General features: G+C 43.9%; 3 protein-coding genes across 4 annotated transcripts in view; all 3 read left to right on the top strand.

Moving 5' to 3' along the window:
• The first annotated feature begins 41,024 nt into the window (after positions 1 to 41,024).
• On the top strand, positions 41,025 to 42,014 carry LOC138833508 (mas-related G-protein coupled receptor member A-like). Its single transcript, XM_070031774.1, has one exon. It carries the CDS (start codon positions 41,025 to 41,027, stop codon positions 42,012 to 42,014), a length of 990 nt encoding a protein of 329 aa, XP_069887875.1.
• A 15,475-nt stretch (positions 42,015 to 57,489) lies between these two features.
• On the top strand, positions 57,490 to 120,788 carry Ptpn5 (protein tyrosine phosphatase non-receptor type 5). 2 transcript variants are annotated; one of them, XM_070032740.1, is made up of 15 exons: positions 57,490 to 57,804; positions 76,175 to 76,266; positions 82,478 to 82,554; positions 105,467 to 105,660; positions 106,204 to 106,311; positions 106,532 to 106,615; positions 107,088 to 107,329; positions 108,420 to 108,609; positions 110,681 to 110,765; positions 115,198 to 115,277; positions 115,451 to 115,588; positions 116,077 to 116,187; positions 118,834 to 118,994; positions 119,088 to 119,201; positions 119,606 to 120,788. In XM_070032740.1, the coding sequence occupies exons 2-15, from the start codon at positions 76,247 to 76,249 to the stop codon at positions 119,697 to 119,699; spliced, it is 1,698 nt and encodes a 565-aa protein (XP_069888841.1). In that variant the 5' UTR covers positions 57,490 to 57,804; positions 76,175 to 76,246; the 3' UTR covers positions 119,700 to 120,788. The 2 variants fall into 2 exon arrangements, with proteins under 2 accessions (XP_069888841.1, XP_069888843.1); XM_070032742.1 differs by lacking the exon at positions 76,175 to 76,266 and having other exon boundaries at positions 57,789 to 57,804.
• A 3,001-nt stretch (positions 120,789 to 123,789) lies between these two features.
• The window catches only part of Igsf22 (immunoglobulin superfamily member 22), a 19,440-nt gene continuing 16,444 nt past the window's right edge, over positions 123,790 to 126,785 (top strand). Inside the window, 3 exon segments of the mRNA XM_070031775.1 lie at positions 123,790 to 123,895; positions 126,116 to 126,250; positions 126,443 to 126,579. Of these exon segments, the coding sequence (XP_069887876.1) occupies positions 123,790 to 123,895; positions 126,116 to 126,250; positions 126,443 to 126,579 (378 nt within the window).

Consider the following 126,785-nt stretch of genomic DNA (forward strand, 5'->3'; position numbering starts at 1 on the left):
GGCTTTGTTAGTCATCATTTGGGTAAATGCCCAGGAGTGGGATTGTTCAGTCAAAGGGGAGCACTATGTTTTAAGCTCTTTTAAATCTACTTAATAATAACAATAAAAATTTAACTCTAAGATGGGCATCAGTGCCACACACCTGTAATCCTATTTATTCAGGAGGCTAAGATCTAATATCACAGTTCAACATCAACCTACACAGGAAAGGCCATGAAATTCTTATCTCTATGTACAAATCATTATGTTGAAAAACAAACTTTACAACTTTGGCGGGGGGGGGGGGGGAGTGGGGTTAGGAGGATGGAGATGGGAAGGGATGGGAAGGGGAAACAAAGGAGGAGGCAACAATGCTTGATAAGAAATGTACTCATTATCTTGCCTATGTAATTGTAACCCCTCTGATTGGTATTTTCACAATTAAAAAGAAAAAGAAAGAAATTCTTATCTGCAATTAACCACCAAAAAATCTGGAAATGGAGTTCTAGATAGTGGTAGAACACTATCCTTGTCATTCAAAGCTCAGGAACAGTGTTCAGTGTTCAAGTCCCAGAACCTGGACAAAAGAAAATTTCAACTCTTAAAACTTATCTATAGGGGCTGGGAAGGTGGTTCAGTGGTAGAGCGCTTGCCTTGCATGCATGAGGCCCTTGGTTCAATTCCTCAGCACCACATAAGCAAAAAGAAAAAAGCCGGAAGTGGCGTTGTGGCTCAAGTGGTAGAGGGCTAGCCTTGAGCTGAAGAGCTGAGGGACAGTGCCCAGGCGAGTTCAGGCCCCACGACCGGATCAAAAAAAAAACTTATCTATAGGCTTGATATTTGTACTATGCATATAACTTTCATGTCTAGTATTAATAATCCACAGATATACAAAAGCCAGTCTAGTGCTGTATCCTTGATCTACATTCCAACCTATACTGTCATGAAATACAGGTTGAATTCTTTAATAGTTTAGTGCATATGGACAGAAACATAAGATGTTCTGAAATATAGAATGGGAGATGAAATGTAGGCTTCTAGGCAGTTGTATATAAATGGAAGGAAATGGGAAGCAAGGGAGGAAGGAAGGAAAATAATCAAAGTTAAATGAAAATAAGTACAAATAGAAAGTAGCAACACGTGGGATTATGGGATTCATAGAACCTATCAACTTGTAAACATGTCTCTGTAATTTGGAATAAAACTATGCTAATGAATGTCTCTCTGCTATGATGAACACTGAAACAGCAAGTGCATCAGGCCAGGGTGCACTTTGGATGGCAAAAGGCCCAATGATGCATTTTAATATTGAGTTCTAAGAACCAGAACTGCAAGCTAAAATCACTTGATATTTCTACCTAATGATTAAGTAGGCAATTCAAAGACAGAAGTGCAGTTATTCAAAGGAAGGTGGACTGAATGAGATAGGATGAGTGAGGCAGATATGGGTGTGAGAATTGGACAGGTGCCAAGAAGCATCTCAGTGAAGAACCTGACTCAGATGGCTCTGGTCTCTGATTTGCTTCCAGTACATGTACCAAAAAAATCACACAGATTGTCTGCAGTCTTCAACAGCCTCACTTAATCACAAGCTTTCCACAAGCTCTTGTCATCTCTTGAATTTCAGAAGAAAGGAGTGGACTCTATTATTTCTCAGCCAGAGAAAGACTCTTCCTCTGCATGACAGGTCACATCTGCAATTCTGAACAGGAAAATGGAAGAAAGGTAAGGATTTATTCCAGGAATATCCAGCTATCCAGTTATGGTATTTGCTCTGAGTTTATGTCCCTGTGTATCCAGAATGAGGTGCTTTATTCAGGGGGTTATGGGAAAAGCCAGAAAGAAAAGGTTCCTTCTGAAAACTGAATGCTGGCAGCTCCTACTCTGGCAATTTAAAATGATGTTGACCAAATTTTCCTGCTTTCCAAATCAAATGTCCTTATTTTCCCTGTCGTTTCTGTTTAAATCTGTTGTGCTGAAGAGAATGCTGATTCCTAATGTTCATTTAAAAGGAAATATGCATGTTTATATTCTCTGCCAGATCTGACATCATGAAACACATTTCATTGTTCTCAAAACATACTGCATTATATATCTCATGGATCCTGAGGTAAAAGAGACAGATGGTTCAACCTGCATTGGTTGAGGAGTCCATCAGAAGGACATTCTCTGTCGTGAAGGGTAGGATTCAGGGGGAAAATGGCAATGGCATGGTGAATCTACTGAGGGAAGAAAGGATAAAACAGAATTTCTACACTTGTCATTTTGGTGTGAGGGAAGGACCTGCTGCCAGAGAGAAAGTGTAGCAATAGATTTATCTGTCATAGGAGAACTTGATGACCAAGCAGGTTTAGAAACACAGCCGCTGGGCTGGGAAAGTGGCTCAGTGGTAGAGTGCTTGCTTTGCATGCATGAAGCCCTGGGTTTGATTTCTCAGCACCACATAAACGTAAAAAGCCAGAAGTGGCACTGTGGCTCAAGTCCTAGCCTTGAGCTGAAGAGCTGAGGGACAACGGCCAGGCCCAGAGTTTGGGCCCCACCACCAAGAAAGAAGGAAGGGAAGGGAAGGGAATGGAAAGGAAGGCAAGGGAAGGCAAGGGAAGGCAAGGGAAGGCAAGGGAAGGAAGGAAGGAAGGAAGGAAGGAAGGAAGGAAGGAAGGAAGGAAGGAAGGAAGGAAGGAAGGAAGGAAGGAAGGAAGGAAGGAAGGAAGGAAGGAAGGAAGGAAGGAAGGAAGGAAGGAAGGAAGGGAAAGAAAAGAAGATGGCTGTCACCAAATCACCAAATAGTTAGTAAAAGGGAGGTAGAAGATGAAAAGAAAAAATTGCTCTCCCTCTGTCCTTCAGTGTACCAATGGTGCTGTCCAGTGGCTCCATTGAAACCAACACAGAAGGCAAAGGATTCTATAAAAACCACACTCTTGGGAAGGCAAAGACATCAGGAAGGTTTCAAAGCAATTTTCATGGAACATGGGAATAGTCTTTATATCTTTTGTGTCTTCCTACTACATGAGCACTAAACATCATTGAAATGTTTCTCTTCTCATCTCTATCACACCTATTATTTCTGGTTTGCGTCTGGTTTTTCTTTTGTCACTTCTATGGAGCTTTCTCCATCTTTACAAAAAGTACTCCAAAACTGGAATGTATTTGACAAATGCAAAATGTACTTCTTATTGAAGAAAAAGCATGCCTACTTACATAATGGACAATTACTAAGAACCTTAACAACAGGTTTGTAAAGTATAATCTGGAAGTTTTGCAGCATATGAAACAAGGACCTTGCTGTTCCCATTCCCCAATCACAAAGGATGTTGATCAACATGGTGAACATGACTTTGGCCATGTCAACACACCAGCCTAGGGAAGAAAAAGATGTGAATAAAGGGCATATTCCCATTTATCACATGACCCAGAAGATACTGTATCACTCTACTCACCTGTCATTAAAATGAAGATACAGTGGAAAATAAGATCAATTATTTAATTTAAATCTTTTTTTTTTTAAATCCCAAGGTGCACAAGAAAAGACTAGCTACTGGGGCATTCCAGCACATTTGTGACCCCTGATATTCTGCAGTTCTTTATTCATATAAAAAAATTAGAAATGCCTGATAAATTAAATGGTGCAGAGAACAGAAAGAAAGCTTCACATACAAGACTCTTGTATGCTTTAAATCTGAGTTTCTCCCAAGGTGGGTTAAAATATGAAAATGCCCAGTTTATAGAAAGAAATGCTCTATGTGGAGGATTGGCAGTCAATGAAATATATGATTTCTTCCGTATAGATTTCTTCCTTGATCAGGAAGATAAATTCATTAAATATTAAATAGAAAAAATAAATATTAAATAGAGATTCCAGTGGTGTTTTGCCTTGTGTATCATCAGTAAAACTTCTCTTTTTCCAGTTGAAGACACTAAAACCCATAAAAGCTCATCTCTCTAAGAGAGCTAGTGGTGGATTCATTCCACACATGTCTCTCATTCCACTTGAAGGCCTCTGGCTTTGGACATTTTCAGGACAGGAAAGGACCCATGGATTCAGCTAACTACCCCTAATTTTATTTCATTCAAAATTTTGACTATAATATTGGTTACAGCTTGGGAAATTCTGTGTTTTTTCATCTACCTGCAATCTACTTGGAATCATTGGTAGTTATGTACAAAGATCTGGTAAAAGGGCAGACCAGGTGGTTTCATAGCCATGCTTTGATATAAACAATATTCATTACTCATACTCTTTCTATTCCAGTTCAACCTAGGGCAATTGAAGAAAACAATCTTTAACCAATAAAATCTTGAAGAGAATGAAATAGTATATGCCTGCTGAGATATTAATCTACTGGAATTTCTACCCCTGTCAACTGATCCTTTTACCAAATTTGAAATCTGTATAAGCATTCATCTTGACATTTCATAACCTGCAACCTTTCCCAGTTCCTGCAAATTCATCCATTGACTCAGATAAAAGGGCAAAGAGTCTTTATTAACTGTGTGATGACTACATCCCACTCATCTGATAATGGACTGTAGCAGCCAAGCTCTCTTAAGGCATGGCTTATAAATGAAAAAGCCATATGCAGGTGGAGGTGTATGTGACAAAAGCAGAATCAGTAGTCAATGATCACAAATAGCATTTCCAATAAACAAAGCAATAACTCTTAAGCAAAGACCACATTATGGATTTTCCCTTTGTTAGGGGTTTAACTGATGTTTAGAAAACATGTTCCAAGCTTCCTATTTACAAAAACACATTCCAAGCTTTGTACTTACCAAGTCTAAAACCAGACCACCCTCTGGGTTTCCAGGCTTTTCCTGAATTCTACTGTTATTTACCACATTCCAGTAGCCTCCTATTTAACTTGTTTATTATTTCAGTCCTTTTCTACCTCTGGAATTTTCCTTTAATAATTAGCCTGGAGTTTCTCTCACAGAAGCACTCTGCCTCTAATGTTTTGCTCTATTTTTAATAATCAATAATTTTGTTCTGTTTCTGATTTTGAAGGGTTAAAGTACTCAAGGCAGTGACCATTTGTTGCTTGTTTCAGAACAGAGCAACACGTGGTGCTAAAACACCTGGTTGTGTGCCTTTATAAGCCCTGCAAATCCTTAGCTCGGGGTTCTCCTCCTAGGCTCCACTGTGTCTGAGTGTAGGACGAGGCCCGAGCTGCAGCCCATCTAAATAAAACCTTAAAACAGCTGTAAAGTTTGACTCTTGGTGGTCTTCTTGGTGGGGGTCCTGCGACCTGGGCACAACAATTTTACATATGGAAGCCTTAGATGCTTGGGGAGGGGGGAGGCTGGGTGTGAGAGGAATGTAAAGAATTTAATGAAGATAAAAATGTAGAAAAAATCAAATTGAAATTCTGCAGGTGATTGTTGGTGGAAGTGTAAACTTGTTCAACCATTTTGGAAGGGAGTAGGGAGGTTCCTCAAAAGCCTGCACATAGAGCTCCTTTATGACCCAGAAATCCCACTTTTGGGCATTTACCCAAATGATCACAAACAAGGCCATACTAAAGCTAACAGCACAACTATGTTTATCTCATTATTTACCATAGCTAAGATATGGAACAAACCTAGATGCCCCTCAGCAGATGAATGGATCAAGAAAATGTGATATATATATATATATATATATATGTGATATATATATGTGAGATATATATACATAATGGAATTCTATGCTTCCATCAGAAAAAAATGACATCACCCCATTTGTTAGGAAATGGAAAGACTTGGAAAAAATTATATTCAGTGAAGTAAGCCAGGCCCAAAGAAACATAGGTCCCATGGTTTCCCTTATCTGCAATAACTAGTATAAGTCTAGGACAAGTGAAAAAGATCAAAAGCTACGTACATATGACCATAAAAGATGATGCTAAGAGAAATGAGCCCCAAGATAGGGACACAAGTGGTTTTATCTTTGGTGCTGTTGTTTTGGGTGTGTATAAATGTACTACGTGATTTTTTTTGTTTCTTTTGTATGTTCTTCTTCCATGGTATAACCCCTGTTTTCTCTATATTTGATTATGGTGCCTTGCATCTTGTATATACATTTTTTTTATTTGGGGAGGGGAAGGGAAATAACAAAATGCTGAAATAAGGATAGAGGTTGACCCATTGTAACAATGAGATGTACAAAACACTATGTTGAAAACTGAATTTATAACTTCAGGGGGTGGGAGGTAAGACTTGGGGAAGTCGGGAGGGAAGGGATGGTGGGGGATAAACAAAAGAGGAGGTAATAATGCTAGATAGGAAATGTACTCATTACCTATAACAGTATCTTTACAATACTGTACATTACCTGTATAGTACCTTTACAATAAAAAATGCAAAAAAAGGAATTCTGCAGGTGGAAAGCTCAATAACAAAAATAAAAACCCACTTGAAGGCTTAGGCAACAGACTGGACAAAATTGAAAAAAAGAGAATCTTGACAAAAAACCAAGATAGGTGTATTAGAATATTCAGTTATACAGAGACAAAAAAAGCAAATACAAAGGAATTATGCAGGATCTCTAGCATATCATTATTAGGTTAAGTCTATGAACCATGGACTCAGATGGAGGAGAAAGGCTGGAAGTAAAAGATATTTTTGAATATATTTTTTATTGTAAAGATACAGAGGGGTTACACTTACATGAGTAAGGTAATGAGTTCATTTCCTATTGAGCATTGTTACTTCCTCCTTTGTTTATCCCCTACCATCTCTTCCCTCCCTACCCCCCAACTCCTCCCCACCCCAAAGTTGTAAAGTTAGTTTTCAACATAGTGTCTTGTACATCTCATTGTTATAATGGGTCAACCTCTATCCTTATTTCAACATTTTGTCATTTCCCTTCCCCTCCCCAAATTAGAAAAATGTATATACAACATGCAGGGCACCAGAATCAAATACAGTGAAAACAGGGGTTATACCTTGGAGGAAGAACATAACAAGAAACAAAAAGAGCACATAGCATATTATAAATACATTAAAAACAACAGCAAGAAAGATAAAAGCACTTGTGTCCCTATATTGAGGATCATTTCCCTTAGCATCATCTTATATGGTCATATGTACATAGCCTTTGACTTTTTCTACTTGTCCTAGACATATACTAGTTATTGCAGATAAGGGAAACCATGGGACTTACGTTTCTTTGGGCCGGGCTTACTTCACTGAATATATTTTTTTCCAAGTCTTTCCATTTCCTAACAAATGGGACAATGCCATTCTTTCTGATGGAGGCATAGAATTCAATTGTGTGTGTGTGTGTGTGTGTGTGTGTGTGTGTGTGTGTGTGTATCACATTTTCTTGATCCATTCATCTACTGAGGGGCACCTGGGTTTGTTCCATATCTTAGCTATGGTAAATAATGCTGCGATCAACTATGTTTATTGCAGCATTATTTACCATAGCTAAGATATGGAACCAACCCAGATGCCCCTCAGTAAATGAATGGATCAAGAAAATGTGGTATATATACACAATGGAATTCTATGCCTCCATCAGAAAGAATGACATTTCCCCATTTGTTAGGAAATGGAAAGGTTTGGAAAAAATTATATTAAGTGAAGTGAGCCAGGCCCAAAGAAGCATAGGTCCCATGGTTTCCCTTATATGCAATATCTAGTATAGGTATGAGTCAAGCGGAAAAGGCCAGATAATGTGATGTTAGGAAAATGAACCCTTAAATATGTATTTTAATGTTTTCGTTTCTTTCATGCATGTATTTCTAATGCATTTATAAGATTATTCCTTTATTGCTTTGTATGTCCCTCCCCCACAGTGTAACCCCCGCTTTCACTATATTTGATATCAGTATATCATGTGGAGGAGATGGGGACAAACAAATCGTTTAAGGATTCAGGTGGACCTGTAGCAACAATGAGAAGTACAAAATGTCATGTCAAAACCAGCTTTACAATTTCGGTGTGGGGGGGGGGGAGGGGGGTATAATTGGGTGGGGGGAGGGGGGTAAAATTGGGTGGGGGGAGGGGGGAGGCAGGGAAGGGAAGTGAAGGGTAAACAAAGGAGGAGGCTGCAATGCTTGGTAAGAAATGTATGCATTATTCTGCCCATGTAATTGTAGCCCCTCTGTACAGTATGTTCTCAAATAAAATAAAATACAATTTAAAAAAAAAAAAAAAGTTATTTCTGATGAAAGATTAAAAAAAAAAAAAAAAAAAATAATGCTGCGATAAACATAGTTGTGCTGGTATCTTTAGTATGGCCTTTTTTGTAATGGATAAAGCCCAAAAATGGGATTGCTGGGTCATAGGGGAGCTCTATGTGTAGTCTGCAAAAAGTATTTTTTTATTTAATAAAATAAAAAAATATTCTCCAGATCTTCGCAAAGAGATGATTATCTACATATAGCCTGATGATAGGAAAACGAGGAAACAAGTGTAGTAAAGAAATATTGAGATAATCATCAGGGAGGGATGTTCCACTCCATGCTGACATCACCGCCACACACCCCCTGCAGGGGCAGGGCGTCAAAGGGGGTTGGGCAGTTGGTGTCTGGGGGGGGGGCGCAGCCTAGTGGATACAGAGAGGCAGGGGAAATGGAGAGAGAGAGAGAGCAAGAAACGTGCCTCCCTGAGCAGAGCAATGCCCAGCTCTCCTAAGGAGAACCCAGGCCAATGGAGAGGTCCACAGAAAAGCTTATGCAGCACCAAAAGGTCTGCGCAGAGCTGAGAGGCCCGTGGAAAGTCATGCATAAGGCAAGAGGTTTGCAAAGAGGCCTCAGAGAAGCCTGTGGAGAGGCCTGTGAAGAGCGGAGAGGTTTGCCGAGGGCCAAGAGGCCTGCAGAAAGGCCTGAGGAGAGTGGAGAAGCCTGCAGAGAGGTCTGTAGAGAGCGGAAAGTCCTGCAGAGAGCCAAAAGGCCTGTGAAGAGTGGAGAGCAGAGAGGCCTGCAGAGATTGGAGAGGTCTATGGAGAGCAGAGAGGCCTGTAGAAACAAGGAAAAAGGAAAAAACTTGACCCCTTGGAGGTCACAGCTGCTCCTAGTTCTGAGGTAACCCAGGACAGCACAGTTGCAGACCAACTATTAAAAGTCCTTTGTCACCTTTAACAGTGCCTCAGTGGATTTTCTCACTTCTAAGTCATTACAGTATCATAGTGAAAACACTAAGATGCAACAGCTTATTTTGAACTATGAGACAAGGCTGGGCACCGGTGGTTCATGCCTGTAATCCTAGCTACTCAGGAGGCTGAGATCTGAGGATCATGGTTCAAAGCCAGCCCAGGCAGGAAAGTCCATAAGACTCTTATCTCCAATAAACCACCAGAATAGACAACCAGAAGTGGCACTGTGGCTCAAGTGCTAGAGTGCTAGCCTTGAGCAAAAGAAGCTCAGAGGCAGTGTCTAGGCCCTGAGTTCAATCCCCAGGACTGGTAAAAAAAAAAAAAATTGAATAATTTCATGTTTCTACAGGAACACTAAAACTGAAAAGGGAATGGGATAATAAATTACAAGACAGGAAAGAAAGTAAGTGATGGACTAAAGAGAGAACAATGCATATCATAAACAAACACCACATTTCGTGTTCTCAGGAAATAAGATTAAAAATCAAATGAGTGCCTTGAAAGAAGTGTGGGTAAGTTGGTAAATGAAAAGAGCATACCAGTAAAATATAGGACAGATAGTGACCAGGGAATATAAAAAAAAATATTGAACCTAAGATCTATACAGAAAATGAAGAAATAACAAAGCTATACTGTAACTGTGCCAGGTATGGAAGCAGAAAATATCTGCCTTTCCCTGTGTCTGCTGGATAAAAAGACCACCAAACATCCAAGTGGGTACAAGTACACACCATAGCTGCCCATGAGGGACTGCTGGAAGAGAAAGCTGATTAAAGGCCAGGCAAGCATACCTAGAACTGTCCCACAGCTGATAAAACCCACTCATTGCTGCCACTCTGGTGAAGTGGGAAAAAGGGAGTTGAGCACAGATTCCTGTGCTCTGCCCAACACAATTGACCTCCACCCAGTCCACCCAACCCAGTTGGTACAGGTAAACAGTATCACTGCCCATGAGGGATTCTAGCAGAGGAAGCTAACCAAAATACCACATGCTTATAAAATATTTAAATTACATTTACACACACACACACACACACACACACACACACTCCTTCACCCTCTCCTTTGCCTTTTCCCAAACGATCATTTATTTTTTGGGAGGGTCTATATTCCTCATAGGGTACAGAACATGTGATATTTGTTTATTTTTTCAAGCTGGTATATTTCACTTAATATGAGGAGCTCCAGCTCTATCCACTTTCCTGAACACAAAATAATTTTATTCTTTTTTATGACTGTATGATTGTGTGTATGTCACAATTTATCTACTTCTTGGTTGATGGGTATGTAAGCTGATTCCATAGTTTGCTATTATAAATAGTGTTATGATAAACATGGATGTGGACATGTTTTGATTGTATATTGACATATTCCCTCAGATAAATGCCCAGGTAGATCAGATACATATACCAGGATCATATGATATTGTATTTTTAGGGTTTGTTTAGTAACATCCATACTGGCTTTCATAGTGGCTACCCTAATTTATATTCCTACCAACAATGTGTAGGAGTTCTTCTTTCCCCATTTCCTCCCCAAAATTTTAACTGGGTTGAGATGAAATCTCAATTCCATTTTGATCTTCATTTTCCAATTCTTAGCCAGATCAGTAAGGCAACAGAAAACAAAATGAAAGGGGCATAAACAGGAAAAGAAGAGATCAAATTCTCTTTATTTGTAGATGATGTGTGATCATACAATTAAAAAAAAACCTGGTCTCCACGCCAAAAAGATCTTAGATCTAATAAGCAATCTCACTTAAATAGCAGGATACAAGACCAACATACAAAAGTTAGTCATTCTTCTGCATACCAATAATGAGCAGTACAAGAAAGACATCAAGGAAAGGTTTCTATCATTGAATTTGTGAAGCAGCATTGAGTCATGTCTCAAGCCCTGTTGGGTTTTTTTTTCAGGTTACTTTTTGAGATAGAGCCTTACTTCCTGCTCAGGTAAGCATCTGGAAAAGATTCCCCTATGACAAACAGACTTACATCATAGCCAGGATAGCAAGTACCATCAGCTTTTTCGCATATTTTCCCTTTCTTTTTTTTATCTTACACACACACACACACACACACACACACACACACACACACACACACACACACACACACACACACACCACTTTTTCTCACCTCTTTGCCTCCTTTTCAATTGTCTTAATATATACCAGAAAAAAAACTATTCTGCTTTGCTTTCTGAGCTACCCCACTTACTTGCACATCAGCCCTGTGCAACAAGTAATGCCATAGTAAGGACTTCACATTTAGATCAGATCTTACCTCATAAATACCCACCTCATCTGCTCCAGATGTTTGGCTACAGTCTGTGGTAGTGAGGGAATTTTGAAGTCCTTGTTCCCTGCCTTTAAGAGGAATGGAACCATCTCTCTAACAATATGCTCTCATGAGCATGTATCACCATAAAAATCATATTTTGAGTGAGCATGTGTTTACCTTTTACCATTTGAGAGGTATAGGACTCTAGCCTTCTGGGTTGCAGTTCCTGAGGGCAAGACTTTTGTCTCTATTAATCAGCTGTTCAGCTATCTACTTATCTAATACACTGTTGGCCATTGTCTATAAAGTTGCTGCCATCGATGAATAAATTCCAGTCTTGTTTTGAAGTAGAATGGTCAGGTAAGTCCAACTGTTTCATAGACTTCAATTGGTATCAAACCCATCTCAGTCCCTTGGCTTCCAAGTAGTGATTGGAGACGGAGTATTCTTAGTATATACCTGTAGATGGAGCCGTTGCTTTCCAAATGAAATGGTTATCTGTGCATTCAATTTATATAGCAAAGCTCATGGAAGAGCACAATAGGGTAGTCAAACATACATAAAAGGCTGTGTTAGTTTCTGCTCTCTTGGTTTGCATTCTAGAAGCTGGAACATGAGCTGTCATTAGACCTGTCCCATTATCCCCCCTGTGGCAATGATGTAGCTGTTCAGTTATATTAATTTCTAAATGTATAATTGAATAGCTGGCTCTAGTATCCAACAAGAAAACTGATAGTTGTGTCCCCACTGTCATTATTTTACTGGACCTTCTCTAGTGCTAATTTGATGGGAATTCCCAGAGTGGTTCTTTTCTATATGTAGATAAACACTTTTTCCCAGACCATTTTTTTCTGTTTTCTATCTTTTCTTTCTTGTCTTAAAATATTTGTGTATTAGCTTTAAGTCAGTCAGGACCATTTATTGACAGGCTGTCTTTTCTCCAGTGTATAGTCTCTCTCTCTCTCTCTCTCTCTCTCTCTCTCTCTCTCTCTCTCTCTCTCTCTCTCTCTCTCTCTCTCTCTCTCTCTCTCTCTGTCTGTCTCTCTGTCTCTCTGTCTCTCTGTCTCTCTGTCTCTCTGTCTCTGTCTCTCTGTCTCTGTCTCTGTCTCTGTCTCTCTGTCTCTGTCTCTGTCTCTGTCTCTGTCTCTGTCTGTCTCTCTCTCTCTCTGTCTCTCTCTCTCTCTCTCTCTCTCTCTCTCTCTCTCTCTCTCTCTCTCTCTCTCTCTCTCTCTCTCTCTCTCTCTCTCTCTCTCTCTCTCTCTCTCTCTCTGTCATGGGACCTGAACTCTGGGCCTGGGTGCTGTCTCTCAGCTCTTCAGCTTAAGGCCAGTGCTCTACCACTTGATCACAGCACCACTTCCAGCCTTTTCTGCTTATGTGGTGCTGAGGAATTGAACCCAGGGCTTCATGCACGCAAGGCAAGCACTCTACCACTGAGCCACCTTCCCAGCCCTAGTATATATTTTTCATGCCTTGATCATCATGTGTGAGATAAGCCAAACCCAAAAGATAAGTAGCAAGCCAGGCTTATTTGTGTAATCTAGAACTAAAATGATAATACTTCGTTGCTAATAATAGAAAATGAATAAAGAATGTAAAAGGGGGTCTGTCTGAGGACATCACTGTGAAGAAGGGATAAAAGGAATGGATAATGAGGTATAAAAAAGATTGAAGAATGGTATATGTATCTGAATACAGAACAATGAAGCCACCACACACTGTTTGAAAAGGTGGGAAGAAGAGAACATGGGAATGTAGTAGAGGGGGAAATTTGTTCAAAATACACTATAACATCTGTGGAATTATCACAATGCAGTCCTTCATCTGGTATTTCAAAAGTAACATCATAAAGAGGAAAAAAGACACTTAAAGACCTCACCTACACAAAACTGTATTGCACACAAAAGAATAACAGACCCAAAAATAACCAATAAATCCTGAGCAACAAGCACAATGCTTGTTGGTATTGGACATCCACATGTAGAAGATTTAAGCTAGACACCCCCCCCCCCAGCTCTCACCTTGACTTAATTCAAATTGATAAAAGATAAAAATGTAAAGCATGATGGGGCTGGGAAGGTGGCTCAGTGGTATAGTGCTTGCCTTGCATGCATGAGGCCCTGGGTTCGATTCCTCAGTACCACATAAGCAAAAAGAAAAAATCCGGAAGTGGTGCTGTGGCTCAAGTGGTAGAGCGCTAGCCTTGAGCTGAAGAGCTGAGGGACAGCGCCCAGGCCCAGAGTTCAGGCCTCACAACCGGACCAAAAAAAAAAATGTAAAGCATGAAACTTTGAAACTACTAGTGTAAAACATAGCAAAGACACTGAGGATACAAGAAAAGGCAATACCTTTCTGAGCACGAGTCCAATTACTCAACAAATATGAACAAGAACTGATAAACAGGACTGTATAATATCAAAAAGTTTCTCAAAATTACAGAAAACAACTATCAAAATCAAGACAGCCTACAGAATGGGAGATCACTGCCAGCTATTCATTAGATTCGGGATTAATACCCAAAATATATAAAGAATTCCCAGTGCTAAACAAGAAAATAAACAATGAAATTAATCAATAATTAAAATAAATAGACAGTTCTCAAAAGAAATACAAATGTCAAAAAATATGAAGAAATGTTCAAAATTCTTATTCATAAGTGAAACCCAAACTAAAGTTACATTTAACTTTTATCTCACCTCAGTCTTCAAGATAGCAATGTTGTGGGGAAAATAATATTTATACACTGTTGGTAGGAATATAAGTCAATGCAGCCATTTTGGGCATCAATATGGAGGACCATCAAAAATAAAATATAACTACCAAATTTGCTTCCTGTACTACTCCTGACCATTTATTCTGAATAATGGAAGTCTTCATACAATAAAGACACCAGGAGAATTGCATAGAAGTATCTGTTGAGGTATTCAAGAGAGAGAGAGAGGCTTACAGCTAAGAAATTGCCATGTTTCTCCAAAAAGTCTCTAAGCTTTTGAACAATTCTAAAACTATTTAGACTTAAGGGAAGGAATTAGCACATTTTCAGCAGCACACAAGATAGTTAGACCTTTCTAGATAGAATTATGACCTTGTTGTATTTTGTTTGTAGACTAATTCTGATTTAATAAGATACGTTCAGGTGTGAAGTTGACAAGGTTTGAGCTTTCGTTGGGTAAGCTTGATTGTTGACTGAATTAAGAGAAACCTAGGTGATTAGTAAAACACACTTCCAAGTGTCATCTGTGATTAACAGATGACTAACTGAAGAAGTAAGACCCACACTGAGTAAAGACAGCTGCATCTAGTAGACAGGGAATTTGAAAGAGGAAGAAAAGAGCATGGCCACTCCCCCTCTACTTCTTGCTCAGCACTGATTACATCACATCACCACATGTTCTCCGTGATGATGTTCAGCCTCACTGTGGGCACAGAAGCCACAGAACCAAGTGTCCATGAAGTAAAACCTCTAGTATAATAAGCCCAAATAGCTCTTTCCTCCTCCTGTTTTCCTGACACATTTGTCAAAACAATGAAAGACTGGGAAAGAGAATGGAGTAGGATTGTATTTGTATACGTCATAGTCCACTCTATAATGTGCTAGGTTTTGTCCATTAGCTTTTCTTGCTTCTGGATTGGGCACAATCCCCCAAGAGTAGAGATAAAATTTTCTCCAATTAATATGTTTGTAATCATCTCTCTTTGCCTTAAAATTTATATACCTTTCTATTTCTCTTTCTAGACTTTTCTAACACAAAAGCTTCAGCAAAGGAACTTTAGCGACACTCGGATCTCACTCCACTTCTTAAGGCTGAACAATTCAACTCCAACAAAACCCTAACCTCACACTAGGCACTAAAATATTCAGTGCTGAGCAAATGATATTCTGAATCCCAACCAGAAATGGACTTCTGTGGTCAATTTCAGTTGTTTGAGTACAAATAAGTTATTCTAAAAGCAAACAGTGCTTTTCAAAATAATAATTATGATGAATGAGGTTTTCTTCCTAATATTATGTATATGTCTTGAAATTACTTTCATTCCTTTCAATTTTTATTTTACATTTAACCAAAATCATCTGCTCCTATAAGGAGCTACATTCATTCCTTCACTGATTGAGGAAACATTAACAACATAATGTGCCACACACTGCTAAGCTCTATCAGTTTAAAGCATGCCAGGCTTCAAAGACCCGCATGTGAATCATTTCTAGATTACCAGGGGAAATCCTCCCTATGATGATTCTGGACAGAGCTCACATTCCCTTCAGTTCCCTGAACCAAGATCTAGCTTCTTCATGAAGAGAACTTCTGTCCTGACCGTGATATCATAATCACCTCTCTATCCTTCTCAACTTGGGCACTGGAGAGAAAAAATCCAGCCCAAATACTTATAGGTTCATATAGCTCACCATGAGTGGAGCAGTTTTGATCACAAAAATACTTCCATTTCATTTACAGGATTTTAATGAACAGCAAGCTTAGACTATAAATTCAACAAAAATTGAGTTTGAATTCCTATTGCAGTGCTGTCTAGATCTTGGTAAGTGACTTAGTCTCTATTAATCTTCGGTTCTTCTTTTTTTATAAGACATTCCACATAGTAGAATGTTCTTGCTAGTAAGTGAATGGATGGTAGATGGTTAAATCTTGTATATGTTTTCAGGGGCACAACTGGAGGATTTGTGAGCGTGAACCCAGCCAGCTCATCCCTGAAGACAGAATCTACACTGGTTAATTCATTTGATGGGTCCACTAATCAAAACTGTGACCTGATTCTGAACTTTCTGATCTCCATCATTGCCCTCATTGGGATCACAGGAAACATGATTGTGCTTCGGCTCCTGGGCTTCCAAATGCTCAGGGTGCCATGTCAGTCTATGTCCTAAATCTGGCTCTACCAGGTGTTCTCTTCCTCTACTTTCACACTATTGACTCCCTGCTGGAGATTCTCAACATCCTTGACATCCATATCTCTCCTAATAACATGTCTTACATTGTAAATACCATTCCCTATATTACAGGTTTGAGTATACTCAATGCCATTAACACAGAACACTGCCTGTCATTCCTGTGGCCCATCTGTTAACATCGCAGCCGAAGAAACATGTCATCTGTCTTATGTGCTCTCATCTGGGCCCAGTCCCTGCTGATGAATATCCTTGATTGGCACCATTTGGGTTACCTGAGCACACACTTAATGCTTATACTTGTTCAGAAAAAGTCAGGTTTGCTATTGATACATGCCTGGTTGTTTTATTTTTCATCTTAAATATGCTTATGCACATGTGACAGAATAATGCATACCCACTACAGAAGTTCTGAAGAGTAGAGAGCAGAAGACATTCAGGTTTTAGTCTTCAGATGTTTTTATAAAATTCTACTTATTAATTTTGGGGGGCTGGGAAGGTGGCTCAGTGGTAGAGTGCTTGCCTTGCATGCATGAGGCCCTGGGTTTTATTCCTCAATACCACATAAGCAGAAAAAGCCAGAAGTGGCGCTGTGGCTCAAGTGGTAGAGTGCTAGCTTTTTGCTGAGAGCTGAGGGGGCAGCACCCAAGCCCAGAATTCAGGCCCCATGACTGGCAAAAAAATAAAAATAAAAAATTCTGCTTATTAATTTTAAAGAGTGTTTGGAAAAAAGTATGAGAAGATGACAGCTCAATGATTGTTGTGCCCAAGTCACAGGACCCCACCAAGAAGACCACCAAGAGTCAGACTTTACAGTTAAGATTTTATTTAAATGGGCTGCAGCTCGGGCCTCGTCCTACACTCCGACACAGCGGAGCCTAGGAACAGAGCCCCGAGCTAAGGATTTGCAGGGCTTATAAAGGCACACAACCAGGTGTTTGGATTACCACCCGTGTTGCTCTGCTAGTTGAAATAAACAAGCAACAAATGGTCACTGCCTCAAAAATGGAATTAACCCTTCATGATAGGAATACTTTCTGAGAAATGTGTCTGTCATTGGGTGATTCCATCATTATACAAGCATCACTGAATATACTTACACAAACCTAGATAGGATAATATACTACACACACAGGGTATATGGTATATATTCGGTACATCACATATAATGAACAAAATAACACAAGATTACATCAAGCACAAGACAAAATTATGTGATCAAAAGACTACACATAAGATCTATGTGGTTATTCCCAGCATAACATGAATACAGTTTTATAGTTAACTTTTTTATTATTATTATTATTCTAAAGAGCAATACATTCTAAAGAGCAATAAAAATTCAGACAAGTAACAGCCATTTGTTATCATTATCACTTATATACTATGTGTTTTCACAGTACTAACAGTGAAATAGGTTTGTTTAATACCACCATCACCACCTGTAAGTGATGTGTTGTGCTACAAGGTGAAAACATTAGTAGATGCTAGAAGCATTTCAGCTCCATTATAATCTTTTTTTTAAAGAAAAAATAGTGTTTTATTAACTACCACACTGTTACAAAACACTTTAGGCGTACAATAAGGTAGCCTTTACATTTGAGGTGGTCTTAAAGTTAACAAATGAACAGAATTCCAAATTTCTGAAATAGGTGAACTGCTGCAGTTATAGGTATACATTTAGGAAAATTGTATGGCTCTTACAAGACCAGCAATGTAACTTTATTGTGTACACTTTTAATTGAAAATATAAACAATAATTAAAAAGAAAAAGAAAATATATCATAATAAAAAACATACCTTTCTCAATGTAAAATTTTAAAGGAACAAGCAAAAAAAAGGAAAATGGTTGATATTTTAATGCAGACTGACTACCTAAACAAAAAAAGGCTTAAAAATATAATAAAACCTTTAGTTTTCTATGACTAATATCCATTATAATCTTAAGATAACACTATCACATATATGGCTCCTTAATGGTGGACATATCCCTTTGCGGGCATAACAATATTACCTTCTTGTCTGTGTGCCTGGTTCATGAACTTCTCTTCAGAATACCACTTGTCCATATTCTTATTGACTTCAATGTCCATGCAGAGAGTTTATATAGCAAGCTAACATTCCAAGATTTCTAACTTCGGGCTGGGGAGGTGGCTCAGTGGTAGAGCACTTGCCTTGCATGCCTAAGGCCCTGGGTTCGATTCCTCAGCACCACATAAGCAAAAAGAAAAAAGCCGGACGTGGCGCTGTGGCTCAAGTGGTACAGCGCTAGCCTTGAGCTGAAGAGCTGAGGGACAGCGCCCAGGCCCAGAGTTCAGGCCCCACGACCGGACCCAAAAAAAAAAAAAAAAGATTTCTAACTTCTCATTCTGAATTAATTACTAATTAGCCAAGATTGACACACTAGTACAGACATTTCCTATATACTTATCACCCAGGCAGACCAAAAGAGAAATATTGTATAAACATAATGTTTTATCAAAACCAAGAAATTTGACACTATTACCAATATCTATGCTACTACTATGCATGATATTCTGACTTCACCCATTTTTAAATGCAGTTATTTGAGGGGGAGGGAATAATTCTGTGAATAATTCTGCTCTATTTTGTCACATGTATAAATACACATAACAACTACAATATGTAAGATAAAGCTATCTTTTTATCATACAAAATCTTTTTGCCTCCCCTCATAGCCACACCTGCTCACATCCCACTTCCTAAACTACGACTTACCACTGACCTGTTCTTTTATTTCATTAATTTTTGTCACTTCGAAAATATGTAAGTAGTATCTTTAATTGTCTAACCTTTTATGTTTGGATTCTGTTAAAAAAAATTTGGGGGGGGGGTCCACTCGTGGGCCTGAACTCTGGGCCTGGGTGCTGTCCCTCAGCTCTTCAGCTCAAGGCTAGTGCTCTACCACTTGAGCCACAGCGCCACTTCTGGCTTTTTTTCTTTTTGCTTATATGGTGCTGAGGAATCGAACCCAGGGCCTCATGCATGCAAGGCAAGCTCTCTACCACTGAGCCACCTTCACAGCCCCTCTTTTTAAAAATTTTTTATTGTGAAAATACCATACAGAGGGGTTACAATTACATGGGCAAGGTAATGAGTTCATTTCTTATCAAGCATTGTTGCCTCCTCCTTTGTTTCCCCTTCCCATCCCTTCCCATCCCACCCCCTCCCCCAGCCCCCGCCTGGCCAAAGTTGTAAAGTTCGTTTTTCAACATAACAACCTGTACATCTCATTGTTGCAATGGGTCCGCCTGTATCCCTATTTAAATAGTTTGTTTTTGCCCTTCCCCTCCACAAATTATACTAACATCAAATACAATGAAAGCAGGTGTTATCAATGGAATTCTATGCCTCCATCAGAAAGAATGACATTGCCCCATTTGTTAGGAAATGGAAAGACTTGGAAAAAATTATATTAAGTGAAGTAAGCCAGGCCCAAAGAAACATAGGTCCCATGGTTTCCCTTATTTGCAATATCTAGTATATGTCTGAGTCAAGCAGAAAAGGTCAGATAAGGTGATGTTAGGGCAATGAACCCTAAGGTATGTATTCAAATTTTTTTTCTTTCATGCGGTTGCTTCTAACACATTTATAAGATTATTTCTTTGTTGCATTGTATGTCCCTCCCCCATAGTATAACCCCTGCTTTCACTGTATTTGATGTCGGTATAATTTGTGGAGGGGAAGGGGAAAAACAAATCGTTTAAATAGGGATACAGGTGGACCCATTGCAACAATGAGATGTACAAGTCCTTATGTCGAAAACAAACTTTACAACTTTGGTGCTGAGGGGTTGGGGGGGAGGGAGGGGGAGCAGGGAGGATTGGGTGGGGGGGCAGGGGGAGGATGGGAAGGGATGGGAAGGGGAAACAAAGGAGGAGGCTACAATGCTTGATAAGAAATGTACTCATTATCTTGCCCGTGTAATTGTAACCCCTCTGTACAGTATTTTCACAATAAAAAAATAAATAAATAAAAGAAAGCAGGTGTTATACCATGGGGAAGGGACATACAAAGCAACAAAGAAATCATTTTATAAATATGTTAGAAACAATCGTAAGAAAGAAAAAAACATTTGAATATTTATCTTGGGGGTCATTTCACCTAACATCAACTTATCTGACCTTTTCTGCTTGTCTCAGACATATACTAGTTATTGCAAATAAGGGAAACCATGGGACCTATGTTTCTTTGGGCCTGCCTTACTTCACTTAATAGAATTTTTCCAAGTCTTTCCATTTCCTAACAAATGGAGCAATGTCATTCTTTCTGATGGAGGCATAGAATTCCATTGTGTATATACACAGCATTTTCTTGATCCATTCATCTACTGACAGGATTCATTTCAGGGATGCAAAGCTGGTTCAATTTACACAAATCAATTAATATAATTCATCACATCAACAAGAGCAAGGATAAGAACCACATGGTTATCTCAATAGATGCAGAAAAGGCATTTAATAATATCCAACACCCCTTTATGATGAAAGTTCTGGAAAAATTAGGAATCCAGGGAACATTCCTCAATACAATAAAGGCTGTATATGACAAACCTACAGCCAGCATTATACTCAATGGTGATAAACTAAAGCCATTTCCCCTTAAATCAGGAATCAGACAAGGATGTTCACTCTCTCCACTTCTCTTCAATCTAGTATTAGAATGCCTATCAACAGCAATAAGACAAGATGCAAACATAAAGGGGATCCAAATAGGGAAAGAAGAAATAAAACTCTCCCTCTTTGCAGATGACATGATCTTGTATTTAAAGAATCCCATAGACTCCACTCCCAAATTATTCAAGCTGATTCAAACTTTGGCAAAGTAGCAAGGCATAAAATTAACCCTCAAAAATCAATGGCTTGGGGCTGGGAAGGTGGCTCAGTGGTAGAGCACTTGCCTTGCAAGCCTGAGGCCCTGGGTTCGATTCCTCAGCACCACATAAGCAAAAAGAAAAAAGCCGGAAGCGGTGCTGTGGCTCAAGTTGTAGAGCGCTAGCCTTGAGCTGAAGAGCTGAGGGACAGCGCCCAGGCCCAGAGTTCAAGCCCCATGACCGGACCTCCAAAAAAAAAAAAAAAAATCAATGGCTTTTCTGTATGTCTACAATGAGAAAAGCGTGGCTGAAATCAGGAAAACAACTCCATTCGTAATAGCCCCACAAAAAATAAAATACCTAGGAATTAACTTAACCAAAGAAGTAAAGGACCTCTATGATGAAAACTTTTAAAAACCTGAAAAAGGATATCAAAACAGAACTTAGAAAGTGGCAAAAACTCCCATGCTCCTGGATTGGAAGGATCAACATCGTGAAAATGGCAATACTTCTCAAGGCTATCTACAAATCAATGCAATACCTATCCATATTCCAACCTCATTCTTCAAGGAAATAGAAGAGGCAATCCAAAAATTCATATGGAACAATAAAAGACCCCGAATAGCAAAAACGATCCTTAACAGAAAGAACAGTGCTGGAGGAATACCAATACCAAATTTCAAACTCTACTACAAAGCCATAGTAATCAAAACAGCTTAGTACTGGCACAAGAACAGACCTCAGGATCAATGGAATAGAATTGAAAACCCAGAAATGAACCTACAGACTTATAGCCATCTATGTTTGGACTCTTTACATGTAGTATATTGTCCCTCAAGACTCATCCCAAGCTTTTGGATATGCTTACAGTTCATTAATATTGTTATTTAATTACTGTATAGTATTATGGGCGTATGATAGTTTGTTTCAGTCCACACAAGGGGTAGAGCATTAGGTTTGCTTCCAGACCACCTGTTACATACAAAGCTTTCAACATTTTTTGGGGGACTCCAACTTGGTACCTTTCACTTTCGCTCATTGACTAGTACTCTACTGACTGAGCCACTCCTCAAAACCCATTTATAGACATTGTATATATGATCATCTTTTTCTATTCTCTAGGATGGCTGCCTAGGGTAAATTTCTGGTAGCTTGGGGAGGTGCATATTTAAGTTTTTCCAAAAATTCAAAAGCGATTTCCAGAGTACATGTGTCATTTTTCTCACTAGAGATGGATGCAAAATCTTTGTCCAACTTCTTCCCAATAATTGAGGGTATGAGTGTTTTGTTAACCATTTAAAGAGTCATATCATGGCATCTTATTTTGACTTTGTCTGAGGCATCTCTCTGTTGGTTGTAGATGTGTCTTTTCCCTTGTGTCTTCACAATGTCATCCATGTGTCTGTAGCCTACTCTCTTTTTATAAGAATGTCAGATGAATTTTATTTGGGCCCAACTAATGACCTCATTTTAACTGGATTAGCTCTATAAACATGCTATATTTTAAATACAGTCATATTTTGAGGTAATGGGTGGTTAAGACACCAACACATAAATACCGTATTAATACAATTTCGTCTATAAATAAGTTTTTATTATTTATGAAATGAAACATGATTTTTCTAAAAGATTTAAATAAATTTTCACTCAAGTAACATTGCTAAGGGAAAAGCAATTTAATTTTCCTTCAGGTACAAAAAAGGAAGTCATAGCACATATGATTTAATATTTTAATGTCTACATAAAATAAAAATAACACATTTCTTGAAGTGAAGGGGAAAAAATGAAGGATATACATGCTGAACTTTGGCATAGTAAAAGGGAAGTCCATTGATCCACTCATTCATATTGATGAATTAAAAACAGGGATAAAACAGATGATAGGAACCTACTTCCCCTAGAACTAAGACAGGGGTTAAGTATTTAGTGCACTGTTAAATATCATTAAAATACACTAATGATAAGCCTTTGTTGTAAACATCCTTTTGAAAGCTTTTTGTTAAATGTTGTTAAAGTAAAAATTAACATAGATATTTAGGGCATGAAGGAACTCCTAACAAATACAATAAAATTAAAATACAGCCTTATATTTTACCAGGTCATAATGGAATAAAACTAGAAAGCAATGGCAAGAGAAAACACTGAAAATAAGCATAAACATGGGATTAAACAAAGAACATTTGAATTATGAGTGGGTACTTGAAAAAAATCATGGGTAAAAAATGAGAAAAAAATCTCTAGAATCAAAACTGAAAACAAATAGAGGCAGTGAGATACAACTTTTAAAAAAATGGTTCTAAGTCAGCCACTGGTAGCTCATACCTATAATCCTAGCTTCTCTGGAGGCTGAGATCTGAGAATCATGGCTCGAAGCTGGTCTGGGCAGAAAAGTCCCTGTGAGACTCTTATCTCCACCTAACCACTCAAAATTCGGAAGTGGTGCTGTGGCTCAAGTGGTAGAGCTCTAGCCTTGAGCACAAAGAGGCTCAGGGATAGTGTCTAGACCCTGAATTCAACCCAACAGGGGAAAAAATGGTTCTAAGAGGGAAATTGATAGCTATGGTGCCACTATAAAAAAGAAAGAAAGAAAAAGAGAAAAAGAAAACCAGAGTCAGATACCAGTGGTTCATGCCTATAGACCTAGCTACTTGGGAAAGGATATCAGTTCCAGGTCACCAGACTCCTCATCAGAAGTTGGGCTCAGTGGTGTGGGCCTATTATCTTACCTACAACAGAAAGTATAAAATAGGTAAATTATGATACAGGTGATGGCCTAAGGAGAAAGCAAGACCCTATCACAAAATAACCAGTGTATAAAATGTTCAGAGACATAGTTCAGAGGTTAAGCACCTCCCTAGCCAGTGTGAGACCTCCAGTTCAAATCCCAGTGCCACCAAAAAAAGTCCAAGATCTCTAACAATAAACTAATAATGCACCTTAAGCTCTAACAAAACCGAGACGCCAATCCCATAATTAATAAAAGAAAAGAAATTCTAAAAATCATGGCCAAAATTTATGAAAATGAAACAAAAAGAACGCTACAAAGGATCAATGAAACAGTTCTTGGAAAGAATGAGTAACATTGACAACCCTTTCCTAAACAATAGAAATAGAGAGAATGCCCTAGTTTGTAAAACTAGAAAAAGGGACATTACAATAAACACCAATGAAATTCAGAGAATCATTAGAGAATATTATGAATTGAACTAGAAGACACAAACAACCTAAACAGATCAATACTAAGCAATGATAAAAAAAAAAAATCAGTCAAGAGATAGGAATAGGAATTTTTTAAATCTTCAAAAAGAAGTCCAGAATGATGTGGATTTATTACTGAATTCCATCTGATCTTTAACAAAGAACTAACATCAGCCAGGCATGGGTGGCTCACACCTGTAATCCTAGCTACTCAGGAGGCTGAGATCTGAGGATCACGGTTCAAAGCCAGCCCAGGCAGGAAAGTCACTGAGACCCATCTCCAATTAACCACCAGAAAACTGGAAGTGGTGCAGTGGCTTAAGTGGTAGATTGCTCGCCTAGAGCTAAAGAGCTGAGGGACAGTACCCAGGCCCAGAGTTCAAGCCCCACAAGAAGGAAAGAAAGAAAGAAAGAAGGAAGGAAGGAAGGAAGGAAGGAAGGAAGGAAGGAAGGAAGGAAGGAAGGAAGGAAAGAAGGAAGGAAAAGGAAGAAACTAGCATCAATGCTCTTCGAACTAAAAATAACAGAAGAAAGAAACACTTCCCAATGAGTTCTATGGACCCATTATTGTCCTGACACAAAAACCCAGTAAAGACACTGAAAAAGGAGAAAACAAGATAATTTTCTTCCTGAACACAAATGCAACATTCTCAATAAAATACTTGCAAATCAAAATCAACAATGTAGTAAGAAATAAAATAAAATTATAGGATGCAATTAAGTCATTTCATTCCATAAATTCAAGGACAGTTTGACAATGCAACTGGAAAAAACATAAAATATCAACAAAATCAAAAGCAATAATCACATATCATCTTGATCAATGAATGAAGGACTTGGACAAAATTTAACATCTCTTCATAATAAAAGCACTAAAGAACTTAAGAATGGAACAGACATACCTAAACATAAAAAAGCTATATAAGATAAAATGTATATCCAGCATTACACTAAGTGGGAAAAGATTTTCTCATTAATATGAAAGGAATGAAACAAAGGTCTCTACTCTTATTCATTATAGTGCCTGAATTTTTAGCTCAAGTAATAAAGCAAAAGAAATAAAGAGGATAGAAAGAGAAAACAAATTCCTCTGAGAATGTTTATGTAAATCATATGTTCTATAATGTCTTATATATAAAAAATATTTTATATCTTTATATATTATCTAAGTGAACCTATCATCACTTTTTTTTTGCCAGTCATGGGGCCTGAACTCTGGGCCTGGGCGCTGTCCCTCAGCTCTTCAGCTCAGGGCTCTTCAGCTCTACCACTTGAGCCACAGTGCCACTTCCAGCTTTTTCTGCTTCTGTGGTGCTGAGGAATTGAACCCAGAGCCTCATGCATGTAGGCCACCTTCCCAGCCTTTATCATTTACTTTTAAATCTCATGAACATTCAAATACTAAATTGAAAAGCAACAAAGTCAAATTCTAAAGTCAAAAACAAACTGGAAGGAGCAGACCCTTTCACTCTTGGACTCCATAAAACACAAGTCTGACAAGGAAGGAAAAACTGTATTTGGAAGAGGCAAAGTGAGGAAGAAGACTGAGAGACACAAAAGAGGAATAGGAAGGTGAAAAGTATGTTGAAACAAAAAGACAACAGGAAAAAAAATTAAGAAATAGTTAGCAGCTCCAGCCACATCTTCCCTGGAGGGGAGGTGGGGGAAAGCTGAATCCTCTCCCACAAGATCAGAACAGAAGACCTAGTTGTGGGACAAATCCATACCTCCTGAAAGCCTCATACCCATGTGTAGGAATTTGTTGAGTCAGTGACTCTGCCATCATGAAAGGCCAGCATCAGACAAGACACAAAATGGGACAGATTTTGCCTTTGGGACAAATTGAGACCGCACAGTGGGAGGTCAGGAAGATACCACCTAGCTTCCCCTGGTAGAGAATGCAAACTACAGTAGCTGCCAAGATTGCTAGGTATATTTATATGTCTGCAAATAACTTGTAGCCAGGCAGACTCTAGACTGAATTGTACCTGGGGACTTTAAAGACATAATCCAGGGAATTCTGAATCACTACCCACAACATTCAGGTGAGGGACTCACCAGATGTGTATGTAAAGTGACAGAAGTTAAGAGTTGGACAAACAGAGAACATAGGAGGGGAGCTTTGGAGGCAGTGAAGGGCTCAGTGGCTGGTGTTCCTACTTTGCTCAGCACAGACAGAGATTAAAGCAGCCCCAGGAGCTCAGGCCATGAAGGTCCTGAAGGACAGTGGCTTACCCTCCCTGACTTGAGCAAGTTCTAGGACTAGTTCTAGGAGCTATCTGGTGTCACTAAGGACTTGCTGCCTGTAGTAAAGATCTCCAACAAGACTGGGTGTATGTACAATATCCCCCAGTCCCATCATTTCCACACAGTGACAAATATTTCTATGTGGACTATGGAAGAATTGAGTCCCTCAGTTCTCTGCCAGCAGTTCAAAACTCAGTGCACTTTTAGGTCAATTCTGAGGTGTCCTTCCACAATCAGGAACATATTATTAAAGGGAACCCTCCATTAAGAGAAACTAACCCTTATGTGCCAAATATTGGAGTAGCAAATTTCATTGAGTAAACCTACTGGACATAAAAATCACAGATAAACCCCTCAACACAAATTGAGTGGGAGATGTTAATATCCTACCAGCAAACACATCATTTTTTTCAGTTTTCTTGGAATCCGTAAGGTTTTTTGTTGTTTTCTTAAAGAGGGTTTATGAAAGGTGAAGAAAAATCTTTATCAGAAGCATACTTAATAATAACAAAGAGAAGCCAGGAAGCTGCTGGCTCCCATTATTACTTTTAATTTAGATCTGGGGCTTTTCTGGGTTTTCCTCAAGTGAAAAAAGTTCCTCTTTAGTTTTTTAACACTAAGCAGAATACTTGTAAAACAAAGGGTAATTTTTTTAAAGAGGGAATTTAGGCTTCAGTTGTAGAAATCATGAATGATCTCTGAAATATTTAATTCTAGGACGTTTTTCTTTGTATCAGATCGTGTTTGCCTTGCCTTATTCATTGATGAATGTTATATTTGCATAGTACAAATGAACTTCTAATTGTCCTAATAAGGCCAGGGAGAAGTTCCTCATTTTCCAGGACATATAGATAGTTAGCTGTTTGGGATGGAATTGTCTATTATTAGTAGTGAGCACTGTACAGAGCTTACATAATTCCAGTACTGCTGTAACCAACAGGGTCACTCCCCTAGCCCAATCTTAATATACGATTGTTAACTGTAAGAAATCCCAGGGCCACTGGACTTGTTCCAGTGACATAACATATTGATGTACTGACTCTGTTTGGGGGGCTTCTCTGATACTGAGAGCCTTGCCCTCTTCTGAATCTTTCTTGTCTCTCTGTCTCTGTCTCTCTATCTCTCTCAGTCTTCATAAGATTTCTCTAGGTAACCCAGGCTGATCTTGACTTTGCTATATTGCACTGTATAGTGTCTAGCTATACACTATAGGCTGTCTTAATCTGCTAGAACTAGGAGAATTTTTACCAGTAGTTCATATCAGAGGGATTTTTGAAATAATCTTTATATAGGCATGTTGGGCATTCAAGAACTAACTAGACAAGTTATCTTTCAAACAACCAAGGATAAATGCCCATATCTGAAACTATGTAATTTACATATGAGAATTGATTAAATACATTTTTCTGACAGTGACAAAAGAGTTAGATTATTACATTTTTAAACTATGAGAAGGACTAACTTCCTTCCACTCAGTCCTATGAGAGAGCCAGGTTAGAAAAAGCTCTGTCTCCATAAGGAACAAAATGTTGTTTTAATCTGTTTATATATCTATATAGGAAGATATGTGCATAAGTGTATATATCTATGTGTAAAAAGATATATACCTGTCTATATATGTATCTCTCTATAGATACATATGTATGTCTATATATTGATTGTTTTCTATATATGTGTTTCCATGTCTATATGTCTGGTTATATGTGTGTATATGTGTACATATACATATGTATATGTATATATGTAATATTTGTGTACATGTCCATAGATGTGTGTATATGTCTATATGTTTGTATATGTTTATATATAGCATACATATATACATATATAACATACATATATGTATATATACACCAACATACACATATGGAGGTCTTCCACTTATTTCTCTGTTTTTTTTTAGTGTAAGTTAATGTACAAAGGTTTCATTGTGATTTTCCCATGCATGTATATATATTTTTTGGGGGGGGTCCGGTCGTGGGGCCTGAACTCTGGGCCTGGGCGCTGTCCCTCAGCTCTTCAGCTCAAGGCTAGTGCTCTGCCACTTGAGCCACAGCACCACTTCTGGCTTTTTTCTTTTTGCTTATGTGGTGCTAAGCAATCGAACCCAGGGCCTCAGGCATGCAAGGCAAGCACTCTACCACTGAGCCAACTTCCCAGCCCAACATGTATACACTTTTATCTAATTCACCTTCTACTGACTGGTTCCCAACAGTCCTAGTTTTACAATCATGTTATATTTTTTATGTCATTGTTTCTGCATATGAGCAAAAGCATGTGATACAATCTTTCTGAACTTGGCTTCCTTCACTGAACATGTTGCTCTCCAGTTCCATCCAATTGCTTGCAAGGGACATAATTTGATTCTTCTTTATTTGTGAGTAATATGTCATTATGTATATATACCACATTTTGTTTACCTATTCATTGTTTTTTCAGCACTTAGGCTGAATCTGTTGCTTAGCTATTGTGAATATTGCTGCAGTAGGCATGAGTGTACAAGTATCTCCATTGTATGCTAACTTACATTCCTTCAGATATATGCCCAAAGTGTTATAACAGGATAATATACTGCCTCTATTCTTAGCTTTGAGGAAGCTCCACACTGATTTCCATAGTAGATGTACTAATTTAGCTATAATACGCCTATCAAATTTGATGATTTGTGAATATATGCAACTTCATCTCATATGTTCTACTTATCCTCTCCTTTTTCCCCACTAGCTATACACAAGGATCAGTGGCACTTTAAAGAACAAAGATCTTGTATCTATCTCCCTTGGAGTCCATTTTCAGAATGCAGAAAATTACCAGTGTTAGGGCTCCTGTCTGTTAGGGTGATAGCCAAAGGCCTTAATAGCTTTCACTATGGCATATAATTACCACTAAAGTCCTGAGCCTCTGGCCTAAGTCATAGTAAAGTCCCTTGTCACATAAAGCTTCTCTGCTGGCATATAAACAGTCAATGGGCTTATGAAGATCTCTCTGGAGAGAGAAAAAGAGAGTGAGAGAGGGTCTGGGGCTTGAACTCAGGGCCTGGGTATTGTGCTTGAGCTTTTGTTCTAAAACTTAGTGCTCTACCACTTGAGCCACAGCTCCACTTCCACCTCTGAGACAGTTGTCTCTGACATGGTGCCACATTAGACTTTGGTTCTTGTGGTGAACGCCATGCCCTATTCCATGATGTTTATTTAGCTCTTATTCAGACCAAGGTAAAGTAGAGATATGCTGGGCCAGTCTCAATTGAACATTGCAATCTCAGAGTTGATTTCAAAGTGGAAAGTACCTTGGAAACCATTTATTGGTAATTTATAGATTTACTAAGTTTTGCAAGATAATATAAACATCAAGACAGTACACTAATTGTTCTAGCTGTGACTTTTGCTCAGTCTTAGGGTCACTCATGAGAGGTGAAATTAAAAACAACCAAGTCTTCCATCGTGGTGTCAAATATATTGGTGAAAAAGTTGGACTAGTACATGATCCAAGATATTTGGTACCAGTGGTGATCCACCAATAGCTCAAGCATAAAGAAACCACTATGAGGTATAATGAAAACAGCAGGTCTGTCCATTGATCGTAGGCACTGACGCTTCTCATTGAATTTTCTCTTGGAGGAGAAGCTGCCCATTGAACTCTGAATATCCAAAAGATCGTTTTTTTAAAAACCTATAAAAATGATATTAGACATGATGTTCAATTCCACCACCAAATACTTTGATGGCTCTTAAAACACATTCCGTGGTTTACTGACTCTGGATCTAATGCTCTCCCCTGTCCAGCACTCTGCTGATTCTTATCCTCCTTGCTTTCCAAATGTCATGGGGGAGTTTGGCTATAGGTGAGGGTTTCCTACAGATGGGATGAAACAGAATGATAGTGTTTTAGCCTGTGCCCTGGCAGAGTGCTTTGCGTGAGCTAATCAGGTCAGCCTGAATATTATTGTGAAAGTCAGGAGCCTTGTGACTTCAATCACACCCATTTGCTAATGAGTTTTACATCCTGGGGATACCTGTTGAGAAACTCCAAGATGGGAAGGGGAGATGATTCATCTTTAAATTAAACCAATAAGTTAGTCTTCACATAAATATTAAACCTATGAATCTTTTTTATACTCTGAAGGATGTCTTCACAGTTGTGTAACCACTTATTAGAAAATCTGTTACTAAATTCTCAGACTAATGTCAAAATTCTTTTGAAATATGTTTTCTATAATGTCTTCATTTTTAGATAAAACTTATGTGTCTAACATCTTGTCGTACATGAGGCATAAATGGTATATATAATTTCATAATCTGATGAGCCAAACAAAGATGTAATATTGGGCCATTAGTTGTATAGTCTTATTTATTTATTCTGAAAGAGAAACTGTTGGCAAATAAAAAACTGTAATAAACAATTATTGTCATTGGTGTGTATATGAGGGTTTATTATATTATTTTGTGGCTTAATTACCTTGCTTACACACATCTCAATACCCACCTGGATGGTCAATCTAATATCCTAACATCATCACGTAAACCTCCTTTCTTTAACCTTGTCATTCATTCCTTTTTAACTTCCCAGTCCTTCAGCACGTCACTGCTCACGCAAAGATGACTTCTAAAGTTTCTGTTTCCAGATCACCCTGCCTGATACTCCCCTCTGACCTGCACAACTGAGTCTCAGCTCTAATGAGCTTCCCGTACCATCAAGGCCAGTCTCCTAAGCAGCCTGTCTCACTGACCAGAATTTCTTCACTTCTGTGCTTGCCACATTTAAATTCCGTGACTGGTTGTTACAATCACTACCTTGCACACACTGTCTGCACCCTGGCCACGCCCCTTATTGCCAATTTGACAGACATGAACTGGTTAAATCTATCTCCTGGGGCTGGGAAGGTAGTTCAGTGGTCGAGTGTTTGCCTTGCATGCATGAGGCCTTGAGTTCGATTCTTCAGCACCACATAAGCAGAAAAAGCCAGAAGTGATACTGTGGCTCAAGTGGTAGAGCACTAGCCTTGAGCCGCAGAGTTGAGGGGCAGCACCCAGGCCCAGAGTTCAGGCCCACGACTGACAAAAAAAAAAATCTATCTCCTACTCCATGCCTTTTTTTAGACTCACTGTAACTACTATGTGAGCCACAGGGTCACTTCTGGCTTTTTCTGCTTACGTGGTGCTGAGGAATCAAATCCAGGGCCTAATGCATGCAAGGCAAGCATTCAACCACTGAGCCACCTTCCCAGCTCTGTCAGCTTGTTCTTTACATCTCATGTGGAGAGTCAACTTATATATTTCTAATACAGACAAATTGAAATAGAGATAAGAATTTACTGTGCAATGCTATCATCTTAACTAGTAAAAGATTTAAGAACAAAAATTCTATCATTTTGTTCTTAAGTATAAGACATTGGAAAAATTCACCTGATATTTTTGTTTCACTTTGTTTTTGATTTTGTTGTTGTTTGGATTCTTCTGCTGTTTGGGGAGAAATTTTAGACATATTCACATTACTGCTTTGACAAGAAAGAGGTAGGGCTGGGTCATGGGCGGGGCTTGAGTAATAACTAAAGAGTATGCTTTGTTCTTAGCCGGAATCTTCTGGCACAGCTTACCTTCCTTAGTATTACAGGTCACGTAATAGAAACTCCAAAATAACAATCACTTACAGGAAAAGTAACACGGGTGGGTATAGACAGAAGTTGAGAGAGATAGGAAAAGGCAAAATGTTGAGAAACCTCTCATTTGTCTAAAGGTCTCTACACAGGAAACCACAAGGCTGACCAGCATGTTGATAAGGCTTACGTAGACAACAAACTTCCTTCTGAGTATAAAGCACTTCTCCAGGGCAGAGAAGTATCCTACAGCATCTATCAAACTTAAGAAACTCTTCCCTTCCTCACCTGCCAGCTTGCTGTATCCAACAAAAACAATGGAGGGAAGGTAGGTGTTTATCCAAAATTTATTTCCAACGGTAGTATCATGTCTTTCCTCCTAGTCAATAACTCTGTTTTGGTGGTGCATCCAGAGAACTGGGGAACATAGAAGAAAAGGATAGGAAACATGAAGTTCCTCCTGGTAAGTTTGGTGGTAGCAGGCTTGACAGTGAGAGATTTGAAGCTGCTAATTATTAATTAGGATCCATCCACATAACCTGTAAAGATTACAGGTTAATCTGCAACCGAGTACAACCAAGAAATAGTAGGACCTACTGATGAGGGATTACACTCTGACTAGCCACATCTGAAGCAATCACAATGCCCACTTTTATGGGCTTATGACTGCAGACCTCAGCCAGTGACCTGACAAATAAGAGTCCAGACCCCACCCAATTCAAGGCAAAGGCAATGTCCCAGCCATCTGAAGAAACTGAATATGTACTCTGCCTGCTCAGGATCACTGGCAACTGGACCATTCAGAATCATAAGCTGGAGTACATTAGGAAGATATTTTCCTACCAAAGAACACTATGAAATGCCTCATTTAAAAAAAAAGTCACTGTCTTCACAAATGTTTAAATATCAAAAGATTTGTCTGGCTGGCACCAGTGGCTCATGCCTTTTCCTAGCTACTCAGAAGGCTGAGAGCTAAGGAAAGTGGCTCAAAGTCAGTCCAGGCAGGAAAGTCCATGAGACTCTTATCTGCAAGAAACTACTGAGAAGAAGCTGGAAGTGGTGCTGTAGCTCAAGTGGCAGAGTGCTAGCCTTGAGTACAAAGAGGCTCAGGGAAAGTACCCAGGCCTTGAGTTCAATCCCCAGACGCACCAATAAAAAAATCAAAAGACTCCAGAAATCGTTAAGTCCTCAAAAGAAGCTAGGAAAACTCAACAATAGACCTTAAACCTAGATAATCTATTAAATAACATAAAGCAACAGAGTGATCTTTAAATTTTTAAACAAACTAAGGATTTAAAAACTCAAATAAGGTATGGAGTAAGCTGGTGGCCAAGTAAACAAGCCTCTCCATCCATAGTTATTTGAACACTTATGCATTATTCACCAAAGCTAAGAAGCCACAGCACCTGACTTCAAAATAACGAGAAAGGTCCTAGAAATGAAAGTGTCATTTTCCCCTTTGCTCCCTTGCTCCAGCTACAGGCTGCAATGTGGAGCAAGATGTTTGCCAAGTAAGTCCATGATTTAGACTTGAAATTTGTCACAATCCTTTTCAAAACACCTAGTCATAAGCAGATCCCCACAATTCCTTCTCCCTAATCCGGTGCCTAAGTATTAAGCCTCTGGAGCTGCATTTGCCCAATAAGCCAAGGGATTGCTTCCATCATCTCTTCTCCCACATCAAGTGGCACATTCTACTAGGATATAGGGCAGGAAATAAGAGTATAGAACCTTGCATCCAAGCTTAGTGCCAGCCCAGCATTCAGCAGAGCCAAAATTCTCCATCTCCAGGTTAATGTTCACTGACAGTCTCTACACACACCCTGCTACCAAACAGAGCCCCCAAAGGAGCCCTATGTTTTGGCCTGCACCAATACCAGCTTCAGATGTGGGCCTTAGTACACCCCCAAGGTTATGTAGAGCCCTTCACCTATGAGACTCAGATATGACCAAAGTTCACCTCTGTTCAGGGGGTAGGGGGACTGACATTTCAAGGATTCATATTCTCTTGCTTTTTTTAAGGTTCTTATGTTTCTGCAGTGGGATTTGTGCATCTGAGATTAATTCAATTGTCAAGAATTTTAGGATTTTCAGTGTTCAGTCGTGACTCTGTAGTAGCAGGGTTGAGGTATAGTTCCTCAAACTGGACTGAGGAAGTAGTCCAACAGTTAATCTTGGCCCAGAGGACCTCAGACCTCTTGCCAGCACCTCTTAGAGGAAAACTAGCTGGATTCTTTCATAGGTTCTAGTGCATGAGTTGATGCTATATGTGCAATTGGAGCTGGAGCTGCAGACCGTTTCTTAATTCTTCTGTCTTTCTGTTTCACTATACTTTTTATCTGTCCTGTCCTTCTTTCACGGCATGTAGTGCTCTTCCTCTGTTCTGAATATTATATTTCTTTTGCTACATTGAGTCTTCTTATTCATTGAATCAAATAGAGAAAGCTTTTACTCTACCATCTTTCCCCACTTCTAAAATTTTACCTAATTTTCTGACAAGTACTCTCCTCCAAAAATAGATACTTCAACAAGGATGCCAAGCATACACAATAGAAAAGGATAATCTAGTATATAAGTGGTATTGGGAAAGCTGTGCTAATTTGGTGATAGCCTTCATTCCTTCCAGTCTCATCATTGGAAATTCTAAATCCTTAGATTAATAAGTCTCTAGGGTCCCTTTAGTGCTGACATTCTGTGCTTCTAAACATGAATGGCCGTTGTCAGAATGATTCCTCAGAAACATCAAGATGTGAATGAATAGATACAGCAATGAGATCAGAAAAGGACTCAAGGAAACAAACTAAGAACAAAGCATTGTTCACCCACAGTTCTTTGCAAATTTCAAATTTCAGATACACTCTCCTCATAGGCAAGAGGCTTTATTTGTCACTAAAAAAAAAGTAAGTTAGGGGCTGGGAAGGTGGCTCAGTGGTAGAGTGCTTGCCTTGCATGCATGACACCCTGGGTCTGATTCCTCAGTACCACATAAGCAGAAAAAGCCAGAAGTGGCCTTGTGGCTCAAGTGGTAGAGTACTAGCCTTGAGCTGAAAAGCTGAGGGACAGTGTCCAGAACCAGAGTTCAGGCCCCATGACCAACCCTCAACTCCAAAAAAAAATTAGACATGGGAAACTAATACAAACCAAATAAAAAAGTTTCACAAAGAAAAACTATTGTTAAAAGCTAAATATTGCTGGATATGGTAGCCTATGTTTGGAGCCCTTGCACTCAGAAGGTTTACACAGGGAGACAGTGAGTTTGAGGTTGCCTGGGAAATACAGAATCTGTTGAGGCCAGTTTAGGCTACATAGTAAGACCTGACTCAAAGAAAACAAAGACAAAAAACAAACACCAAGCCGGGCACCGGTGGCTCATGCCTGTAATCTTGGCTACTCAGGAGGCTGAGATCTGAGGATCATGGCTCAAAGCCAGCCCAGGCAGGAAAGTCCATGAGACTCTTATCTCCAATAAACCACCAGAAAACTGGAAGTGGAGCTGTGGCTCAAGCAGTAGATTGCTTGCCTTGAGCTGAAGAGCTGAGGGACAGCGCCCAAGCCCAGGAAGCGCCATGACCAACAACAACAACAAAAAACACCCTAAGTAGAAATCCTAGAGAAGACAATACAGTGAATGCAGCAGCAATAATGTGACTTAAAGAGTCAGTGACATTAAACATTGAAGGTAGAATATTTGCTATTCTCCATTAAAGAAGTGAAAAAGAACAAAGAAAGCCTATAGAAATTATGTGATGCCATCAAGAGACATATCAATATACAGTCAATAAAGTGTTTTTTAAAATATAGACAGAAGACATGTTAAAGAAATACTAGGTGAAATTTCCCTACCCTGAAGAAACAGAAAACATCAAAATATCAAGTATAAAAGTTCCAATAAAATTCAACATAGAAAGGAGTTCGCCAAGACATAATAATGAAACTATCACCAAGGACATATAAGAGAAATTGCAAAGAGCAACAAAAGAAAAGAATTTATCACATACATTGGAATCCTAGTTTGACTTCCAGTAAACTTCTCAGCAGATATTCTGCAGGTCAAGAGAGAGTGAGATATTATATTCAAAGTTCTGAAATGGGAGAAAACAAAAAAGCCTGCTAACCAGGAACACTATACTCAATATAGCTAACTTTGAAAGCTGATATGGAAATAACAACTTTTCATCCAAATAAAGCTACTATAGTTCATAACACTTGTCCTATTTTATGGGGGATCCTAAAGGGAAATTCCTTAAATTATTGTTATTAAAATATTGTTATTACTAATAGCAAAAAAATTTCAAAAACACAAAACTCAGTGGTAATACAGATCAACACAGGGAATGAAACTGATGTGTTAAGTAATAGTATGTCTCCTAATATTAATACTAGCTATAGCTAAATTAAGTTGTCAAGGGATACATATTACAAAATAATACAACTTCAAGAATCATAAATAAACAATTCTGGGAAGAAAATATAGAGTTGAATATTAAAAACTGTGACCAACTTGAAATTCAACTATTTCCAGATAAGGTGTATGTACATAGCTTCATGGTAAGTAAAATGCACTAAACAAAAAAATTAAAAATCAAACCACAAGAAAAGACAGTAAGAGATGAAGAAACAAATTATCTATTTTTAAATGCAGAAAATAATCAACAAAATGACTGTAGGGCATAAAACGATACAATAAAGCATAAAATATTGCAGGTTTAGATTGCCAAACAGTATAATAAAGCATAGCATAACTTTTCTTCCCTGTTGCATATAAGAGTTATGTTTACACAACTATAGGCTACTAAGTATAATAGCATAATACCTTTTTTAAGTGGATACTTAAAAATACCTTATCACTACAAAATACACATGGTAATCAGCTTTTGTTGAGTAATGATCTTTCTGCTGGTGAAAGGTCTTGTCTCTCCATGATGATAACTAAAGACTGATCAGAGTAGTGGTTTCTGAAGGTTGTGCAGCGTGGCAGTTTCTTAAAATGAGACATTGATTCTTTCACAAAAGATTTTTCTGTACTATATGATGCTTTGGGGGAGGGGGGGTCATGAGGCTTGAACTCTGGGCCTGGGTGCTGTCCCCGAGTTCTTTTGCTCAAGGCTAGCACTCTACCACTTTGAGCCACAGTGCCACTTTCCAGTTTTTGAGTGGTCAATTGAAGATAATAGTCTCATGGAGACTTTCTGCCCAGGCTGGCTTTGAACCCCAATCCTCAGATATCAGCCTCCTGAGTCACTGGGACTATAGGCATGAGCCACCAACACCTGGCATGTGATGCTTTTTTAATTTATTTATTTCAAAATCACAAACACTTTTTAATCTTCACAATGATAGTCATCATTATCTTAATCTACATTGTTTATGAACTCAATGACCTTTAACAATAAAACTGTTTTTTTTTACAAATCAGGTGATATATACATTTCTTTCCTTTTGTTTAATATCATCTGTTCCCTCTTTCTCTCATTCTACCCATGTGATGGTTTTGATAGAGTTTTAGCCACAGTACAACTTTTTTCAGAATTGGCATTGAGCTTCTGAAACTATGACCTGACTTCTTCAACCAAGTTTATGTGATAGTCTTGCAGTTATATTAACAATATTCATCATATCTGTGCCAAGAGTATGACTCCATCTCTAGAAAGTACTTTTTTTCTCATTCATAAAAAATGTTTCATCTTATTACATTTGCATCATGAGATTTCAGCAATTCAGTCACGTCCACAGATTGCACTTTCAGTTTTGCCTTACAACTTATACCATATCTGAAGTTGCTACTCCACACTTGCAGTCCAAGCTACCTGGAAGATCGAGGCCGGTAAATTAAATCACAACTCTGTCGTCAGCTTAGTGAGATTCTGTTCCAAATAAAAACTTATTAAAAGGCTGATAATACAGCTCAATGATAGTGTTTGACTAGCATGCACACAGCCTTCTAGCCGAATTCCAGTATTGCCTATCTGATTATACAAAATAATATTTACCAAAATGAACTCCAAGAAATGAAAACAAAAAAAATGTTGCTGTTTTTGTTTCCTTTTCCATTTGCCTTGTTTATTCATTTATCTGCCTTTGGGAGGGTAAGAGGTGGCACAGAAATAGTGGAACAAAGGGTGAACAAATGCAGCTGTGGTACTCGCTAGGCACTAGGCTGAAAATGAACTATTCAACTTCTAAGTGGGGATGGGAGGAGAAAACTGGGAGAGAGTGAGAGAAGGAGTGACAGTGTTCAAGTAGAAATGTACCTTCATCTGACTTACATGACTGTAATCCCTCTGTACATCACCTTCATAATAACAATTAAAAATGCACAAAGAAAGAAAACAAACACCAGTATTGTAAACAAAAAGGAATATCTGTGGATCACAGTAAAGCAAAATGCAATGAAAGGAAATGTATCTACACTTACACATCAATAATTAACTTGAATACAAATGAATTAAAATCTCCAATTAAAAAATGAATGCCTTGACTAGATTTTCAGGAACAAAGCCAAATGATATGCTGTCTATAAGAGATTTGCTTGACTCTTAAGGATATACGTTGACTTCAACTGAAGAGATGAGAATTACATTCCATACTAATGGAAATCAAATGACAGCAAGGATAATTATACTTTTCAGACAAAACAGGCTTTCATGGGCTTTCAAAAGCATGAATCAAAAAAACCAAAGTGAGAGCTTGAGGTACTGAGTTGAAACCCTAGTACTGGAACAAGAAGACATTCCTATACCTGGGCAGTGTCTTCCATTGTTTATTTACTGTACAGATCACTGGCTACAAACTATAATGTCAGCAATCAATTAAAGAGGAAAACTAGAGGTCGGGTGCCAGCGGCTCATGCCTATAATTCTAGTTGCTTAGGAGGCTGAGATCTGAGGATCGCAGTTCTCAGCTAGTCTGTGCAGCAAAGGCTGTGAGACTCTTTTTTTTTTTTAAGTCGGTCATGGGGCTTTAACTCTGAGCCTGGGTACTGTCCCTCAGCTCTTCAGCTCAAGGGTAGAGCTCTACCATTTGAGCCATAGTGCTACTTCTAGTTTTTTGATGGTTTCTTGGAGACAAGAGTCTCACGGCCTTTACTGCCCAGGCTGGCTTTGAACCATGATCCTCAGATCTCAGCCTCCTGAGTAGCCAAGATAACAGTCATGAGCCACCATGCACAGCTGTGAGACTCTTGTCTCCAATTAACCAATAGGAAACTGGAAGTAATGCTAGAAAAAAAATAAAGTAAAGCATGAATCAGATACTGGTGGCTCGTGACTGTAATTCTACCTACTAAGGAAACTGAGACCTGGAGGACTGTGGTTTGAAGAAAGCCTAGGCAGAAAGTTCTCTCCAATTCTATCTCCAATTAAATAGCAAAAGTTTGGACTAAAAGTGTGGGTCAAGGGCTGAGAAGGTGGCTCAGTGGTAAAGCACTTGCCTTGCATGCATGAGTCCCTGGGTTTGATTCCTCAGCACCACATAAGCAGGGAAAAAAAGCCGGAAGTGGTGCTATGGCTCAAGTGGTAGCACGCTAGCCTTGAGCTGAAGAGCTGAGGGACAGCGCCCAGGCCCAGAGTTCAGGCCCCACGACCGGATCCCCCCCCCCCAAAAAAAAGAAGTGTGGCTCAAGTATGAGAGCACCAGTGGTTAGAAAGAATACCAAGCTAGATATGAGGCCTTGAGTTCAAGCTCTGGGAGGGAGGGAGAAGGCAGAGGGGCGAAAGACAGGAGGGGGGAGGGAGAGAAAGAGGGATAGGGAAGGAACGGAGGGAGGGAGGGAGGGAGGGAGGGAGGGAGGGAGGGAGGGAGGGAGGGAAGCAGAGGGGCCTTTCCAGTACCTTCATAAGCTTCCCTTGGTTACCAGCTTTCGCTTCAATGCCTTTAGGCATTTACCCTACACAATGGATTAAAAAGGTTCTATAGCACCACTCAGTCCACTACTAGGCACAAAATGTACATAAGGAGGAAAAATATACAAAGTGTTTTATTTCTAGAGTCAGTTACCATTTTGTGCTGTAAGTTAACATCTCCTGCATTTCCACCTTGGGATGCTACATGTAGGGAGCCCTGGAATTTTCCTCAGGACAAAAAAGTGGGGAGAGGGGGTTGAAAACCAAGAGTGTTTCTGGAAGCGCTGCTGGCAGCCCTGACTGTTTGGGTTTCCAGATGAGGGTGCTGGGATCCTCACACATTCAGTAGAGGATCTGGGCTGCAGTGAAGAGTGATCAAGAGTTAAGCCCAAATGGGTTTGCACCCAGGATCCCAGATCCCTTGGCTTTTGATAAATTACATCATCTCTGAAAGCCTCCATATCTTCCCTGTTAGATTATTTGGACTTTGCCAGAAAACCATGCAGACATCCAGGTACAGAGAACAAAGAAAGGTTTATTTCCCAGAAAGGGCCAGCAAGACCTCTTCTCACAAGGGAGGAGTGAGGAGCGCCAGCTATTGTCTGGGGTGACCTATATAACCAAGGAGGTTTAGGAGGGACTAGAAGGGGCTAGGAGATGAAGACCCTGGTGTGGATGTGTGGGCCAGGGCCTTCATCATGGCAGACTAGGATTTATGGCTGCTGTCCAAGTAGTAGATAAGGGGTCCTGCAGCTGCCCAGACCTGAAGGTCACTCTAAGGGGCTCTTGATGCCTTGTATGGTGGTAGCTGCCCCAGAGACCAGCCATCCCAAGGTAAAGGGGGTTGGAGGCTGATTATTTACTGCCTTTACTACATGGGCCTAGGAAGGGAGCAGGAAAGGGAAAGGAAAGGGAGTGTACTAAGCTATGGGAAGGGAGCTCATTTCGCTAACATTCCCCTGTGACACCATGACACACAGCAAGGTGGCCCTGAGGATGAAGTGACCATAACACAGTCAGCACTCCAGTCTTCTTTGTGTCCCCAGGCCCCGCAGTGAAATGTTTCTGATCATGAACACAACCAGCCCCTCCTCCTTGGGGACGGAGCCCACGCCCTGGAACCACACAGAAGGAAACGTGCCTGGAAGCTTCAACAGCAAGATCCTCATCCCCAACGTGGCGATCATTCTCTCCGCCCTGGTGGGGTTGGCAGGAAACAGTGTGGTGCTCTGGCTGCTGGGCTTCCACATGCGCAGGAACGCCTTCTCCGTCTACATCCTCAACCTCGCCGCAGCCGACTTGCTCTTCCTCTGCTGCCACATGATCGATTCCACGCTGGTCCTCGTCAAATTCTCCTATCCCGACATCGTCTTCCTGCCCTGCTTCACGACCATCATGATGTTCCCCTACATCGCAGGTCTGAGCATGCTCAGCGCCATCAGCACCGAGCGCTGCCTGTCCGTCCTGTGCCCCATCTGGTACCGCTGCCGACGCCCCAAGCACACCTCCACCGTCATGTGCGCCCTGCTCTGGGTCACATCTCTGCTCTTCAGCATCCTGAACAGGTACTACTGCGGCTTCTTGGATAAGAAGTATGACAACGAACAGTGTCTGGTGTCTAACTTTTGCACGGCTGCGTGCCTGCTGTTCTTATTTGTGGTTCTCTCTGGGTCCAGTGGGGCCCTGCTGGCCAAAGTCCTGTGCGGTGCTGGGAAGATGAAGTTGACCAGGCTGTACGTGACCATCCTGCTCACCGTGCTGGTCTTCCTCATCTGTGGCCTGCCCTTCGGCATCCACTGGTTCCTGTTAATATGGATTCAGATTGACTTCAGCGCCATCTCCTATGGCCTCTATCTGAGCTCTGTGGTCCTCTCCTCCGTGAACAGCTGTGCCAACCCCATCATTTACTTCTTCGTGGGCTCCTTCAGGCAGCAGCTGAAGAAGCAGACGCTCAAGCTGCTTCTCCAGAGGGCCCTGCAGGACACGCCCGAGGGTGAAGGAGGTGGAAGCAGCCTTCCTCAGGGCACCTTGGAGATGTCCATAAGCAAAGAGGAGCAGTGAGGGAAGGCCTCTCCGCCTGCCCGTCCCTGGTGACTTTGGCAGTGAACCACTGGGACACTGGTTGGCTCTTCTCTCAGCCTCAAAAGAGAAGGAAAATCAAAAGGACTGTTTGAACCTGGCCTTCCTAGTTTTCCTCAGGAAAAGTATTAGTCTTTAAGTAGACTATCTCCAGCCCTTCTCAACGTGACTGATAAACTTCTTCCCAGTCTGCCTTATTAAATGCTAGTTCTTTGCCATTTTCTTGCAATGTCAAGAATCTGTGAAAACAAAAAACAAAAAATCCACAGCTCTTGTTTGTGATTGTTTCCTACTGGGTAGTACAGAAAGAGAAGATGGTTCACATGGAACCAGATGGTTTGGATGAAATATCTTCATGAGACTATATAACTCAAGGTTAGAGGCATAGCTCAGTTGGTAGAGCACTAGCCAGTGAGCAAAAGCATCAGGTACAGAGTTCTAGTCCTGGTCCAAGGAAGAAGGAAGGAAGGAAGGAAGGAAGGAAGGAAGGAAGGAAGGAGGAAGGAAGGGAGGAAGGGAGGGAGGGAGGGAGGGAGGGAGAGAGAGAGGGAGGGAGGGAGGGAGGGAGGGAGAGAAAGGGAAAGGAAAAGGAAAGGGAAAGGAAAGGAAAGAAAGGAAGGAAAGGAAAGGAAAGGAAAGGAAAGGAAAAAAAAAGATGATATGACTAGAGTGCAGAGAGCAATCAAGATTGAGCAATGAGATCAGTTGTCTACCTTGGCCTTGAAGTGACCCGAATTGGCATAAGTTTTGCAAAATTAGTTGGAATCTAACCCAAAATAGCACCAGAGAAAGCTAGCCAGCTCAGCCTAGGACAAGCCAAAAGGCAATCTCTTGCTCTCCTCCCCAGGGTTATGTCCAAACCTACTGGATCAGAAACCATGGATAAACTCAACAGAGAAATAAAGGGGAAAAAGAAAAGCAGTGGACAACCCACTTCTCTAGTGCAATCCTTTTGCTTCCAAAATAATCCAGTGTCAATGACTCACACCTGCCATCAGGAGGATCACAATTCAAGGCCAGACTCGGCAATAAAAGTTCACAACAATAGAAAAAGCTTGTCACGGTGGCATGTGCCTGTCGTCCTAGCTATAGGTGGGAAGTAAATAAGAGGATCACATTCTAGGCTAGCCTAGGCAAAAATGTAAGACCCTACCTCAAAATTAAGTTGAGCAAAAAGGGTGGAGGTCTACCTCCAGCATACAGTGCTTGCCTAGCAAATGTGATGCCCTGAGTTCAACTCCAGTACTGGAAGGGGAACAAGCTCCAGTTGAGAGCAGGGAGATAGTTTATCTTCCAATTAAATTACATTTTATTACTTACCCACATAATAATCCTCTGATGGCTTATGAGTGATTGGATGTTAAAACAAGAGTTTAATCTGAATGTCAATGCAGAAGGCTAGAGAAGTAGCTACCAGGCAGAGTACTTACTCTGCACTGCAAAACAAAAAGTAAAACTGGAACAAACAAAAAGCTAGTATAGATACTGCACCCACACAGGTGGAGATAACATGGAGAGTTCAAATAATAAAGTTTGTGACAACTTGCTATCAGCTCAAAAGTCATACGTTTTAGCAGGAATCTAAACTGATAAAAAGCATTGTGATTTATAAGATGATTTCTTTGTTGCTTTGTATGTCCCTCCCCCACAGTATAACCCCTGCTTTCACTGTATTTGATGTCGGTATAATTTGTGGAGGAGAAGGGGGAAAACAAATCATTTAAATAGGGATACAGGTGGACCCATTGCAACAATGAGATGTACAAGTTGTTATGTCAAAAATGAACTTTACAACTTTGGTGGGGGGAGAGCGGGGAGGATTGGGTGAGGGGGGCGGGGGGATGATGGGAAGGGATGGGAAGGGGAAACAAAGGAGGAGGCTTTGATAAGAAATGTACTCACTATCTTGCCCATGTAATTGTAACCCCTCTGTATAGTATTTTTACAATAAAAAATAAATAAATAAAAAGTAAAAATAAAGCATTGTGAGAAAAATTGGCAATTCCACAGCATGCCAAGCATAGAGCTACAATGTGACTCAGAAATTAATGAAGCATATACCTAAGAAAAACAAAAATATAAGCCAGGCATGGCAGCATATGCTTATAATCCCAGATACTCTGAGGGAGGAAGAAGGATCATGAGTTTGAGAATAGCCTGGGCAAAAGTTAGTGAGACATTGTCTCAGAAACAAAAGCATTGGGGGTATAGTTCAACTGATAGAATGCTTGCCTAGCAAGGAGAAGGTCCTGGATTCAACCCAAAGCAATGCAAAAAGAAAAAGTATATATGTATGTACAGATATATACATACTTATATGTGTGTAGATACCCATATTTACAACCACATTTACAATAGCCAAAAAGTAGAAGCAGTATAAATGTACACTAGTTAATGAATGCTAAACAAAATGTGTACATCCATATAATGTACTTTCATTTGGCAATAAAAATACAGAAGTACTAATACAGGCTGTGACCTAGATAAACCCTGAAAACATTTCACTCAGGGAGAGAAATTAGATATGATTTTTATAAGTGCATTATTTTACTTCCATCTATGGTAAAATGGTCAGAATAGACCAATCAAGTCTCTGGGCCGAGGTAGAGTAAGTGAGAAATAGGAGTGGGGGGCAGATTACTAAAGATAGTGGGTTTTTCTTGGGTGTGAGGTTTTCTAAAATTAGATTGTGGTCATTTGCACCACACTGAATACACTAAAAACTACTGCAATGTACACTCATGACCACTGGAGGGCATCCACTGCAAAAGAAGTGTGAAACAACCAAACTGAATAGGATCCGGTAGATACATAGTGTCAGCCTGTGTCCTTGGCAGCCTTATTGTGGGTACAGTGAGATCGCAGATCAAACAGCCATGGTGGCAAAAAATGAAAGTTATGTGTAAGTCATACATGCCACACACACACACACACACACACACACACACACATTTGGAAGCCATTAATTTGTATTGGATCGTTTAAATGTGTGATGTATTCCCATATGAAACTGTAACACATGCAAAAATGGAATTTCCTTGTCTCTCCCAACAGTCACAGCCTATAATTTAGTTAATTATTCATTACAAATCAATATATCTTTGTTGAAAAAAAGAGAGAACCTAATTTTGAATTCATCACAAGATGATTCATTACAGAGACTTTAACGTGACTGGTTCAGAAATTTTGGCATAACATCTCGAAGCAGCGTATGTGTTTGGTTGACTATATTTTATGAACTGGTCATGATTCTCTTTAGTGGTGTAAGCAATACACAGTTACTTGGTTAGTTCAGATAGATTGTTACACTCTGACAACCAGCATTGACATGTGTGGCTTACCAATGAAAATCCACCTGCCTTCCAAGTTCAGCTGCAACAGTGCAGGCAGCTTCCTTCCCGCGGCCTCTCCATCTCAACACAGGCATAGAGTTCACTATTGCTAGAGCACCTGATGCTGGAAATTAAGTGCTGTGACCCTGAGGTAACTCTAGCCATTTCCATTTACCACATGGGCCATGACCCACAACAGGGTTAGTCATATGATCCCACAAGAAGAAAAAGCCACTGAAGGCTAATTCTGTTGTGTATCCAGAATGAAAGGCTAACTGCATAATAGGGAGACTAGGAATGAACATGAGTTAGTACATAAAATGTGAAAGACATGAAATTGGGAAACATTTTAATATATGCACAGGGCATTATGTGTATATATCTAAACACGTATATGCTCATGTACATATAAACAGAACTACTGCTATTGGATTTGGTTTTTTTTTCCTCTGAATCACTGAAAATACAAGCTATTTGGAATGACCTTCTTTATTTTTATTTTACAAGTTTGCATGCTCACTGTAGAATTCATATCAAAGAAAACTTAAGGTGCTTGCAATGTAACTTCTGAAAAATAACCCATATGATCTTAAGCAAAGTTTAAATGTACTATCCATATTTATTTATTTTGTGCTTGTTCTTTCTTTAAGAATATATATCTCATTCCAACAGATATTTATTGCAATTTAAGGGGGGAATTTGTCTCAGAATTCAGTTGTTTTGACTCTATAATAAAACTATTAGAAGAGATTGTCTCTAATATGACCTCCAGCATTTGTCATCTGTAACTATACAACTCTGAAGCCTGTGCATGTTTCTCTTTCTCCCTCTTTCTCCCTCACTCCTTCCTCCTTCCCTTCCTCCTAGCCTCCATTTTCCTTTCTCCCATGCTACACCTGGAACCATTGGTACCCTGGCATATAAAGACTGAAACCAGCCTCCCTCAGTCTATTTTCAGGACCCAGAACAGCTCCCAACCTTAAGCCTGATGTTTGTCAAGATGATGATGTCCAGAGGCTTTAAAGCTTTCTCTGTGATGGGCATATATCACTGGAATCTACCAAAACCCTGAGAACCTACCAAAATCATGACAACTATTTTTTGCCAAATTAGAGAACTGTTAACGGGAATAGTTAAGTCTTAAAATCTCTAGTTAGAAACCAACACAGGAGGTTGCCTCCCACCAGTATCACAAAACTCCATTGTAAGACTTGTTTTGCTCAACACTACAGAGCCTGTTACTTAGGATGGTTTCTGGAACATAGTAGGCACTCAGTGAATATTTTTCATTGGAATACTGAGTCTAACCTTGCACACTTCCTTTATATCACTCTAAAGAAGGACTTAGACACCATCTGCTTCTATACATCTACAAAACAGAGTGGATTATACTGAACTACTTCTGTTTATTACTTCACTGAAAGACAGGTGTGTCTGGAGGAGGTGTTGAATTCAATGCATTCTTCCTCCCAACTAACTGCTAAGTCAACAACTAAGAGGCAGAAATATGGACGAGCCAATGAGCAAACATGGGCTCTGAGACAGGAAACACAAGCTTCAGAGACACTTGCCTTCCCATTTATAAAATGTTGGGGTTTTTTTTGGTCGGTTGTGGGGCTTGAACTCTGGGCTTGGGCATTGTCCCTGCGCTCTTCAGCTCAAGGCGAGCGCTCTACCACTTGAGCCACAGCGCCACTTTCAGTTTTCTAGTGGTTTATTGGAGATAAGAGTCTCACGGACTTTCCTGCCCCGGCTGGCTTTGAACTGAGATCCTCAGATCTCAGCCTTCTGAGTAGCTAGGATTACAGGTGTGAGCCACCAGCGCCCGGCTACAATGTATTTTAATTTACAGGACACTTGGACCCATTTTTTAAAAATCCTACCTTGCAGGTTAGACAAAACACAGGATTTGCTTAATTACATTACTGGTTAGCAGCAGAGCATTTCTGCAATTTTACAGAGACCACCAGGTGGCACACATTGCTTGAATTGTCCCATCTCATCCCTGCTGCTGGAGACCTACAGAACTTGAATAATCAGGCACATTGAGTTTTTGTTGAGGGCCCTTTTTACAACAAGATGGATATTATGAGGCAAAGCAAATAAAGTAAATAACATCTAGTTAGAAAGGTGATTATAAATTCCTCCTTTACCATCTATGTAGTAGACAGACAGTAGATAGTCTGCAAAAATGTTGTGAATCTCATCTCAATGGGTGGGAGGGAAGGAGGGAAGCAGAATGAATGAATGGATCTTCTGATGGCCTGGTCTCCAAGCAGCCTCTGCTGTTCCTCTGTCTTCCTAGCAACTGAAGCCATGCTGCATTGTTTGAAGTATTTTTTCTTCAAAATCAAAGATAAAGAATAAACTCCAAAAACAAAAAGCCTTTTCCTCCCAGGGTTTAGATAAATCATAATCCAAGGACAAAAGATTTAAGGATGAGCAATCCTTCAAAACAGATTAGGAGAACAAGTATCGTCAAGAGCACAGCTCATCTGTGAAGGGCAGACTTAGAGAAGCTTCGAGCCAGGACAAAAAAAGTTCCTTGGAAAAAATTATATTAAGTGAAGTAAGCCAGGCCCAAAGAAACATAGGTCCCATGGTTTCCCTTATTTGCAATGTCTAGTATATGTCTGAGTCAAGCAGAAAAGGTCAGATAAGGTGATGTTAGGGAAATGAACCCTAAGATATGTATTCAAATGTTTTTTTCTTTCATGCTATTGTTTCTAACACATTTATAAGATTATTTCTTTGTTGCTATGTATGTCCCTCCCCCACAGTATAACCCCTGCTTTCACTGTATTTGATGTCAGTATAATTTGTGGAGGGGAAGGGGAAAAACAAATCGTTTAAATAGGGATACAGGGAGGATTGGGGGGGGGGGTAGGGGGAGGATGGGAAGGGATGGGAAGGGGAAACAAAGGAGGAGGCTACAATGCTTGATAAGAAATGTACTCATTATCTTGCCCATGTAATTGTAACCTCTCTGTACAGTATTTTCACAAAAAGAAAAAAAAGTTCCTTGGTGCCATCATATGCAAGGACTTCACTTCCCACATGAAAAAGGAAGGAATAGAATCACAATCCCAATGTCTTCAAACACCAGAAAACCTAGCAAGCTGGGGGCAGGTAAGTCACATGTTAGCTATGTTACAGGAAATGATGATCTTCCCCTTTAAGAAAAGTGAGGAGCAAACATGCTGCTAAGTGACAAATGCCACATGGCCTCAATAATGAAGATAAGAAGAACTGTGATAAACTGAGCATGACCTTCCTCAAGAAACCAACTGCTGCTCAGCTCCATTGGTCACTGTTGTATTGAGCTATAAGCTTGAGGTTACAAGATCTTCTGCTGAAAACACTAGCAAGAAAGAGAAGCCACTTGTGTCCCTGTCTTGGGGTACATTTTGCTTAACCTTTGCTTGACCTTCTCTGCTTGTCCTAGACATGGACTAGTCATTGCAAACAAGGGAAATTTTGTATGTTCTTCCCCCATGATATAACCCCTGTTTTCATCAGATTTGATGCCGATGTTCTGCATCTTGTATATACATTTTTGTAATCTGGGGAGGGGAAGGGATATTGTGGAACGTTTAAATGGGGATGCAGGCTGACCCACCGTGACAACGAGATGTACAGGACACTATGTTGAAACCAACTTTACAATGTGGGGGCGGGGGGAGTTGGGGAGGTGGGGAGGGAAGTGATGGTAGGGGGAAAACGAAGGAGGAGGTAACAATGCTCGCTACGAAATGTACCCTACTCATGTAATTGTAACCCCTCTTTACAACATTTTTAACTATATATACATATATATAAACATCTTCTGTTGTTTCTTTAAAATATATAGAGAGAGATTTTTACTTGAAATACCCAGGTCTTTTTAACAATGGCAATTAATTGAGTTAAGAATAAAACCCTTCTAGCTGGGAAGGTGGCTCAGTGGTAGAGCGCTTGCCTTGCATGCATGAGGCCCTGGGTTCAATTCCTCAGCCCCACATAAGCAGAAAAAGCTGGAAGTGGCTCGAGTGGTAGAGCGCTAGCCTTGAGCTGAAGAGCTGAGGGACAGTGCCCAGGCCCAGAGTTCAGGCCCCACAACCAACAACAACAAAAAAAGACTAGAACCCTTCTAGAATCTGTTTCAGCCTCTGGTCTCTGGTTTGTGCCCTGTGGCCTGTGGTACTGTGGATTGGGTGTTCTGGATGGGGCTGTGGAGATCTTTCTAACCTTGCAAACTTTTGGAGCTTCCCAGGTCCCACCTGCTCAAGCTGGGTTCAACTATCCATGAACTCTATGTTGAAAACAAACTTTACAATTTGGTGTGGGGGGGAGGTAAGAGTTGGAGAGGTGGGGAGGGAAGGGATGGTAGGGGTAAAACAAAAGAGGAGGTAACAATGCTCGATAGGAAATGTACTCATTACCTTACTCATGTAACTGTAACACCTCTGCACAGTATTTTTACAATAAAAATATATGCAAAAAAAACAAATATCCATGAGCTTCTGCAGGGCCTCCTAGTAAATTCTCCCCCTGCATAGATGAGCCACTGGTTATTTCTGTACCTCAATACATAGAATGTATTGAGAGCGAAACATTGTCCTAGACATCTAGAATATATCAATGATACAAACACAGATGCTTGTCCATGTGGACCTTGTATTCTAGCAGGAAAAGACAGACATTTGAACAGTGAATTATCCAAATTATAATTCATAAATTAATGTGCTACATAGAATATTATAACAAAACCACAGAATATCTTATATGAAGTAGTGTGGGGTCAGGAGGCTGGTTAGCCAGTAACTTCCTGTGAGACCTCAGACAAAGCATTTCTCTTCTTTGTACTTCAGTTTCCTCCTCCAAAAGCAAAAGATCTTGACTAGGATTATGATTCCCCAACCCATGCCAGTCAACAGATGCATCTAGGAACATTTTCATCACTGAACTTCATCTTGATCACACTGAATTGGATTTGCCAGGCACCAGAACCTCAGAAGCTTTTTTTTTCTTTTTTTTTCTTTTTTGCCAGTCCTGGGGATTGAACTCATGGCCTGGGCACTGTCCCTGAGCTTCTTCTGCTCAAGGCCAGCACTCTACCACTTGAGCCACAGTACCCCTTCCAGCCTTTTCTGAGTAGTTTATTAGAGGTAAGAGTCTCATGTATTTTGCTGACTGGGCTGGCTTTGAATCATGATCCTCAGAACTAGCTACTTAGGAGTGAGCACCCAACTTCCCCTCCCTCCCTCCCCCCATCATCATCATTGTAGGGCCTGAACTCTGGGCCTGAGCGCTGTCCCTCAGCTCTTCAGCCCAAAGCTAGTGCTCTACCACTTGAGCCACAGCACCACTTCTGGCTTTTTCTACTCCTGTGGTGCTGAGGAATTGAACCCAGGGCCTCATGCATACAAGGCAAACACTCTACCACTGAGCCACCTTCCCAGCCCCTCAGCTATTTTTTTTTAATAGATGATTCTGAGACACAGCCAGTTGTGAAGCACTGGGGTAGATGGTCTCTCACAACACTTCCAAAGCAGGAGCACTGGCGTCTTCCATGCTTCTGTTCTTTAGATTTGCAGAGCACATGCGCAGTTCTCATCAGCTACCCCCCCCCCACACACACACACCTCAAAATAAACCTCCAGTAGCTTGCTAGTATATTGGAATAAAATCTAAACTCTTCCCATGGCCTCTGCCATGGAGCTCCTCCCCTTCCTCTTCTCTCACTCAAACTCTAGAAGATAAAGGCCGGCCAGGCAACTGCTTTCCTCCTCAGAGTTTCTGCTCCCTACTGGAGGCTCAGATCCATCACCTCTGAGAGAGATCTCAACTCTCAAGTGAACGCTGTAGCTCTTCATCTTAATTCTCCATCAACCTGCCTGCTTTTCTATCTCTTCATTGCACCTAGCATTGTCTAAAATTATCCTGCTATTTGTCATTGTAACCTGGCTCGATGTCAGTGTGTCCCATTGAAATAGAAGTTCCATGATAATAGGGAATCTGATTGCTCTGCGATGTATACCAGGCTTCTGTCGCAGTCAGAAGCTCAAGATCGGCCCTCAATAAAGTATCTGCCCAATAAATGTGCCTGGAATGGAGCCTTAAACAATGGAGTCCCTAGATTGGGAGGAATACAAAGCTCTGATTCCTACTCCTCCAGAGACAATCATTTCTGATATTACTTCGGAGGATCAGCAGCCAGGCACATTGGAAGTGGAAAAAAAAATCTAAATTTGGCCCTCACCTTGAAATGACAGGCTGGTGTCTTTGACTCCCAGAGGCTTGGTCTGATCTGTAGTCAGCTCCTACAGGGATATGACACCACATATCCTCCAACTGTGTATACCCCAGCAATTGGTCTTGGCAAAGTTCTTCTCTGAGAAACTTTGCTAATGACTTTGGTTGCCTTTTTACCCTTTAGGCTTGCAGCCAGGAAATATGACGCTGGAGGTGAGCTCTTAGAAACACCAAACTGCTTGACTCTTAAATCAATTGCTCTACACAAAAGCTCTGCTATTTATTTTCCCATTTCCTTCGCCATAGCATCAGCCTTAAGTCCCAAATCCTTGCAGTATAGTAACACTTGGACACTGTGGCTCTATCCCTGCCAGGATTGCCTTCCCTCATTTAGGGGTGGTGATAATACTTAGCTTTCATTGAAAGATCCTTGCCCCTAAATGAGGTTCACCAATCTCACTTACTCATTAGTTCTCACAATGACACTGAGATTTCTGGCAACATAAACCTTACGGACCTACATCAGAAAAGTATCCACAAGATTTGCTCTCATATCTAAGTGCTACCACTTCCTCAAATTCTTTATAGTAGTAGGGAAGGGAAGAGAAGAGATAAAGTAGGGAGAAGGGAAGGTATGAGCTAGCAAAAATAAGTGACCTACTTTGGCACTTCAGATATATTGGTCTGCTTTTCCCCCTCTGAAATATTCTAGAATTCAACCAAAGTTTATTGAGCACCAACTATACACCAGGTATTGTCCTAGATACTTAAAATATATCAATGACACAGATAATGACTCATGGCTAGGTGGACCTTGTATTATAGTGAGAATAATCAGACTTTTTCTTTTTTGGTGATATGGAGTTTGAAATCAGGGTTTGTATTTGCTAGGTGGGTGCTCTAGCATTGAACCATGTCAGAAATTTAAACAATAGGGGCTGGGAAGGTGGCTCAGTGGTAGAGCACTTGCCTTGCATGCCTGAGCCCCTGGATTCGATTCCTCAGCACCACATAAGCAAAAAGAAAAAAGCCAGAAGTGGCGCTGTGGCTCAAATGGTAGAGCGCTAGCTTTGAGCTGAAGAGCTGAGGGTTAGCGCCCAGGCCCAGAGTTCAGGCCCCATGACCGAACCAAAAAAAAAAAAGAAAAAAAGAAATTTAAACAAAGAATATGCCAGGTGCTGGGGGCGCAGGAGGTTGAGATCTAAGGATCTCCGTTCAAAGCCAGCCCAGGAAGGAAAGTCTGTGAGACCTTTATCTCCAATTAACCACCAGAAAACCAGAAATGGCACTGTGGCTCCAAGTGGTAGAGTGCTAGCCTTGAGCAAAAAAACTCGAGACAGCACCTAGGCCCTGAGTTCAAGCCCCATGACCAACCCCCCCCAAATACAATGAATATATTAAGCAGGTGAATTATCTAATGCATAGTTAATAAATAAATGTAGACTGTATCTTAGATCTAATATTATGTAAGAAAAACACAATATATGGAACATATAATAACATTCATAAATCAATTATACAATATGTTAAAAAAGAAAACTATGGGGCTAGGAAGGTGGCTCAGTGGTAGAGTGCTTGCCTTGCATTCATGAGGCCCTGGGTTCGATTCCTCAGCACCACATAAACAGAAAAAGGCAGAAGTGGTGCTGTGGCTCAAGTGGTAGAGCACTAACTTTGGGCTGAAGAGCTGAGGGACAGCGCCCAGGCCCAGAGTTCAGGCCCCGCAACCGACCAAAAAATGAGAGGGGGGGAGAAGGAAGGAAGAAAGGAAGGAAGGATGAAAGAAAGAAAGAAAGAAAGAAAGAAAGAAAGAAAGAAAGAAAGAAAGAAAGAAAGAAAGAAAAGAAAGAAAGAAAGAAAGAATGCAAGCTATGTCTTTGTAAAAGAAAAAATAATAGTAGATTGGGATAGATGAAGAGAGCAACAAGGGCCAGGGTCCAGTTTTTACTGATATTTTAGACGTTGTTCTTGCTTGCTTGCTTTGGGGCAGTACTGGGGTTTGAACTCAGCCTCACATTTGCTAGGCAGGTGCTTTACTGCTTGAGCCACATCTGTAGCCCCAGGTTCCAGTACTAAGTACAGTAGCCAGGAAATGTATGGCTGTTGAACCAAAAAAAAAAAAAAAAAGAGATAAAGCCATAAGTTCTACATGATTGTCTCTCTTTCTTTTTGTCATCCAAAATAATCAGAATCAAATTTAAGATTCATCACAGTGCCTCAAAAACCTCTGTGTTCTGTAAATCTATGGCCTTTTGTTCTTTAGAGAGGATGAAAATATAATGGCTAAGGGAATGGGTTTCAATATCAAACAGAACTGAAACATTGGACCTATCACTACTAGCTGCATAACTTGATGCCTCGTGGTTCATTTATCTTAGCATCAGCCCCTATGCTTCAAAATGAAGTCAGAGATCATGCCAAGCTCACGGAGCTCTTTTCAGGATTAAGTGAAATAATGCACAAAAATATCTTTGCACGCAGAGAGAACTCTATAAAAAATCAATTGTAATTACCGGGCCTTGTTCTTGTCTCTCAAAGTGTATTTACCTTTTCCTTGGTCCTTAGTTCTTATTCCTTATTGATATTTTAACACTTTTTATGGCTTCTGCTTCTGTGGTAAGCTACCTCAAATCCTTTGTGGATTGGAGTAAGTTATAAATAAGTCAGTGCATAAATAAAAACTTAGAAGAGCATTTTCATGGAAGCCAGACATTTCATTACCAATAGAGTGTATTGTAAGTGAAGCCAAAAGCAAGAAACATTGACTCTAAACCCTAACAGTCCTTCAAAAACCACCAGAAAGACATTCTCTCTTTCTCAAACCATTTTTCCCCTCTCCCTCCTCCTCTTTCCCAAACCCCTCTTCCTCCCACCAACAAGAGAGGGTAAATGAGTCACACAAAATGAGTCAGTAAACCTCTTAAATCCTCCCAACTTTACAAGTGTTTTACTGCCATGGACCTCAGAGAACTCTTTCCTTCTTCCCCATCAGAGAAGAGAAAGGAAAGAGATGAGCTCACTTTCCATGTTGATGGGGTGAGGGGAGATATGCTGGTTCAGTGGACAGTTAGACATAGGCTAGACTCTCAGTTGCTACTGAGTGAGTTCTATGGCCACCGGACAGCCCCTGGATCCCCCTGTGTCTCATTCCTGAACAGTAATACTAATTCCTGCCTTTGAAGGGGCTTGTGCAGAAAACAGGAGAGAATGCGCAGAAGCAACATAGATAGCTTATTTCCAAAACCCCACACAAACGTTAGACTTTCCTTCTTCAATTGCCTCACAAGGAACTAGGAGAATCTGAAACTCTTTAGTAAGAGGGTCCTCAGGGCAGAAACAAGGCGAGAAGGCCAGTTGAGGTACATCTCTATTTGTTAGACTCCTGAATGAAAAGCAAAGGAGGAAGATTATTTTTGATCCCCCATTACTTTCCATTTGAAAAGTTCTCCCTTTCCTTAGCACCCTGAGATGGCCATCACCATTCACAATGATCTTAAGACTGGGCTTTGAACCCAGAACACACAGATAGAAAGCCCAAGAGGCAGCCCTGGGCTTCCAAGTTGTCTTTAGGAAGGACAACTATACTCTAGAACAGGACAGGTGAACGCAGCACTAACAGAAACCTGCAAGGTCTCAGCCCAGTAAAGACCTCAATTCTATGACTCTTGAGATAGGTAGAGCAAGGTTATGGGATAGGCTGTGCCACGGGCTGCCTAAACCCTCTTTCTCCTCTCACTTGCACTAGCTGCAGGGCCTGGGTTCTTAAAGGCACTCTAGCTCTGTAAGCTTGTCTCTGGAAGTGACTACCTCTTAAGTTGAAAAAAATGACTCCCTAAGTGACATTCAGTCATTGATTCTTCACATTATAGGCATATTAAAATGTCTACCTCCCAAAACTGACAGGGGCTGGGAAGGTGGCTCAGTGGTAGAGCGCTTGCCTTGCATCATAAGGCCCTGGGTTCAATTCCTCAGCACCACATAAGCAGAAAAAGCCGGAAGTGGCACTGTGGCTCAAGTGGTAGAGCACTAGCCTTGAGCTGAAGAGCTGAGGGACAGCGCCCAGGCCCAGAGTGCAGGACCATAACACACACACACACACACACACACACACACACACACACACACACACACACACACACACACACACACACTGACAGAAAGATAAACTAGAGCAATGCACTAGAAACCTACGAAACAGCCCTTGGCACATACTAGGGAGTTCATGCATGGTACCTCTCTAACCACGCTGATGCCATGTGAGGGACATTGACCTTCCACTCCACAGCAGTGTTGATCAGCTTCCAGAGCAGGTCCCTGAGCACTGTTTGCTCCCTCACACACTCCTGTGCTGCCAAGAAGTTCACAATGCACCTAGAGAAAAATAACAAAGGAATTCCACCATAAGAGAAAGAAAGTAACTGAAGGCGGAGGGAGTGTCCACAGAGAAGGAGGAATCTGAACTAGACCTGGAAAATTAGGCAGGACATGGGAGAGTGATGTTCCAGAATAAAAGCACAACATCAACAAAGGCCTAGAGAGTGGAAAGCAGTAGTTTGGAGAGACTAGAAGACTACAGGGGAGAGAAATGATGTGGAAACTGACAGTGAAAGCCCAGTGAGCCTCAGGGCCAGGGAACACAATATAAAGATCATGAATACTCTACATTAAATAGTGGGAGAAGGCTTGCAATTTTAAATAGGATAAGACCTCTTTGTGGTGATACATTAAGTAAGCCATTCGTTTAACTGAAGGAAGATTCTTCAGGTAGTGAGAATCTTCGTGCAACAGTCCTGAGGCCACAGGGTGGCTGCCATCTTGGTGACATATTAAAAAAAAAAGTCAATATGAGTAGGACTAGGAAGTACTAGAAGAATGGCAGCAAATGAGGTTAGGGTTGAGAGAGAACCGGCTCATGGAGGTCCTAAGGATCCTCGCGGGCACTTTTAGCTGAAATGGAGAGCGATGGTAAGATTCCCAGTGAAGGAACCGTGTTAACTGACGTGGCATTTTACAGGATCACTCTAACTGCTGTGTAGAGAACCAACTGCAGGAGGTCAAGGGTGGGCGCCCGGGGACTAGAGAGGAAATCCTGAGATGGTGGATGGCTACAACCAACCAGGCAGTAGCCCTGCAGTGATCCTCTGTTCTCGGTGTTCCCGTTTGAAAATGGTGCCCAGGATCCTGGCTCTGTGTGCAGCCACAGCCTCAACAATCCCCAGTGGGGATGGGTAGCCTCTCCCGCCCAGCGAGGGTCCAGCCTGGGGAATCTGGGGCGCGTGCGTGGCGCCCCCGAGAAAACCGACAGGTGTGCCCCCTCTCGGGAGCGCCAGACCCAGCGGAGGGTCCTCGGGGAGCGGGAAGACCCAGGATTTCGTGAGGATGCCGGAGAAGCGGCTGCTCTGTGGATGGAGATGTCCGCACCGTGCGGGGAACGCCACCGCACCCCTTCCGCGCACGCCCCCCCACACCAACCCCTAGCCCGCCCCACCCCCCTCAGGCTCCCCTACGTTCTCGCTGGCCTTTGCCCCCGTCCGTCTGCCCGCTCCAGCTTGGGTGTTCAAGGCCCCGCTGGGGTCCCTCTGGCGGTCGCCTTGGAGGCGCAGCCCCGACCCTGGGGCTCCGGGGAGACGAAAATCATGAATGAAATGGATGCGGTGCTCCCCCCGCCCCCGCCCTCCGGGTCCAGGCAACCTCGGCGTGGGGGCGGGGCCTACCGGGACTCCGCGCAGAGTTGCTGGGGGGGGGGGGAACGCCTGAGTGGGGGGGGGGATCAGAGGTTGTAGGGTGGGGTGGATCTGCGGTCCTCCCCTACCCGTCCCCCACCCCCCCCCGGGCCCTGGGCCCTGACGGAGCTTCCCCACCCCCTACCCCACCAACCCGGCGAGCCCTACGCAATTCTCCGCGAGCCGCCCGGAGGCGGGGCGGAGCGGGGCTGGGGGAACCGACTCGACCCGGCGGCTGCGCCGGCGACTCCGCAGCTGAAGCGCATTCGGTGGGGCGGTCCGGGCGAGGGAGCACAGGACAGACAGATCCAGACGGAGGGACTGACGGACGGACGCCCCCGCAGACGCAGACGCACGGAGCTGGGCTCGGCCCCCCATCTCACACACACACACACACACACGGGGACACACGCACACTCGCGCGCGCACAGCCTCCCGCCAGCTGCCTGCCCGCTCCCCGGCACCCGGAGCCCGCTCTGGCCGGTAAGTGCGGCGCCTCCGTGGGCGCCTTTGTGTGCGTAGTCTGCAGGTGGAGGGGGCTGGGGGGGGGTGTCCTCTCCGGGCAGGGAGGGGGGGCTTAAACTGAGACCTCCTCCAGCCCTTAGGACCCAAGAACCAGAGCCCGCCCCCGCCACGCCCCCTCATGGGGCTCCCGACGCCCCCGGACTGGGGGAGAGGGGTCCCCCGTGCCGGGGAGTGGGCTTGGCAGTGGGCAGTGGGGAGGGAGCGGCCTTGCGCGATGTCGGGGAGGGATCTGGATCGCGGCCGGCCCAGGCTGGTGCGCGGCTGTGCGCTGCAGCACCTCTCCAGAATCTGAGACCCCCCCCCCTCCCCCCCAGGGAGAACGGAAATCCGAGCTAGTCAGCCGGCCTCGAAACCGCAGCTCCTAGCCTGCCCAACGCTCGCTTCTCCCCGGAACCTCCAGCTACCCCGCGCCCCACCCACTCCCAAAATAAAAGCCCAGTTGCGTCCCCTCCCCCAGCATAGTGTGTGTGTGTGTGTGTGTGTGTGTGTGTGTGTGTGTGTGTGTGTGTGTGTGTGTGTGTGTGTGTGTGTGTGTCCCCATGATGCCCCAGCCTCCTGCCAAACCAGGGATTGCCCAAATCAGATCCCTTATCCAGCCTCACACAGCTTAAATGGTCAGAAATGAGAGACCTTGGAAACCCACTTAACCCCTCCATTTTACAGATGGGGAAACTGAGGCCTGGCGAGGCAGCCTGACCAAGGTTACCAGAAAGCTAGTGGCAAAAGCTGCGTTAGAATGTGGGGTCTCTAGCTTTTGGGCTCATTTTATTCTCTCTCCCCAACTAGAACCCCAGGGAAGCCCCAGAACCCAAATATATATCCTGAGTATGTGATGATGAATCTTTGTCATTCATTTCAGCCCTGCCCAGACTTGGAGCTTCAGGTGCCATTCCTTTCCTACCATCGGTACTCTGTGTGTGTGTGTGTGTGTGTCCTTATTCTGTGGGTATGTGTGTGTTGCAGATAGACAAACAGAAATTCCACCTCAAAGGAGAGGTCTATTTCACATGCACTTAGGTTTGGTGGATTTCATTTTGGGAGAGCCACTCTGAACCAGAGATCACATTCTACCGTGTTACTCCTGGGCTTTCAAGGATTCACTGAACCTCTGTGGGACCAGGTGATGTAATGTTTAAGGATTCATCCTCTTCCCAGACATGGACCTGACTGCATACTTCACAGCCAGTCTGCCTTCTCCCTTCAGAGCCCAGAAAATCCAATCTTACAGGCTCTCTTTCATCATCCCTTCATGGAGGTCGCCAATCCCCTTGGCCACTTCGTTCTCCTGGGTGTTTGTGAAATGCGGCCTCTTGGTTTGGCTAACAAAGCTGCAGGGAAGATTGAGTTACAGTTCAGCTGGGCTCAAATGGCATTTTAACACAAGCTCCCTCAAGGGCAGCTGGGTGTCCTCAGAGCAATGCTGGGTGCTGGGTGCAGAGAGGATGTCCTGAGAGATGGGTTGAGGGAATACAATCAGAGCTAGAGTACGAGTGAAGGTCTATGGTTGGAGGCTATGGTTGGGAGTTGGCAAAGACACTGTTCAGCCTCTAGGGGCCTGATCCTCTGTCTCAAGAGCTTTCTTCTTGATGGAATAGGCAAAGGGGCCAGGTGGCATAACTCTAGTCCAGGTGCCACATAGATGGAGCTGCCCTCTTGGAGCCACCATCACACACACACACACACACACACACACACACACACACACACACACACACACACACACACACACACACACACACACACTTCATAACGAATAGTACCCCCAGGGCTTAATGCCTGAAAGGGGATTCCATCCTGGAAGTAGAGAGACTGGATTCCAGCATTCGGCTCCTCCTCACTGCTGTGCAATTCAGTAAATATTCACTACCTCGGTGCATCTCAGTTTTCCCATCAGAAAACTAAGACCATAAAATAGGAAATTTTCAGGTTATATTTTAGGCTATCCCATTTATCACAGGGAGGTAAGAGAGAGGAAAGAGAAGAGCACTTATTTATATAAGTCCTATGAATCTGTTTCCTCTCTTTTTACACTGTGAAGAAATAATCCCTCACTTAAGGGGATAATATAGGTACGGTCACTGAACACAGTGACTGAGACTTAGAAAAGCTCAGGAATGGGTAGCTATTAAAGCCATTTGGACCCCAGTTATATGGATATACCCTATACCCTTCTCCCTTCTTCAGATACATTATTTTAGAGACGGTGGCTTCTTCCTTTAGAACAATCCCTCCCTCAATGACCTATTCCTGGATTTAGTCTTCAGACAGTAAAGGGGCAATACTTTTGTTTATCTCTTATTTTTGTACCTTAACAAGGGTATATTATTAATTAATCTTTATACAGGATCAAAACTCTTACATATGGTCACTTATGCTTCCTCTTCATAATCTATTCTTGATATCAGTAGGATTAGCAACCCCATTTTACAGGTAGGGAAGTCCAGACTAAGATTTTTTACTTATGTAGGGAGATAAACTTGAGTGTCAGAGCCAGAGATCTAGGCTTCTGGCTGAAATGATGTGACTCTAGAGTCTGAAAGGGTTTTTTTTTCTATCATATTATCTGTCCTTTCTGCTTCTCTTTTTGTCTGTCTCTAAAAGAGAGGTCATACAGACATGGAAAGAGTTGGGATGAAGGGGAGATTTTCTTCTGGACGATCAAGGTGCATTCTTGGAGACTGTAGGTGGCTCCTGAGCTAGGTCTATCTAGATGACTTCTACCTTAGAAGACAGGTAAAATGTTTCCAAGAAGTGGAAGTGGTATGAGCAGAGGGCAGTCAGGTTTGGAGACTTGGAGGGTGTATATAGAAACTAAGAAGAGGAGGTTCACTCATAGTGGGGCAAACAGAATAAAAAAGGGAGATCTGGAAAGGAAGTCTGGGTAGAAAGGTGGAGGAGGTTGTTAAGGGCACTGATGCCCCTCTAAGGAGTTGGCTTTTGCTTCTTGAATAGGGAAGAGACAGGATCAAACAGCATTAGGAAAGTAACTCTAGCTGGGTTAGTGAGGAAAAGCCTGCTTTTTTAGGAGGTTTGGGGGAGGAGGAACTTAGGTAAGAAACCATGACAGCACTCTAAGTAACAAACAATAAAGGCCTGGGAGGTGGTTGTAAGAATGGGTTAAAAAGGGGAATTCTCTGTGTTACCAAATCCTTCAGCTGATTGGATGTGTGTGCTACTGGGAGGGAGGAAGTGATGGCAAAGCTATGAGATTGAATGGCTGAAGCTGCCATTCACAAAAAGAGCCCAGAAAGAGGGGGAGAGAGAAAGGCTTAGGAAGGGACCATGGATCTGAGGAATCTGACAGGAAACCATGATGGTTCTCATCTCTAATCAACTACAAAAGGCTAGAAGTGTGAATATAGCTCAGAGCTCCAGACTTGAACAAAAAGCCAAGTGAGATAGTGAAACAGTGAAGACCTGAGTTCAAGCCCCAGTAGTGGCAGGCTCTCTCTCTCTCTCTCTCTCTCTCTCTCTCTCTCTCTCTCTCTCTCTCTCTCTCTCTCTCTCTCTCTCTCTCTCTCTCTCTCTCTCTCTCTCTCTCTCTCTCTCTCTCTCTCTCTCTCTCTCTCTCTCTCTCTCTCTCTCTCTCTCACTCTCTCTCTCTCTCTCAAATGGCTTGCTGTCATTCAAGTATGGAAATTTGAGTCAAATCTGCATATTTTGTTGAGTATGGCTTGATATTCTAAACACTGCTACTAAGACTAAATAATGAAAACATACCTGAAGTGAGAGTAAAATAATTAAAATACTCATCCATTTAGTCTTCCTTCATCTGCTTCTGGCACAAAGGCACATCCTTCTGGCTTTTATATTTTTCCTTGTTTAGCTCTTGTACTCTCCATCATTTTTCTCACAGACATCTTAAAGAAACTCATTTCTTGCACAAAGATCCAGATTTTCAGGATAAAGCATTATCACCTCTAATAAATTGACAAATTTCCAAGACTACAGAGAGGGCAGTGGGGAGAACAAAATTATTTAGAGGCACTTACTTGATTGTTTAATGGAATCTACACATAGAAATGGCAAAGCTCCAGAAGGTAGCTAGTCGCATAGAGCAATTAGCTGCATTAATTAAATTGCACAAGGAATGTGTGTGGACATTGAGAATTACATAGTGACCTATACCATAGCTAGAACTCTAGCTCACCAGAAAATATTCATGGAACAATGATCTTGCCCATGTACTTGACACAGTTGTATGTAAGTTCCTGGGTTCGAATCCTTATCTGCAGACATGGTTATGATCTGGTGTAGATGGGGCAGGCAGGTGGTCCTGCTGTGGAACTGGATGTTCGCTGCAGCAGAGGGACCACATACTAGATTGGACTTCATAATGGGCAAGTTGACGTGTGGTTTCAGAATCTCTGACCTCCTGGTCCAAGTTCCATCAGCATGTACAGGACTGACACCTCTAGAAACTGCAAACTGAGAAAAAAAACCATAAAGAAAACAGAGCTTTTTGTTTTTGAACAATAGTATCACTAAAAGGCTTTTCCTTACCACAAACTAGAAAATTATGGAAAAGAAGATTTTCCCCATTCTTCAACACGCTCTCCATCTTTTCCCATCTCGTAAGATATGAAAGTAGCATGTCAACCACCAGGGTCTGCAAAGCTCAGGAAGACTGAGGGAGGATTTTCCCTCGGTGCTTGCGACACTTGCAACAAAAGCTACCCTCAGTCCTGGGAACCCCTTGAAGCAAGCATGACTCCAATTTCCATAGCTGGCTTGAGAAGGGATCTTCTTGAACTGCTTGTATCATTTGCAACTGTAGAATAGTATGAGCATCTTGGTCTTCATTCCTAGGCCAATGTTGGAGATAAAATGCTCATAGCCTTATCTCATAGGGACAGTGGTACCAAAAGATTCTAAGTGTCCCTTCCTTTTGGTGCTAAGGTAATTGATTTGTTATTTAAGAGACATATCAAGTCCCACTGCATCTTCTATGTTGCTGTTTTGTTGTTGTTGGGGTTTTCTTGAGACAAGGTCTCACAAGGAGGCTGGTCTGAAATTTGTAGTCTTTCGGTCGCCATTTCCCAGTGCTGGGATGACAGTCATACACCACCATAAGCCAGCAACATGATTTTTTTTGTATTTTTTTGTGTTTGGGTGTTTTTTGTTTGTTTGTTTGGTTGGTTTTTAAGTTTGGGCTCTAGTCAAGAACCTTGCACATACTAAGCAAGCCACACGTATGGAGGTATATCCCCAGCCCTCAGTAGATCTTTTTGTTGTTGTTGTTAGTCATGGGGCCTGAACTCTGGGCCTGGGCTCAAGGCTCAAGGCTGGCTCTCTATCACTAGAGCTCCAGCACCACTTCCGGCTTTTTCTGCTTATGTGGTGCTAAGGAATTGAACCCAGGGCCTCAATGCAAGGCAAGCACTCTACCACTGAGCCACCTGCCCATCCCCTCAGTATATCTTTTTGAAGAGTTGATATGAATTGCCCTCTTTGCCCTGTCTTATTTCTCTGGAACCCACTCAAGAGAGATTTATGGATGTCAGTGATGGTGGTATGTACACATTTGGATTGTTGCAAAGTGAATAGTGTATATTTAATTACCTGCCCATGAGTAGTGCTCAGCCTAAAAAATAATGATAACTGTAAAAAACAATGCAATCATATTCCACACTAGAGAACAAATGTGAAATTAACAGGACATATTGCATTATTGTTTGTCCAAGTGTCAGTACTTTGCATAGTTGAAACCAGTCCCCATGTAGTTTTATAGCCTGCATTTTTCATGTTTACTATAATTTTTACATTCCTCTGTGGTCATCTTCTTATCCCCAATGTGTTCCTCAGACCTTGATCCTTTATTTATTGTTAAACATGGTCAGTAGTGAACATCTCCGAGCACACAGTGTTTCCATCCCAGAGTTTCAAGGCATCTGATTTGAGCATCCTCACATGGATACAGCAGAACCTGGGAGGGAAAGGGGAAGAAAGTGTCACTCATGAGAAGATGCAGGTGGATTTCATGGGTGCAAACAATGTGGCTTCAAAGGAAAAACAAACAAACAAACAAACAAAAGCTGGAGCTTGGAGAAAGTGGAGGGGGCGGTCTATATCATGAGCAAAGGCCCAGAGCACATTGCAAGTATGTGCTTAGTCCCCAGCTTTCTATCCTAGCCGTGGGATTACTGGATCATATGGTATTTCTATGTTTAACTTTTTGAGAAGCTGTGGGGTGCTTTTTTACAACAAAAATAAAAAATAAAAAGGATTTTTATTTGTCCCGCATGAAAAGGATCTCCAAGTGTAGTCTCAGAAGGGAAGGGTCCAGGAAGAAGCCATTAATTAAAAAATAATCATAATAAATTTTGTGTGAGCTCTGAATGTCCTTGGAAGTAATAGAAAAGAAAGAAGGAACAGAATACAAATGAATCCAACCTCCATTTCTGAAGAATTATTGTGATCTAGAGGCACTGTGGGTGGAGAAGAAAGCTCTCAGGAGAGTTCCTCGTGGGTGGAATTCATTCATGCATGCAAGTATTTACTGCACTGGGCTTCATGGTGGACACAGGAGCTTCAGCAGTCAACTGGACTGGGGAGACCCTGGCCCCTGAGGAGTTGGGGCCAGGGAATAAAGAGGGGAGAGCACTGAGAAGCAACCTCACCTAGAAATGGTGCTCCCTCTCCATGCATGCTATGGTAATAATAAATTCTACCTTTTACTTAATCTTTGTAACATTTCAGGGAAGAGGATTTCTATAATCCTCTTGTTTACTGGAATAGAATCAGAGACCTTCCATAAACTTGCCAGGAATACACAGAGAATTTAATGGGCAGAGCCAGCAATCAGATGTAAGCAGTCACGGTGTTCAGGGTAGGGACAAAAAGACACGAGAGAGCCACTTGCCCAGAGCAAGGTTCAGAGAAGGCTTCCTGAAGGAAGAGTTCAGGGGAATATTTTAGTGTAAGTTCGCTGTGTTCTTCTTTGCCCAGGAATTCAGAGAGACCAACCCACTATATTCCATCTCCAAGGAAGACGGTCCCTGTTAGCGTAGGTGCTGATTCAGGAGACAGGGATGCCAGGGTGAGATGTTTCCTTTTTCCTCTGACATCTACCAATACCCTTTCCTTAGCCATGTACTTCTAGCCTCTGTGGTATCTGTAGTATTTTAGAGGGTCTTCCTAGGACTCTTAAGCTAAAGGGCTGAAGGTAGACCAAGGATTGCCACTTTCTGTGGACATAATGCCTGGACCTTATGGACTTCCATGACTATAAAAAAATTTTATAAACAGGCAAAGCCACATTCTCTCTCTGCTCTTTCAGTTCCTATAAGGCTCTGTGTGATCTGCAGCAGTGTTTCCCACACAGGATCTACTAATCTTTAGAGTCCTCGGCTAAGAAAGCACCCCTGGTCCAACCTCATATATATTTGTCAGTACCTTCATTCATTTTGACAGCCAAAAACCCATGTAATTTTAAGGTATACTTTTTGAGTAGTCACATGTATAGATATTAAGTGGACCATTCAGTGAGACTTGACAATCATATGACCTTGTATAATTATCACCAAGACCGCATTCTTATCACCCCCTCCCCTCAAAGTTTGCATTTCTATCATTGTGGTAGAGTTTTGCCCATTTTTTTGCCAGTTCTGGTGCCTGAACCCAGGGCCTAGACACTGTCCCTGAGCTTCTTTTGCTCAAAGCTAGCACTGTACAACTTGTGCCATAGCACCACTTCCAGCTTTTTGTGTTTTATGTGGCACTGAGGAACTGAACCTAGGGCTTCACGCATGCTAAACAAGCACTCTACCACTAAGCCACATTCCCAGCCCCAAGTTTTGCCCATTCTTTTTTTCCCCCGTGTCGATCATGGTGCTTGAACTCTGGCCCTAGGCACTGTCTCTCAGCTCTTCAGCTCATAGCTAGTGCTCTACCACTTGAGCCACAGCAAAACTCCTGGCTTTTTCTGTTTATATGGTCCTGAGGAATTGAACCCAGGGCCTCATGCATGCAAGGCAAGCACTCTACCACCGAGCCACATTCCCAGCTCCAAGTTTTGCCCATTCTTGAACTCTATATAAGTGGAATCATACCCCATATGTGGCCTTTTGTGTCAGAAAGTAGCTTTTGGTGTCCATCCATGTGGTAGCCCTCACATAAGCACCTAACAGAGAGAGGGGGAGGATTTCTAAATGTCAACAAAAATGGCAATACCTGCTTCATTTCCCTTGTGGGGGATGACCTTTGCATTAAAATGAGTGTCTTATCGTAAGGTCCAGAGTCCTCTGCTGTGTGCCAAGATTCTCTATCCAGCCTCCAACCAAACCAAGGTGCTCATTTCTTTCTCTTCTCCAGCACTTTGCTCATGCAGTGTGCTTGGAATGTCCTCCCCCTGTCCTGCTTATCCTTCAGCTCTCTTTCTTGTAGCCTCCTAGATGCTCCCATTATGCACACACATACACACACATTCCCATAGGACAGTGTCAGTTTGCACTTGTCACATGTCTGCCTCTAGTCTCTAGACTGCAGACTAGTAGAAACAGAATCTGAATCCCAGCTATGTATCCCCACAGGCTCCACACAAACCCTAATAGAGAAATGGATAAACTGGGCAGCAGTGACTCATACTTGTAATCCTAGCTACTCAGGAAGCTGAGAGCTAAGGATCAAGGTTCAAAGCCAACCAGGGCAGAAAAGTTTCTGAGACTTATCTCCAATTAACTACCAAAAAGCCAGAAGTGTTCTCAAGTGGTAGAGAGCCACTCTTGAGTGGTAAAGCTAAGTAACATGTCCTAGGTCCTGAGTTAAAGTCACAGTACCAGCACAAGAAAGGAAGGAAAGGGGAGGAGGACAAAGAGGAAGGGAAGGAAAGAAAGGAAGGAAGAAAGAGATAAGATTATAGCAGGCGTGGCTCAAAAGATCGAGTGCCAGCTGTGAGCAAGATTATAGCAGGTTTTGCCTAGGGATTATCTCAAAGATCACATGACTTTAAATAACGATGCACAAGAAACTAAAAACTAGAAAAAGTATGCAATATATATCTCAAGACCACTTCCTGACGTTGATAAAAGAAGGAATCAAAAAATGTCCAGTTGTTGCCTGAAAGTTAACCGACAGTGAAACAGAGCCCTCCAGCCCTTCCCCGAGGCGTGGATGCCTCAACACAAAGCAGTGCAGCTCAGGGAGCCAGGGAAAGGAGGGAGGTCAGAGTCAATCAGGGAGGGCTGACCAGAGGAGGGAGACTTCAGAGATGTTCAAAAAGGAGTCTGTGTTGGGCTGGAGAGTTACCTAATAGGGAATAATCCATAGCATGATATCCTGTTGTGACAATTGTACTGAGTCTCACACAGCTGCCCTTCCCGCCTCTCATTTCTTCCTTCTTTTTCTTCCAACCAGTCTCTCCTTCCCAACCCCTTCCAAATCTGAGTGTAGAGCAAAAAGCTGGGTACCCCCTGCCCTGTCTTCCATGTTTCCTTCTCTATACTAATATGGAGACTACAGGAGGCCCATCCCTAGCCCCTTCTCAGCCTGATCAGCTCACATAAGCCAAAGTTATAGACAGGAAAGCCACAGAGCAGCTTAGACTGGTCTGTGACCCATTACCATGTCCTACAAAAGCACAAGGGGGAAAATGTCAGTAGAGGGTAGTCAGCATATAGTACTCACTATGGAGATTTCCTGAAGGAAGCATGAATTGACCTGGGCCTTAGTAGAAAGCAAAAGTCCATTGCTCAGAGGAGCCTCCTATCCAAGCCTGAGGACCAGGGAAGACAATGGCTGAGAAGCAGGAGTGATCAGAGCTGGGACTAGGTCAGTTTCACTGTGGAAGAAGATTTGGAGAATCTGGTTCTTTTCCTCATCTTTCTCAAGGGCTCTGAGTCTGACTCGAGGAATCTGGAAACAGCCCAGAGCTCTCCAGAGGGGAGCAGTATATCTCTGCTAGGAGTCCCTTCTCCTCTAGCTCTCTTCCCTGTTCTCATTAGCACCAGCAACCCCTGGGAGACCCTGAGGAAATCGGAAGCAGACCTTTATAGCTGATGGCACTGCCTGCTATACAGAGCAAAAGCATCTCCTTTGCTAGGAAGCCTGCGAGGGAGAACAGCAATGAGGCTTTGAACTGGGTCAGCAGGAATAGTGAAGAGAATGTCTGCCTCAGGACTACCTAGAATTTTCTATTCACATCATTCACCTCCCCATCTTCACCACAACCCTGGAGAACTCTGTTACAGGAAAGGCAATGTAAGGCTCAGAGGGTTTAAACCATGGCCCAGGGCACCCCTGGGGGAGAAGATGGCAGAATGTAGGATTTCAAGTCTCTGCTTCTGAATCCATCCTTTTTTATTCAGAGTACAATGGTTAACTTAAGATGTGCATCCTCAGAATTAGTCTATCATATTGTGAGAGATTCAACCCATTCCTATGGACTTCTATTGACAGTAGCCCATGGACCCAGGACTCCATCTGCCCCAAGCACAAAGCAGTAAGAAAAGCCACCATCCTAGGCTCAGGGCCAGGCTCTATTCTGTCTTCTCCATTGGCCACCAGCACAGGACCAGAGTGACCACTACTTAACTCTCATGTTAGATCCTAAGCCCTCTACGTAGCTTTTAACTCCTACAAAATGGAATAATGTCTTCTCCATGGGCTTGTCACAGGACTGAAGGAAATAAGGTATTTAGAAACAGGTATACATATAGACTTGTATTTGTTAGATTTGAATTCAGGTGGACCTTGACTACTGGTGTCATCTGAATTTTTTTTTCCTAACTTACACTCTTTTATGGTAAAAGCCCCAGATCCATTGAATTTTCCACACCATTTGTCTGACTTCATTGAATCCTAGAGTGTCTTCTTACCTGTGCTACCACAGCTGAGTCAAGCCTGACCACCAAAGGAGAATCAGAGACCAGAGATACTAGAACTACAGTAGGTATGGCAGGAGCTAGATAGAGGTCCCCAGCTGCAGGTGAGAAAAGATTTAGCTCTGGATCTAAGCTTTCTCTTTTATAAATGCACCTAAGCCCTATGAGAAGGATCTACATGAGCAAGGAAGTAGGCAGCAGACCCAGAATGTAGTATCAAAGGTGAGCCAAAGCAAAGCACAAGGTATCGCGGGCAGTCCAGGCCAAGGAAAAGCATCAGAGAAGGCTCAGAGTGTGATCAGAGGCAGGCAGACAGATACAAAATAATGTGTAGTCAGGGTGTAACCAACATAAGTGAAGTCCAGATTCAAGTTTCAGGAGGATGGAAGAGCTACAAGATCAGGTAAGACCTCAATCCTAGAAGGCAGGGATTCTGTCTGCCAAGGTATAAGGGAGAAGGCCAGATGTTAGGTTTATACCACAACAAACAATGCTGAGACTGAGTTCAAACTCTTATCAGAAATACTGTTGGCTAACCACTTACATAATATGCTCTGTGCTCTTCTGAGACAGTTAGGTGTCCTTATCACAGAAGTAATATGAGGTAGATATTACTGCAGGTCCATTCTACAGATAAGAAAACAGAGGCACAGAGAGACTGAGTAAAATTCCTGATCTCCAAGACTGGCGGTATAAACATGGTGGAAGAATTTACACCATGAGAATTTATAGCAAATGCTACAAATTAGGGCTTTTGTGTGTGCACTCACTATCAACACTACACGTTTCATGTCAGAATCCCCATAGATACCTCATCTGCAGGGAGAAAAGGGCTGTGTTAATTGGGGAACAATTAACAAAAAAAATCATGCCAACATGCTTTTATTCATTTTAAGGACTTTTTATTAGCATACATTAGGGGATTGTACAAGGAGAGGTTTCATTGTGACATTTCATACATGGATACATGTACTCCATCAGCCTCTTTCCCTATATCAGCCTCCTTTATCCCTCCCTTCTCCCTTTTTTTTCTTATTGAATGTGTTTTAACCATCAAAAGAATTCTAACAGCCTAATAATGCACATAAGTTAAAAATTAATTATCATTTAGTGATAACAAAGATAGTTAACTTACATGGAAAAAAGAACATTTACAATATGTTAATCCTTATCCACATTGTTGATCCTGCAGTGAAACAGTTTTTCTTTTTGTTTCACAAAAAAAGAGGTAGGAAGTTGTGCTTTGCCAAGAGCCATTACTAGAGAAAGTTTCTTCTTCCAAATAAAACAATCTTCAACTGGTTTCACTACAGACCTTAAAATGTTTTCATTTTAAAAAATTAATGTGTATTAATAGTACAGAACAACAGGTTTCAATATGACATTCTCATACTTGCTTATAATATACTTAGATCAAACTCATCTCCACTATCTTTTGTCCACTTTCCCTCCTTCTTTTTGGTCACCTTCATCTTCTCACATAGGCTCCTTTCTACACTAATGTCTTTTTTTTACTTAAGCTAGATTCCACTTATGAAACAAAAACATGAAATATTTGTCCTTATGAAGGTTATTTCACTTAATCTCATGATCTCCACTTCCATCCATTTTCCCACAGACAACATGATTTCATTCCTTTTTTTTTTTTTTTTTTTGTCAGTCGTGGCACCTGAACTCAGGGCCTGGGTGCTGTCCCTCAGCTCTTCAGCTCAAGGTTAGCACTCTACCACTTGAGCCACAGCACCACTTCTGGCTTTTTCTGCTTATGTGGTGCTGAGGAATCGAACCCAGGGCCTCATGCCTACAAGGCAAGCGCTCTACCACTGAGCCACCTTCCCAGCCCCAATTTCATTTTTCTTTTTTTTTTTTTTAACTGTATTTTTTTTGTCTTTTCTTTTTTGGTACTGGGAATCGAACCCAGGACGTTGCACTTGCTAGGTAAGCGCTTCACCACTGAGCTACATCCCAGCCCTCATTTTTCTTTATGGCTAAATAATGTTTCCATTACTGTATGTATGCATATGTACATTCTTGATCGGTTTATCTAGTAATGGGCACCTAGGCTAATTCCCTAACTTGGCTTTTGTGAATGTTGCCATATAAACATGGGGTCTGAAGAAATCTCTACTACAAGTTAACTAGTGTTTATTCAGGTATCTACCCAGGAGTGGTATAACAAAATCACATGGTAATTGCATTTTCAGTTTTTTTAGGAACTTCCATACTGATTTCCATAGTGGCTACACTAATTTACATCCCCTCCAATGGCGTAAAAGGGTTGCATTTTTTTCCTGCACCCTTACCTGTATTTGTTCTTGTTTTTGCTTTCTTAAGAGTAGTTATTCTGACTAGGGTGAGATGGAATTTCAGTACAACTTTTATTTGATTTTCATCTCTCTGATGACTATAAAGATGTTGAACACTCTTCCATGTACTTATTTGCCATGAACTGTCTTCAACAACTAGCATTTTTAGGAGTTTACCAGGCCCCATTCTAAGCATTTTGTAGCTCATGTAAAAACTTTGTGTGAGAATCAAAATTCAGTTAATCTTCATAGCAGACCTCAGTGGTATGTACACCATTACCTTCTTTCCCAGAGGAAGAGACTGAAGCCCAGGAAAATCAGGTATTTTGGCCAGGATCAAGAAACGAATGTGACTGGTCCTGATTTATACACATGCACCCCAATGCAGTCCAAAATCCTGTACATTTACTTTTATGATACTTTTACTGAGCCATTTGTAAAAGCCCAAACTCTATGCCATTTTTCATTTACTTTTTTAAAAAATAGCTTTTTTTTTTTAACATACTCCTGGTGTCAGAAAGAAATTAGGCAAGAGCCAGGTGCTGACGGCTGATCCCTGTAATACTAGCTATTCAGGAGGCTGAGATCTGAGGATCATAGTTTAAAGCCAGTCTTTGAAAAGAGGCAGGAAAGTCCCTGAGACTCTTCAACTGAACACCAAAAAGCCAGAAGTGGAGCTGTGACTCAAGTGGTAGAATATTAACCTTGAGCAATAGCACTCAGAGACAGCTCCCAGGTTCTGAATTCAAGCCCCAGGACCAGGAAAGAGAAAGATGGAAAAGAAAGAAGGAAGGAAGGAAGGAAGGAAGGAAGGAAGGAAGGAAGGAAGGAAGGAAGGAAGGAAGGAAGGAAGGAAGGGACTGAGAAAGGAAGAGAGGGAGGGAGGGAGGAGGGAGGGAGGGAGGGAGGGAGGGAGGAAGGGGAAAATAGTAGTGAGAAATAGAAAGGTCCACACAGAGACTGTAAACCTAATGGTTTATAAAAAGGATCAAGTTTAGAGTTCAGACAAAATGAGTGTTTGACCTTGAACAAATGACTCAGTCTCACCCAATCCTATCTGTACATGTACAATAAGAGAAGGTGACTGTTTACTGCATAAGGTTATAGTGAGAAGGAAAAGATATGTTGCACTTGATCTAGAATCTAACCATGCTAACCATAGTTATTCCACACCACAGGCTTGTATATGAGACAGAGCTGTGGGCATCAATAAATGGTCACCATTGAGAAGAGGTGAAAGCAGAAAAGAAAGTATCCAACTCTTCTGGGGGAGGGTTGGAAAAGGTTCTATTGAGGAGACAACATTTGAACAAGGTATTAAAATGGATATGGAAGCTTTCTAGTTAGAGAAATAAAAGGGGGATGTCTCCAGTGGAAAGAAAAGTACATTCCAAGGTATTACAGACAGGCTCGAGAGTCTAGCTAAAAGAAAATACCAGAACCCCCTACAGAAGGTGTGATCACACCTCCACATTTGTGATTGCCTGTTTTCTCTTTGCAAATTAAACTGTACACCTGGCGGGGGGCAGGAGGGGGGGACGTCGGTAAAGAGAAAGAATGGAACAGAATGTTTGCAAAATCTTAAAGAATACAGTGTTCGTCCATGTGATCTTTGAACCCTAAAATTCTTCAGTTGTCACCTGAGCTTCTGCCTGCCACAGTTTATAAACACATAGGTCTACCCACAGTATCAAATACAACTAAACACAGCCTCCATCAATAATTGACTCTGGCTTGATCTGCCCACCACACTTGGTATGTCAGCCTTTACCCATGCTTCACAGCCCGGACAACAGCCTGGCCTCCCTGGTGCCGTGAGCGCCCTCTGCTGACCACTGCCACTCCACCATATGTCTCCTTCAACCTTGACAATCCCAGAATTGAACCTTGACCTGGTGGTGTTGTTGTTGTTATTGTTGTTGTTGTTGTTTAAAAGGGGAGAAGCTGGGAAGGTGGCTCAGTGGTAGAGTGCTTTGCCTCAACTTGCATGACGCCCTGGGTTCGATTCCTCAGTACCACATAAACAGAAAAAGCTGGAAGTGGTGCTGTGGCTCAAGTGGTAAAACGCTAGCCTTGAGCTAAAGAGCTGAGGGACAGCACCCGGGGCCCCATGACTGGGGAAAAAAATGTTGTCAGGTGGTGGGTAGGGGATGTTTAGAGGCTATTCATTCAACCCCTTTGATTTTCATTTAGGCAACTGAGATTCAGATCAGGATAGATGAATGACCCAAACTGGCATGGTAATCTGTGACCATGGTAGCCCAGGGCTGGGGAATGCCTTTGTTCTACTATTGATAGAACACAGATGTCACCATCACATATTCCCAGCTAACCTCTCCTTATCCTGGGATAAGGCTTCATGGAGAAACCTAAGATCATGTGCAAACAGGAGGTCCATCAGTCAGCTCTGGGAGGGTGCACAACAGGAAGTCCCCTTGGCACCCTGGTAGAGATGAGCCTGCAAATCCCCATCCTCACCTTTACCCCCAAGCCTCATATTGAGAACGCATACTGCGTTTCTGTCTGTAGAGGAAGGATTTTGGCAGTCTAGAAGTTAAGAGGAGAAGAAAGGTTAGGAATATGGGCAGCAAGGAGCAAGACTATAGTAGTACCTCTGTGGCCCCCCCCTTCTCTGAATATCTATCTTTCACTGGGAAAATGCATGTGATAGTATGTTCCTTCCAGGGCTGTTGTAAGGAATAAGCATGTCACACATGTAAAGCCTTCAGAATAGCACCTGGCATGTGTGACAAGGCATCAGTAGAGATTGATGCTCCTTCTGGTGTTAATACTGTTTGTCATTGTCATACTCTTTATCAGGAAGGGCGGTGGAACGTGTTCCTAAACCAGTGGCTAGAGACCAGTTCTATCCTTTCTGCTTCCTTCTTCCCTCTGACCACCTCCTTCTATTCCTTTACATCCTTACTAACCTACCATCAGAAGAGAATGGATTTGTCAAACCAATTAGGAGTAGCCCCCAAGAAGAGGCGGAGGGGGAGACTGTAGAACCTGAGCTGTAACACAGTAAGTTTCCTGACCTTCCAACACAAAGAAATGTCTTACTGTGTTCCTTAAATAAAACAAGGCTGAACTCAGCACTCCCCATCTCTCCTGGGGTAGGAAATTCAATCTCCAACATTTCTGGGGTACCCTTCTCACCTGCTACTATAACCATACCAAGGATACTTGGAAGAAGCCACACTGGAGAGCTGAGATATTCTACTTTCAGCCTCTCCAAAGTCTGCTGCTTCTATGCTTTGGGTAGATGTACATTTGTGGAGCCCAGGAGCCCCAGAGAATAAGATTTGGCCCTCTTTGCACACACACACTCACACACACACACCACACACACACACACACACACACACACACACACATGTCACAGAACTGATCAGTTCTTCACCTTCCTTGACCCTAGATAGCCACCATCCCAGCTAGGAGCTTCTGCTTCCACAGGACACAGAACCACATGGGGAACATGGTCTTGGGTCCTGAAACCATACCTCCCTGGAGATAGCTGGGGGTCTGTGTGCTCTGTGGGGAGAAGAAGGAAGATGAGAAGGAAAACATTACCAAGGAGCATCTCAGCCAGGTTTCCCATCCTGTGCTTCATTTCCTTTCCCATATTTGCCTTGTAAGCCTGAGGTCCTTTCCATTTCTGAATGTGCCCTGCTTTCTCCCAAATCCAGGCCTGTCACCTGCCCTCCCTCTGCCTGAACACCTACCCACATCCCACATTCATCCTCTCAATCCCATGACTCCTCTGCTTCGTGCAGGGCCTCCTCGGTGATCCCAGGACACCCTGCACATGTCCCATGAGACTTGCCCCAAAGTTGCCTTTCCCTTCCTTTACCTGCATCTTCCATGCGGTGCTTTTATTTCATTGTGTTCCTAGAGCCTCAGATGTGGTCTGCACACAGTGAATTGTTTAGTAAACACAAGTTGAACAAGTGAATGGGCTAGTTCCTGAATCGGAGTCTCCTGAAGGATGTCTGAGCCCTTTAGAGCCCAGGGCCTGTCTACTACCCTTTTGTCTTCCCTTCCTTGAGTCATGTTCATTTCCCCTACTCCCCCCACCAACAGAGCAAAGATAGAATCAAAGTCATTCATCTAGGCACATCCCAACCAGAGAACACTGAGACCCTGTGTTTGGGATCTAGAGCACTCCAAGTTTGCAGTCTTCGCAGACATGGGCACAGATGGCTGGACAATGGACAGCTGGGCCAGGAGGGTAGGCGGCTTGGCGGGATGGAAATAGCAGTGAACTAGGCATTGGGAGTCCTGGGCGCAGAGCCTGCCTGTTCCCCAAATCTTCTGCACATATCGGTCTGGGTGCTTTGGCTGCCAGCAACAGAAATTGACTGAGTAACCTTGGCAGCAAAAATGTTGATAAGAGGCCTTGGAGGTATCACAGAAATGATGAGTGATCAAGTTCTGCTTTGGGGGTGGGGGGTCTCATTGTGTTTAGGAGCAGACAGGCACTAGGTATAAAGTAAGAAGTAACTCCCAATAAGAAATCAGGATTTGGGCTGGGAAGGTGGCTCAGTGGTAGAGCGCTTGCCTTGCATGCCTGAGACCCTGGGTTCGATTCCTCAGCACCACATAAGCAAAAAGAAAAAAAAAAAAAAAGAAATCAGGATTTGATGGGCTGGGAAGGTGGCTCAGTGATAGAGCGCTTGCCTTGCATGCATGAGGCCCTGGGTTCAATTCCCCAGCACCATATAAGCAAGAAGAAAAAAGCCGGAAGTGGCGCTGTGGCTCAAGAGGTAGAGGACTAGCCTTGAGCTGAAGAGCTGAGGGACAGTGCCCAGGCCCAGAGTTCAGGCCCCACGACCAGACCCCCCCCCCAAAAAAAAAGAAGGAAATCAGGATTTGGGCTGGGAATGTGGCTTAGTGGTAGAGTGCTTGCCTAGCATCCATGAAGCCCTGGGTTCAATTCCTCAGTACCACATAAACAGAAAATGCCAGAAGTAACTCTGTGGCTTAAGAGCTATTGAACACAGAGAGGCTCAAAGACAGAGTCCAAGCCCTGAGTTCAAGCCCCAGGACTGGCAAAAAAAGAAAAAAATGAGGTCTTTGTGAACAACCTATAAACAATTTCTCACACACTGTGGCTTGAGGAAAGTTATATTTTTTCCTATCCCTCAGTTTCTCCATCTGGACATTCTGAACATGACCTCTCTCTTATATTCACATTTACAGTTTGCTTTTTTGCTGAGAAAACTTCCTGACCTGGCCCCAGATGGCACCTTTCCCCACCTGGATACCTTGGGAATGAAGTTTGAGGGAGCTAGGTGAGTGAGCATGCGTGGGTCTCTCAGCCCACCCACCAAGGTGGGGGTGGGGGCTGCTCTACCTGCAACAAGTGACTCATTTGTGATAGGTAGTCAGCCTGGTCATTTCTTCTCCATGCAACTGGCATGTGTTCTGCCCCTGAATGCTGAATATACTGGGAGAAAAAATCTGGACAGCACTATGCGCCTCTTTCTGGCCATGGCCTGTCCATTTTCTGTAGGTTGGAAAGCTCCTAGTTGGATTCTTCCCTCCCAGACCCTAGCCACTGCTCTACATTCGACCATCACTGTGACTTCCCATAGGCTCAGGCTGTGTGCTGAGCACCAGGGATGCCGTAGTGATGAAGGGAAGATGCTCCCAAGTCATTGAAAGTGCAGCAGGGTGGAGGGGGGAGGGAGGGAAAGAAGGGTTTACAGGTGCATAAACAGCTTATTATAGCAACAGAACAAAGTATGTGGGGGAGCTGAGATAAGAAAGTTTGGTTCTTCTCTGGGGATTAGGGAGTGCTTTAGGAAATGGGTAATACCTCAGACCTGTGGAAGAGGAGTAAGATTTGGCAAAATTTGGAAAGAATGTATTTTGCAAGCTGAGGAACTGCATGAACCAAAGGAATGGAAGTGAAAGAGGGTCGCTGTGATTCCGCAATAGAGCTGTCTAGTGCCATCAGAGCTTAAGACGACTTAGAAGAATTCTGTGGTGACAAGGAAGGGTGCTTTCAGAGAACTCCAAGGGCAAAATAAAGGCCGTACCTTCCTAAGTTGGCTCAGCTTTACACCCATGAACCTTAGCTTCAGTGCCCCAGCAACTCTCCGTTTTTCACCCACTGTTGACTCAGGCTGATTATTTCTCTGCTCATATCCTCTGCACCAACCCTGTCACCTTTCTCTGCATAAGTCCTGGTAAAAGCTAGTATTCACTTTAAGATGCCCCCTATACCCATGCTACACCACTGGGAGAAGAGAAGTAGGCCCAGTCCTCCCCAAATAGACCACTGCCTAACACTTCACAGTAGCTACTGTGTCTCCCCCACCAGCCATGAGCTCCTGGAAGCTGGGAGGGATGGTCCAGGCTGGCTCTCCAGCGCTAGCACTGGTGAGTAGCTGTAATAACAAGTGCAAATAAGCAATTGAAGGTAAAGATATAAGCTGTAAGGAACTTAAAGTCTGACCACCATGTTTGTAGAACAAGACTCAGGCCCAAGGCAGACAGGAACGCCTGGAATCATAAGTTTGTAGAAGCATGATGTGAAAGCGTATCACAGCAACAGTATTTTCAGTAGCCAAAAGGCAGAACCAAAGGTCCATGTACTAATAACTGGACAAATAAAATGTAGCCCATGCATACAGTGGGAAACTATTTGGCCATAAAACTGATGTAGTACTGGCACATGGATGACTTGGGTGAGCCTAGAAAACCTTAGGCTAAATGAAAGAAACCAAACATAAAGGGTACATGTGATGTAAATATTTTATGATTCCACTTAGCTGTAATATCCAGAATTGAGAAGCCCATTGAAATAGGAATCAAATTAGTGTTTGTCAGACTGTAGAGAGATGAGGAGGAGGAATGACTTCTTAATGGATATATATAGTTTCTTTGGATAGTGATTTAAAAAAAAAACTATATTCTGGAGTGCTCGCCTTGAGCTGAATCGCTGAGGGACAGCGCCCAGACCCAAAGTTCAAGCCCTACAACTGACAAAAAAAATATTCTGGGACTAGATAATGGTGGTTGCATATCACAAATATATTAAAGGATATTGAATTCTATACACTAAAAAGGTGGGTTTATGCTCAGCAGATTGTATCACAATTAAAATAGAAATAATTGGGACCAAATTAGTAGCTGGGCCACCTGCTGGGTCTGATGTTTATTCCTGTAATGTATGTCACCAGTCCTTCTGCTTGTAAACCTCACAGTCCAGGCCAGCCATGGGGGAGCCTGTGCCACACCTTGGCACAGCCAAGCCACATGGTCAAGTAGAAGAAGACCATCCCACAAAAGAGGCAAGATTCCTGACGCCTGGGCTGTTTCTTGCTCTCTGGTCTCTGCTAAAGTCTAGGCCCATCTGCTTCCCCATCCCACTGACCAGCTTACTTCCGGTTAGTGCCAATGTTCCATGCATCTCAGGCCTCTGTGTCTCACTCTTACCATTTGCACTGCTCAAGAAGTTCTTTCCCTTGTAACCCATCACCTACCTAGGATTATCCTCTAAAAACCAGCTGCTCACCTGCCAGACTACTTCTAGGCCCCTGCCCATTACAGGGACATTCCAATGTATACCATCAATTAAAGGAGTTATCTGGGTACTATCATGTTTGCATGTCTGGCTCTTCGGACAAACAGGGGCCAGTAAGAAGGAGCCTGGCTTGCTAACATTATATTCGTGGGACAGCTCTGGGTTTTGCTCTGAAAATGCTTGTTGAATCAATCCCATCATCTCTGGGGCGTTCTGATTCTAAGAGTAGCAGCAGGGAGCCAGCAAGTCCCTGACACAGGCCAGCGTTCAGCTCCTGTTGCCTGGCTTGTGGAGATGGAGGGGGAGAGAGAACAAGCCTATAGAAATCCATTACAAGAAGCTATTTCTGCTCCTGGTAGGCAGGGAGGAGGGCAAAGCTCAGAGACTGAGCTTCTTCATCCAACTTAAATGTGCCATCACCTTGGGAATCTAGTTAAGTCCTCTCCTGAACAACTTAGACATACAGCTTTGGTCTAGGGTGCCTAGTCAACCATAGGGCAGAGCAGTGACTCTTGTTCCATTTTCTTCTGTAGTTGGGAGGTGCTACTCTTTCTGCTTTTCTGATTATGAAATTAGTCATTTTCTAGGAAGCTTATTTATAGAGTCCCTTGCACGAATGCAGCACTGAGCTATTCTGAACTCGGCTGGAGGCCTAGGAGGCTTAAGGTGTGAAAGCAGGTGTGAGTCACCGACGTAGGTCCCCTTCCAGAGGTATCTGAATTCCTTGGTTACTCTCTGCCCCTTGCCATGGCCACCTTCATAAATGCCCTCCACCTGGGTTGACCATGAAGATCTAAAAAGCAAGCACAGGACTGAGAAGCTGGGTATAGGAGTTCTAGAACTTAAGTCCTGTGGTTACCACCTCAGAATACAACCAAGCACAAGTCACTTTCCTATTCTCTCCCTCCATGTCCTCCTCTGTGAAATGAGAGGACTTCCAAACCCCATGACTCTCTGACTATTTTGGATAGCAGCTATGGAGGTGGGTTCCAAACTTAACAAAGAACTACCAACAAGTAGCTCAGATGTTATATTTGAGGTCCCTGATGTGTATACACACACACACACACACACACACACACACACACACACACACACACACACACACACACACACACACACACACACACACACAAGAATATCAGGGCAGCATCATCCATTTCTTCCACAAGTGATTATTTGCTGAACCTTATTCTAAGCCAGGCTAGCCTCTGAAGATACAGTGATAAATAAAACAGGAATGGTGGACCCTGTCCTTTTGTAGCCTGCTGCCTAATGGCTTGATGCCAACCAAGTAATATTATAAAATAAAATGTAACTGCCTACTGTGACAAGCGTAATGAGGAGAAACTACTGGGAAGTAGAGTTGGAGGGCCTCTCTAGACAACATAGATGAAGTATATGTGAAAGCAACAACCTGTCCAGCATGGCTGAACGGGGTGAAAGGGGTGAGGGAAAAGAGCAGAAAGATGGACTCAGCAGACCAAAAGGTTTTATTTGGGAAGAAAACCTGGGAAGGACAACCAAGTCTCCTTCAGGTGTACTGAAGAGAAAATGGGTCACTGCTCTTACAACTAGGGTCCCTTTTCATCAGGCAGAAAAGTGAACTCAGGCAGGGCAGAGGTCAGGGGCGGTTTGTTTGACATGGAGTTAGGGGCAGGATAGGGACAGAAGAAGTGGCTGTTTGTGCCAAGATGGAATTCAGGTGGGAGAGCAATTTTATGTTGAGTCACAGGATAGGAGTTTTTAACAGCATCTGAGTTCAGCAGATGTATCAATACCTAGTATGGACCTGGGTCACAGGTTATGATCTCTTTTAAAGTTACAGGATGTATTTGTTAGGGGAGGGGAAATGATTCAGGTGGGCAGCAAGGGCTGTTCTCTAATTTTTCAGGATGTGACTGTCAAGGGGGGATAGAATGAAGTTGGAGATAAAATCAGAGACATAAATGAAGCTAGATCATACAATATCATATAGCCCCGATCACACAAGTCATACGTCCTCTAGTGAACTATATGAAAGGATATTCATAACCTAAGTGCAGTAGGGTATCATGAAAGTATTTCTTCAAGGAACATTATGTGATATATTTGAATTTTAAGGGATTGGTTCTAGTTAAAACCTGTTTCATCCAGGGCTGGGAAGGTGGCTCAGTGGTAGAGTGCTTGCCTTGCATGCATGAGGCCGTGGGTTCGATTCCTCAGCACCACACAAGCAGAAAAAGTTGGAAGTGGTGCTTGGGCTCTAGTGGTAGAGCACTAGCCTTGAGCTGAAGAGCTGAGGGACAGCGCCCAGGCCCAGAGTTCAGGCCCCACACGGCAAAATAAATTAATTAATTAAATTTAAAAAAAAAAACCCTGCTTCATCCAGTGTTCAGGATGTAAACTATACTGCCTACATCGGCCATCTGCCCTGGAATATGTGGAGACTGTTTTAGGGGCCAGTGTGACCTGGCCTGTTTGCCCTTAATTATTTAAATCTGTCATTGGGCAGATTTAAACAGGCCCCAAGAACGGTGAGAGAGGCTAGATTGCAGGACAAGAGGGCAGAGAGTCATCTGATCTCCTGGTCTTATGGCAAGTATTGTGCTAGTTCATTTGTGATGAAGGATTTGGGGGTGCCAGTTTCAGAAAGTACATCCCACTGGCTTTGCTAAAATGGGGGCAGGGAGGCCTAACAGAGAATCCTGGGGCATCTCGCGGTTTTGATGGACACGCTGCCTGCTCAGGGCTCCACAGGAGAAGGATTAGGCTTCTCAGTGGCCCTGGCAGCAGAGGTGTGCAGCCCTTCTCATGACCATGATTCAGCATTTAACAGTACAATCCCAGGCCTCCAGTGTGTATTGTAAACATGTAAAGGCAGGAATCCAGCCTGGCTTTTGTGGTCAGTCACGAGTGCCAAGGGCAGACATGAGGGCTAGCCAAGGGCGTTGGAGTACACACCTGCCCTAAGGCTATTACCACAGGAGAGGAGGGGACCCCTGTAAGCTACATGGTTGCCCACAAGGTATGTCGGCTCCAAAGGTACTTCCTGAAGTCTAGTGGATTTCTAGCAGTCGTTCTCCAGCTTACTGGGGTTCTAGAGTCTAGAACCATTCTGTAAGGTTCCCTGATGGACTAGATTGAGGGTGTTCTATGTTGAGCACTGGTGACCTACAGTCCTAGCTGCTCAAGAGGCTGAGATCTGAGGATCCCAGTTTGATCCTGACAGGCTCTTTTATATTAATCAGCAAAAAGCTGAATGTGCAGGCATGGTTCAAGTGGTAGAGGGCTATTCTTGAGTAAAAAAAAAAAAAGCCAAGGTAGAGCATGAGGCCCTGAATTAAAGCCCTAGTACTGGCACAAAAAGGGAGATCTGATCTAGGGAACATTTAGAAGATGCAAAATATATTTATTACTCCTACTTTAGCTATTTTTGAAGGTAAGTTCTTCATGCCATTTTCCACTGCCAGAAACCCAGGGTTCTTGAACATCTTAGGAAGCTAGACACAGGATTGTGTGTGATTCCTCTTCTTGTTTACTCATGATTCAAGACTATAGGAATTAGAAGGTAGAACAGCACAGCAGTAAGAGCAGGAGCCTGGAGTCCTGAGGTATCATTTCAAACTCAGTTCCAGCCTAATGAGTCGTGTGACCTTGGGCAAGTTACTTAACCTCTCTGTGCCTGTTTAATAATTCCTGTTTCAGAGGGATCATGGTAAGGATAAATAGTTCTGTAAAGATTTTAAAGAGCTTTGTACACATTTAATCCCTCCTTCCCTGATAGGAAGGATGGTGATGATAATTCTACATGGAAGACACTTGCTCCCACCACTGCAGCCTGGCCTGGGGAAGGCTGGTCTTTTCCTTAGGTCCCCCTGATGAGATGAGGTTACTCAAAGGAACACACAGTACAGAACAGGGCTTTTATTTTTCCTCAGAGTCTGACTCCAGCTCAACAGTATCAACTCATGTTTTTCCTCCTGCTGCAGGAGTGAGAGAGAGAACCACGCAGCTGATGACTCCAAGGAAGGGGCCCTGGACATGTGCTGCAGCGAGAGGCTGCCGGGTAAGTCTCCCCAGCACCCAGAGGCCCCAGGACTCTGACCCAGGACTGCAGTGAGGACTGGCTAGCTTTTCACTTGCTATTCCAAGGTCTCCGTGTGCATGAGGGTCTTCCTTTCTAATTCCTGGTGTCTTCTGCCCTGTTACTATTTGGAGCTGCTCTAGCAGCATCTCCTAAAGGAGGAGGGAGCATCCCAGGGTGTTCTGGGAAGTGGACCGAAGTGGGAAGGGCCAGGTTGCTCAGAGCTGAGAGGAATATACTGCAGACCAGTGATTTGTTGGGCAGATTTCAAAAGTGTAGAAGAACTATAAACCAGCTGGATGTGGTCTAAATGAAGAATGGGAAGGTAGGGGATGGGATGCAAAAATGACCGCCAGCCATGAACTTGCTGGTGTGGTCCAAGAGACAGCAGCTGTAGGAGCTTGGCTGGCTGGACCCCTGACCACGGCCACTAGAGACATGACCAGGACACTCCTGCCCACAGGGTGGCAGCATGGCCCTCCATTTGGAGTGGTATACAAGTCATGATAAAAGCCTTGGAAGGAATGAGGGAAAAGGGAGCAGGGAGGTTTTTAATGAATGGACCCTATTTTCCCTTTAGCAGTGTTTTTATCTTTGTATTTTTCACTGGCTAGTGTCCATTGTAGCAATGTTAGAAAACAGAGATAAGGACTGGGAATGTGGCTTACTGGTAGAGTGCTTGTCTAGCATGCATAAAGCCTTGGGTTCAATTCCTCAGTACCACATAAACAGAATAAGCCAGACGTGGCGCTGTGGCTCAAGTGATAGAGTGCTAGCCTTGAACAAAAGAAGCTCAGGGACAGGGCTCAGACTCTGATTTCAAGCCCCAGGACTTAGCTCCAACCAACGGGAAGTGCAGGTGTAGCTCAACTGGTAGAGCCACAGCTCTGAGCAAAAGAGGCAAGTAAGAGTAAGAGGCCCTACTACTAGTTCAAGCCCTAGTACTGGCACATATGAAAAAAAAAAAAAAAAAGACAAGTGAAGAGGAAAGAGAGGAAAAATAAGAATAATCCTGTAACACAGAATACATTTTCATGTCACCTCCCAAATGTTTAAAATTATATAATCTTTGGAAGTCCCCAATCTGTAGCTTGTCAGAAACCTCATGATAGACTCTCCATACGAATAACTATCAATCTGAAATAGATAAACATTGAAAACAACAATATAAGATGCTGAAGTCATGTCTCTTCAAAATAATCAGTAATTTTATTCACCCAGCACTGTGAAGCTCCTCAGGCATGCTGAATGAGTCCATTGGCACAGTTAGGGCACCATTGATCACTGTGGACGAGTGTCATTGATCAGGTAGAGGATGGCTAGATCTCCCAGGAGGAGCCATTATGGAGACCAAACCAGCTAGCTCAAGAGAAAGAATTCTCTGAATGAATGTGACAGCTGTCTGAATATCTGCAAGGCTGTCAGGTGCAGATCCATTCTGTGTATCTTAGGATGATGGTGTAAACCCAGTACACAGAAATGAGCGAGCAGCCTGTGGGCCCACGGGAGACAGAACTTGCTTTCTGACTCTCCAAATAGACTAGTCAGAGAACTAATGATTCCACGGGATGAAAATGAGTGTTCCATCACTGGAGGCATTCAAGTATTAGGAAGCGAGGCATTGGAAAGGAAATTTCCACAGTGGGCGGGAGGTCTAGATGACATCAAAGTCCCTTTCAACTATTAAATAGTTCTGTGATTCAGATATGAGTCATAGAATTTGGAGATGATTCTACCATCAGAGATGGCCCCACTAGCTAGGGAAAAAATGCACAGAAAGTAGGACACAATGTATAGGAGTCCAGAGAAGAGTGTGGTATAAAGGAGAGAGCATGGCAGGGGGAGGGGAATATTTGAGTCTGGCTATTCTGTTTACAGGCTATGTGCTTAACCTTGAAAGATCTTCAGTCCTTCTGTAAGTGCAAATAACAACAACATGAATATTCATCCTCACAACAGTCCTTGCGGAGTAAATAAGTCACTCGTTCATTCAACAAATACTTTCGTGTGTATGCACCAGTACTAGGGCTTGAACTCAAGGTCTCTCACTCTCAGCTCTTTTGCTCAGAGCTATGGCTCTACCACTTGAGCTACACCTGTGCTTCCTGCTACTTGGTTGGAGATAAAGAGTCCCACAGACTTTTCTGCCCAGGATGGCTTTGAACTACAATCCTCAGATCTCAGCTAGGATCACAGGTGTGAGGCAGCAGCACCCAGTTTCATTCAACAAATACTTTTTTGAACATTTATGGCTCAGAAATGCTACTGAGTGCTGGAGATGTAGAAGTAGATTAAACAAACATAGTGTCTGCCTTAATGAAGGCTTATGGATAAATTCTGCTTTGAGCCACTTCTTGAAGATAGGAAGAAGTCACAACAGATAGGTTACAGTATGAAGCACAATATGTTTAATTCTAACTCTCTCTCCCATCCCTCCCCCAAAGCCAACAAGCAAAGTAGAATGGAAAAGGAATATTAGTCATCTCCGTTGAAGCTGGCACATTGCCTGCCTTAGGCAATACCCAGGAAGTTGGTATCATTTACTGCCCCCATCTTAAAGATGAGCAGATTGAGGCCGAGGAGGTCAGGCTATACCTGCTCAAGGTTGCTTAGCTGGTGTTGGATAGAGGAAAGATTCAGTCCATCCAGTCTTCAGAGCTGTGTCATGACCAATACCCTGCTCTACTTTCACTGTGCCGGCGGAACGAGTGTAAACTGAGGCAGAGTGAAGGTGTTTTTGTCCCCAGGGGATGGGGACACATAGACACTATCACTGAGCCTGACCCCTTCTGAGTCTTTCCTTTACAAAGCCCTATCTGCCAAGGGTGAGGCAAGTTGTGTGTCCCTCCGATGCATCCTGGCTTGGTGTTGTCACCTCTCTGGCACCGTGAGCTCTTTGCAGGCACGTATCTCTCAGCTTCATCTCTCTGTCTCCACACTCAGTGTTTATTCATTAATGTCTTCATTTATCCACTATTAACTGAGCATCCATGTGTTTGAGACTATTGTAAGCACTGGAGAGTCAACAGTAAACCAAATTGCCCACCCTCACAGCACAGTACTACGTGATGGCATTACCATTGTCTGTAGAATAATCCTAAACAAACTACTCTATCCCCACTGTCTCCTGTCTACAAAATGGCAAGATTAATAATCATTACTACTTAGAAATGTTGGAAGATTCAGTGTCTTAATAGAGAGGGTGGAACAAGGCTTAACATGTAGTAAGTACTATATAGACATTTTCAAAAAAAGGAAGACAAATAGTAAATAAAATAAGGAAATATAATATGGCAAATAGTGGTAAAATGCTGTAGAGAAAGTGAAAGTCAAGCAAAGGACAATGGGAAAGACCAGTAGATGTGAATCTGATGAGGAATACAGTTGTGGCACAAATATAGGTCAGCCACTGACCTAAACTGCAATCGAAACGTAAAAGAAAGGAAAGTATATAGAACAAGAGAGTTAGAGTGCTGAGCCTTTAGAAAGAGCCCATTCCCAGGTGCTGGTGGCTCATACCTAAAATCCTAGCTACTTAGGAAGCTGAGATCTGAAGCTTGTGGTTCGAAGCCAGCCTGGGCAGGAAAATCCATGAGACTCTTATCTCCCATTAACCACCAAAAAGCTGGAAGTAGAGCTGTGACTGAAGTGATAGAGCACCAGACTTGAGCAAAATAGCTAAGGGACAGCACCCAAGCCCTGTGTTTAAGCCACAATACCAGAACAAAAAAAATCAGAAGGGAGGGAGGGAAGGAAGGAAGGAAGGAAGGGGAGAGAAGAGGAGAGGGAACCCATGGACACTGCAGGCAATTGCAGAATAATGATAGTATTTAAATAAACACAGCCCTAAATGGTCTCTCATTCCTCTACTAGGCAAGTCACAAGCCACAGGCAGAATAAGAACCAGCCGTGCCTGTGTGACTCATTCATTTATACACACACACACACACACACACACACACACACACACACACACACACACACACACACACACACACACACACACACACACACACACACACACACACACACACACACACACACACACACACACACACACACACACACACACACACACACACCCCACCCTGGGCAGAGCAACATGTCCAATACTGGCAGCCACGGTCACCTGGACCTTAGCTAGCTATCATCAGGCAGGTCATGTAGTTTTCTCAGATTGAACTTCCTGCATCCTCAGACGTCACCATCACTCCCTGGCAGCCCACAGCTACCCAGGGCAGGCACAGTAGTTCATACCTCCCCACCCCACCTCCGCCCAGCACTCCCACTCCCACGTGTATTCACACGCTCCTGTTAACTGCATACACACATGAATAGACCCACACAGCCGCCCAGGCGCGTGGCCTGCCTCTGCTTCACAGGGCCCTGTGGGGGCAGGCACATACCTCCAAAGGACACACCTGCATGTCTTCTTCCTCTTTCATGCGTGGCTCTCTCACTCTGCCACTTCATCCACCTGCTTCCACCATTCCTGCTTCCTGGAGATGAACAGATTCACCCATTCTCTCTTTCTCTTTAGATCTCTCTCCCATGACTGCACATCTATCTACACACATGCACAAAGATCAGAAGGCACCCTCCCTCCTTCCCTCCTTCTACATTCTCTGTCCTTTTCCTGGACTCTGAGCCACACGGTTTCAGGTATTATTGTAGGGGCTCGGTGGATCCCGAACTGCCTTCTCTGCCTCATACACATGCGTACACGTATGTTTACTTCTCCCTCATATACCCTCTTTTTCATGAGATTATCCTCACTCTTACTTTCTTGTTCCCAGTCACCTAGTAGTCACCTAAACATATTGATATAGTCAAACTCTGTGTGTCATTGTTCACATTGACAAGAGAGAAAGCAACACTGCTGATGCCAGACCTCTGCTTCTTTTCCAACCGCCATCAGCACAGGCCTAGTCTAAGACCTAGGAACTGGGGACCAGGGGAGCAGGTAGATAGCAGTGCTGCTAGTGATGAGCATGATGTGAAATGGAGTGACATCACCAAATCTTGCTCTCAGTGTCTCCAGTAGACAGACTCGGGACAGGCTGGCTTCATATCCCAGATCTGCCATTGACCAGAAGTATGATCTCAGTCTAATGACCTAACTGCTTTGGCCTCCAAATCTTCAGACTAAACTAAGGATGATAATCTGATCAGAGCTTCACAGAGATTTTGTGAGAATTAAATGAATCTCTGGAACTAGGGTGCTTATTGCACAATACTTCATAAATGGTAGCTGATGATAGTGATGATTGTTCCAGGATATAACCAACAGAAAATCATGACATCTTTGTGTTCTTGTTCTCATGACTTATGCTGCAAGACTGGGCCAGCCTTCAGCAGTGAGGATGTGGCTCTTTCACCTTCTTCCCTTCACAGGCCTGGGACCACACAGAACTAGCACAGACTCGGGCTTAAGTGTTGTCTGCTTGCAAAGTCAGGCAGGACTTCAGGGAGAAACTCCAGAGGCGGGAATCAGTTGTTATTTGACTTCACCAGGACAGAAACAGTTCTGAAATTGCAGGAAGTTAGATGCGAGGACATCAAAAAGAACTCACTACAACCAGAAGAAAGACCTATCGGGTCCAGTCCCCTCTCTGCCCAATAGTGAGCATCCATTGCATTCCCAAGACACATGCCATCTCCTTTCTATTTGTACTGGCTCAGTGACAAATCAGTCCATACCTCAAGAAGGACTTTCTAGCCAGGCGCTGGTGGCTCACGCCTGTAATCCTAGCTACTCAGGAGGCTGAGATCTGAGGATCGTGGTTCAAAGCCAGCCCTGGCAGGAGAGACCGTGAGACTCCTATCTCCAATAAACCACCAGAAAACCGGAAGTGGCGCTGTAGCTCGAGTGGTAGAGCACTCACCTTGAGCTGAAAAGCTGAGGGACAGTGCCCAGGCCCAGAGTTCAAGCCCCACGACCGACCAAAAAAAAAAAAAAAGGACTTTCTATCCTTAAAAAAACAAAAAAAACAAAAAAAAAAAAACTTGTAAAATCATCTCATTTGCTCTTTTCAGATCAACCTCTGTGTGGCTTAGCTATTACTGTCTTAAAAACTGTCTGAAAACGGAGGCTTTACACATTCTATTTGCTCCAAGAAACTTGCCTAAGCGTGTCTCCTAAATGTTGTCCATTTGGCTGAATTCACCTGGTTCTTTTTTTTTTTTTTTTTTTGTCGGTCGTGGGGCTTGAACTCTGGGCCTGGGCGCTGTCCCTCAGCTCTTCAGCTCAAGGCGAGCGCTCTACCATTTGAGCTACAGTGCCACTTCTGGTTTTCTGGTGGTTTATTGGAGATAGGAGTCTCACAGTCTCTTCTGCCCGGGCTGGCTTTGAACCGCGATCCTCAGATCTCAGCCTCCTGAGTAGCTAGGATTACAGGCGTGAGCCACCAGCGCCCAGCTTCACCTGGTTCTTGAGCTGGGAAAAAGTTCCCAAGATGTATCTTATATGCCGACACCTCAGTGCACTGACATTTGGCTTTTCATTCCATGTGACTACATTGGGCTTCCTTCCAACATGGTGGTCTCAAAACGGTTAAACTTCTTATATGGCAGTGATTTCCAGTAACTTTCAAAGACATGCAAGAGACTCTCTTCCTCACTCTCTCCTCTCTCTCTCTCTCTCTCTCTCTCTCTGTCTCACTCTCGGTCTCTCTGTCTCTCTGTCTCTCTGCCCCCACCCTCCCAATCTCTTTCTCTGTCTGGTGTGTGTGTGTGTGTGTGTGTGTGTGTGTGTGTGTGTGTGTGTGTGTGTGTGTGTGTGTGTGTGTGTATGTGTGTGTGTCTGTGTGCGTGTGTGTGTGTGTGTGTGTGTGTGTTACAGATTGAACCCAGGACCTTGGATTTACAAGATGAGTATATATTCAAGAGGAGGAAAATAAATACCATTTCATCATAGATGGAGTTTACGTAATCTGCAACCATCCTTAATCCCCCAGCTCATTCTCTTTATAACTTTTCATGCTTCTCCTATACTCATTTCTTCCTCTCTGAATGTTTAACTTCCACACTATATCCCATTTTTTCCTCGGTTTTCCTTTATTTAAGCTACTCGCCCTACATAGCTTAAATCTTTGGCTCTTTTATCTTTGATTCTTCTCCTTGCCACTGCAAAGAGCACAACTATATACAGGATCATTCCCAATATTTGCAGGTTTCGTATATATCTAAAGAGCTTAGCTGGAAATCAAGCTAATCAATTGAACCTAAAAATGTTCTGGTCTTCTATCTTGACAATTATTCATGTGTAAGGATTTTGAAGACCTGTTCAAATTTGAATCATGGCTACTCAGATTTCTGCACCAAAATACAAGGTCTAGTGAAAGCCGGCCTCTGTCCAGTCTCAACCCCCTCACCCTAGCTCAGTCAAGCACAAGAACTTGTATATGAATTTATGAGGATGGGAGTCCGACAGCTCTGCAAGCAGTCACCTTAGCAAACCAGGAACACATACAGCAGCATGGCATATTCTCATAAAGCAGTCAGAAATGGGTAGCAGTAGGCCCAGGAATTAGGCTCAGAACACTGTGAGCAAGAAAATCTGGGGATTTGGATACCCAGAACCTGGGGATTGTTATCTTAGATCCATGGACTCCTCACTTCTGAGGAAGATGTCTCATGAATGATTTAAGTAGGGACCTCAAAAGTGTTTGGCCAGCCAAGTACCTATGGCTCACACCAGTAATCCTAGCTCCTTAGTAAGCTGAGATCTGAGGATAATGGGTTGAAACTACCATGGGCAGGAAAGTCCCTGAGACTCATCTCTAGCTAATCACCAAAAAGCTGGGCATGGAACTGTGGTTTAAGTGGTAGTGTGCAAGCCTTGAACAAAAAAAAGCTCAGCGATAGTGCCTACATCCTGAGTTCAAGCCCCAGTAGTGGCATGCACAAAAAAGTGTAAGGCTAGGACAAAAGTCATTTTCCTGGTATAATGACAATGCTGAGTACTGAGTATCAATGTTCAAGAATCCCACCTTGGGTATCAGTCTCATAGCTGGACTTGAAGAAACTCTTGTACCACCTAAGGCCTCCCATCAAATGCCTACACTTGGAAATAAGAAAAGCAGTCCAATGTGGCAGCTTGAGAGTTCACTGAGATAATGCATGTAATGGAGGACTCGTGAACAATGAAGTCTCTTACTTGCTATTGCTAACTCTTTCTAATTCTTGGATTCAGCAGACCTGAATGTGAACGAACTTAGTCTCTGTCCTTTCTGAGCTTGAGATCTTGCAAAAATCACTACATCTTTTGTTAGCTTCACTTAAGCTATGGCTACCTGCAACTGTTAGGTCGTAAGAAAGATGATTATTTTACCCACATCCCTGTTAAATATCACAAAAATAAGCCATTTCTCTATCACAAACAAGACTCTTTTGAATTGTGTTTTTGTCTTCCACCCAACACAGTTACACCCCCTGCCAACCTTAGTAGTCCATTCAGTCCTGATCCTGAGCAAATCCAGTGGTCCATACCCAGCCTGTTAGGGTGCCTCTGCCTAATCCACATTGTCTAAGAAAGGAAACTGCATATATTAGATATAAATTACCCTGAAACTTTGTTATTATCTCACATAATTTCCTGCATTCTAGAAATCCAGGAAAGGCTTAGCCATGTGGTTCTAGCTCAGCTTCTCACAATATCTCCATTGCGACAGTAATTTCCAAACTTGTCTAGAGCTGAAAATCCCCTTCCAAGCTCACTCATAAGTAGTTGGCACACTTCTGTTCCCTGCCATTGGCTAGGGGGGTCTCAGTTACTCTCCATTTGCTGCCTGAGCAGCCACCCAACAAGGCATCTGGTTTCTCCAGTGAGTAAATCAAGAGAGTGTGTAAGAGCTCAAGAGAGCCAGGATGGAAATCACAGTTTCTCCAAACTTAATCTTAGAACCAGCCTGCCTTCGCTTCTGCTGGGTGTTCTTAGCCACACAGGCTAACACCTGTGTGTTAGTACCATGTGCGAGAGACTGCACAAGGAGGTGAACACCAGGAGATGGTGTCATTTAGGGCCACTTCCTTAGAGGCTGTCTACCATATTGCTTAAAAGCTGAATCCTAGCCAGGCACCAGTGGCTCATACCTAGCTGCTCAGGAGGCTGAAATCTGAGCATCTTAGTTCCAAGTCAGACCATGTGGGAAACTCCTTAAGACTCTTATCTCCATTTAATCACCAAAAAGCTGGATGTGGAGCTTGTAGTTCAAGTAGTAGAGTATTAACCTTAAGCAAAAATGTTCAGGGACAGCACCCAGGCCCTAAGTCTAGGCCCCAGGAGCTGCACAGACTAACAAAAAAAATTGAATTTTTATAATTCAAAGAGATATGATCATAAGATAATGCCTTTAAACAGAATGACCTGTAGAGAAAAAAGTCCACACACAGAGAGAAAAATACCAGAAAATACATCTAAAAGAAACCAGTTCCTTTCTCAGTATGGTAGCTACAGATAACTTGTTTTTCTCTTTTTGCATTTAGGGAGGGGGGAGGAATCTTTCCCTATTCTCCAAAAATAAATTTTAAAAAATATTTACCACTTCAAAATACTAAATTCTTGGCAAGCAAAGGTGGGGAGGGAAGGCAGGGCTCTCTAGATATGTTACCTTCTTTTCTATATTGACAGTCCCAAAACCTGGAATTGATCCAACCTCAGAGATCCTAATGAGGACTAGTTAACCATATCTGGAGCTTCATGGAGACAGTCACCAAGGCAGGGGATCCCCTCTTCCTGTAGAAATCCAACAAAACGACGTGACAGTCATTGGTGAACCAGCTAGGGGAAGAGTCGATTCAGGACTTACTTGACAATCCATGTCAGCCAAATCTATGAATCTTTCCCATTTGGGAGATGTTGATTTTCAAGCAGCAGGGTCTCTCCCTGGCTCTCCCATTCTAGGAAGCAGACAGCACAAAAGGGACCTCAACTTCTGTTCATTCTTTCCCTTTGGACATTGGAGCAGCTTCCCATGGAGTGGTTTGCTTTAGGGTTTCCTTAGGAAAGGAAAAGGGGTTGGAACTTTTCAGACCATTGGTGATCACACTCTAGTGCACATACTCTGGTGTGGTGATCCACAAGAGACTCCTCTCTGCTTTCCTTCACTTATTCCCTTGTATCTCCTACTGTGCCTGCTCCCCTCCAATGACTGTGTTAATTGTGTATTTTTGTTTCTGTCCTTGCAGAATGGGTGGCGGTATTTTGGGTTCTAACTGTGTATATTGTACAGATGGTTCTTGACTTATAATGGTTGGGCTTACAGCTTGTTTTTGTTTTTTAACTTTAAGATGATGTGAAAACAATATGCCTTCAGTTGAGACCTAACTTCAATTCTTGAATTTTGATCTTTTTCCATGATGGCAACATGCAATATAGAACTCTTAACATGGAACCAGGAAGCACAGCTCCCAGTCAGCCAGGAGATCAGGAGAGTCAGCAACTTACTCTACAGTACTGCATTTGGTTTTTTGTTGTTGTTTTGGTTTAATTTGGTCTTTGGGGTTTTTTGGGGGGGGGAATTGTTTGTTTTGGTAGTGGGACTTGAATTCAAAGGTATTTTTTTGTACTAAGGCTAAATTCAGGGCCTTACACCTACTTGGTTTGTTTACTTACAGCTGGTGCTCTACCACTTGAGCCACACCTCCAGCCTGAATACTGTACTGTGTTGTTAAGCTTGACGTTTAGTAGGTTAGGTATATTAAAAACATTTCTACTTAGGATTTATTTTGCAGTAACTGTATCATAAATCAAAGAACATCTTTGGATCTTTTCTTTTGGTGATATGTCTGATTTGAACACATCTTGGAAATCAAAGTGTACATTTGCTAACATTATTATTGACAAATGATCTTTATATGGAGAAAGAGTATTCACTGTGATATTTCTATACAGGCATACGATGTATTCTGATCAAATTCCCTCTATTACTTTCCTTCATCCTTTTCTTTCCTTCTTTCGTTCTTTCTTTCCTTCTTTCTTTCTTTCTTTGTCGGACGTGGGGCCTGAACTCTAGGCCTGGGCACTGTCCCTCAACTCTTCAGCTCAAGGCTAGCATTCTCCCACTTGAGCCATAGTGCCACTTCCGGCTTTTTCTGCTTATATGGTGCTGAGGAATCAAACCCAGGGCCTCATGCATGCAAGGCTAGCACTCTACCATTGAGCCACCTTCCCAGCCCCTCATCCATTAAAAAAAAAAAAAAATCAGCCAAGAACTGGTGGTTCACACCTATAATCCCAGCTACTCAGGAAGCTGAGATCTGAGGATCACTGTTTGAAGCCAGCCAGGGCAGGAAAGGCTGTGAAACTCTTATCTCCAATTAACCACCTAAAAACCAGAAGTGGAGCTGTGATTCTAAGTGGTAGAGTGCTAGCCTTGAGCAATAAAAAGCTCAGGGACAGCACTCAGGCCCTGAGTTCAAGCCCAACCACCACCAACAACAACAAAAAATTCAACAGGTTCTGGGGTTGGGATAGCAAGGAGTGATGTACTAATTGGGAGGAGGGTGAATGGAGTGGGTAAAGGAGAGTAACTTTGGTCAAAATACTTTATGGATACATATTAAAATGGAACCATGAACTCATTTTGTCACTCAGCACTGTGCTTCTTCCATGCTTCCATATATTCTTTGTTCTTTTGCTGCTAAAAGCTTTAAGTACTCCCTGATATGTGACTGGACACTTGGCCTACCAGAGCCTTTAGCCATGGGGATGCATTGCCATCCTTCCATACCCCTGTCGTCAATAACACAGGAGGGAACAGTGCCTTAGGGACTCCCTTAGGGACTGTGTGAAAAGGTCTCTGACATTTCCACCCTGGAACAGAACTCATGGTTTCAGACTACTTCCCGCAGAGCGAACCTGGAGAGCAGTGCTGCAGATGGGACCTGGAAAGATAAGCAGAGGTCAGAGCACGCTGCTTCTTTCTTTTGGCTGTGGCACAGATTTTGGTCTTTATCCTAAGATAAAAGGAAAGTTATTGAATTAAATTGAGCAGGAGATCTAGATTTTTTTAAAAAAATCAGTGGGTCTTCAGAGCTGTAAAGGCCTTTAAAGACCCTTTCTTTGAATTCACAGAAGGTCTGGAAGGCAGCACTGGAATTCCAGGGTCACACAGTCTGACAGAGCACTCAGGATGTTTAACATTTAGCTAAGTGTTGTGAATCTGCTGAGTTGTCAAGGTGGCAGTTCCTGGAGACAGCACTACTGTTTCTCCTGTCTTCTTGCCTTTTCTAGATCACTTTCTAGATCATTTAACAGGACCCACAAAAAACTCCAAGTGAAGACCTGGCTTCCCACTGCCATTGGGCTCAAGTCTCAGACTTTCTGAGTAGCCCCCAGACAGCTGCTGTTACACTGCTTAGAATGCTAACTTAATAATGATAGAGAGCTGAACCCGAGGGTTAAAGACAAACCAATCTTGGTTCTTCCTCTTCCACTCTGAATGTCAGTTTCCTCATCTAGGATATGCAAAGGTAGAGCAAGATCTCTCTCTCACTCTCGAGTTTGCCTGATCCTCTCTTTTTCACTTGTGCTCAAGTCTCAGGCACTAGGAACCCCTGGGACCCCATCTCCCTAGGGCCTCTGCTGCCAGTTCTTCTAGTTCTCCGCGTAGGCAGCTGAGAAGTAGAGGTGTACCCTAAGAGTTTCATTGACCCTTTGCACACATGTACTTGTAGGCCTCCGCTCCAGAGAGGCACAAAGAACTGAGCCTTTGTTTGTAGCAAGAAAGCTGTTTGCAATTTCAGAGAGAACCATTTTATTGTGTTCTTCCAAAGAGTGCTTGAGTTGTGTTTTGTTTTGAAACCTTGTCAGCCTTCTGGATTTAATAAACTGGCAGAGACAAAGCAGCCCTGCTTCCCCTACCCCCAATCCATGCCCACTCTGTACACAGACCCCAGATCCCTGCCTGAAGCCTCAAAGCTCCTGCCCATGGTCAGGGCACCCATCAGCCTCCTAGGGGCTCACCTGGAAGAAGAAAAGGAAATCCTTAGCACTGCCTGCCTCAGGCTCCCTTTTCTCCCCCCTACCTCACCTCCTCTCTAGCCATCATTAGAACATTCCCTGTATGTCGGGCACCAGGCTATGCATTTTGTGTATTTTACTTCATCCTCAAAGTCTTGTGAGATAAGTTTTAGTACATCTGTTTTCCAGAGGACAAACTGAAGTTCAGCGAGATTGTCACTTACCCAGTGTCAGACAGGAAGTTTATGACCTCCATAAGTAAAACTCCAACTCTTTGGGCTGTGGGCCACTCCAAGAAGCTCCCTGCTTGGAAACAAAGCCACTTGTAGGGACAGGAAGAGTCCCAGAATACTTTTAGGGCTAGAACTAGCCTACCTCAAACTTCCAGACCCAATTCTATTCTTGTTTTTCAGTATGCACAGCCTCTCTAATGCCTATAAATATCAGTCGGTCCCACTCCCACTGCAGAATTAAGCTGCAGGCACCCTGCTGGGGTCCCCATGCTGCTTTTCTATCTTCCCCTTTCAGAAGAACCCACCCTACCTTGTGATGGTCTATTCCAGAGGGAGAGCCCTATTTTCCCCTTCACTCTGAGTTAGTCCTTGTCCGCTCTATCCTGGAGAAGCAATGTAGACCCAATCTGGGGTGGACAGCTCAGAATCTGGCTAAGAGGAAAGTTTATCCAGAGCCAAGTCTGCCTGAGCATGTGTCCTGGCTCTCCTATCCATGAGCTTTGATGACCTTGGGCAAATCACTTCTGATCACCCTTCTGTTTTCCTGTCCTGTTTTCCTGTCTTTAGAAGAATGGTCCTGTTGCCTAAATCAGACAGTAGTCACAAAGGTTGAATGAAGCAATACTTGCAGTCACTGAAGTCTCCTCTCTTCACCACACAGCCTAAGGGAAACCAGATTTCCTAAAAACAAAACACCAGAGAGTGCTGCATCAACTTTTGTAGCCTAGCTTCTCAGTCTTGTAACATCATTTCTACCACATACTCTTCTTCAAAGCTTCTTCCCTTCTATGTCCCCCTCCAGTCTGTGTCCCCTTGGAATTCCCTGCATGTATATATTTTGAGATCACCACAGGAATGATGTTACAGAGAGGCTAAGCAACTTGCCCAATCCACGTGACTGAGAAGCAGTGAGCATCCATGTACTCTAGAACCCTCTCATGCTCAAAATCTGTTTCTCTTCTCCACCTCCTCTTGCCTGCTTGGGCAATGCAGAGATAGCTAAAAATGCCAGCTTACCATCCAAAATAGATTCATGCTCTCACCGCTCTTTCTTCTCAGGTCCTTGTTGTTTTATCTCCCTTTCTGTGGTTCTCTTAGTCTGTTCTCTTGGTTCTGTTGCTCATTAGTTAGCAAGATTAGTGGGGTAGAGGGAAACCAGTACTGTCTGTTTGCCTTTTCTTGGTGGAAAAAGATGGATGGATGGATAGATAGATAGATAGATAGATAGATAGATAGATAGATAGATAGATAGATAGATAGACGATACAGATTTCAACCTGGGCAGTGCCCACTCTTAAGGAATCCTGCTTGCCAATGCTGGAGTGGAGACACAGAACATCTTTTTATTTAATTTTATTGTCAGGGTGATGTGCAGAGGGGTTACAGTTACATATGGAAGGTAGTAAACACAGAACATCTTGAGGCAGGAGATGAGCCTACCAAAGAGCTAGGCAAAGAGCAGATGTTCAGACATTGGCCTAATACAAATACAGATGAGGACTCCTCCTTCTCCCATCACATGCCATCATACTCCCAGTTTGCCTGCTGCACACCCCCAAATAGGGCTTTGCCATTCTAGCCTTTCCCAGTGAGGGCAGAGACCACAGCCGTGCTCTCTCTCTCTCTCTCTCTAGGGTCCTAAAGCAGTGCTGTTAGCTGATAGTGCTTGCTGTAGTAGCTGACCTCCAAAGCTAATTAGGACTGAATGCTAAGACCCTCCTACCTTCTGGCCCTTCTCAGTTCCTCTGACATTTAGGGACTACCCAAGAAAAACTTCTGCACAAGGCCATTTAATGTGGTCCATCCTTCTTGTGGGCTTCCAGGCCTTCCTGAGGAACAAAAGGAAGATCATTAAATACGGAGAGCCATTGACCTAGATTCAAATTCCAGGCCCTTCATTTCCTGGCTCTGTGATCCTGAGCACATCACTTAACCACTCTGTGTCTCTATGATGCCATGTATACAAGGTGGATAGAAATATCAATCACAGCATGGCTGTGGACATTGAACAGCATGAGGCTCACGATGTGCCTGGCTCAGAGTGGACAAAGTGGGAGCATCACGGAGGGCAATCCATCTTGTTAACCTTCCGTAGTAGAAACTGTTAGCAATTGCCTGAAGTTAACCTTATCCCTCCAATTCTTCCTTCCATTCTCACAAGGAGAGAGGGCCAGCAATCCTACAATAAGGAGACACGTTCCAATGGTAGCATTTTGGACACAGTTATAGGATATGGGGTGAGCCTGTCATCTGGATATATAAGGAGTGGAGAGTTCTCAAACCTGAGCTACTACAAGAAGTGGGAGGTCTGGATTTGGCTCAGAGAGGTAGTCTCCTCTAATATGTTGGCTGGGTTTTGAAAGGCAGAATGCCTCAGATCTCGTACTATTCTCTACCTGTTATTCATGGACCTCAGCCAAGTGACTTAATTTCCCTATGCCTCCTTGTCCTCATCTGTAAAGTGAGAGTACACTTGCATTTCCTGGATTGTTGTGAGGATTGAGCATCTTAATGCATGTAAAGCATAGGTAGCATGTGGTAAACATTCAAATGTCTTAGCCAAGAGTACTTGTTATGGTAGCCAGACTCCAAATTCTTCTATTGGCTGGCTTTTGATCTTGGGCAAGCCAGAGGTCCTCTCTGGCCCTCAGTTTCTCCATCTGAGAAGTTAGCAATCTGGCTCAGATATCCTTCAGGGTTTATCAGTCATTCTCTGACAAATTGGTGATTCTGAAAGCCCGGGCATGACTAAGTATGACTGAGTATGATATTCTGTTGAGCAGGATCCCCTGTGACTGTGTCGGCTTCTCTGGGAGGTCACTCCTGGCCAGCTTGGGGAAGAAGAAAAGCTGAATGGGACAGAGCTTCCTTCCCCATGTAAATAAGAACAGACTGAGCCAGCCTTCCTCTCTAGTTCCGCTGGGCTGCTGCTGCCAGGAGCTCAGGGATGAGTCACCAGCTGACAGGCAGCCACAGTTCTCAAGCTCAGGCAGCACCAGCCCTCGGGCACAGTAGCTGCAGAGTTTAGAGGTGAGATTTTGGAACTGGGTAACACAAAGGGATCATAGTATTCCTATGTGCTCTAGCTGATGATACCTGAAGACCCTTTGCTTGCTTCCCTTATCCACAGTCCCTGGAGCTTTGGCCTAGGACATTGAATTCATGTCTCACTGAGAGGTATGACTTAATTTCCTTCCTTCCATCCCTTCCTTCCTCCTTCCTTCCTTCATTCCTACCTTCCTTTCTTCCTTCCTTCTCTCCATACCACTGAACCTCTGAGGATTCATCAAGTAAACATCAGGCACAAAACCTGTATCATCACCCCAAAGCAACTAATTACAATTCAAGATTCCTGCAGATCTAGGGCCTCCTCCCTCCTAAGTTCTTACCATCCTTCCTGCCTTCGCCCTGGTATCCTTTTCCTGAGAAGCTGTATGACAAAATGGAGCCATTACTTGGTATCCGGAAGCCCTGGATTCAGATTGCAAGTCCTTGCTTACTTGGTCAAGCCTCTTAACCTCTCTAAGCCTCGATTTCCAGGCCTGGAAAATCTCCCTGCATGAGATACAAGCCAATGAGGAGCCCAATATTAAATCACTTGTCAGCAAGCAGCCTCTGAGTCAGGGCTTCATGCTTGGCAAGGCAACTACCTCACTGTGAACTATTGAAAAACCAGTCCTTGACACAAGCATCCGCCTCTCACTGACAAAATGGGGTTGATGATGACAATGTCTACCTCATAGAGCTGCCGAGAGACGCAAATGCAACTGTGTGCAAGTAAGAAGCACTTTGGGAATGGAACAGCCAGCCCAGTGAAGTGGTATTATCATTTCTACAACAAGATAAGTGAACAGAAAGGAGGGCAGGGGAAGAAGAGCTGACATCATCTCCAGAAGGACAAAGACCAAGAAGACAAATGGGCCCAGGACCCTGGTAATCCATACAGACAGACTATTAAAATAGTCCACTGCTGAATTCCCAGAGCCTGACTTGGTGCTTGGCAAAGCAAGCACATAGAAAATACTACTTGGATGGCATAAGAGTGAATCCTTGTGTTCCCGGTGCTTCTCATATTGGCATTCAGTAAATGTGTGTTGGATTCATGTATGAGAATGAGAAGAGACTGAATCCAAAGAGACAAGTTCCTAGCCTAGTTCACCACCTTTGCAGCTTCCACCATTTTCTATGATAGACTCCCATGGCCCATCCTGAGAACAGGAGTTGTTGTGTTTTGCTTTTTAACTGAGATCCATGGAATCGCCTAAAATTATTTGCAGAATATAGCATGTATTGGAAAGTGTGACTTCCTGAGTAAAAATATATCCTGTCTCTATTCAGAAAAAAAAAATTAAGTAAACCCTACTCTGATGATGTACATCCATCCACCTGTTCCCCAGTAAACACCTAGCAATTGGGTTCATCAGGCCCCCAAAGGCTGCCAAATGACAAGTAATTTTTGTTTGTTTGTATTTTGTTGGTCATGGGCTTGACCTCTGGGCTCAGGTGCTGTCCTTGTTCTCTTCAGCTCAAGGAGAGCACTCTACCGCTTGAGCCACAGCGTCACTTCCAGTTTTCTAGTGGTTTATTGGAGATAAGAGTCTCACAGACTTTCCCGCCTCAGCTGGCTTTGAACCATGATCCTCAGATCTCAGCCTCCTGAGTAGCTAGGATTACAGGCATGAGCTACGGGCACCCAGCATAAGTAATTTTTTTAAGAAAAAATGTTGTTCTTCCCTTTGTCCCTGAGATCTACATACTGGGCCCCCTATAATGTATAGGGCAAGTTACCTTTCACTCTCATACACAAAAGTTATGATCCCACATTCTCAAAGGGACTTGCCTTCTGAGCAGCTGTTCTGCTGGGTGAGTCTCACAGAGCTCTGCAGAATCTGAAGAACTATGCCACACCCCATACATTTGAATAGGACAGGTAGAGTCAAAGCCTACATCTGAGCATACTAAGTAGGCTTCCTGATACCTGAACTCAGAACACTTAATTTAAAAAAAAAAAACTTAACACAAATATGTATATATTTTACATATATTTACATACATGTACATATATCTACATATTTTTTGGAGGAAATTTAGAATGTGTAAATAAAATCACCTCTTTCACACCCTCCCTCAAAAAAAACTGTTGTTAATACCTGGCTTATAGTCTTTCATTTACTATAGAATTGTACACCCAGCTGTACAGCAGGGTGGACAATGTCTGGCCAGCAGATCATATGAGGCTCACGAACTCATCTGCCCAGGCAACTGCATGTGGAACTCAAAATCCAATGAATCTAAGAGCTTTCTGCATAGCAACATAAATGTCAATACTAGCTAACATCACACCAAATGGCCCCTGGCAGGAAAAAGGTGCCCCACCCCCGCTCTGCAGGTGCATGAGAACCGCCTGTCTCACATCAGGTACCTTTCATAAGCAAAGTTATACTCCCATGATTTTTTTTCTTTTTGTCCAAGACCAGGATTCAAACTATTGATCTGACACATTTGCTCGTTTGCTGACACTCTACCTCCTGAGCCATGCCAGTGAAATCATACTGTATTATTACCTTGCCTATCTTACTCCATATTGCAAAATTTCTTTCCACAGTATTAAATATTCATCAACATAGTGATTTATAATGGCTGCATGATAAATTGCAGGCAACTTCCATGCTTCTCAGACTGGAGTGCATGTATCCCTGAGGGCAAAGCCACAAGATAAATGTCACACATCTTTTTGGAGCATAAACCTGACACAGAGCTTTGGGAATGGAGGGAGAAACATCTCAATATCAAAATGGGTGTTGATATACCATAGTAGAGTATACAGAATGCCCATGAATTTTAAAAGAAAGCATTAAAGTCCATGTGAGCTTGATGGTCTTTCCCCTCTAAAGGTGGCATAAACATCTAAGAAGAGCTAAGTTCTTATGTAAGACCCTCTTTTTTTTTTTTTTTGGTCGGTCGTGGGTCTTGAACTCTGGGCCTGGGCGCTGTCCCTCAGCTCTTCAGCTCGAGCCTAGTGCTCTGCCACTTGAGCCACAGCATCACTTCCGGTTTTCTGGTGGTTAATTGGAAACAAGAGTCTCAGGGACATTCCTGCCCAGGCTGGCTTTGAACCATGATCCTCAGATCTCAGCCTCCTGAGTAGCTAGGATTACAGGCCTGAGCCACCAGTGCGCAGCTAAGACCCTCATTTTATAGATAAGGAAATGGGCCAAGAAAGAAAAAGGATAGCCCAAGGTCCACAGCAAGCTTAGGCATAGAAGCCAGATTACTCCAGGCCTGTATCCTTCCACACTTAGCATTACCTCAAGAAATCCAATGACTACTCATCAATGGTAGAAACTCTTGGCTTCCTACATGATCTATCTTGGAAAGCAGTTTTCCTTTCTCACCTTGTTCCAGGATCTGAGCTAACTTCCTCCATAGTTAGTACAGCCCTCTTAGATTCCACTAGTTCTTAGATGAATCACTTAATGCATTATCCTCTAAACAAATATTTATTGGTCTGTTTTTCTCATGAAACTAAGAGTCATTTGAAGGCAGGGCTCATAATCTATCATTTATTGTGTGCATACTAAAATGTCAAGAACCATTCCAAGTGTTTTATCTGTAGTATCTACAGTCTTCAGGCTGGGAATATAGCTAAGTAATAGTGCTTGCCTGCCTCTGTTAGATCCCTAGCATAGAAAAATATTAAAGTCTTCATGACAACTTTTTAAGTATGTATTCTTACTCCCCTTTATTAGGTAAGAACACGGATAAAAGAATCTCATTGTCCATTGTGTACCCATTTAGCAAATAATTATTGCAGACTTAATTGCTAAGATGTGTACTAAATACTGTAGATAACTGTGATGAGCAAAACCAACACCACTCCTTCTTTGACTTCCAGGGAATTAAAAGAGCTGACATTTCACAAGTCATTTTACAAACTAGATTGAAAATAATGTAACCTGGGGCCCATCTGACTACCTCAAACTGAACCTGTCTCTGCCAGGTACCAAAGAGTTGACCTTGGGAAGATCTCTTAACCACTCTATACCTCCTTTTCTTCATCCCCATTAAATGGGGATGATAAAAGAACAAACTTCATAGGGGTACTGTGAAAAGTAAGTAGCAACACATGTTAAAGCACTCAGAATAGAGTCTACACATGCCAAGGAGTATTGTTGCTGCTAATGATATGAAGGAATAGCACCTCCTTCAGGCCACATCTGATTGAGACCTGCAAGGTAAACAGGAGCAACACTGGTAAAGTATGGGGGAGGCAGGGGAGGCGAACAGTCTGTTAGGTGGATGTTCCAGATAGAGAGAATAACATTTGAAAAATTCATTGGACAGGCTCACCTGATGAGCTATAAGGGTAGGGTTGGAACACAGCATGTGGGAGCCAGCCAGGATCAGCAGCTGAGAAAGGGGCCATGCTACTAATACAAATGTCTCTACGACCAGGCTTCCTGCACCACACTGCTGATGTAAGCCATGTAATAGGCTCAGTAAATGTGATACTGTCTAGAGTTTGGGTTCATTTTCTCTGCCGATTAAAGAATTAAAGGTCAGTAAAGTGTTTAAAGCAGACAGAGAAAGTTGATTTGAAAGCAAAAGAAACAGTGAAACTAACTCCTTGTGCAGGGAACAGTTCCAGAGCCAGGTGACAATTGCCTCCCCCTCCCTCTCTCCCTTCCTCCCTCCCCTCTCTCTCTCTCTCTCTCTCTCTCTCTCTCTCTCTCTCTCTCTCTCTCTCTCTCTCTCTCTCTCTCTCTCTCTCTCTCTCTCTCTCTCTCTCTCTCTCTCTCTCTCTCTCTCTCTCACATCTGGTGCCTCCTCCCCCTAGGATACGTTCCTGATCTGATTGGTCGAGGAGTGGACATATGCTGCAGGGAGTCCTATGATTGGCTGCCCTGGGAGAACAAGCCTGCAAGTGTCCCTATGATTGAGTCCTTCATCTCTGCTGAGGAATAGGGATGTGGCTCCTGATTAGATGGAGGCTGGGGGAACGTGTATTTAGTCTTGGCTTCCAAGAGCGCATGTGTTTTGTTGCATCATTTCCCCCTCCTTGTGTTGGAGTCAGTTCTGGCCACCATCTTCTATCCCTAGCTGAGGAGGCCTACCTAGCTTTTCCTCAGATGTTTGTCCAGTGAATAAGCAAGTGCTTGCACACATAGGTATGTTAGCCTCAGATGGTTCTGTCACTACCTAACCAGAAAAGAGGTCCATTGTCCTATAGGCACAGTAATGTGTAGACAGACCTATTCCAACTCTCAGTCTATATACATAGATTTGTATGTGTGCACACACCAGTCCTTAGGCTTGAACTCAGGGCCTGGGCATTGATCCTACTAGTGGAGCCACAGCCCCTCTTCCAGCTTTTTGGTGGTTAATTGGACTTTCCTGCCCAGGCTGGCTTTGAACCGTGATCCTTAGATCTCAGCTTCCTGAGTAGCTAAGGTTATAGGCATGAGCCACTGGCATCCAGCTAATGCATCCATTTTGTTGGTCTCTCTCTTCTTGGTGATAAACTTAGACCTGAGTCAGGGTGGGGTGCTTCAACATCTGAAGCTTGCCAAGGTGGCCGCCCCTGGAATCCTCCACCATAGCCAGGGGCTCAGGTCTCAGCCAATGGTATTTCAGTGTGTTAGCAATGGAACTCTTGTTGAGTAATTTCAGCGGAAGAGCAGAGCTTCTGCACTTGATGCAGAGGCAGAGAGACTTGGAGCACTTGGTGACAACCCCTACTGCTCCAGAAAAAAAAAACAAAAAAACACTGTGAGGCACAGTAAGAAAACCAGGGGTGTACCAAACTCCAATTTTCTAGGTGGGGAATCTGAGGTCCAGAGAGAAAGAAAGGAGAGAGACAGACAGAGAGACAGAGACAGAGACAGATAGACTGACAGACAGAGAGACCAAGAGAGAAACAGAGACAGACAGACAGAGACACAGAGACACAGACACAGACACAGAGAGAGACAGAGACAGAGACAAGACAGACTCCAGAAATCACATCCAACTAAAGATAGGCCTACACTGGGTCCCAGAATCTGACCAATCCTTCTACACCAGACTTTTCTTCCATATTACCTGACTGTTCCCCACCCCACTCTCAGTGTGCGGAGGGGTCTAGAGGTAGGCAAGACACACGACCCTGCTCCTCTCCAAAGTCCAGCCTCCCACCTCAGTTGGAGCACAGATCAAGAAAGACACACACACACACACACACACACAAAAAAAAAAACCAAAAAATTCCCAGGCAGGCGTGGGTGGGGTTTTCAGGGTCACAGCCTGGATATACCCTTTTTCTTTTTCTTTTATTATTTTTTTCCTTTTGCTTTTTTTAATTGAGTTCGAGGTGGTTGTTTTTGTTTCCTCTAAGAAATGGAAAAGAATGAAGCTGCGTAAATACAACGATATTAGCTCTGGAAAAAAAAAAAAAAACCTCCTGCCATTTTAACTCTGTTACTGGAGAAATAAAAGAGAAATAATTTGTCCACCCACACTTAGCTCAGTCTGACGAAGGTAGGTGAATATTGCTTTGCTAATCGAGGGTGACTGCTGGAAGTGGAGCCACGCTGGCTGATCCCGGATTGAGAAGAAGCCACAGCAACCCCAGAAGAAACCTTCCGTCCGCCGTGGGTCGGCAGAGCCCTGTGCAGGAGCAGGACTCAGAGTCATGGCCCGCATGTCCCACCTTCCACAGGTTTCCCCAAGCAGCCGGTCGTGATGGAAGGGCTGGACAAGGCCGAAGAACTCCCTGACAAGCAGAGAGAGATGCCACCGCCCCCACTACCCTCACCACCCTCAGAGCCAGCTCAGAAGCCACCACCTCCAGGCGGGAGCCACTCCCTCACCATAAGGAGCAGCCTGTGCCTGTTCGCTGCCACTCAGTTCCTGGTAAGAATGTCACAGGCCTCAGGAAGGCCTGGAGAGAGGGTGGGTTGAGGGACACGGCCTTCTACTTCCTTCCAAAGATGGCCGTCTGGGAAGATGGAAGGATGAAGGGGACCTTCTTGTGGTCCTTAGTGAGTCTTAAGTCCTCAAGATGGGTGTAAGGGGTAGGCTGGGATTTTGAGCTACACCTTCATAGCCCAGCCCCTCATACCCTACTCTCCCTAACCTGAGGTCTCACCAGGAGCACAGAGTTCTAACATTTGATTTCTGGGAAAGTTCCCTTTTACTCTTTTGTATGCGTGGGATCTCCCTCGGGGAAAGACTTTGTCCCGGCTGCCTTTACCAGCTTTTCTCCAGAAAGAGTCCTGAGGCCTCTTCTGGATACATAGCTCCTGGACATTTCCCTCAGCCACCCATTCTGGACCTGAGAGGTTCAGGAGCCTCCTTAGGGCCTGGGTTGGGAACTGAAAGTGAGCTCTGCAGAGAAATATGGGAGCAAAGAGCCTGGGGGGCTCTGAACTCAGCCTGCTCCCCTGACTGCCCCAGCTTGCCTGTGGGGTGCTCTGGCTCAGTGGCCATGGCCACACCTGGCTGCAGAATGCCACAGACTTTATCTCCTCTTCGCTCACACTCCTGAACCAGCTGGAACCTGAGGTGAGTAAGTTTGGGGAGTCCCAGGGTAAGGGGGGGGCCTCCAGTCCTACCCTCCCCAACCTCTCCATGGGGCTTCTCTTAGTTCAGGATGCTTCTGTGTCCCTGAAGTCTGTCTGCATGTTCCTTGCCCAGAGCAAAGCTGCAGCTTCCAGAGTCTCTGTTTTGTTGGTATTGAAATACATGGGTTCTCTGCCTGATTCACATGTCTGATGTTCTCCAGGCCTGGCTGGACGCTGGGACTTGGGGGGTCCCCAGCCTGCTGCTTGTCTCTCTGTCTGTGGGCCTGGTCCTCGGTACCACACTGGTAAGATACCTCCTAACCCCACACTCAGTTCCTTCTTCTTCTTTCTTGAGATCTCCTCCCCACCAGATGACCTACAAGCTGAACAACCTGGAATCTGAGTAGGGCAAAGATAGGTATCTATCTCCTTACGCCAGAACATGCAGCCTAGAGTGAAAATCTCCTTTCTAAAAATTGGTTTACGGGGATCTGGGCTAGGGAAAGTGGCCAAGACTGCGGGAGGGAGGGAACACCAGGTCCCACCCAGAAGCAGAGTCCACAAGAAACTGAGGGTTTGTGGAAGGAGGAACAGGGAGGAAGGGTGGGAGCATGGAACCTGCTTTCTAGGCACACAGCAGCACCTGGTAGACAGTTCCCAAAAGAGCAGAGTTGCTGTAGGCAGTTGCAAGGCAGAGGGCTCAAGCCCATGGCTCCCCAGGAATCCAGGGGACAGCCCTCTGGTCCCAGGCCCAAAATGCCCTATGTTCCCAACCAGGTGTGGCATCTCCTAAAGCCCCCCCCAGAACCACCCACCCCACTGCCACCAGAGGACAGACGTCAGTCAGTGAGCCGCCAGCCCTCCTTCACCTACTCAGAGTGGATGGAGGAGAAGGTTGAGGATGACTTCTTGGACCTGGACCCTGTGCCCGAGACACCTGTGTTCGACTGTGTGATGGACATCAAACCTGAGGCGGACCCTGCCTCACTGACCGTCAAATCCATGGGTCTGCAGGAGAGGTGGGAGGGGTGGAGGAGGGGTGGGTACGATGGGACTCTCAGCTCTCCACTCACAGCCAGAAGGGTTAGCTGCCGGACTCTGAGTTCTGATAGCCAGGATCAAACTAGCCTCATAGCTTAGCCAGTGTGGATATTTGGGCTTTTCAGGCGATTCATGTAGATCAATGTACCCTAAGATGAATGCTAAAAAAAAAACTGTTACTACAGTCATGTTATAAGTGTGTGCATTTGCACACTTACAGACTCTCCTTGCTCTGTAAAGCTTGGGTCTATTTCCTTACTGCAGGACTTAGCAGGACTTTTTTCATGTCTGGAGATGGTATGTAGCATTTCCCAGAGTCTTTTGACCACAGAATGTTGCTTTTTGAGTGTTTCGTGGTCTTCCATGGGAGGTATAAATACCTTCTTCCAAGAGCTTTTGTGGATCTCACAAGGTTTGTGGGTGCCTACATGATGTCATAGAAAGAGTAGTTGATGGGGAGTAAGAAAACCTTTGCACCCACCAAGTGGATGAGAGCCTTGGCAATACTGGCCTTTCTATGTGGAGGGCCGTTCCTGTTCTCTGGTTTTAGACAGCACAGTAGAGTTCATCCAATGTGGCCATCCTTGCTACCCCTGGGAATCCTCCTTCCCTGGCAGCTGAGGTTCTATTTGCCCTTGGATGAGATGTCCTTGGCCCAGTGGCAGCTTTCTCTCAGGATTGCTGAGCTCAGAACTGGGTTGCAGAGATCTGGGGCCATCCTCTCTGACTAAAGCCCTGTCTCTGCCCTCAGTAGGTATGACCCCACGGGCTGCCAGCAGTCATATGTGATTCCAGGGGAGGACCATCTCGGGGATGTTTTAGATGGAGTTCTGGAACTGGGGCCCCAAAGCCCCACTGTAGAAAGCAAGAGACAAGGATGTGAGCCCTCACCTCGGAAGCTGAGTCTCATGTCCCTCAGGATAGGGTCCTCTTGTCAGACGCCTACTCCTCTTCCTGGAGCCCACTCTGTTCTCCTCTGACCATCCTCCCTCCTTTCTCCATACCTGAGGGCCCCAGATGAAGGCTTTTCCTGCTAGAGACTCAATTCATCTTCCCTTGTCCTTCCAGGAGGGGTTCCAATGTCTCTCTGACCCTGGACATGTGCACTCCAGGCTGCAACGAGGAGGGCTTCGGCCACCTCGTGTCTCCACGTGAGGAGTCGGCCCACGAGTACCTGCTCAGCGCCTCCCGTGTCCTCCAAGCTGAGGAGCTGCATGAGAAGGCGCTGGACCCCTTCCTGCTGCAAGCAGAGTTCTTTGTGAGTCCCCTAGCCAGTCGCCCTGCTATGAGTGGATGGTTCTCACAGCTCATAAGGCTGTGAGCCTGTCAGGCTCCTGTCTGGTGTAGACCTCATTATCACCTCTCCTGCCCATCTTGGGTGAACTCTCCCCCTTTGAACCTCTATTTCCTCATTGGAAAATGGGACAAAAATGATAGGGTGCTTGCAAGGATTAAACACAGATCGTGTGTGTAGGGTACCTAGTAGGCGATTGGTGTACAGTGGGATTTCTAGGACTGTGGTCTGAGAGGCAAAGCAAGCCAGGTCTTCTCACTGTCCTGACCTCCCATCCTCCTCCGCAGCATTGCCAAATACATCATCCTCTTGACGGCTCTCCATTCACCTCCCCTCCTCCCCACCGCTGTGTCCAGCTTAGGTCTCAACCCTCGTGAAGCCCCCGCAACCACCACTGGCTGCCTCCCGTTGAAGAGAAGCCCAATAAATAATCTCCTTATTCCCCTGCCTGAGTACTCAGCCAGTTAAAAAACTAAGATATAGATCCCTGTCACCTGTATTTCCATAACAAGGTAGGTTTGAAATGAGGCTCAGCGACGTGTAGCAACAGTGAGCCTCTTGATACTGAGCTCTCTACCATCTAGGGCAGTGCTGGCCTTGCCTCACAGGGGTGCACCCATAGTTCTTTCTTGGCATAAGGGGCTGAGAGGAGGACTTTTAGACCTCAGCTGAAGCATTTTCTTTAAGCAAGTTCCCCAATCAGGTGAACTCACCCACCAGTCCCCTCAAACCAGACTCTAAGCTCTCCAGAACTTGGCATTGCTTACAGGAGAAATCGACCCACTCAACCTGAGTTGGCCTAGCACCAGCCTTCTCCCAACCTTCTGCTCAATTCTCCAACCCCTGCAAGGACTGCCAGTCCCACCGTGCCTCTGTCCTCCTGTACCTTTCTCCCATCATTCCCCACCCAATGCCTCTGGTAAGCCTTCCTCCACCACCCCAGCCTCAGCTCCTGCTCCAAGCTCCCACCACTATCATCTCCCCTTGAAGAAACAGCTGGCATCCTCCTTGTCCTTTTCTGTTCAGAAGATAGCCTACATGTTGCCAGAGAGGAAGGAGCACAGCATTGCTCACCCACTGCACGCGTGGTGCTGTGCGTGTGCTTTTCCTGTTTCCTTCTTTTGATTTTTACAAGTCTTGGTATTATGAGCTGCATTTTACAAAGTCCTTAGAGTGTGTTCAAAAGTTGATGTGAAACTGTGTGCAGTTGACTGCTACACTGTGCAGACTGGAAAAGAGTACAGAGGCAAGTGGTACTGGGAGGTCACCCTCACAGGCATCTGGAGAAAAATGGAGCTGGGGGTTGGCTTTAAGCAATGGGGACAACTTAGAGAGGTGGAGACGGACCAATCGAATGCCATGAGCTCAGACCTGGAGGCAGGACTGAGAATGGCAAGTCAACCACAGGGAAAAGACAGACATAACTAGGAGAAAAAAAAAGAGGCCAAGTCCATAAAGACTTAGAGGTAGGAGCGTGGGTCACACCTGGCACTTTTACTAGAGTTGTTGGGAGGTGAAGAGGGAGTCCTGGGAGAGGAGGAAAGGGTTCTCAGGCAGTAGTCTTTCTTTTAGACAAGATATTGCAGACAAGGGTGAGGTGGGAGTTATTCCATGAATGAGACCGCAGCATGAACTCAGTTCATGAGACACACATGCCCAGGGAAGGAACACAGATCAGCAAAGTCACCTGGACTGGCAGATGCATACAGAGCAGGGAAGAAGGCAGTGATTAGCGAGGTCACTTTTTTTTTCTTATTCTTTCCTTTTCATTCATTAAGTGCTGCTCTATATATACCAAGCTGGCCCACAGCAAAGAATAATGGTAGCATTTATTATACTTAGACATGTGTCAGGCACTAGTGTCAATTCTCATGGGTGCCAGCTCATTTAAGAGTAAACATTGGTTGAACGAATGCATGTGCTCAAGCTAACCACTGTACTGGAAATCAGGGCACTTAGCCCCTAGATTTGGACATGTCTGAGAGTAAGTAAGCTGCTTACACTCCCCCAACCCACCCATGTTCTCCTCTGGCAGGAAATCCCCATGAACTTTGTGGATCCAAAAGAATATGACATCCCTGGACTAGTGCGAAAGAACCGGTACAAAACCATCCTGCCCAGTGAGTACTACTCCCCAAAGTCCCAGGAAGGAGGGAGGGGAAGGCACTGTCTCTCACCTGGTAAGACCTTAAGTCTAGAGCTGTGCCTCCAAGGGTGACAGGACACTTATCATGGGAAAAGCAGGAAAGGGACAGGGAAAGACACTCAGAGGGTAATTCACTTCCTTACATAGCATTGACTAGACCCTTATTCTCCTTGGCCAAGTAGGCTAGGTACTGCAGAACCCCAAAGGAAAAAGCAGCTCCCACACTGTGCACAGGGACTGACAAGTATATTTATACCCTTTCTCCACTCAGCATGGACTTTTTTTTCTTTCTTTTGGTCCTGCAGTTCAAACTCTGGGCCTGGGCACTGTCCCTAAGCTCCTTTTTGCTCAAGTCTAGTGCTCTACCACTTAATCCACAGTGCCACTTCTGGCTTTTTCTGTGATTAATTGGAGATAAGAGTCTCACAGACAGGCCTGCTCAAGTTGGTTTTTTTCAGTCATGGGGCTTGAACTTTGGGCCTTGGCGCTGTCCCTCAGCTCTTCAGATCAAGGCTAGTGCTCTACCACTTGAGCCACAGCACCACTTCCAGCTTTTTCTGCTTATATGGTGCTGAGGAATCCAACCCAGGGCCTCATGCATGCAAGTCAAGCACTCTACCACTGAGCCACCTTCCTAGCCCTCTCAAGTTGGTTTTGAACCAGGATCCTCAGATCCTCCAAACCTCCTGAATAGCAAGGATTACAGGCGTGAGCCACTAGCCCCTGGCTAGCATGAACAGATTTTAAAGTGAGGAAATTAAGGCTCAGAGAAGTTTAAGGAACTCATCCACAGTTAAACAGACAGGAAGTACATAGCTGATTTTCCAACCTGGGCCTCTGCATCCTAGAATTGGGCTTTTTTTTTTTTTTGGTGTCTTTGTTCAGTGTAGTGTAATTCTCAGTCTTCCAACAGGCTGAGCCATCCAGACCTCCTGAGTAGCCTAGGATTACAGGTGTGATCTACCCTACGGGGAAGGACCTCTCCTGTACAGTCACGAGCTTCTGCCACCCAGTTTGTTGGAGCAAGAGATGGTCTGAGGGGGATTTTCCTCCTCTGTGGGGGGGAGGGACAGTTAGTCCAGGTGACCACATGTCCCCATTCCATTCGTGTGGTGTCTTTTTCATTCCTGGGATAGCTTGGGGGTGACTTGTTGGAAATAAATCCCCTAGAACCTACTCCACACAGTTTGTGGAGTAGCAAGGATTTTTTTTAAAAAAGCAGTTTTACCATCAGCATCTCCAACAACATGTAAGATGTCATGACTTATTTTTAACTTTTAAAATATCGACTTGTGGTTGCTATGGCTACACAGTCTCTAGGTAGTTCTGGTTAAACAAAGCACCATTTAAGGCCAGGATGCAACTATTCAGGGCTGCTCACCTCTTCCCTCATCTTGCTCTCCCCTTCCCAGCTCTACCTGCATGGAGGGGCTTGGGTATCCCACAACCTTTCTGGCCATCCTGAATGGCTGCTGGCATCCGCAGTGGTTCCCACCAGGCTGTTGATAGACTCCAGTCACTTCCAATCACTCCTTGAGCCTCTAAACCCCCAGTCCCAGCATGGAATATCATCCATATCCAGCCAGAACTTGTACCCTGCATCCTCAGGCACTGGGCTGGGGGACAGAGCAATGGTTAGACTTAGCCAAGACCACCTCTTAGATCTGATGCCAAGGCACTTTCAGAACATGTTTCTTGAGTCTCTGCTCCAGGAACCCAGAAATCAGGCAAGAAGGAGACTCTGGACACATAGAGACAAGTCTGTAGACAGCCATCATCTTCATCCAGTTGGTAGCCCTGAGAACAGCAGGCAGAGGGACAATTTCTGTTTCCTTTACCACAGTGTCCCAAGCACGAGGGCAGTCGCCTGACATGTGGGAGACATTCTGCACCTGTTTAAATGAATGAATGAGAATGAATAAATGAATGAACAAATGCCAAATTGAGCCCCCTTTCTCCATCCTTACTATAAGATTATTGGGGAAAGGGGTTAAGCTTTCACACTGCCCAGTTTGGAGGTGCCATTTTCATAGGGTGCCCTGGGAATCTTGCCAGGCAGGGCCTTCCTGTGACCTTGGCACTTACTTGGATCACTGCAGTAATCGCCTAACTTGTTCTCCTGAGTTCTACATTCTCTTCTCCTGCCTGTCTTCCAGTGTTGCTACCAAAGTGGTGCAAAACAGAAATCTAATTGTGTATTCCTCCTCCTCAGCACTGTCATCATCATCCTTTCTAAGATCCAGCTTCATCTCACCAATCCCAACCTTGCCCCTGAGTACCTGAATCAGAGCAGTGTTCATTGTTCCTCCTCCAACTCCAGCCAGGTGCCCCCTTTTCCAGGAAGTCCATCCACCTTAGCCAAGTCAAAGGTCTCCTCTGCTTACCCAGCCCCAGTGCCCGTATGCCATGCATGACTTGTCTGCTTATCCAACACTGTTCCTTCTCTGGGGAAGAGAGTGTGTTCTTGATGATCTGGAAGTCAGTTCTGTCTCACCTTCACAGTACCAGACAGAGTCTGTGCCTTAACCCAAGGCTGTGCAATAGAATCATTACCATCACCACAGTGATTTCTTTTTAATAGCAAAGACCCTAGCATCTGGCCAGAAAGAACAGTGCCCATTTCTGTCCTTCAACCACCTAACTTGGGCAAGTGAGCTGGCCCAGGCAGAGCTGCCTGGTCCAGTCAGAATCCCTCCCCATCTCCTCCACCCCCCACCCTCACTTAGCCACACCCCTCTCCTTCCCTGCCACCCTTCTTCACTTTCTTCATAGAAATTGTCCAGTCCCCAGTGAGATGCCAAGATTTAGTCACTAGGCTGAGGCAGGTAAAGGGCTGAAAAGGGAAGACTGATGCCCATCAACTCCATTGCTCCCACCAGGTTGAAATCCCTCTTTGTACCTATTTGTATCTGGTAAAACTTGTACTAACCAACAAGAGTTAACTATCTGCAATGACCTGTGTGTACACCGGTCTGCACAGCGTACTGGTCTATGGACCCTGCTTATTCATGTTAATTCCTTAACCCTTTCTTAAACAAATGAGGCCACCGTGGAAGGAATTTATAGATAAAGCCAGGGAGGTTAAGTAAATGGCACATGTAAGTCACACTATCAGGATCTGAACGCAGGCTGTTTGGCTCAGAATATGGAGTATTAATTGGCATCACCCCCTGTACCACTGCCTTTAGGAACCCCATAATGGGTACACTGAAAGAGCCTTTAGGCTTTAGTCCTGGAGAAACTGAGGTCCACAAAGGGATAAGACATAATGCAGATGACAAAGCAATTGGAGCTCCTGGCCCAACCCCCCATCCCTACCCACCCCCCTCCACCCCACACCCCCCCACCCCCTCCCACCCTCACCCCCACCCCGCCAGTCAGCTTCCTTGCCCACTTCACACAATGTCGCAATCAGTCCCAGCCTCTCAGGCTGACGGTTTAGTCAATACAGAGAGACTGTCACTGGAACAAAGCAAATTTTACTCAGGGAAGAACAAGATGTTATGGGAATCTGTTACTATGGGATTTGACATGTGAAAAGATTACAGGGGGAAAAAAAAAAACCTTTGTGCACATGTCTTTATGCGTCAAAGATACAGATGTGGAAGTTTTATCTTTTTGTCCCAGTATGGTTCTGTAGCTTCCTACCTTCAAACCTTAGCCAACCTCTCCATTTATAGAGCACTGTGCAGTTGATATAGCACTTTCACATGTTTCCTTGATTATTTTCCCAAAAGGAAGCATCTTTTTACTTTGAACTCTAAGTCTTGAGCTTGCTAGGCTAGCATTCTCCCCCTTGAGCCATACCTCCAGCCCAGCTTTTTGCTGGTTATTTTAGAAATATAGTCTACCAAACTTTTCTGCTTATGGTGGCTTCAAACCATGATCCTCAAGATCTTACACTCCTGGGTAGCTAGTATTACAAGGATGAGCCACCAGGGCCTGGCTGACAGGAGGCATCTTTATCCCTACTTTATAGGTAGGAAAACTGAGGCTTAGAAAGACCACATTTTTTTATAAGCTGAGACAGAAGTCAATGACAATGTGTATTCAAACCCTGGCTGCTACCTGCTCTTCAGGCTCTGTACCCTAGGTCATTCCTTTCTTGACTAAATTTCCACATTCCAGAACATGAGATGACTACAAGGACAGTTTGAGGGTACGGGCAAATGGCAGGGATTAATCCTACAGAAGTGGAGAAGAACCAGGGCCTCTTTCTGTACCCTTTTGTCCTTCTTGGCTTCTCACCTGCCTGCATGGACCAAGTCTGAGTCAGTGTTGAGCTACTGGGTAGGGAAAGGAAGAACTACTTTAGTCTCAGAAGAAATTGGGTGCTGTCCAGTGGGCTAAAAAAGCCTGGACTAGAAGACCCAGCTCCCAGCCTTACCTGTCTCCTCTCACCCCAGATCCTCACAGCAGAGTATGTCTGACCTCGCCAGACTCCGACGACCCTCTGAGTAGCTACATCAATGCCAACTACATCCGGGTATGTGGCCCCACCTCAGTGGCCTCCCACTAAAGAAGAAACCTAAGCCATCAGATCTAGACTTGTCCCTAGCCCAGTCTGGTTCTTGGCAGCCCTAAGAAGAGCTAAGTATGGGGACTGGGCTCCAGGGAGCCCTTCCCTTGGCCCTAACAGGCTGAACTTTTCGGCCACAGGGCTATGGTGGGGAGGAGAAGGTATACATCGCCACACAGGGACCCATTGTCAGCACGGTTGCCGACTTCTGGCGCATGGTATGGCAGGAGCACACACCCATCATTGTCATGATCACCAACATCGAGGAGATGAACGAGGTAAAGACCCCTGTGCCATTACAGAGCACCAGCTGCTTGAGCTCCACACTGAGCATCTTGTTTTCCTGTTCGTCCTTAGGATAATACTCTATGACTAATGGTATTCAGCCCACTGTCAAGATGAGGAAATGTGAGGTACCATAATGTTAAGTCAGGTGTTCATGACCACACACAGCCTGGAGCTGGCCTTTCCCTCTCCATTGCCTAGAATCTTGCACAACCCTGTGCTGCCTTCCAGAATACCAGGATGGATGGATGGATGCCTATGTCTATAGTAGCCCCATTTCACTGAATTACCATTTTCCAGATGGGAAAACTGAGGCTCAAGAAAGAGAAGTAGTTTAACAAGTGATGAAGTTAAGATCTGACCCAACTTTCTCTAATTGCACACATGTTGCCCTTGTAAATCCCTCCAGTGGTGCAGAAGGCATGGAGTGGATGTGGGAGGGAACCAGGGTGGATCATAAGCCTGACCTGGGTTTCTACAGAAATGCACTGAATATTGGCCAGAGGAGCAGGTGGTGTATGATGGCTTGGAGATCACTGTGCGCAAAGTCATTCACACCGAGGATTACCGGCTGCGAATCATCTCCCTCAGGGTGAGGCCTGGGGCTGGTGGAGGGGTGGGTTGGGTGGGGAAAAAAAGAGCCTTAACTAGGTATTTTACAGAGAATCTCTGACTGCTAATGCAACCCATTTCACAGCACCCAAAAATTCACTGTGATGGAAATAAAGGTCTATGTCACTCCCAGAATTTACTAGCAATCAGGGTTGAGGAATCATAAATGGACTTGGGAGTTAGAGGCAGGACCAAGTCCCAACTTCAATTGTATATAATGCTATTGGATTCACTGTCTCTCTCTCTCTCTCTCTGAACAGCCATTTATAATGTCTCCTATTTCTGCTTCAAATATTTCCAAGGCCTAGATGGTCTAGGTAGACTGGACCTCAGAAACTTCTAGCCCTGACCTTTTATTATGACTTTGAGATCCAGCCTTGTAATATCCCTTCAACTGAGAAGCTTCTGACCTGTAGTGCCCCATATGTCCACCAGAGAGCAGGCAATCCTTGCTGCTATGGGTTTGCACAGGAAGGCTGTAGTTGCAAAAAATAGCAATTAAAAAGAAAGAAAGAAAAGAAAAGAAAGGCATACAAATTATGAGCAATACAGAACAGCCCAGAAGAGTAGGGGGAAGTATCCTCCCACCGCTAAAGTTGTGCTTCTTCCAGGATGAGCATAATAGGAGGGACTGTTCCTTTGGAAACAGGGGATTAGGAGGTTCTGTTTTTGAGAAACAATAAAAGATCCGTGTTTACGGAAGGTAGTGGCCTCTGTAATAACCTAGAAGGGCAGACAAGGTGAGCTAGGCAACCAGAAATAGCTTGGGAAGTCTTGCTGATGCTCATAGCCACAGAGTCCAGCAGAAATGAGCTCAAAGCCTGAAACTTAGCCCTCTGAGCTGTCCCACTGGATGGTGGAAACTTCAGCCCTAAAGGGCAGTGCCCACCTGAGCCACTTCCAAGACATAAATCTCACTGGAGGCCCTAAAGAGCCAGAAAGTGAGCACTAGCGTCTGAGATGGCTGTCAGAGCCAGGTAACCCTGAAACCTGAGAAACAAGCTTTCCAAGTAGATTCCCCCCGGAAACAGAGGCTTGTTGGTATAGGGGCTTAATCTTCTTAGAGCTGTGTGGCTGGTTAGAGGGAAAAGCCAAGAGATTCGGGGTTTGAAAATATTTACCTTCATCCATAAACTATTATGATCATCTGTCCTTGGCTTGGTTCTGAGTTGGGTATTTAGAACCCAGCTGCCCAAAACCTGAACTCTCCTCAAGGAGCAAGTAAGTGCCATGGTAAGTACCATGCTAGAGTTGTTGCGGGGAGAGAAGGACACAGGCTGGCATCCTCCAGGAGGATTTTCTGGAAGTGGTGATGCCAACGAGGGTCTTGCAAGATGAGCAAGAATTGACTAGGGGCAAACAAGTACGGAAAGCAATCCCAGCAGAAAAAAGTAAGGACATGAGAGATGGAACAGCTAGCGGTGTGTGTGTGTGTGTGTGTGTGTGTGTGTGTGTGTGTGTGTGTGTGTGTGTGTGTGTGTGTGTGTGTGTGTGTGTGTGTGTGTGTGTGTGTGTGTGTGTGTGTGTGTGTGTGTGCGCGCGTGTGTGTGCGCGCGCATGCGCACGCATGTGCATGCATGCTATACTACAGAGGTTTTTTTTACATCTCTTTTGCAGTGCTAGAACATCCATTACAAGCATGCAGTGTCAGGTGATGCAAGGTTAGGGCCTAACACTGGGGGTCTTATTTGCCAGGCTAAGGACTTAGGCGATTGGGTTGTATTTATTCAGAGAACAGTGAGAGCCATTGATGGGTGTCTTGGTCAATTTGGATTGCTATAACCAACACCATAGTTTAAGTGGCTAATAAACAACAGGTTTGTTTCCCACAGTTTGGAAGGCTGAGACATCCAAGGCCAGGCGTCAGCATAGTCAGGTCTAATGAGGGCCCACTTTCCAGCCTCATGTGACAGAAGGGGTGAGTGAGGTAGCTCTCTGGGGCCTCGTCTCTAAGGTCATGGAATATGGTAAAGGTCCCTACCTTCCAACACCCTTGCATTGGAAAGTAGGTGTTGGATATTAATCAGAGGATGGGAGGGCATAAACATTTGATCTATCAGAAAGGGTTTTTCAAGCACAGCACAGCGTGTCCAGATCTGTGCTATGGAGAGACCATCTTGACTGCTGTGGGCCTGGGGTAGGCAGTGATGAGAGTGGGATCTCAGCTCAGTGGAGAGATGATGATGGTCAGTTGGGGAGGGGGGGTGGTGGGAGCGGGAAGGAAGATGTGGACAAGAGGATGGAGAGATGAGCAGGCAAAGCAGAGAGAAGGGAAAGGAGTGGTGGTATATTTTCACCCTGTTCTGGGTCATGTGACTAAGGGAAAACTGGGACATTTATCATAAGAAACCTGGAGACAGTAATTAATTGGAGAATGGCTCATAGCATCTCTTGGATGATGGGGAGGGGGTGGGGCGGAGGAGGGAGGAAAGAAGTGAAGACTGATGACAAGGCTGCTGACCAAGCTTTGGCCTCTGTCCTATGCCACTGGGCAGGAAGGTGTAGGCAGAATGGCTAAGGGATCCCATTCTCTGTGTGCTCCTCACGTGCCATCTTTTTCTCTGAGCAGTTTGGGGACTAAACACATTCACGTGTATCTGGGGTGGGGCCTCTGTCTCCTGGGCAGAGTGGGACTGAAGAACGAGGCCTGAAGCATTACTGGTTCACATCCTGGCCTGACCAGAAGACCCCAGACCGGGCCCCTCCACTCCTGCACCTGGTACGGGAAGTGGAAGAGGCAGCCCAGCAGGAGGGGCCCCACTGTGCCCCCATCATTGTGCACTGCAGGTGGGTCCTATCAGCCACTAACTGTGACAGGTCCACCCTCCCACATCCCCGGGCTGTCCCTCCCCTCACCCTACCCATCCCCTCGGCCCTCAGTGCAGGGATTGGAAGGACCGGCTGCTTCATTGCCACCAGCATCTGTTGCCAGCAGCTGCGGCATGAGGGTGTTGTGGATATCCTGAAGACTACGTGCCAGCTCCGTCAAGACAGGTCAGCCCACGGGTAATGGTGGGGGCATGCAGAGCAGCTACAGCCTGAGGTCACTTGGGAGACACTGACTGCTGAGGATTAGGGGCAGATAGCACCCCGGGCACAGGTTGATTGGCTCAGAGAGGGCAGCCGAAAGAAGACAGGATCTAGACAGTTCTTCTTATGTAAGAAAAGTGAAGAGACAGACATAGCTGGTGGACAGGACAGGGTCGGAGAGCAGGTGGCATGTGCTCCTGTGCTCCTGACAAATATGGCCAAAGGCCCTTCTTGGCAAGGCCCTTCTCACCAAGCTGCATAAGAATAAGGCCACCAGCATGCCTCCCAAGGGTCTGGTACTCAGTGGGTTTGGGGGCCCCCTCCTTCAACCCATCCCTGTGATCCCATTGTGCATCTCTGCTGGGCAGGGGTGGCATGATCCAGACATGTGAGCAGTACCAGTTTGTGCACCACGCCATGAGCCTCTATGAGAAGCAGCTGTCCCGCAAGTCCCCAGAGTGACCACGCACCTCCTCTTGAGGTCCTCTGGGCACTGCCCAGCCTGAGTCTGGGTCCTCAGTCCAGCCACCTCCAGGGCCTTGCCTTGGACTCTGGGCCTGTTTCAATCCCTGCTCCATCCTCCTCCTTTTCTTCAGTCTGCTCCTTCCCTCCTCTGTTAGCCTGGCCTAGCCCCCTACCCCCAACCTAGCTCTTCCTACTGTATATATTGGGGAGTTGAGGGAGGCAAGGGAGGGATGTGCCAGGCCAGGCCTGGGGCCCCAGGGCCTGACCCACACCACGCAGACCTGGGGCCTCATTTTTAACCATGGTTCCATTGCTGTTTGATCCAAAATGTTTCTATGCCGCATCCGAGTGTCCTGCCACAATGTGTCTGCCCATCCATCTCTGCTGTCTATACCGGACACTGTGTCTCCTTGGCCAGGAAAGGGGTAATAAGCTCCAGTTCCTAAGTAGCCAGGCAGTGGTACCTGCCTTGAGGTACCTTCATGTCCCTCTACTTCTCCCAACAGGCAAACTGTGTTTTATTTTCTGCCCAATTTTTGGGACTAGGATGTAGAGGACAGGACTGAAGACTCAGAGGCCAGGCAAAGGAGCTCTTGATGGGTTGGTAGCAAAAACCGAGCTGGGGAAGGTTTCTAGGTCGGGGTGAACAACATGGTCAGAGTGGCTTCTGGGTGTCAGATGCCCCTCAGGAGCCAATGACCAGCCTGTGAGACACTGGAAATGTAGGGGACAAGTGGGGATGGAGAGCCCAAAGGACCTGGTTGCAGGAAAAGGGGAGCTCCAAGGCTGAGTTAGGGTAAGGACTTGGCTTCTGATCTGTGTGGGACATTTCTCTGTGTCACTGTGGGAGAGCCTCCCCAAAAGTCTCGCTGCGTGTCACCGTGCGTGTGTTCCCGTGTCCATGCGTGTGTTGAGAGCCCATCAGCAGGGCATGCATGACTCTTTGGCCACATGTGTTATCTTGGAGCCACGTGTTTCTATTGCTGACTTTAAGTATTTATTCCACGGCAGACAGAGACATTTGATGTCTTTTTATAATTCGCTCGTGGTCATTGAATAGAGCAATAAACAGCATTTTGAGCAAAACTCGGTCTCCTGAGTTAGTAATTTATCTCTTCCCTTTACTCTTTGCCTTCCTGTACCTCAAGGCTTTGGGCTGTTCTTCCCAGTCCATGCACACATGCTCCTGCACGCGCGCGTGCGCGCGCACACACACACACACACACACACACACACACACACACACACACACACACACACACACACACACACACACCCCTCCCTCATACTCACTGGTGCCCCTGTGCAGATTGGGAAAATAAGAAGAATCCAGATTTGCAAACTTGTAAATCCATTCTGCAAGGATTCTCAACACTCTTAGTCCCAGACCACTGAGGTGCCCTGAGCCATAGGGAAGCTCAAAAATCAGCACAGAAAGCTTCCAGGAAAGGCAACGTGGCTGGGGGTGGGAGGTTCACAAGCTCCAACAAGTTAGTCCAGAGAGGCCAAGGCTGATGGAATCCCTTCCATTCAAGTCACACTCAGGTTCCTTCCTGTTGACCACTCCACTTACCCCATGTTCGCCTCACAGGTCCCAAAAGCAGCTGTACAGCCTATCAGTTTCCCTTGTAAGGCCTGAGCTTAAAAAGTAGCCCTTCCCAGGAGACCAAGGAATCAGAGATCCTAAGCCATTCTCAGACACACCTGCTCTATTCTTATCCTCTGCCCCTTGGGATGGAACAAAAGTAGCTGTGACACCACTACTCAGGGATGGAGGTCACCCCAGGGCAGGAATGGGGGTGGGGTAATCAAAGGGTGACCTGCCAGCTGGTCCTTACAAGACACCAGAATCTTACAACCCAGACCAAGGGTCCAGGCATACAGGTTATGTCACAGATAATGAGAAAAGAACAGATGCAGCTGAAGCAGCCCAGAGGTCTCATAGAGATACCTCTCCAGCAGAATGGCCCTTGTACCCAGATTCCAGCGTTGGGGCTGTGGAATGAGGAGAGGAGAGTTAAGATTCTCCTCTCCTCCACCAGGGCGACCCCATAAGGCCACTCCAGCTGTGTATGTCCCACACATACACTGCAATGTGAACAATGTCCCTTCTTTGGGTGCAAAGTGTCAGATCTGCTAGACCCTTCCTGACGTGCCTACTCTCAATACCAACTCTAGTCCCAAACCCTGTCGGTTCTAATGCACAGGAGGACGTTGCCTCTACCCTCATAGCCCAGAGAGTTCCCACCCATCAGAAATGCAAGGCAAACCCTGACCACAGGGCACAGGAAAGAAATGCCACTGGACCAGCCACCACCAGCCTGCCTCCCATCTGGTCCTTACCATTTTTTCCAGCCTTGGATCCAGCTAGCTTCCCTCCTACATTTCCCACCCCCGAAACAGTGTGCCATCTGGCTGAAGTTAAGAGCCTGAGTAAGGGATCTCCCCCAGTGGGGGGGGGGGGGCAGCCATCTAAGGAACTGATGGCTCTCAGTACCCCCAACAGTTGGTGCAAGAAAGCAGTGGACATGACGTTCAAGTGTTGGAAATTGATGGTCAGTGCAGAAGGTAAAAGACTTCCTTTTCCCTCTTTCCTTTGGAAAGGGGCATAGTCTGGTACCTTCTAGCCCAGAAGAGGACAAGGGATGAGAGCAGGAGCTGGGATAGAAAACTGGTCTCAGAATCCAGCAGTAGAAGCAGCCCAGGGAAATGTATAGAGTAGGAGTAGGGGAGGGTTTTTTAAAATCACCTGGCTCAAAAGTAAGACTTGTTTCCCTGGAAGGGAACTAGACTGAGGGTCAAGAAGCTAGGAATCTGTCCTAAGTGAACTTGTACAGATCCATTCAAATGGATATCAGTTTTCTCATCTATAAACTAGGGGTTTAAAAACTGTGCTTAAGCCAGGCACCAGTGGCTTGTGCCTGTAATCCTACTTACTCAGGAGGCTGAGATCTGAGGATCTCAGTTCAAAGCCAGCCAGGGCAGGTAAATCCATGAGGCTTTTTAATTTACCACCAGAAGAAAAATGAAACTGGATGTGGAGCTGTGGCTCAAGTGACAGAGTACTAACTTTGAGCAATAAAGCTCAGGGACAGCACCTAGAACCTAAGTTTCAGGATCAGGACCAGCACCAAAAAAAAAAAAAAAACATATTGTACTTGTTAATAAAGGTGACAACAGCTACATCCATTCACGGAAATGGGCTGTTAACAAGAATAAGAAAACCTTTACATACCACAATGCAAGATTTCCAAGACACAGTAAATGAAAAAAGAAAGGGACAGAACAGTGTAATAACAGGTAGCCTGATATGCAAAATGAGGACATGGACAAGAGCATATGTCCATGTCTGAGTGAAGGGATTCTAGAAAGAGCTGGAGATTACACATTGCCACCTGTTGGGGAGACTTGGGAAATGGGGGACTTAGGAATGGAAAGATATTTATATTGTTTCAATGTATTCAGTTACTGATTCCGAAAAATATAAGAATTAAAAATTAAACTCCTGTCTTTACCAAGTCACCTCTGCGGTGAATTCAGCATTGTGGAAATGCATTGTCATCTTTCTTAGCATTCCACCAGTGCCAGAGCTCAGGAAGAAGATCCATAGCTTCCTTCTAAGAGCCACGCCAGCACAGCTTAGGCAGGAAGTTCTTCTTTAGGTGGGACTTCAGTCCCTTCTGGTGAACTATGCAGCACTGTTTCCGTAGGCCCAGCAGGCGTTCTCAGCTTCCTGGGGGCTTTTGCCTGGTTGGGTAAATTAAGTTGAATCCCTATATTCTTCCCTTCCCAGAACTTGGAGTGGTTTCAGGTTACTCCATGAGGGAACAGGCCCACTGGTCCTTGTAACTCATAGGATAAAGGGAGATTGGGATTAAACAAATGATGGCCCAGAAAGTGTAGGCCTGGTGCTGCCTGACTGCTCTTCTGCCATTTGCTCTGTACTCCTATCTCCCCTGTGCACACATACACAGGCACGTGCATATGTGTGCATGCACACCTCTGAATGTCCCTCTTAATTCCTTATCATTCATGTCCTCATCCTCTCCCTGGTCTAAACAGGTGAGTGCACAAACCTGCTGTCACCATGACAACCATTCACCAGCAGATGGTACAGAAGCATGTGTCCATGGAGTTCTCCCGCTCCACCACCCACCTGCAGACCTTCTCCCAAACAACCAAGATCGTGGGAGGCAAGTGGAATGGATGTGGCAGGGGAGGAGGGTTGGGGAAAGGGCCTCCTTTCTTCCTCTACAGCCCCCAACTTGCATAGCCTTGGTCTTTGCCACGGAATATCAACAGCAAATCCCTCCCAACCTTGTACTTCCAACATGGGGTTTGATTGCACTTCACCCAGATTGATGTTTACTCACAGATCACATTTCTAGGAAAACAGATTGGGAAAAACCAATCACATGGTGTTTGTGAAGGACTCTTAATTGCTTAAAGTGTTTGGAACCAGAGGCACCTGGACTGCATGGATTTCAAGCAAGCTGAAAGTAGGACCATTTTACCTCATCTACTATGAGTAATGTTGACCCTGCTTCTCTTAAGAAATGGGTGACTTGGCCACCAGTAAAGACAGAATGAACATGCAAACAAATGACATAAGCTCCCAGGCTTTTACTTCTTGGAGGTCAAAATTAGAGGAGGGCAAATCCCAGGGAGAGCTGAGAAAGAGTCTCAGAACAGAGTATACTGTTTTAGTCATGTCTCTAGTGGCAAGTTATTAAAAGATGGATAGGGGCCAGGGTTTTGAATATCCATTTTACAATCATTGCCTCTCCCTTCAACATCCCAGAAGAACAGAGTTCCTCAGAGTCCTTCGTATACAATGTCACCAGATTAACACTACACCACCAACTTCTGGCCAGAGAGTCAGAGCAAACGGCACAGCTGAGACTCAGGGTCTACAGTCTAGACCAGACATTGTGAATTCAAGTGATTATACCAGTGATTCTTAGCCTCATTGCTTAGCTGCATATTGGAGTCAGCTCAGTGTAGAAGCAGGGGTGGGATGGAAAATGACAATATCTTAGTCTAACCCCAGACCATTAAAGCAGAAAGTTTTTATTATCTTTGAAGTATTTGTACAGAGGAGTTGCCAGTTAACAAAGCAGTGTATGAATATAATGCATCTTGACCAATGTCACCCTTCTTCATTCTCAGCTCCCAGCCCTTCCCTAGCTTTTGTAGGCTATACACTGAATTCTTTACTGTATCCTCTCTTCTCTTTAAATCTGGAATGTTTAAGCTCGCCTGGGATTCCAAGGTGCAGCCAGATTTAAAAAAACACTGAGCACAGAGCTCAGACAGGAAATATGAATGCAGGGTAAGAGTGAAGACCCTGTCTAAAGGTGCAGCCCACAGCTCATTTCCACTTTCCATTCAACACTGAAAAACAAGTCCAGTGTTGAAAACACAATTGAAACTTTGATATAAAATCTTTCTCTGTCAGATGTAAGCCTACTCTTTTGTGTATGCATTGTGTAAGTCAAATAAAGGACACCTGCAGAAAAAGGAAGGATAACCCCTCTGTACAAGACCTTAATTGTAACAATAAAATTATATTTAAAATATATAATTAAAAAATAAATAAATAAAATATATAATTTTAAAAAACAGGAAAAAAGACATCTGCAGACAAAAATACGATCACCTGCCTCACTGGAGTGCTGTGCTGATTAGATAAAACAATCTGTGGTGTGTGCCTAGCCCAGTTTGTGATACAAGGACAGTGTTCTATGAATCAGAGTAATTGTTAGTCATTAATAACTCAACAGCCAAGAAGATTCTCTTTAGTTTATACTACAAAAAAGTGGGTTTTGTTTTTCAAATATAAAATTACATGGTTATGCCCTTGGGGGCTGGGGTACAGCTTACTGGTAAAGTATTTACTAAGGCCTTAGGTTTGATTCCCCAGCACGCGCACACACACACACACACACACACACACACACACACACACACACACACACACACACACACACACACACACACACACACACACACACACACACGTAAGGAAATTTCCATTTATAGCTCCACTGGAGTGGGAATGTGTCCTTTCCAAAGAATCACCATTTCCAAAGCCAAGGAATGCTGGGCCTCCAGAATGGCATGGAGAAAGTCTAGAACAGAGCTCAGCTGGCCCATCTTTATGCTGGAGGGTACTAAGACTTCCAGGAAAGAAAACCCAAGAGACAGAGAAAATCTCAAAAGGGAAGTAACCTTTTGAGTTTATAATAGGACTGGGTTGTGTCCCTCCCTGAAGGGACTTCAACTCTTCAGGTCCTTTCAAGGATTCATTGTCTCTCAGGCTCCAGCATTCCTTAAGTAAGGATGCGTCACCCTCCATTCACCAGGCTGCGCACCCATCTGGGACCCATTCTGACCTCTCACTTGACCCACAGAGGAAGTAGTAACAAGGAAGTCCCCGAGCACGGTGGAGTTCTTCAGCTTGGTGACTTGACGTTCCAACATCCCTGCAGGCAAGAATGTTCCTGAATTCATGGAGAAATCTTACCTGATCACCTCGCCAGAGAAGTGTGTCCTCTCCCTGGGATTCTTGTGTTTTTGATTCTTCCATTCCCACCCTGATGTCCCCCAATACACAGATACAAACTGAAGGTCCCACCCCTGCCTGGGTCCAGGTGCAAATCCCTGGGAGGACACAGGGAGTGGGCAGAGCGTCCAGCCTGCAGGCTAAGGGACGAACATGTATTCCTTGGCCACCACAGGGGATAAAGCTGTGTTCCAAGCCCGAATTCAAGGAAACCCCAAACCCAATGTCTCCTGGAAGAGGGAGAGTGGCCTCCCCGTCAGGGAGTCACCCAAGATAGGCTACGACAGCATTAACAAGGAACACGTGCTGAAGGTATGGCCTGATCCCCAGGTCCAGCTGCCTCACCAGGTGGGAGGCCCAGGAGTGGACTGTCCAGCACTTTCTTGGACTAGAGCGCCTCCACGGCTACCCAAAACAAAACAAAGGCAGACAATAAAGAGATTGTCATGGCCTTGGCATTGCAGCAGAATAGGAGGAGGCTAGCTCAGAGACCCCAAGTTGCCAGAACCAACTGATGA

The sequence above is a fragment of the Dipodomys merriami genome, unplaced genomic scaffold, assembly GCF_024711535.1.
Source record: "Dipodomys merriami isolate MVZ:Mamm:240054 unplaced genomic scaffold, mDipMer1.0.p SCAF_21, whole genome shotgun sequence".
NCBI lineage: Eukaryota > Metazoa > Chordata > Mammalia > Rodentia > Heteromyidae > Dipodomys > Dipodomys merriami.

Coding starts and splice junctions, on each gene's coding strand:
- LOC138833508 (XM_070031774.1), top strand. CDS start 41,025: ATGAACACAACCAGCCCCTCCTCCTTGGGGACGGAGCCCACGCCCTGG.
- Ptpn5 (XM_070032740.1), top strand. CDS start 76,247: ATGAAGTTTGAGGGAGCTAG. Junction 106,616..107,087: donor TGGTCCTCGGTACCACACTG/GTAAGATACCTC, acceptor GTTCCCAACCAG/GTGTGGCATCTCCTAAAGCC. Junction 116,188..118,833: donor TGCGAATCATCTCCCTCAGG/GTGAGGCCTGGG, acceptor TCTCCTGGGCAG/AGTGGGACTGAAGAACGAGG.